The sequence below is a fragment of the Petromyzon marinus genome, chromosome 22 (genome assembly GCF_048934315.1).
Source record: "Petromyzon marinus isolate PM22_M1 ecotype Great Lakes invasive population chromosome 22, UKy_Petmar_22M1.pri1.0, whole genome shotgun sequence".
In the NCBI taxonomy this organism is placed as follows: domain Eukaryota; kingdom Metazoa; phylum Chordata; class Hyperoartia; order Petromyzontiformes; family Petromyzontidae; genus Petromyzon; species Petromyzon marinus.
This window is the reverse complement of record NC_133688.1, coordinates 17,590,711-17,699,776: the sequence shown is the minus strand read 5'-3', so window position 1 is coordinate 17,699,776 and position 109,066 is coordinate 17,590,711. Positions and strand designations below refer to the sequence as shown.

Sequence of the window (109,066 nt, the reverse complement as noted above, 5' to 3'; positions counted from 1 at the left end):
CTGTCCGGTCGGTATAAACGGCGGTTTTAAAACCAAATGGAGGCACCGTCCGGCGCCACGTGAACGGGCGGCATTTGGCGAGCAGAATTGAGGCACTGCATGTAAACTATGAACTATTTTTTTTATTTTATTTTACCAGGTAAGGCCCACTGAGGTACACAGCTCTTTTTCAGAAGCGACCTGCCCACAAATGATCGCTCAACGAAGTGGCTCATCATCACGTAGAAATGTCTAGCAGCCAAATACTCCCAAACCACTTTTCTAAAAGTGGAGGGAAAAACCGGAGGACCTGGAGAAAAATCCACGCGACGACGGGGAGAACATGCAAATATACAGGCATCAGGGTCGGGAACAAATCCACGACCTCCAGGTATTGGGAGCCACCGTGGCTCCCAATACCTGCGATACGGCGGTCATTTGGGCGTGAGATTTGTTGCAATCTGCATCAGGCACATGTATGTCTGTGATTAATGATAACAAACGCCCATCAATGTGAATGGCACTTGATGCTGTAAATCAAACGCAGAATATGTCAGGATTTGCTACCGAAGGTGACAGCAAATTGAGAGAAATCGACTAAAAATCTGCAAATTCGGCCCCTGATTTACGCAGCAACCTTAGGTTTATTGACATTTTCGTGCGGTCTAAATGGCCCTTTTGTGACCAGTTTCCAGAAGTAGTAGAAAACCGTATGGATTTGTGCCTAAACATGATAAACAATATGGCATTAATGTCAATTTTCTCGAGAGTCCTACGCACCACGTATATAGAGCTTCCATTTTCCTTTGGCATAGGCAGCATTTCACACAGATACTTTCATGAATTTTATTTAAAAACAATTATTTCACACTCCCACAACAATTATTGCATTGGCCCGAAGCCTGTTATTCGCCAAATACAATCAGCAATGTTAAACATAATAATATTGTATTGCTTTTTTAATATGCACGCTTAAGGGACCAACACAAAGCTACCCCACGAAACATTTCAAATTATGAGCCAGTGGAATTTCACCAGTGCAAAAAAATATAAATCAATTTTTGATTAAAAAAATAATACACTGTATAGAAGATTATTTGTCTGCCATGGCGTGCTGATGGAAGATAGATTGATGACTTCGGGGCTGATGTAGGAGTGAGATGGATTGCAGACCAAACGACAGGAGTTGATGGAATAATAATCATCATCATAATATGAGAACTAATCAATTAATTTACAATTACGTTAACTCTTTGCTTTCCTGTCAATAAATCCCATGGCTCCCGACGGGATGACTTTCGCTTTTTGTTCAAAACCCCCCTTTTGGTGGTCCCTCACACTGATGCCATTATCGAGTCCACATTCATTCTGCCCTGTGGGAGATACCAAACGACCAAAACAAGACGGTTGTCCAACCGCGGCCATTCGTCACCTCCCACGGGCCCTTCCGTTCCCTACTTAAAAGTGCCGACCGCGTTCGAGAGGGGTGCATAATTGCAAGTTCTTACGGTGAAGTGGGGAAATTTGCCGCAGTCGTGGAATTACTCAGTGGTCATTAAAAAGTGTGTGTGTGTGTGCGCGCGCGCGCGCTGCGTACGTCCGTGATTTTTTTTTTTGTACCGTTGCCGGAGGCTGATTTTATATCAACGATCGTTTTTGACTAGTAACTTAAATACAACAAATATGTGACGAACCACCCAGCAACCTCTTCCATCGTAAAAATGCGTTGTGCATTGTCACGCACGGCTAATTCATGATCATCTCGCGTACGTCCCATTGGTCAGGTTTCATGCCGCAATTCGAATGATTGCGCTGCCATTGAGACGGACAGTCGGATCGCCATCGGCAGCGGGCACCGATGATGCGTAGACATCGGACTCCGGACTGCAAATTGCTTGGCTCGCAGAGCCCTCCCGCCCGCCGACCCCCCCCCCCCCCCAGGGCCCCCACCGCCCCCCCCCCCAATCTCCGCCCCGTACTCCCTCCTCAATTTCCTTCTGAAGGCCTCCAACTTTCAGCCACCTTCTCCCAGCTTCCCCCCACGGTGCGATCGCACGCGTTTTAATCTGGTCGGCGGTGATGGTGAGCACGTTTCATCTGTCTGCTAGTGCTCTGAGAGGGCATTTCATCTGCCCACTGGTGCGGAACAACACGTTTCATCTGTCGCTGGCATGGGCCAGCGTTTTTCATCTGCACATGCATTCGATGAAGGTCCCTAACCCACCCCATCCCTCCCCCCTCCCACTTTAGACTGCCAAAGGAAAGGTTAGAGCTGTAAATGGACGGAACCTGAATTGCTCTGGGACACCACGAGTAGACCATCGTATAACATTTTTTTTTTAACTCGCAATTGTTACTCACAGGTGCGTAACGCGCAAATAGAGGTGCCCACGGATGATTATTCCATTACATTCCAACTCTTTGACTTTAACCTTGGTCATTATTGTGACATCCTCGATGGAGATTGGTGGAACAATGACGGGGTGGGTGTGGGGGGGGCGGGTGCCATCGAAGCTCGGAGAAGATGATGCAGGCTCGGGCGCCGTAGCGACAAGTCGTGTGATGCAGTTTCTCAATTACAGGTCGCCGTCGGCGTTCCTCGCTGGCAGGGAGGAGTGCTGGAGGTCTCTGTGGTCTCTTAATTGTCCTCGCGCAGCGTCTGAATTTCCACGCGGTGTCGGATCTCCCTTATCGGGCGGCACGGTAATTATCCAACTGTGGTCAAGAGCCACGGTATATAAACTGCTGCTGCTCAAACAATAAAGTGCAGACATGTCAAATGTTGGGAAAGTGAAAGGTCAAGACGCGGCGCACGGCGGCGCTTGTCACTGCTGATCAAGGGACATTTGACCTATTCTAGTAGGCGAGACAAGGAGGGGTTAGATGAAGGGGTGAGACGCTTGCTTGGCCCCACCACAAACGATCTGCCAATTCGCCTTCCCACTGCCATGCGCTCGGCCGCACCTTGGAGCACACCGACTGAAAATTGAATCCTCCATGTCCGGACTGATCATTCAACTTGACAAGGCCCCCCGGGAATTGCCGCAGAGTTAAACACAGGTGTCATTTACGCCGCATTCCGCTCGCCATCGCAGAGTGTGTGCCACGGTGGCGAGATATTAACTTCCTGGTATAGAGGAGGTTGCGCGTTCGATTCCAACCTTGACGCCTGTTGTATATTTGGAGTTTGCGTGATTTATCTCCCCGTGATCATCATGGATTTTTGTCCGGGTCCTCCAGATTTTCCTCTCCACATTTAAAAATCAACACCACTCGTTTAGAGTATTTAACCGCTATACATTTCCACGTGACGATAAGCCACTTCGTTAAGCTATCATTTGTGATTGCCAGGTCGCTTCTGAAAAAGAGCCACATAGCTCAGTGGGCCTTACCTGGCAAAATAAAAAGAGTTTTTTTTATGCTTATTCATTAGAGCACCACTGATGTTTTGCTGTACGAGCGCTCCGCGTGTTGGGATATTTTCTTCAGCAGCTGATGGAGAAGTTCTTAAAAGGGGCGTTCGGGCGTGTGGAGTGTAGCATCCGCACATCGTGCCAAATAAGACACAGCTAAAAGCCCGAAAACACATTGGAGGGATTTACATTGCCGTATAGGTAAAATGTATACTCGGCATATGATGGAAGTCACAGGAAATAGGTTATGATTTTTGCACGAGCTTAAATCTGCGATTCACTGGTTAAGCAACATTTAAATTGACGTGGCTTGTTTTCCTCCGACTGTTATATTTATTCGGGTTTCATGAGTATCATAATAATAATGCAATTTATTTACCCAGGAAAGCCACACTGACTCACTCAAGAAGGTCCTGAAAAAGGGGGATGTTTGTCCAAACCCATAAATAAGCGATTGGCATGTGGCAGGAAACCGGAGAACGGGAAGATATTTTGCATACGAAGAGAGATATGACGCTTAAATGTCTGCACAGATTAATTCAACAATCCATTGCTCTGCTACGAATATCTCTGGGCTCCCTCCATTCCCAAGCCTACCACCACCACAATACCCTGTGTTCTCAGGCAGTCTCCCATCCGAGTCATTAAGAGACTCAAACCTGCTGAACTTCCAAGATCTCGCGAGGTCAGGTGTAATATCTGGATGATTTGATCTCTTTGTAAAACTTCATAGCCATTCACTAGCTATCGAGTGAATGCCAGATGCTTGCAAATTAATTTTTGTAGTTGTGATGCCACCCAGACTAAAGAAGCATGCATCATTTATAAACGGGAAATATTTTAAATGGTATAAAATGAAACGGCTATAAGCACACACTGAAATCGTATAGAACATCACTATTACCGCCATGCTACATTTCGTTCTAAAGGACAATATTTTAAAGCTTAATTTCCGAGTCCACGCGGATGAAAATCGATGGATTATGCGCCGCCATTAGTCGCAGATGTGTGCAGCATGTGTTCTGTCGACAACGTCTATTTGGCAGGCGGCAGTTTCTCCGCTGAATGCAATAAACATAATTAGACAACTTAGCGAGTGTGTCGACGAGAGCTTCGTTGCCGCTAATGCCAGACATCGGGGAGCGGTGCGTGTAACGGAGAAAAATCTGCGGCACATTAGATGTTTTTGAACAAATGATCGTCTTTGCGAAGCTCAATATCAGACGGGCGAATTTGTTCGAGATCCAGCGTGAAGCCCATAAAAATCACCTAATGTTTCCATTACCGTCGCTGCTGCTGGCAACACATCACGAAGGAAAATATGCAGACGGAAACTGACACGTCCTGGTTTCCGCAGTTCCCAGTGGCATATCACTTCCCCAATAAAAAAAACACGCTGGAAAGAAGGTTTATAATTTGTCGTTCATTTATCCTGCCCAAAAAAGCTATCACAAAAAAAATTTCGCACGTGCATGCAAGTTCTTTTCATAGCTGGTAAAGAGTTACGGGCTCGTTGCGTTTCGACCCTTGCGCTAAAGCGAAGGTGAGAAGCGCGTGTTTTTTTTTTAAACCCTTCCTCTCTTTCCGAAAGTGCCGAATCAAGCAGTGAGCATGGATGCGATCGCAAACCCATGGGGCCGACAAACACCTCTCGGAAAATAAACGATTAAAATAAACTAAACTATTTTTTTTATTTAACCAGGTAAAGCCCACTGAGCTATGTAGCTCTTTTTCAGAAGCGACCTGGCCATAAATGAGAGCTCAACGAAGTGGCTTATCACGTGAAAATGTCTCGCAGCCAAATACTCCAAACGCACGTTTCTAAATGTGGAGGGAAAAAAAAACACGGAGGATCCGGGAGAAAAATTCAAGCGACCAGGGGGAGAGAGAGAGAGACACCGCAAACCCAAAATATACAGCAGCAGGCGGTCAGGGTCGGGATCGAACCCACGAACCTCCTGCATACCAGGCGAGGTAGCTAACGTCTCGCAACCATGGCGCACAGTTGAGTGCCGCTTGAAGTGTGCAGACGCGGCTATTGCGCGTTACGGGAGAACGCTGGGCCCGCCGGGCATCTGCCTGCGGGCGGGCGGGGGTTCTCGTGCGCACGGGAAGCGACGCTAAGCAGCGTGGAGACGTTGCTGTGGTGGGGGGCAGCGCGTTCACGTATCCCAGGCGCTTTATACGTGGTGGGGGGGGGGCTATTTTTCCTAGGAGGTGCGATGCGTCACGTTCGGTAAGTGGACTTTTCTCAGAGCTAGAGACAAAGGCGTAGGGGAGATGAAACAAAATGGTTTTGGAAGGTTTTGTATTTTCCTATTTTTTGTGGTGGTGGTGGTGGTGGTGACGACGGGTGGAGTGGAGTCATCGTGGGTGTTACATGACACAGTGGTCGACCTACGATCACACCGCGGGCCACAAAGGCTCACACTGAAGATCACAGTCATACTCGCACAATCGTCACATTTGCATTCACGTGTCGCTGCTTATATGCCTGGGCAGCTCAAAGCGCCTTACGTCACATCGCATCTCAAACAATTCGGAGTGCACCCTCAGTGGCAGCTATCACCGCGCAGCACATTGTGAATTAGCACTGGCCTGCAAGTGGGGATTAGTCTCCAGTAGGGGGGAGATGATTGATCACTGTAATCCAACATGAAGCAATTTTGCCGGTTATTTTTAAAATGTGTCAACATTGTTTGCACCACGAAGCCAGCGCACAACAACCTACTCTTTTCAAAGGACATCACAAGATATTTAACGTCCACTGCGAGTGAAGCAGGCAGCTCATGTATTACGGTTAACACACCTGCAGTATTAGCCTGGGCAGCCTACCAGTGTCGTGCAACTAAGGTCACATCTCTCCTTAGTCCACGCAATGTTCAGCGGATTAATGTATGATATGGTGATGATGCCAATTCTTATCGAGAGCAGCAAAGCAAAAAAAAATGAACGCATCAGAGAAGCCAGAGAGGACGTGCGTGGCATCAGTTGGTGTCCAGGCGCTATGTGGGTTATTACATCGCAGGATTGTGAGAGGTGGTGGCGATTTGGGGAGGCCTTCATCCAACAGTGGACTCACCGCGGGGGGGGGGGGGGGGAGGTGCAATTTCTCGGCTGAGAAAACACGAGCAACAACACCTGCTGAAATAGAGAAATGTCCGACATTTTCTACGCACGTCAAATTCCAGGATGTACTATGCTCACAGGCTGTTGTTTTGGTCAGTATTGAATCTTCGCAGTGGGAGCAGCGACACGCTGGTTAGCGCACTTCCCGGCCATTGCTTACATCATTGCCGAGTGATAACAGAAGCGGTGCTGACCCTCCGGCCTTCAACTTGCGCTCACCAAGTGTGCTGCAGTGCGGTGAAAACACCCCCAATGACGGACCAGGCTTGGTTATGGATTCATCCAGCACTCTATTTATGAAAGAAATATGTTATTGTGATTTTTATGATTGCTAAAATCACCCAATGTGTGGCTAGTAGATGCTCAGTGTGCATGGCGAGCTGGTATATGTTGGGTTGAACCACAATAATCCATAACTGCCGTTGTTGAACTGGAGATCAAGTCAGTCGCAGCGATACAATTGGAACCATAAGCCAATGGACATACAATGACGATGGGAGAGCCGCCATACATTGTAACACTTTGTCCGAGCAATTACAGTTGCTATTCAAAGTATGTTTTTTTTTAAACGTAATTGACATGCCATGCGGAATGCCAATTTTACACAAATTAGCTTCGATGAAATACAATGGCTTATAATTATAACTGGCCTAAATTCACACGTATCTCTCATTGGTTAGCAGCTTTGCACCACTGTCAGAAAATTAAATAATTGTTGACGAAAAAAATTGTAAATTATTTTGAGAGTGTTTTTTTCTTCATAAATATGTATATAAACGTGTACTATAAGTGTCATCCAATTGTGAATGAGCTATATGATTGCTGCTGGAGTGGGTATATCCGACTGAATAGACCGTCCTTCAGACACAATGCCCTCTCTATCTGACTTCAGCGAGGCTATCAAAAAAACATAATTTTCACCGAACATGTTATTCTCATAGTCGGTTAGATTATGTCATCCATTACGAGTTCCAAGTTGCCAGGACGTTCCGATTCAAAGCAAATGCACACGCAGCGAAACGCCTCTGTTTACTCAATCGCACGCGACGAATCATCAGCGACGCTCAATCCGACTTCGCCGCTCACCAACAACGTCCCAAATCAATGTTCGGAAGCCGTGCAGGCCTTTTTGGACGCTGCGTGCTTAAACCTCGAACAAATCTAACTTGAACCCCGACTCAAAGCTTTCGTGACTGCAGGAATTCACATTCGTGGGTCTTTTGGTAAAGTCACGTAGATAGAAAAAATAATAACAATAAAATAATACTTTTAAAAAATAAAGTGAATAACAAAAATAATACATTTACCGAAAGACCCAAGAATTTGAACTCTGGAAATGTTCATTGGGAGTCACGGACAAGCACCGTGTGAAAGACGCGACGCGGAAGATCCCTGGCTATGAATCATCCGCGAAGCTCACGGGGCCACAAACCATAACAGCAGCTGGCACGGATACTCGATGGTGCACGAATGGAAAATAAAGAATAAATTCTCACCGTAACAGAGGTTTTTTGGGCTGGATCGCGTGAATACAAATTTGGCGTTAAGCCCGCCACCACCCGACACAGTCAATTAGTAAGGTTTGTCACGGAAACGAAACATGCCAATTCGTTACTAGTTCAGCACATCGGTGTGTTGGAGAGTAAACCCACAGCGTTTACAATTCGAGTACGATGAATTGGTGGCGAAAGCCTACGGGTAAAAAAAATAAAAACTCCTCCTGTTTGTGACTGTGGTCGCCCAGAACAAAGACCACGGAACATATATCGACTCAATTGCGCGATTCGCAAATAAGGAGGCGTCATCACAGCGACACACCACTCCGCTACTCCCGACTGAATCATCTAGCTCAACCATCTCGGTGTAAAACTACAGTTGCTTGCTCCACATTAATTAGACGTACGGAGAAGAAGGCTTGGCTTCTGAATGAAGACATCAGCCAAGCTGTTGCCATCACGCATGCTCGCTGTGATATAACAATCTACGGAGAACCTGCACATGAGCTGGTTTCATTGCTCCATCTCCCCAGGGGGAGTCGTCCTCTCTGATGCGTTCCTTCCCTTGGCTGCCACTCTGTCATTATTTTCGACCTCAGGCCGCCATCCCGTCTAGAGCATTGTCCTGCCCAGGGACACTTTTCTAAACAGTCAGAATGATGTCATTAACCTTCGTACCTTGTCTCATCCTCGTGTCCCTCCCTCTCTCTCTCAATATAATTCCGAGAACTCTTCTCTGAACAATTTTCGGTTTTATTACGTTTCCTTTGTTAGCGATGAAAAAAAACATTTCCAATTGAGCTGCCATACGAAGTATGTTTTATTTATCGTTCTGGTCAAAGAGAGAATTAGTGTAATTTCGCCTTCACAAAGCCAACAGATATGTACTGGAGACACCTACACACTGCTGCAACCCTTGTTGCCACTAAGCAAATAGAAAATAAACAGCAATCTATCTTTAAAGAAACCTAAATCCATGACCATGTCTTGTTCTTGCGGCTCCATTCACGAAAACATCATTCTCAGTATGGTCGCCGTGAATGCATATGGGTTAGCTCAGTCACACCTGCGTCAATCACTGGAGCTCTTTGTTCGCACTTGACATAAAAAAACGGTCATTACGAATCCAGCTAAACATGAAAGGAAGCTACAGTGAGGGAAAAAAGTATTTGATCCCCTGCTGATTTTGTACGTTTGCCCACTGACAATGAAATAATCAGTCTATAATTTTAATGGTAGGTATATTTGAACAGTGAGAGACAGAATAACAACAAAATCCAGAAAAGCGCATGACAAAAATGTTTTAAATTGATTTGCATTTTAATGAGGGAAATAAGTATTTGACCCCTCTGCAAAACATGACTTAGTACTTGGTGGCAAAACCCTTGTTGGCAATCACAGAGGTCAGACGTTTCTTGTAGTTGGCCACCAGGTTTGCACACATCTCAGGAGGGATTTTGTCCCACTCCTCTTTGCAGATCTTCTCCAAGTCATTAAGGTTTCGAGGCTGACGTTTGGCAACTCGAACCTTCAGCTCTCTCCACAGATTTTATATGGGATTAAGGTCTGGAGACTGGCTAGGCCACTCCAGGACCTCAATGTGCTTCTTCTTGAGCCACTCCTTTGTTGCCTTGGCCGTGTGTTTTGGGTCATTGTCATGCTGGAATACCCATCCACGACCCATTTTCAATGCCCTGGCTGAGGGAAGGAGGTTCTCACCCAAGATTTGACCGTACATGGCCCCGTCCATCGTCCCTTTGATGCGGTGAAGTTGTCCCGTCCCTTGAGCAGAAAAACACCCCCAAAGCATAATGTTTCCACCTCCATGTTTGACGGTGGGGATGGTGTTCTTGGGGTCGTAGGCAGCATTCCTCCTCCTCCAAATACGGCGAGTTGAGTTGATGCCAAAGAGCTCCATTTTGGTCTCACCTGACCACAACACTTCCACCCAGTTGTCCTCTGAATCATTCAGATGTTCATTGGCAAACTTCAGACGGGCATGTATATGTGCTTTCTTGAGCAGGAGGACCTTGCGGGCGCTGCAGGATTTCAGTCATTCACGGCGTAGTGTGTTACCAATTGTTTTCTTGGTGACTATGGTCCCAGCTACCTTGAGATCATTGACAAGATCCTCCCGTGTAGTTCTGGGCTGATTCCTCCCCGTTCTCATGATCATTGCAACTCCACGAGATGAGATCTTGCATGGAGCCCCAGGCCGAGGGAGATTGACAGTTCTTTTGCGTTTCTTCTATTTGCGAATAATCACACCAACTGTTGTCACCTTCTCACCAAGCTGCTTGTCAATGGTCTTGTAGCCCATTCCAGCCTTGTGTAGGTCTACAATCGTGTCCCTGACATCCTTGGAGAGCTCTTTGGTCTTGGCCATGGTGGAGAGTTTGGAATCTGATTGATTGCTTCTGTGGACAGGTGTCTTTTATACAGGTAACAAGCTGAGATTAGGAGCACTCCCTTTAAGAGTGTGCTCCTAATCTCAGCTCGTGACCTGTATAAAAGCCACCTGGGAGCCATAAATCTTTCCGATTGAGAAGGGGTCAAATACTTATTTCCCTCATTAAAATGCAAATCAATTTATAACATTTTTGACATGCGTTTTTCTGGATTTTGTTGTTGTTATTCTGTCTGTCACTGTTCAAATAAGCCTACGATTAAAATTATAGACTAATCATTTCTTTGTCAGTGGGCAAACGTACAAATCAGCAGGGGATCAAATACTTTTTTCCCTCACTGTACGTTGCTCTGGATGGCCACGCTGTGTGCATCGCCTGCGTGTGCAATCTAAGAGCCGAGGCCCCTTGTTAGAAACGGTGGAATACTTCCAAGTGAAGTTACTATCATCGCCATCATTATCATCGTCATTATCATTTTCATCGCCATAATCATTATTATTATCATCATCATCATCGATCGTCAGCCATGAATCAATCCACGACTGAATGGCCTCCCCACACTGCCGCCAATCTCTCACAACACCCGCGGTGCAACAAATCAAACGAGAACTACCGAAAAAAACAGTGCCGATTTTAATCGGCTCCATCTCCGCCGTGGTTCAACCTCTCAGATGCTTTTAATGCCTTGGGCTGCCACTCCATCGCTCGTCTTGACCTTCGTCTATCGTCTCTCCTCGCCGTGATGCGGCCGGCCTAAATCTCACTCACTTTCGTTATTAAACTACACGAATGATGACATTAATCTGCGCATGCACTCTAATTGCACGTATGCCTTCCTCTCTCAATGTAATTCCAAGCGTGCGTCTCTCCCTCTCTCTATCCGTCGTTGGCCACTTCTTCTGTTTTTTCTTCTACATTTTATTCACTAATTCATGGGAGGTAGGGAGGGAGGGGGGGGGGGGACAGCACGAGATCGAAGGGGACGCGAAGACTTTCGAATCGTTTAGAAGCACGCGGTTGGACATTTACACGCTGGCCTGTGCGCGCGCGGAGACAGATTACCTTGAGCGACTGAGACGTCCAGAGATGCATGGGTTGGGTTAGAGATACGCGCACGCAGATTGGCTCATCTATCATTAGCTTTGTCCACTTCGTCAAAGCGGCGCCGGGAGAAAAAAAATCGAACTGCTTTTGCCCAACTTGGGCAAAGTGAGATTTTGAGCGAGTCGCTGACACGGCTGCTGGGGAATCGTTACCATCAGATTTGTCAAAGTCCATTTGCCGTGTCAAGCCCCACCTTGAGAAGGAGGCGGCCGCGGCCCATCGCAACGCCTTAATGTCTGCTCGACATTAACTGGGCCAATGCTTGTGAGGGATGGGCGGCGAGCCGCAGTGAAAGCAGGAGAAACTTCAAGTGCGAAAATAAAAAAAACTGCTTAACATGGGGATAATTAATTTCCGATTCCTGCGATGGCAGTGGTGCATAAGCAAAAAATAACAAAAAAAACTCACTCAACGCATCCGTCAATGACACTGCCCGAAAGAGAAAACACATACGATCGGCAATGTTTTGACCAATGGCCCCTCTTCATGGACAAAGCCCTGTGCGTACATCACTGAAAAATGGGTACGAAAAATTGTAACATTGAGAAAGAAGGACCATTGCCTGAAAGGTTGCGTTGAGTTTTCGAGGAACGTATGGGATCTTGGGACTGCTTCTCAATGCTGCAATTTTTCGTTCCCATCGTTTTTAGTGATGTACGTACAGGGCTTTGTCCATTTAATGCTGGATAAAGACCTCCCACACCGTGTGGGCCATGGATGGGTATTTTGACCGTACTTCACCACGATGGTCAGTGCAAGTCAGTGAATGGGTCCGGTGCCACGGGATCAGTTCAGAAATATCGCCACCTATACTCTTGGGGTCTTTCGGTAAAGTCACGTAGGTAAATAAATAAATAGATAAATAATTAGACAAAAATGAAAACTAAATTAAATCACGACATTTCGGAGGCAACACAAGCTTCCTCATCAGTTGCAAAAAGCACGGCAGAATTGGTGTAGAGAGAGAGAGAGAGAGCTATCTGTGATGAGAGATTAATTACATAGGGTAAGAGGAAAGCGTATGGATCCTTGCAGTCACGAAAACTTCAAATCTAGAATCGCCACCGCTGTTAGCCGTGGCTGAGAATCGGCTGCCAGAGTTTGTAGCACAACGCGTAAAGCACTGCACCACCACTCCCACCCTAACATTCGGAAATCAAGTGACTAAACATAACTTTGCACAAAGTTGGTTTGAACGTTTCTGAAACAACTTAAGATGTGCTGTGTCGCTGTCGAGAGTTTGGTGCTGGCCATGGTCCCTACTAGATAGGCTGTTAACATCCATGTTGGGGCAAGGGTTTAGAGCTCAGAAACACTTTCGCAGATAAATATACCACTAATATTTCAATTATGTACTGATGGCACATTAATGGAAAAAATTACGCATTGTAAATGGTTCATAATTGATTTTTTTCTTCACATTCGAATACAATTTTTCGTGCATAAGTTTACATATTTATGAGTTCTTTATGAAGCAGAGTTTTTTTTCACTTAATGCCACTTAAGTATTACATTTCAGGTTTATATTGAACGCAATTCATAATATCCGTTTTGGCACTAGAGTTTATAAAGCCCAAGCATGAGTCTTTAGCAAACACACCCTCATAGACGTGGTTTCAAATGAAAAGCCCTCCCATCACAGCATGCACCTTTGCATCAGCCTCTCTTCGGCAATAATCTATGCTCAATGTGGCCTTCCTTATAATTTCATAATAAACGGCATGAAAGCCATTTCCCACACACAGACAATCAAGTATGCTATAATCCTTCCCATAATCCATAAATGCTGCATAATCCAATGCCTTTCAAACCCGTGAACCACAGACGCTGGCTGAGGTGTTTGTGATCAAATGGGTACGCTCTATACATTCACACATAGGTGCACGAGGGATTTGCATGATGGAATAGATTGTTAATCCACTGCTGGATGAAGGCTTACCCATTCAGTGTCAACTACGGCGGTTGCTTGACCATACTTCACCACGCTGGTCAGTGCGAGTGGGTGAAGAGTGAGGCGTTCAGGACGAATGTTCATAATTTACTCGTCACTGATGTTAGCCACAGCCGGGAAGCAAACTCACGTTGCTACCAAGTTGCATAGTGAAGTGCGCAAGCCACCGAACTGCCTGCTACCTTGCTGGCAGTGATTTGGACATCTAAATAGATTGTAAGTGCATAATAACAAAAGCAAAACCTAGTGTATACATTTTTTTAACAATTACTCTCCTAATTCAGATGTGGGCAATTACTTCGGCTGTGCAGATGAATAAAAAAAAACGACGATGTCATCGCTCATGTCTGACTGGCGAAAAAATTACTCATACGGGCCATTTTTATTCTTTTATAGTTTAAAACTGCAAATGGAAAAATCCCAACGCGAATGTAAAGAACATAAATGAGGCTCTATCTTTTGTCTGTTGATTTCTTCCGGTGCTATCTTTGACAGATGATACTCAGTGTTACGTGATTAAATGTCATTACGCATTATTAGTTCTTTTGAAAAACTTTTTTCTCCGATTCAAGTACCCGACTTGTCTGAGCAGAGATAGTTTTATGCTATTAAACAGACGTCGCATCTTTCTGCTAAATCGAAATCCAATGTAAATAGATACAATGCCTACGGAACAATACGATCAACACCTTCAAAACGCAAAAACCTGTTTTAATTACGAAGTCTAAATTGGGAAAAAAACACTAATATTTCACAGTGCATTTTTAACCTGTGTACCGATGTTGATTTGTTGCCAAATACAAACTGAAATTACTTTTTTTTTACATAAGCATATAAACAGTCTATAGTTATATCGTGTTTGTCAGCGAATATATTTTGTTAATTATCTGAAAATTAACAGTAGGCTCGTATGTAACATTATGAAACAAACCGAGACAATCTTATCATTTTAAATTAAACTTTAAATCAAAGGATGCTTGCTCAGTCATGTGGAGATGTTCATCTCTGACCTATGAGTGTACGCGCTGTGGACTTGGAATCCCAATAAGCAATCAGACCAACACATGGCTTCCTTCCGAGAAATGCAATTCTGGCGCGCAAGCGCCTTATTCGTACAAGACAGTGTGTGGAAAATAAGGCCACTGTAAAGAGGTTTAACACATTTTGATGTAGTGTTTATGACCAACAGACTTACCGTGACATAATCCTCAAGGGGTCTATAGTCAGAGGGAAAAAAATCAATAGGTGGGTCCAAAGTGCATGAGCAAATTATAACCGATATGACTTGAGGCACACTCATTATAGGCTGAATACGAGCCAAGGTCCCCCTGATTAAGCTCTTTCATTGGAACATTATTCATGTCAGTGGGGTGATATTTAAAAGGTATAACATATGCTAGTCTCTCATTCGTTGGGGTTTCATATTTTCGGTGGACGCTGAGATATTCTTGTACACCAAATGTCGGTGGAGAGAAAAAAATAATAAGTTCTGAAAGACATCAACAAAAATTGCGGCTTGGCCCGTTTAAGCTGTTTCGTTTCGGCAATATCAAACCGAGATTTCAACGCAACGCAAAGTAAATGGCATTTTGATTGCCGCTTGCACTTTTTCCATGCCTCAGTCGACCGTTTTTGATCTACGTGCGAGCATCTGCCAGCCGCGTGCGCTGCGTGGCCCGCGTCCGTCTTGGGTTTAAATGCAGTGAGGGGCACTGTGCCAGCGCGTCGCGTACTTCCCGGCAAGCTGGACACGTGACACGGCAACGCTGTCATCCGCTGCTGCTGCTGCTGCCCGTTCTCTCGCCACCACTCCCGTGTTCTTGGCTCCTCACCCACCGCCTTCCGTTCGCATTCTCGAATCCCCTCGATAGAGCCCCCCGCCTCTCCCCCCTTACCCACGCGTTGACAGCCGCGCTGCAAAGTAGCGCAGATGAAAGTGACATGTCGCATTTCGACAGAATAAAAAAAAAAATCTCCCCTTTGCGCTCGCTGCAGCTGTTCATGCGTGTCTCTCTCTCTTATGGTTGAGAAATGTTCTTCTTGTTTACACCCCCCCCCCCCCCATTGCATTGCTTTTCACGGAATAAAAATATGTTGTTTGGGATTTAGATTCTAAAAAGGGGAGGGATGGGCATTTTAACATCAGTGAATAATGTTTGGCCATGCGGGGTGACTAATATGCAGCAGAGAGGTCGTGTGATTTATGCATTTATATAAACATGGTGTTACGAGCGTCCGTAACGTAGTCATTACAATTTCATACAAAACACGTATTATTTTTTCGTAACCTCCCACATCAGTGTACAGGCTCTGCGATTAGTGTCTTGGCTTAAATATGTGGCTTCAAAAAGGCCGAGCGTTAGGCTGGTGTCTCATAATAATAATGTACCAGCCCTTTAAATTTTGATTTAAAGCTTTCGTGACTGCAGGGATTCATATTCTTGGTTCTTTCGGTAAAGTCACAATAAAATATGTATTGTTTTATATTTTTATTATTTTATTGCTTCCCTTCTACGTGACTTTATCGAAAGAACCAAGAATACCAGCCCTTTGTCAAACCACGCATGGACACAACACCTTCTCCTTAACACCACGTTCATCACGAGGGTTGTTCGACATACTTCACCGTGCTGGTTAGTGCCGATTGGTGAACGAGTTCGAGTGGCCCAGTACTGGTTCAGATTTCACTTGCCACTGATGTTAGCTCTGACCAGGAGGAAAATCCATGTCACCAGGTTGAATAGTAAAGTGCAAAAACCACTGCACACCACCACTCAACTGCCTCATACGGTGCTTGCACTTATCTCACACATAACTTTTTATGACATTTTTATGTGTTTACAGTGGGACGCCTATAATGAGCACATCTGTGCATTTGTGATGTCACAGTGGTTATGGAGGAATTTTACTGAGCATTACTGACATATTCGACAAAGATAACGCACGCATAATAATGACTCTCATATCCCAGTGACAATCTTCTAGCTAAGTGGTTTCCTGACCGAAAGACATTTGTGGTGGTGGTGCTCATCACCTGTTTGCAACCCTGAGCCAGTCGTGGAAACTCCACATCCCTGTGGCAGGGACATGCCCATCGACGCGACATAATTAACACACGTATATACAGTATTATATTAACGTGCAATGTATTAATCGACCGGTCGCGTGCGGTGGGGTTAAGGTGTAGGTAGCCTCAACCTCGTCCAAGACGTATGGGAGAGCGTGGAAGAGTAGACCAAATAACCACCCCTCCCCACACCCACCCACCCACTCCTGGAGCGCATTCTAGGGGAGGCCCTTCCTGCCAGCAGTGGCGTGAGCAAGCAATTGCAGGGGCTGCGCCTTCCCCCCGTCCGGCGTTGGCTCCCAGTTGGTCGTCGCGGTGCGTGCAACTTCGCCAGTGGCAAAGAGGCGGTGGGGGGTGGTTTCTCGTTCTTCCGCCCCACTGCGTCCTCAACTGTTGCAGCGCACCCCACACACGCCGCCTACAGGCAGGGAGGTACTTTACCCTCCTCCCGATCAAGCGTCGCACATGCAGGCGATCATCATAAATACGTAATAAAGCGCATTACATTATCGGACACGAATCAGGCGCATAGCAACGGCGACAAAAAATAAGCCCTCCCCACCCCCCCCCCCCCCCCCGACGCTCTGCTTACTTTGGCGATGCACGACTCCTTATTCACGCCACAGTGACAATAACAGGTTTCAAGTAGTACAATATGTACGCTAGCAGTCCCCTTTGTCAATCAATGCGGGGGTCGAGAGAGCCTCTTCCTCGCGCCGTGCGGTGCATGTGGGGAGTATTTTTTTTGTAGATGATTGCAGGGCGTAATTAGGACGGTATTCGCCGACAATGAATCCCTGCAACGCTGATCAGAAGCGGGAGCGTAGCATCGGTGTAGAATGCAGTACAACCAATGATATTGCTGCCACTGCTGCTCACAACACTATATATATCCCCAAGAGCAGACTATATTGTGCTGCGAGTGATGAGCCTCGGTATGTGTAAAAGTGGAAGAGTTATTAAAAGGTAACTTTGTTCAAGCCCTGTGACATCTTGCTCATTCCACTGTTGGCGGAAAAGGCCCCTAGAGGGAGCTCCAGAGATCTTCTGTAATGGATGGTATTAGGTAGTGTATTAATGCGAAAAGTCGCATTTAGATTTGTAAGGCGCATTTCATCCGGGGATGACAAAAGCGCCGTTTATGAAAGGCAGGAAATAAACAACAGCGGAGGTAAACGGACACATCTAGGAGGTTAAAGAGGCGAGTATTCAGTATATGACTTTCCATTTGTGTGGCGTTACACATTTATACTGCTGGGTGGATAGAAGGTGGATATATTTAATAATCTTGGAAAACTAATTTCAGCTGCCCCACCTGTTAGATCGAATTATATGGTGACCTCTATAAATATAAGTCCAGTGTGCTCGCAGTCACACAACGCCGGTATCAAAGTGGATTAGTGAACAACAACAACAATAAAGCACCGCTGTCTACATACGGTGCGAAAGAAGTTCAATATACATACATATACAGGCTGAGTGACGAATTTATGCAGGGTTTCCCAAACGCCAGTCCTGGCGGCCCACCACCACGCTACTTCTTTTAGCGCTTCACCAATGCACTCCTCCCCATTCAAATGAACTCGTCCCATGCTGCGCGCGCCCGATGATTGTTAAACGTCCCACGTGACGCGCCAAACAATCAACGCTATGTGCGTTAATGGAGCCTATTCAGATTGAAATATCAGTGCGCGCGCGCGCGTGTGTGTGTACGTGTTCCACGTAACGCACGCAGTTAATTGCTCAGCGCGTCACGTGGGGCCTGTTTGACAAACATCCGGCGCGTCCAGCGTGTAACGCGTTAATTCATCGTTTGAATGTGGCGAAGTAAAAATGGTAAGGGCGGAAAGACACAGCGTGGTGGGTGGCGAGGACTGGAGTTTGGGAAACCCTGCATTAATGAGGGCTCACGGATCGCACGCCGTGGATGTTCTTGAGATCTTGAAAGTCACCGTCAGTGCGGTGTCCATAATTCTCGTATTCCCGAGGGCCGGCATGAATGTAGCACCTCATTATGCACATCGAGTCAAAATTACGCCCCGCCAAGTCAGTCAGGGAATGTCTTTCGACTTATAAAATAAGTAATCAGGGCTTCATCTCAGCTGGAGCTATCCGAGGCTTAGCCTCCGGAAAATATTCCATATAGTAAGCCGTCTACATTAATATAGTAATAACAACGAATACAAATGTAAAGGCCTTTGTCAATTTACTGCTCGGTGAAGGCTGTATTAGTCATGGGGGGGGGGGGGGGGGCAGGGGATTGAACATACTTCACCAGGCTCGTCAGCGCGAATTGGCGAATAACGGTTGTGGCCCCTATAAATGGGTTTTAGATGATCACTCGACAACTGAACTGGCCTTAGCCGTGGCCGGGAATCGAACAGATTTCTGGGTTCATGAATAGCGCGGTCCTCTGAAAATCACTGCGCCACCGGCTCCACCAAGAAAAACAGAAGAAGAAAAAAAAGAGAGACACGGCACCGTGCAAAGTGTAATGGGGAAAAAGTCTCGCACGGAGCGAGAATGACGAGAACGCGCGTGGGCACGGCGTGGGTATACAGGGACTCTTCTACTTACGAACAAGTTAGGTTCGAAGTCTGTTGGCAAGTCGATTTGTTCGAAAGTCAAACTGTACTCCTGTCGATTTCAAACCTGTTGTACGGCATGTACACTAAACACGGGGAATGGCTTTAAAAGTTGTGTAATCTCATGTAGATGTAGATGCTGCTGGTTCGTCACGTTCTGCAGATGTAGATGCCACCACTGGCATCTATGTGCGCGGCGGTTGAACTTGCGACTCTCGGTCCGTAAAAGGCAACTGGACATACGGACAGGGTTGCTCGTATCTCTGAAAGTTCGTAAGTCGAATGTTCGTAAGTAGAAGAGTCCCTATATCGTGCTCGTGAATGGAACCCCCCCCCCCCGCCACTGGGCCACTACGTAGCTACAAGAAGTGATGAGTTGCCACTGCAGGGTCGCTACATTTCAGAGCCATCATACTCAGATTATAATTACGGTGAGTAGCTTAAACAAAGTCAGTCTCTCAATTGATTTATGCCGGTTTCCCGCAAAAAAAATGAATGTGAATTTTATGAACCCAATCGATGCCCCCCCCCCTCCCCCATCTCCCCTTCCTTTCGAACGTGATTTTAATTCGTAGCAGCTCGCGGCGCTGACTGGGGCTCGATGAGCCAAGTCGAAGCGGCTCCCTGCCATCCCAAATCCGCCCTCACCCCCCACACTGAACACCACCACCACCACCCCCACCCACCATTTATGTCAATGTCTTGAGAAGAGCCCATTCCTCCCACCCAACCACTTCCCCCAACCCCCTTCCACCAGCTTTGTGCTTTCTCGCTCTCTCCCTCTCCAAGCCCACAGAGCCATCCTCACAAGCTCCTCGACGTGCCGCTATTCTTCCTCGCCTCCTCTCACCGCGCAAACTCCGCGCGTGCCAAAATTCCGGACCCGTTGCACATTTGTATGATCATCTAAGCAATGCGCGTGCGGTTCAAAGTGGCACAAATGAACGCGCCGTGTGAGCGGTGTCTGTATGGAGCGAGCAGGGGTTGATGCAGGGGTGGATGTAGGTGGGGGGGGGGGGGGGTGAAGTTAATTTGCCCCCTCCCCCAATCCCTCTTTTCCTTTGTAAATTCGAGAATAGCCTAATTTTTGTTTGGTTTAGCCTTCTATATTACTGCCCTGTCCATTTATTCGCCATGCGATTGTGACTGCTGCACTCTGCAGGCAACGTTGCACGGTCAATGACCTAAGTTGCGTAAAAGTTGCGGGCTTTCTCGCTTCTGTACTCGCCCAAAACCAAAAATGTCAAAATGCACGATCCTCGAAGGGCCGCGTCGCCTCGGATTAAAACACAGGGGACGTTGAAATGCGAATTATCGTCCGGCACCAAAGGGTTACGTGCATGAGATATGGCAACACGCACTGACGCATGCGACTGGTGAACTCAAAATTTCATCCGTCGCAACAATTGGGAATTTGCATTGCCCGATACGGAGAGACGGTGGCGCATCTGGCGTCTCCTCTCGGTTCTCTGTCTCTCTCACTCGCCAACGTGAAATAATGCGGTGGGTTTAAAGTGCCCATCGTTCTGAAATGTTAACCGCATTACGCACGGACGCTTAAATCGCACGAGACATCTTAACCGACGCTCTTTATTTTAGCAAAGTGTGTAGAAGGCTGCTCCATAAAGTAGCAGCCAAATGAAGATGCATTACGTTTAAACGACGCGTGGATACTGTGACTGGCTTGATTTTTAAAGTTGAGTTCTTCTCTGGATTTCGTTTGGAAATCCATTATCTTAAACCTAAAACATGATTATAGTACGAGACAATTTGTATTTCACGCAAAAAAAGTCTCACATTCGTCACGAACATCGTGCTAAGGTGATGAATATAATAGGCGACGTTTCGGGCAATGCTCCTTATTCCCAGCACAAAGAAAATGTCTTTCATGTGTGTATATCTGAAAGAGTCCTGGCCTAATGTGCAAGGTGATGTGGACGCAGGCTATCGCACAGTCGTAATACATATAACGTGTGAACGCAATTGTTTTAAATAACTCGATAGGAGCACCGTGATGGCTTAGGGCGTGTAATTTATTACGCGTTTATCTCGAGAACGCAGCTGTTTGAAAAATGGTCACAGGTGTTGGTTTATGCGACCCGCGTGCTTTGCATGACACTAAGAGCGGTAATAATCAAATAAAGGAAAATATCCCCCCGTATAGCCTTAACAGACTGTTGGGGAAACTGCTGTTAGCGAGCACCTATGGAAAGCCGGCACGGCACAAGAGGGGGTGGCCAACACCACGCCCGGCCGCCTTTGTCTCCCTAGTGGAAATGTTTTTACACACGGCACTAGGTACTCGATTGAAGCCGAGTCGACCTAGGGGAGGCCCAGGACCGGTTCAGATAATCATCACCGATGGTGTATGGCCGTGAGCGGGAATCAAACCCGCGTTGCCGGATTCGTAGCGCGGCGTGATGACAAATACACTACCGCTCCCCACTAATAAAACACGCACACACACACACACAGATACGTCTCCGCCCTTGCGTCGTACGTTAACGATTCATACTAATCACTCGTCTTACTCGGCAGACAAAATGCTGACTACAACAGCTTGCCATGCCCGAGTGGTGTGTGCGCGCGCGCGCGCATTCACCCAGAGAGGTCGTGTAGTGGTTAGCAGCACTGCGCCACGAACCTGGATTCCCCAGTTCGATTCCCACTCACGGTCAACATTAGTGACGAATTAATTATCGGAACCTGTACTGGGCCACCCGAAGGTCGACTCAGCCTTAACATGAGTACTTGGTGCGGTGTAAACATCGGCATGAGAGAGACAAAGGCGGACGGGCGTGGCGCCGGCCACCCCACCCCCTCTTGTGCCGTGGCGATCTTCATAGATGCTCGCTAACAGCACTTGGCCCGCACGTCTATTGAGGCTATACGGGGGATCTTTGTCTTTGCCTTTTTGCCACCCTCTCTGTTGGGCTGATCCGACAAAAAAAAACAAGTTAGAAAAAAAGAATGCACACGCATGATATAGTACAGAACGCTTCTCTGACATATATATGCCCTGGAAGGTATTGCATCGGCCGATAATGGGTAGCTAGCTGCCAGTGCAAAAAAAACCCTTTGCTTATTTACAGACCAGTCCGCTTATGCTCTGGTTGTAGCCTCCGATTTTTGACCAACCCTTGCATCAAGTTGGCCAGTTTTCAATTGGTTAGAATCCCCATGAGCAACACACAACCCGACAACATTCTCGCTCACGTTGAATCATCTTCCGGAGAGTTAGTGCTCCCTTTCCTCCTCCGCTAAATAAATACAGACAGCTAATGCACCACACGATTTCCACCGCGGTTGCAACGCATTTGTAAACATAAAAACACACAACCCTGCCGCTGATCACATTGCGTAGTAGATAAAGTAGCCAAACAGAGCCTGTTGGTTCTCACCAACTCACTGCCAGTTCTGGAGGAGAATAATAATTAGCTGCACAAACGAGAAGCGAAAAGAAAGGGCATGCATACATACATCATACACAGTGCACATCGTTATCACGATGCCTCTCTATCTATATATCTCTCTCTGCATGTGTAGCGAACGTGCGGGCCTTACCTCTGTGGCAGTAGTAACTTAACATTTCGGGTTCGCTGCTGTGAGCCAGAGGTCCCATCCGAGAGCGCATTAAAAGAAAATCCAGGATTCCACGCGGAGAGCTGATAGCTCTCTCTCTCTCTCTCTGTGTCGTCAAGAGGTCGGAAGGGCCGCGTGGGGTGCTGGACAACTGGCGCTGTGCGCACACGGTGAGGGGGTATTAAGTCATTTCCAGTCCATCACGCTCACTAAAACAGCTCACTAAGCCTCGTATGCCCGTCGCGCGCACGCACGCGCGGACACACACACACGTGTGAGGCGTGCGTTATCCAGGGGACAACCGTCCAATCTTCCGATCCACCAAGAACCCCTTTTCCTCCTTCGCGTGGACGCCCGCTTGTCTGTTATTCTGCTTCTGGCTTTTCCTCGGCTTCTTCTCCGGCACGGTAGTGACTTTAACTCTCGCCCTACCCGTCGCTCTGCAGCCGAGATTCCTTACGAGCTGCGAGCACGCGTGTGGCGAGTGCGGGCGATTGCGAATATCGCCGAATGGGTCCTTTGCTGAGGATTGTGGATTTTTCTATTTTTCCCCTCTCTGCGCCTCCCCCCCTCTCCGTCTCCCTGTGAATGAGTCTCTCTCCACCGCTTCTCTCCCTCTCTCTCTCTCGCGGGCGCGCGGTCTCGCTGGCTCCTCGCAGCCTCCTCGCTGTCTCTCCAGCTTGCTAAATGGCCGGGGAGGGATTTGATGTGAGCGCTAGCCAACCGAACAAATAAAATGACGACTGCGATGTCTGCGGGCTAAGGGGTCAAGAATCCCAGCCCCCGCACTCTCGTCCCTAAATTCAACCCCCCCCCCCGCTTGCCCTGCGCGCTCTCCTCTCCACACCACCCCCCGCCCCAGTGCCTTCCCTCCCCTCTATAGCCTCCTATAGTATCGATTCTGGAGAGAAAGAGAGAGTGGAAGACGGCGGGGAGAGAGAGTGACAGCGAATAAGAGCGTTATTAAGTACGGCTCCGAAGCGTGGCTGCACATCTTTCAAGGGGTCCAAAAAGGAAAAGAGAACATCTCTCCTCGTTTGTCCACAGCGCAAGTTTGTTTTGATGGTGAGCGGTGGTGGCGGTGGTTTCTTTGTTGTTTTGCTTTAGGCTCGTCCTTTAGAATAAAAACGCGCTGTAGCCGCCGTGCTGTGAAATGCTCTAGCGGCGATATTTTTAAGCCGTCGGTCAATCGATGGCCACGCGGACAGATTCGAGTACCAACAAGAAGAAGAAGAATCGAAAATAAAGTAGACGACGTAATATAAATATGCGCACAGAATTTCAAAACGGTAACGCGACACGTTCATAGCGACCAGTAATATCGCTCGTCTCGCAACACCCCCCCCCCCCCCCTGCCAAGACAACCTCACATTGTTCGGTACGAGCTCTCGGCGTGAGCCGACGGGAGTGTGGTACACACACGCGTGCGCGCGGCATATCATTACCACACGCGGTACACGTGTGCAAACGCACGTACGCGCACACAGACACACAGGCACACACAGACACGCGCGCGCGCTACGTACCTGCGCTGGAGAACGCGGTCGACACGCCGGACAGCTCATTCAAGGTGGGGTGGGAGTCGAGGGGGGGGGGGTGGAGGAGTGAAATCCGACGGACAAGGGGACTCGCTCACTGAGCGATCTGCGCTCATAAAGTCACAGGTAAGACTCGGCGCGCACGGGCCCTGCACAATCATATACGAGCGAGAGAGAGCGAACGAGAGAGCGCAAGCGAGCGAGCGAGCCGAACGAGAGAGAAGCGAACGGGGCGAGAGACAGCGAGCTAGCGAGCGAGCGAGCGAGCGCCACTCTTTTATCGCTTCGGCGTAAGTGATCGTGATCTCTCTTCTGTTGCCGGCACCGCAGGGGTGCCCGGCGCGTGGGTGTCTGTGCGCCGTTTGCACGCCGGAGAGCGCGAGCCGAGTCTCGCGACGAGCCCTGCACGATCGCGAAATGCGCGCAGCGCAGCGGCTCATCCCACCGCGCGTCCATCCATCGATTCGGGACAGCGCCACCGATGACCGGAGTCAGGAGTCGTACCCAGGCTAGCAGCGCGTACTGGACCGAATTGCAGGATTTGGAGGAGAGGAGCAGCGGAAGGGTCGGGGTCGAGGTTTGGGTTATGTCGTCTTGGTGGGGGGGTGGGGGGGGGGGGGGGTAGTCAATCCTGAAGGGGGGCGGAGGGCGTGCGGGTTAGCGTGTTGCGTTTGGTCACTGCATGCATCGATGTCAGCGCGTGTCTTCCCCTCGGTTAAAACGGGTGGCCAAAACCTCGGGCTAACGCGTGGAATAATCGAATTGATGCAACAAAAAACTTTACAGCAACAGCAGCCGCAGGTGAGTATTCACATTGTGTTCTGGACATAAACACGCCATCGATAGCCAGCATTGTGAAGGCATGGTACTCAGCATGCTGAGTACACCAGCTGACCGCATGCTGATACTGCGACTTTTGTTCCTCTCTGCAGGTCAGAGCGCTCAGTCAAAAGGACACCACCACGAGCAAAACCACCACCACAAGCACCACAACAACAACAACATCACAACAACATCCGGCCTCCACACGTGCACCGTTGTACTTACAGATCACGGCTGCAGCAAGCTCTCCAAAAAGGCGGGGAATGAAACTCGACAAATATAGCGCAATTCACGGCACAATTTGGATCCGTATATTAGTCCAAGTAAATTGACTTGCAATTGAAGTTACGGCGACAGTAACTGCCAATAAATAGCAACACTAAATCTGCGCGCCGCGATCAAAAAGGGGACCGGGTCTGCGCGTGGAGCAAAAGCTGCCGGCTGCTTTCCGCGTGCCGACGGCGCGCTCAGAAGAGAGCCGTCGTGGGCGTCGTTCCGTGGCACGCGCGGCAATGCCCTTCCTCTGGATCCTTTTGTGCGGCGCTTGCCTCGGTGGCCGCACCCCCTTTGTATCCCCCGCGAACCCCGCGGCCGAGTCCCACGGTGGCGGCGAGCAGTGCCGCCTCAAGACGGTGACGGCGTCCAGCGTGCCCGCCGCAGGCGCCACCCGGCGAGATGGGCAGACTCCCGGCGGCGGGGACGCTGGCGAGAAGGTGTCCCTGGCGGTACGAAGCGATTTCCCGGGGGAGCTGGCCGTGGTGGACGACCTGCAGAGCTCCGAGACGCCTTACTTCGTTATTGGTGCGCGGATTTTTGCTGTTGTTAATAGCGCAAAATGTATGCCTCGTTTAACCCGGTCTCCGTTATCCCCGAGAGCGCATTGATGGTCTTCAATGAGCACACACCAAAGACACCTGCGACCAATTATGTGCGCGCTTCCTGTAATCACCATCACGGCCATCGCTATAATCAATCACTTATTTCACCAACATTAATTCCTCCCCCCCCCACCTCCCCCTCCCCCAAATCACCCCCCCGCCTTTCCTCTGGAATTCGGGGGCTGGCGAACGCTTAATTATTACGCAAGTCAGGGCCTAATTCTTTCCCATAAGAGGAGGGAGACCAATCGATCTGGAGAATTGATTGCATGTTTACGCGATGACAAGATATGGCAATGTCACGGGGCTCCCCGCTTGTGCCGCGCGTGCCTGGGCTGCCTTCACGTACCTTGTCGAGTCGAGCACCACGGCCACCAATAAGACAACCAGAAGACCCCCCCCCTCCCAGCCCCCCGTTGTTATTGTGTGTGAAAGCTGGGATTTATAGCGCTGTGCACGAGAGACTACCCCCATCCTCCACCCTCCCCTACCCTGGATGCCCTTCACTCGCAAAACTTTGTGCGCCCGCCTCCAAGCTGCCTTGCAACTCCACGTGCAACATCTCGGGGTGAAATTCCCCATCGCGAAGGAAAGCATTCCAACGTGAATTGTGTGGGCCCGGCTTGCGCGCACAGACATTGGCGGCGATGACTCCCCAATGAAATGAGGCGTCACACGATTGTGCATCTCCTAAATTCGCCCAGTATGAGGCAGCCCTGAGTCACGCAAATAATCAGGCAAAATTAAATCATAGACATGCGCTGCGGTTATTTCCATCCGAACGCATGCATTACAAGCAAATTGAACGTCAATTACACCCCCCTCTCGTCTAAAAGCCGCTGAATTCGAAATTGGAGTGTGATTTGCGGATCATGCATTTGCGATCTTCAGAGATGCCATTGACACACCCAAGTGAGCTGTGGGCCTTGCCAAATCAAAGCCGGATATTTGTTGTTGTTGTTGCCTGCATGTTGTCAGCACGTTCACATGATGCACGCCTTCCGTTGTTGGTTTATAGAGGCGGGGTGAATTCGACAGGGAGCTAAGGGATTGCTGAGCCTTCACCCAGTTTAGTGTCAACCTACGCAATAATTTATATATGGGCCAAGGAAGCTGACTTGATGACCCCGAATGCACTTGGGTGGAAGGTGCAAGTCTCAAATTGATAGCAAAAGTGCAAGGCTGCAAGAATGCCTTGCGGAAAAGAACAGTAAGTATAGAAATCCAATACAGCCATTTTAATGTCTTTTTTTTTTCACAGCGTGAATGCCCCGGCTTGCGTACAGTGTGTACACCTTTTACAAGGGAGCAACTTCGCATGCGAAACAACTTCGCATGCGAAACACCTTCGCACCTTCGCATGCGAGTAAAGGCCGACTTTTAAGCAATTCTGAGAGAATGTTTTGAGCTCGCTTCCGTCGCTTTCTGGATGACCGTGCTCCAGTTTAAATCACAAACAGAAGAAAAGTTGATCACAGCTGCGAGTTTATTTTCAGCATCTCACAGTGGAGATGCATTTGAGTGGCGGAAACATATTTCTCAATCTCCTTCCGCAGGGGGTGAATTCGTTTTTCAACATTTACCAAAAGGTCTTCATATTGAGACGAAAAAGGAGTGTGTCACGAAAAAGTGAAACACACGCAGGTAAATTTATTCATGTTCTGTCATTCCACATCTGTTCTGGAGGCAAAATGAGCCAAAAGTGTGGGAGAATTTGTTGAAGTCTGAATTTTTGTGTTTTTTTCTTGGTGCAAATTTGCTTAAGAAGGTAACGTCTTCGAAGCATAAATTATGCAATTCGTACCAGCCCGAGCCCAGAATATATACTGTATGTACGTCAATCTCAATTATAATTTTCACGTATTATAATTAGCTGCTCGACTCTAATATTGTGTAACCAGACTCTGGGGGGGGGGTGGATTGTTAAGTGCCAGATGAGAATGATAATTCATAATTACCTTAAATGCATTCCAGATACGCCAGTGAAGGTTTCTTGGATGATGTTCAAAAAGGACAGCATTTGGGCTCCTGTTGTAGTGCATCTCCTTTGACCACAAATCTGTTTTCGTTTTGAAAATAAGTCACGCAAAGCATTGCTAAAACTTGGAATTTATATTGAGAGTTGTTACCGCTTCACCTGGAAAGTGTGGCCATTTCCATTTGTGGAACTAATTTAGTTTTTTGTCCGTATCTTCATTTTTTTACAAGGCATGCATGAGTGTATGTTCTCAATTCTTGACAGTACACACACACAGACATACCTATATAATGGTAACTTTTATTTATTTTCATCAGCGGTATGTATTTCAAATATTTACAGCCATACTAGGCCAACATTTATTTAAAAAAACTCACTCAAAAAAACCCCTCACTCGGTCTCAGTGCTTTTATCTGAAGGATCCTGCATTTTTGGACATTTGACGAATTAATTATGAAACATTGTATGTTCTTACAAAGAAAGATAAGATGGAGAACACCAGGTTACAATAGTGGGTGCTTTGGAGACAGGTTTATGAAATGTATCTCTACAGTTTGTATTTTTATTGAAATAATTGGTAATTTTCTGGGTGGAATTCATGAAAGTATTGTGTAAGAGATATGTGGTGCAGTAATTAACTCGGGCAACGATCATGGGGCACTGCAGGTGATTACTCAGAGTCCATCAAAGGTAATGGTGCCTCCTTGGAATGGCTCACTGCTGACAGAAGGGACTTCAGGAGAGGGATCTCTAAAAAAGCCCGCCTAGATAGCATTTGGCCTACTCTTCCACGCTGGCCAGACACATTTGAAGAGGAGGGAGCACACACAGACACACACTCGACCCCACCACTTGCGACCTGCCAATCGACTGTCCGCGATGACCCCTTTGTTACCGCTGGGTGAACCGAAGCAGCGGTGGGATTTACGAAAGTTCCACGATCGTCTCAGCTGCCACGCTCCAGGAAATCGAACCGGTGACCTCTGGCTCGCGAGTCCGACCCGCTAACGGCTACAACCATGGCAGCATCCCCGCCGAGTCCACGTAGGCTCATAAATGCCCAACGCAGCCGATTACTAAAACAAATTAAATGCGTCCTCTCGCAAGCACGCACCATTTCCACGTGCTCAAAAGGTCATCCGTCGATGTTCACTTCCTTCCCTCCACCCCGACCCCGACCCCCGCCACCTTTGTCCGCAGAAATCTCAGGCCCCAGCGAGGAGATCGCGCGCGTCTACTGGAAGCAGGCATGGCTCGCGAACGGCACGTTCTACTTCCACGTCCACGCCCGCGACGCAGCCTCTGCCGCGGCAGCGCCGCCACCCCGGACTCCGTTGGGCCCTCGTGGACCCACGCAGCCTACACTGCTGGAGCACGATCGAGGTCACATGCTGCGCGTCTTCCTCATGGTATGGCTTCGACACTTGCACCCGCACTTCCTCGTCGTTCAGCCCGCAGGCCAGCGCGAGGCGCGCAACCAGCGGCGATCTTCAAAAGCGCATTCTCTTGGATGCAGAGTTCACAAAGGGTGGCCAATTCTCCTCCATTCACCTGTTATTTATAATTGGCATAGAGACGTGTATGTTGCGGTGATGGTGGTGGCGGTGATGATCGTACCGCTGAGTTGTCATCATCTGCATTTTTATTTCCATTATCATCACATTGGTTAATCAACTCCACCTGCTCATCTCACATACGGTAGCCAAGGACATCGGTGTGCGTCGCCGGCACCATCTTTGCGTTGTGTTAGCTGCTGATGGATACGCGCAAAAAGCGAAAGACCAATGATGTACTTACTCTGAGAGTTGACGGCCTGATGCCAAGGCTAAAAAGACTGTATCACCAGGGGTCACTGAGAAGGCAGACCAATCGTGACGGTTGTTCCAGGACCCAGCCTCTTGCCGTGGGCCCGGTGGGTTTTGAAAAGGGAGGGGGCTCAGGTTTTAATCGGGGAGGTGGGGGGAAGAGGGAAAAGGAAGCTCATGCCACGACACCTAAGGGGTCCAGATTCTACATTCTGTATTGGGCTTGCAATTTAATTTAAAAATTAATTGAAATATTTCACAGGAAGGGCAAAAAACCGTGACGCATGAAGGTTCAAAGTGAAATCTTTGCAATCAGTCACTTACACCCAACAAAATAATTGTTTGAGCCTTCCAGGCTATTGCTACAATTTCCCAGTTTAATAAATTGGGTTAAATTGTTCATTGATTCAAAAATTGCCTCAATAATTCAATAATCCCGCAGTTCTGGGCTTATATTTTTGTCTCAGTTTAATGATATAAATTCAAGATTATTGATTTATCGTTACCAGAATAGATTACTTAAATATTTTGTACTTGCACGTGTTTCATGTGCATATAATCAATATCTGTAAACTATGATTACCTTAATGGAATCCAAGAACTTATAACGTGTGATGTGATTGTACATTTTATTTTAGGATAAAAAAAATATATATATTGTCGGGTGATTTAATCTATACACATTGCATTCTCCATATAGAATGGTGCGCAGTTGTAACACTCCTGAATCACAGAAAGAGGGGCCTGGGTTTAATTCCCGACTAGGGCACCTTTGTGGGGGTTGCATGTCCTACCCGCTGTTCTGCATGTATATGGGTTTCCGCTGGGCTTTCTGGTTTCCTTCCGTAGCAAGCAAACAAAAGAAAACCCCTACAAAATAACTGGCATTGTCCAGATATCTCAAGGATGGAAAAATAAACATGCAAATTACTAAATTGGCCACATCTTAGACATGACCCTACCGCAGAAGTTTGGCAGGAATCTCCTGAAAGAGAGGCCCGAGACTCAGTGAGGCCTTCATAGGTATATCAAGCGCAACACTCACACACGGATATAATGACGAATCTTTACAGATTGCATCGTGCAATTAACGTTTAATCGACTCTACAATCTTCGTATACAACGATAACGTCCCCATCACAGACAGACTGCACATTACAATGACAAAATACATATATTTGGATAATTATGCATGACACTGCAATTTCTTATAATCTACAACGTGCGAACAAAACAAAAATGTAAAACCAGAGGAGGGAGTTGGAATTTTGCAAGATACCTGTTTATATTAAAATGCTTATTTCTAAACACTGCCTTGAGGCCTGAAACGTGTTAACAAAATATAGCCTTCAGCGGGAAAACTACAAGTAAAAAGTGTGCTTTAAAATAGTGCTGACACCCTTAGATATTGGGCACCTTCAGGCAATAGGTTTTATTTTAGCATGATATAATAAAAAAGACGAATTTAGATTCATAAGTCCACAGCGGCTTCATTAAAGCTCATGGTCTTGCAGATACCAGGTTATAAACAGCTCTACATACTGTCTGCTGTGTCTCCCCTCCTAATTAGCGTGCAGGCTGTTTCCAGGCAGCCGATGATAAGGTGAAACAAGTGAAGGTCCAGCCCTGCAATTGCCTGCTCAGAGCACTGCCGGTGGCAACGCATTCATTCAACTCAGCTCTAGAGCCTGCCGGCCAGCGGGTCCTAGAAGAGGTGGTAGTAACCACAATATGTTAACTACCTCACCTGGTATACAGGAGGTCGTGGGTTCGATCCCGACCCTGGCGCCTGCTGCTGTATATTTGGAGTTTGCGTGTCTCTCTCTCTCATCATCACCACGGTGGCTATGAGATGTTAACTACCTCACCTGGTATACAGGAGGTCGTGGGTTCGATCTCGACCCTGACACCTGCTGCTGTATATTTGGAGTTTGCGTGTCTTTCATCATCACCACGGTGGCTATGAAATGTTAACTACCTCGCCTGGTACACAGGAGGTCGTGGGTTCGATCCCGACCCTGACACCTGCTCCTGTATCTTTGGAGTTTGCGTGTCTCTCTCTCATCATCATCACGGTGGCTAGAAGATGTTAACTACCTCGCCTGGTATACAGGAGGTCGTGGGTTCGATCCCGACCCTGACACCTGCTGCTGTATATTTGGAGTTTGTATGCTCTCTCTCATCATCACCACGGTGGCTATGAGATGTTAACTACCTCGCCTGGTATACAGGAGTTCGTGGGTTCGATCCCGACCCTGGCGCCTGCTGCTGTATATTTGTAGTTTGCGTGTCTCTCATCATCACCACGGTGGCTAGGAGATGTTAACTACCTCGTCTGGTACACAGGAGGTCGTGGGTTCGATCCCGACCCTGGCGCCTGCTGCTGTATATGTGTAGTTTGCGTGTCTCTCTCCCCGTGGCCTCGTGGCTTTTCCTCTGGGCCCTCTGGTTTTTTTGCTCTTCACATTTAGAAACATGCGTTTAGAGTATTTGGCTGATATGCATTTCCACGCGACAAAGCCACTTGGTTGAGCTATCATTTGTGGTCAGGTCGCTTCTGAAAAAGAGCTACATAGCTCCGTGGGACTTACCTAGTCAAATAGTTTATAGTTCATGCTGTTGGGTCGACAGAGGTTGCGAGAGGGGACGAGGTGTGGAGATCAAATAGACATGCATCATTGTTTCAGCAGCAATTCTTTTTTGTCCTTCCATATTTATTTTCTGTCGCAAAAGAACGCAGCTGTGAATCTTGAACAATTGCCCTCCATACAGTACGAATGCTATAATTGTAAATAGGCATGCCTTTGCAATTACCCTAAGTACTACTTTGCATGCCACAATGGGCCACCTGCTCAGGTAATTCGAGAGCGATGGCAGTGGTGGTGGTGGTGGTTGATGGCGCCAAGGATGAGAGGAACCACTCCTATGGCGCGACACGAACGCGACCACCCCACGTGCTCACGCTGCACGGGGCATAGCTTCCTACTCAGATTTACATTTAAGAGGCCCGCGCAGCAGCAAGGCATTAAACTTTCATTTTTCTTTCATTATTCCCATACAAGAACCACTCGAGGCCCTTGGCAGAGTGTGGTGCGGTTGTTATGCGGCGCGCAGGGTCACTTTCAGTTTCAGCGGTGTCAGCCCCAATGTCAGATTATCCTGGAAGATATTTTTACATATTATTTTTTTTAACCGGCGTCTGCGTATGCACACACATGCACACATATGCTCGAGAGTTCGTGGTTTGTTGGTGGTGGTGGTGGTGGTGGTTTCAAAGGGCCGGAGCGCTACATTTGTATGTGCATGTTTACAATTCACCTCTGTCCTTTTCACAGCAAGAAGCGGCGAACCGTAGCAACAACAACCACAACAGCATAAGCTACAAAATTGCAATTCATATGTTTTTTTGTTTAATGCGAGCACTTGCCGTGCATTTGCGCGGGATACACGGCCGGCGGTTGCGGGTTTGGGTTGGCGAGGAGGCGTAACGTCAGCACGCAAGAATTCTGCTCGAAGCTGATAAAAAAAACCGAACTTGTGTAAACAATGCATTATTATGTATTTATTTATAGCGCCTTGCTTGCGTTCGTCTCTATTTTGAACTCCTATCGGGTTTTTTTGCATTGTTTGTTGTTGGACTGGACGTCTGTCAAAAAAGGGCTTCATAGCTCATCGGATTCCTCCAGTTATAAATAAAGATTATGATTCTGTTGAATGAAGGTGACGTCATTACGCAAATATGCACGGTAACGCTATCACCGCGCAACTTGCCCACCGACGCTCCAGCCAGGCAGCCAGGAATCTAGCTAGCCAGCAAAACTTTTTTTTCTTTTCTCATATAGTACAGCACTGGAAATGATTAAAGGTTAAAGTGCAGCCCTGTCATTTCTTGCTCACTCCACTGCTGTCAGGAAGAGCCTCCAACTAATGGGAACTTAAACGTGCTCCTCCTAATTATTTTTTTTAATATTGACATGGCATGAAATGTTCTGACTTTTCAAATATTTAGTGCTCATCTGACCTAACAATATATGCCAATTATACCCGGACTGCCACGTGTATTTGAATGATGTGTCTCGAATATCAGTGTTCATGTACTATTTTGTTCATTATAATGTTGGTTGTGATCTAACAGTCAATTTGGTAAATTGCTTGGGAGTTTTTTTAAAAGTCGAAATGCATTAGTGTACCTCGGGCTCTGTGCATGCACTGCAATTAGATGGTATGAACCATGTCTTAAACGTGGCCAATTGCATAAAGCTGCGTTATCATTGTCATCGAATCCACTGCACAGTAATTATATTAATAATAATTTAAATTCAGAAAGCGCCCTTAAACAATCGCTCCCAGGGCGCATAGTACCCTGTCACCTCACAATGCGATTGTGTAAATTACTCGGAGCGGTACTTTTAATTTAGCATGGAAGATGATGCGTTATGCCTTGTGAATTCTGAAAACAAGGTCTATTTTTAACTGCATGCTAAGGGCGGGGTGGGGGGGTCAGCATTTGTAGTTTCGAGCTCCTGCGAGTGGGGTCGCTGGGCAGAGTTCAAAAAGGCAAACATGGGACTGACACCACTGTGCTTCGTTTGCAGTATTGTTTACATCTCAGCCAATGCAGAACCACTGTTACAACTCAGCAAAAAAAAACTATTCCCATAAAATAGGAATATTCATAAAATCATCATCATCATCATCAGCCTTGGTCGATCAACTACTGTATGAAGGCCTCCCAAATCATGTTTGCACGATTCTGCAGTGCCATAATGCACCTGTCACCTACAGATAAGTCGATTGTATTGCTCCATCTCCTCTCTGGCCGTACGTTCATAATGCTTTCCGTTCCTCCGGCTGCCACTCCGTCATTATCCCCTCTTGCAACGTATCCTGCGCAAGCCTGACAACATTTCGTTTTTACAATTGGAATGTGATTAACCTGCGCATATTGCCCAATCCACGTGTTCCTCTTTCTGCCTCTCGACGTATTTCAAAGCATGTATCTCTCCATCCTCCATTGTGCACTGCGGAAAACTAAATCCAATTTTTGTTCTGAGTTTATGATCACCTTTCTGAACCATACGTAATAATGACGTTCCCCTTCAGGCATATCAGTTGTGTTGCTTTTAATGATAAAGTTCAGATTTACAAAAGCACTCAAACCTTAGTTTGTGCACCCCTTAATTTCCTGTTTCCAATTCCAGTACCCTTTCAGTCGCTGTCTGGGGCACACATTCAGCTTTCATTTTTCTTGTGTCCCTCCGAACCGATATCTCTAATTGTTTAGTGAACTTGTTGTGCATGGCTGTACGTTTAAAAAAATATATAATTCTAAAATGTTATTAATTGATTCCCCCCCCCCCAAGGTGTTTATCCTTCGGAGGTGCTAATTGTCAGGTCATGTTCACTGAGCAAAAATTGTTGAGTTCACTGCTCGACCACAGCAATGTGACTACCTGTGATGGTTTTGTAGTTGAGGTCATTAGCCCGTGCTGCTGGTATCAACAGGACAGGTCTGTGCGGTACGGGCTGTTGATACCGGCCAAATAAAACATGAGTCCTCTGCCTGCTTACAACGTGCAATGCATTAAACCGAGGATCATGGCAGCAGGAGTGAAGGAGATTGTCCTCACTACCAGTTCCGTACGCCCCGTAGTTTTTGACATATCGGTTTCCATTCTTGTTCATTTAAAGGGAAATTACATAAATTATTTCATACGTATGAAAAAATCTCCACGCAAATTGCAGAAAATTTATTATATATTCCAGTCTTGGACAGAAAATTAAATGAGAAGACAGCCGAAAAGAAATAGGAAAGATAAACGTTGCCATTTATGAAACCCTAATTTCCATTTTAGTCATTAAAATGCTGTAATTTCATCCTTTCCCTTCTCCGTGTGCCCTATAAATATTTTCCAAGCAGTTCATTTCTTCATTTACTGAACCTTGTGTTTTATAATTCATGCTGGTCCTTTGACCCACTCCCATCCATTACACTTGGTCATTATCTAATGCGTTGACCCTTCTCTACAAAGTACTTCATAATAAAGACAATATTTCATATGCAGAGCTACAGTAGATTTAATATGTGGAAACAAAAATACTTTTGTTCTGCCTTCTCTTGTCCGAGTGTTTCATGTGTATTTTGCAGACGTGCAATTAACCTAAAGTGCTTTGCATTCAGATGAGTGCTTTCACCCCTTAAATTCGACGAATAATTATATCAGCAACAAGTATTGAGACAGGGGAAAAGCATGTTATATCAGCATATAATATATTTCCATTTTTTTGTTCCACTGAAATGTGTTCTTAGCCATTGATGCTATCATGAAAATAAGCTAGTCGCATTATGTGAACCAGAAGCAGCTTTCAACACCAATTATAAAGGCAGTGTATGACAACAGGTACAAAAAACCAATGTGTTGCACAGCAACTTAAGCTTTTTTCTTCAATGATGAAAATCATCACAAAATATGTAGATATAAAAATATAAGTCTGCTGCTCTTATATTTTGTCTTTTTAGTTTTACTGCTGCTGGATTATAATACAACATAGTATTCATTTTCTTGGTTCTTTCGGTAAAGTCACGTAGAAGGGAAGCAATAAAATAATAAAATATAAAACAATAAAATCATCACGACGTTTCGACTGCAACACAAGCAATCATCATCAGGAGTGAAAACCACAGCAAGAAAATTTGAAACGTCGTGAGAATTGTATTGTTTTATATTTTATTATTTTATTGTTTCCCTTCTACGTGACTTTACCAAAAGAACCAAGAATATGAATCCCTGCAGTCACGAAAGCTTTAAATCAAAATACTCTTCATTGTACACATTCTGCTTACAGCAAGGCATGGATTTTAACTATGCTCAGCCACAAACCCCTTTGAATCACAGCACATTGTTTGAGATGTTTTCACAGCTGCAGCTAGCTGTCAAAAGCTTTAGCGTTTTTGCAACGAAAAAATATGGTGCCAGTAAATGACCAGGCACGTGCCCTTTCGTGGGAAGGAGATTTTACAGTTCACCAGGGACAACCCGTCCTTTCACCAAGCGCAAAAAAAGTGTATCACTCTACCAAAGAGGCCACAATTTTTAGAACTCTCAGCCATTATCTGTACATCACCCAGCACCATTCACACGAGGTAAGCCTAAACTTTAGTTTTAGTTTATAAGCGTTATTTAAATGTATTTTATAGTTACAAAAGCAGTACGTGCCATATATATTGGATGAATTGGGAAATCTTGTGGATTTATCCCCAACACATCGGTGTGCTGAAGTAGTAACAAATTGGCACGTTGTGTTCACGTGACAAACCTTACTAATTGGCTGTGTCGGGTGGTGGTGGGATAACGACACATTAATATGCACGCGATCTAACCCAAAAACCTTTATTTTGAATGCAAAAAATACATAGTTTCGCCCAAAAATATCTGTCACGCGGTGTTCTCGCTTGCTTATTTATTTGTTCTTCAACACAATAGACAATCCGCGTGCGTTCACAAACAGGTTACTCAGGCAGCAGGTCTTCGTGCCTTTCATTAGTGGAGGCATGTGGCCGTACGCAACATTCAGTACGGTCTCTGTGGCATTAGCGCCTCACGACCGACACGTGTGGATAACAGAGCATTAGAAGGGAAGGGGGGGGTGGGGCGGTCACGACGCTGCAGATTGCCCAGCAGAGAATATTCTGCAGCAAAACACTCACACGTTTTCAATGACCTATTTTTTTCTCTCTGTTATCACAGGTAACAACAAAAGGCAATGTTGCAAAGCCCTAGGCAAAATGAGGCTGGCTCCCCTCCTCACCCCCCTCCCCCCGTGTTACATGGGACATTTTAAATTGAATGGCACGCACCCTCCTCTTTGCAGCTGCACTATGTGTAACTGCGCAGCTCTGAGACAATCTATTTGGAAAATACCATTCCCTACAGGGGTAATACGTGGCATTTCAACCGATGTGTGTGTATATATATGTACAGCATTGGATGCTCCTTTTTGGAGGAGACCATTCCCTACAGGCGACAATGCATGGCATTAGAGTCCCGCTGTGTTGTAAATGCATTTTGGTAGGAAGGGCCCCGTTTGGTGAAGGAGGCATGCAGTGAGTAGAGATGGTGCAGACTCAAATCCTTTATCAAAGCGCCCATCTCACACACTCCTACTCACTCCATTCTCCGAACCACACAGTTTCATTCCACCCCACCCCCCTCCCCCCATTTAGCAATAATGGCAGGGCATAGTTTATGGAACAGCCTGCTTTATTAGCGGTTTAAGAACTGAAAAAATAGAACATGATTATCGACCAATGCACTGAGGATTGAACGGTACCCGGCTGTCATTCTCAACTCTTCCTCGTCGCCACGTGAAAGTCCATTCACGGGGTTGTCCCTGTGCCCTCGAGAGAGAGAGAGAGAAATACAAACTTTGCAAAACTAAAACTTTTAGTTTGGTAATCAACGGAAAATTGAAACAAAGAAACGTCTAATTCCTCATATATATGTATCGCACGTACTACGTTTGTAACTTTTCGAAATGATGGTGACATTTTATCTGGTTGTTCTATGGGGTCCTGGGGCTGTGTGTGTCTACACTGATGACTTCTCTCGCGCGGCTTGAAAAATAAAAGTATGGCGCACCACGCAACTGCGATTCCTGCCAAAAGCATTGATATAGATAAGCCATCGAGGAAAACGCTGAAACAAATTACTTACGGCACGTTATTTTCCCCTTTAACTGCAGTTCCCTGTAACCTTTCTGCCATAAACCACTAACTCAGATGCATTTAAAAATAATCTCCCTTCGAACTCCAATCTATTTGAACGTCTACCTTTTTTTGGGGGGGGGGAGGGCACCAGGAGTCCCCAAAATGAATTCTGGAACATGTCTTCTCTTATTAAATTTCTCTTTAAGCTAAATGACGCTTTGCTCATTGAATCAATGTGGCTCGCGAAGCACTTTCTCTCTTTTCCCCCTTTCACGGAGACCCAGGGTCCGACGGAGCGAGCGAGCGAGCGTGTTTGGCGGCCTCCTGAAGCTCCAGCGGTGCCTAACGGCTAATTGTTGCGCACTTAGAAAGGGCACAGGGCAAATGCTCCCAATGCTACTGTCCAGCTGAAAGGTTCAAAGCTCAAAATGAGTCCTTAATGTCAGCTCTAAGTAACATTACGCTGAATATTCCCACGGATACAGATAGTGTTCTTCGTATACTGAATACAGAATGTGACCTTTATCCCGAATAAGGTAAAACAAAAGAAGAGTTAAAGTGCAGCACTGCAAATGTCTTATTTATGCAACTGTTGACAAAAGGGCCTCCACTGAAGTGAGTTGTGGAGATCCCCACTTGAGGGTAATTTGGCTCACTCCTCGACACTGGCCAGATCATCTTGAAGGATCTGGAAGCACCCACTCTTACCACACCACACTCTCACCACACCCACTCTCACCACACCACACTCTTACCACACCCACTCTTACCACACCCACTCTTACCACACCCACTCTTACCACACCCACTCTTACCACACCCACTCTTACCACACCCACTCTTACCACACCCACTCTTACCACACCCACTCTTACCACACCCACTCTTACCACACCCACTCTTACCACACCACACTCTCACCACACCCACTCTCACCACACCACACTCTTACCACACCCACTCTTACCACACCCACTCTTACCACACCCACTCTTACCACACCCACTCTTACCACACCCACTCTTACCACACCCACTCTTACCACACCCACTCTTACCACACCCACTCTTACCACACCCACTCTTACCACACCCACTCTTACCACACCCACTCTCACCACACCCACTCTTACCACACCACACGCGGCATGCCCAACGGCCAACTGTGACGCACACATCAACACCGCTGCTGAGTCAGGGCTTTCACAAACTTGCACCGTTGCGTCAATTGCCACGCCGGGAGATAGCACCCCGTGACCTCTGGATGGAAAGAGCGGTGTGTGCTGGCCGTTACCACGTGGCAGTGTGCCATACGAGACATCATTGTTTTAAGTGTTCCTTGTCGTAACGGTTTATGTTTTACATTAATGTATCAACATTCTGCCGTTACGTATGCATGCACTGGCTCATTGCTTTAGTGCATTAAGCTGTTCATAAATATATATGCGTGGTATATAAAAAGAATACAATTGAGATGAGACACTAAATGGAGGACAAACAAGCCACTTGTTCCTAGAGGGAGGGGAGAAATGCTTGAGGATAGTCGTTCATTGACGTTGACCACAGCCCTGTTTGGTCGAGTGCACTAGGCTGGCTCAGCCATGCCTGTAATTAGTTTGGGTGTTGAGAATCGCTATGAGCTGATTGATAGCCGGGCTAGCCTAAGGAATCACTTGGCGGCTGTAGAAGAATTTGATTTAACAAAAAAAATTCAATCGAGAACGTGATGAATGTGGTACCAATGATGATTTTTTTTTGTCTCCGTATAAATGCCTGCGTTTAGATATTTACCTTTTTTTCAAAATGCTATCGTTTGCTATTGCGGTAACACAAGAAGTGGCTGCTGGCATCTCTTTAGGGACCGCGTGGCTTTGAAATGCTCAGGATTATAGGGAAATTAATCTTCGAGTAATGAAAATAACTCTTTCAAAATGTGCTGCAATGTGACACTTTCTGATACCATATATGGAGAAAATAATATCTTCAAGAATCAGCCTGCAGCCAAGCACAGCGCAGATAGATGGCAATCATAAATCACATCCTGCTACATGAAGACTGTACAAGGCTAGGCGGCACGCATGCATGTGTGTGTGTGCGCGTCGGGTACATTTTATACGTTGACATGCTAAAGTTTTAAACTCGTGTATTTGGATTCCATGCGTGATGCAGGATATGTCATTATGTTGCAGCGAATTGCAGTTTTAATAATGACACCATCATTATAATCGGTCAAGATCAATTCACTGCTGGATGAAAGCCAGTCTCCCATCCCTCTGCTACCTCTCATGATCCTGTATTGCAGCAATCCGCCGAGCACCCGAGCTGATTTCCACGCTCCATCTCCTCTGTTGACGTCCTCTCGGATGTGCTCCGCATTATAATTTAAGGCTCTCAATTCACTGCTGGATGGAGGCCTCCCCGCTCCCTCCATGCTGATCATCGAGGGTTGTTTGACCATATTTAACCACACGAGCTAGTACGGATTGCTAGAGGTGGGGCACCCAGTACCGTTTCAGCTGTCACTTCGCCACGGCTGATACCAGGGGCCAAGAATCGAACGTTGTCGTCCGGGGTCTTTGCGCAGTCCACTCCCCTAATGCAACACCACCACGTTCCCAATTGTTACATCTTAAGCTACATACATAGTCAGGACGCACACACACACACACACGCGTAACTTTTTTGGTTTGCTGCTCTGCATGTATAAAAAAACACGTATATCACAAGCCATCAATGGTAATATGAAATTGTCTCAAAGCAAAAAGATAGCAGTGTTTATACTTTAGGTGGTTTTTGTTGTTGTTTTACTCCAACTATTTTTTGACAGTAAATGGAATTTGAAATGTTCCCTGATCAAGATAAGGACAGTGCCCAACAAAGGCCCATTTTCCGCAATGTCTCTTATGTACTGCATTTGCTCATCCAGGAGACCGCGTTCATAAACGGTTGAACAACAATTTTCATGAATACATATATTCAACCACAGTCGATCGAAGAGCTACAGCAGTCTGCTAGCATTGGTTTAACATCAGGCGGACTCTGCTGATGGATGAGACACCGCATGTCGATTTCAGTCAAGAGTTTGCTTGTATTGAAGTAATCCTGCTGAAAAAATAATAATTACCCCCAATGGCCATGTGGATGATGGGATATGTAACCAGAATTATGGATATTTTCTACATCGAGAGACAAGGGAAGGACGCGTATCATCTGCTTATTTATTGTGTTGCTTATATTCTCCAAGCCAATACGAATAATTATCATTCTGTGTACATTATGTAACGGAAATTTCCTTCCTAAATGCAGTTTTTCTTTTCTTTCAAACTGTTCCCCTAAACATATTTAACCAGAAGCATTGCGTCAACTGCTGTGGAATAAATAATCCAAAAACTTGCCTCCCTTAACTTAATTTTTACAAATGTACACTCTCGGTATGATGGCGGTCTGCTAAGTTTATAATATTTAAGCCCTTTTCCTAAATAGCCATGAAGGAAAGAGAATAATTTCATGGCTATAAAAGAGTTAATGAATGAACCGAACTCGGGATGTTTGGAGTATTTATTAGGGGGGCGGGCAACATGACAGCCAACTGTCGCTCCTTTTTGTTTGTGTTGCCTTGAGATAGCGGCGCATTTCCTGAAATAATACCATCAAGGCAGCTGAACACAAGTCTCAAACAATGATTTATTTAACTGGATGCAGGGCCCCCATCACTGTCTGACGCATATTAAATTTAAATGTGTTATTAATGCGTTTGGCGAAATCAAAATAGGCGCTGGTTTCGTTATATTCACAGCAGCAGCTCCCACCTCTGGTTGGAAAATAAATTCAGTTTCTTCATCTTCTTAGGGTGGTTAGTTATTGAGATGCAAATGAAAATGGCAATATCTTGTGCTGCACCCCTTCGTGATATCCCTGTCTTGGAGGCAAAATATTTTTTTTATTGCGCATGGTGAGATCTAAAGAGAGAATGAAATAGTGTTGTTACCTTGCGAGTGCAAGTTACATTTTCAATGGCAAACCACGTGCCCTCCTCACATCTAGGAAGACAAAATGAGCGGCGGATTAGGCCTGCGTGCCCTATTTAACCTTTGTTAGAAATACAGTGAGGGAAAAAAGTATTTGATTTCCTGCTGATTTGGTACGTTTGCCCACTGACAAAGAAATGATCAGTCTATAATTTTAATGGTGGGTTTATTTGAACAGCGAGAGACAGAATAACAACAGCAAAAGCCAGAAAAACGCATGTCAAAAATGTTATGAATTGATTTGGATTTTAATGAGGGAAATAAATATTTGACTCGTCTGCAAAACATGACTTAGTACTTGGTGGCAACACCCTTGTTGGCAATCACAGAGGTCAGACGTTTCTTGTAATTCGCCACCAGGTTTGCACACATCTCAGGAGGGATTTTGTCCCACTCCTCTTTGCAGATCTTCTCCAAGTCATTAAGGTTTCGAGGCTGACGTTTGGCAACTTGAACCTTCAGCTCCCTCCACATATTTTCTATGGGATTAAGGTCTGGAGACTGGCTAGGCCACTCGAGGACCTTAATGTGCTTCTTCTTGAGCCACTCCTTTGTTGCCTTGGCCGTGTGTTTTGGGTCATTGTCATGCTGGAATACCCATCCACGACCCATTTTCAATGCCCTGGCTGAGGGAAGGAGGTTCTCACACAAGATTTGACGGTACATGGCCCCGTCCATCGTCCCTTTGATGCGGTGAAGTTGTCCTGTCCCCTTAGCAGAAAAAACACCCCCAAAGCATAATGTTTCCACCTCCATGTTTGACGGTGGGGATGGTGTTCTTGGGGTCATAGGCAGCATTCCTCCTCCTCCAAACACGGCGAGTTGAGTTGATGCCAAAGAGCTCCATTTTGGTTTCATCTGACCACAACACTTTCACCCAGTTGTCCTCTGAATCATTCAGATGTTCATTGGCAAACTTCAGTCGGGCATGTATATGTGCTTTCTTGAGCAGGGGGACCTTGCGGGCGCTGAAGGATTTCAGTCCTTCACGGCGTAGTGTGTTACCAATTGTTTTATTGGTGACTATGGTCCCAGCTGCCTTGGGATCATTGAAAAGATCCTCCCGTGTAGTTCTGGGCTGATTACTCACCGTTCTCATGATCATTGCAACTCCACGAGGTGAGATCTTGCATGGAGCCTTAGGCCGAGAGAGATTGACAGTTCTTTTGTGTTTCTTCCATTTGCGAATAATCGCACCAACTGTTGTCACTTTCTCACCAAGCTGCTTGGCAATGGTCTTGTAGCCCATTCCAGCCTTGTGTGCGTCTACAATCTTGTCCCTGACATCCTTGGAGATCTCTTTGGTCTTGGCCATGGTGGAGAGTTCGGAATCTGATTGATTGATTGCTTCTGTGGACAGGTGTCTCTTATACAGCTAACAATCTGAGATTAGGAGCACTCCCTTTAAGAGTGTGCTCCTAATCTCAGAACGTTACCTATATAAAATACACCTGGGAGCCAGAAATATTTCTGATTGAGAGGGGGTCAGATACTTATTTCCCTCATTGAAATGCAAATCAATTTATAACATTTTGGACATGCGCTTTTCTGGATTTTCTTGTTGTTATTCTGTCTCTCACTGTTCAAATAAACCTACCATTAAAATTACAGACTGATCATTTCTTTGTCAGTGGGCAAACGTACAAAATCAGCAGGGGATCAAATACTTTTTTCCCTCACTGTATGCCAGGGGAACAAAAAAACTCCCCATCATTGTCATGAAAATATAAATAAAATAATTGCAGGATTTGTTTTGTTGCAAAAAAACAATAATTAACGTCAAAAATGTCATCAATTTTTGATTAGGTCATTAATTTTTCAAGTTGCATCTTCCAGATATCCTAATAAGATTTTGAGCATATTCTGTTATCAGACTGCCTGCTCCCAGCCCAAAGCTCTATTATTGATCATCTGAGTGAATGGATTTTGTGAGAATCTGGTTCCCTTGCTGTTTAGTGGTATCTATTTAGACACAAACCATTGTGTAATAAATTATTGATATTGTAGATGGGGAGCATAAGTCTAAACTCATTTGCTCTAAATATTCAGCTGTGGTTGTAGTATATCACTGTCTTCTGCTCATAACGGCTACATATTTCTTGTGTGCAATTATGTTAAACGGAATGAGAGGGAATAAGATTTCTAATAGACATCTTAAGAGAATTAGATGCACCCATTGATTGAGCATTTCCAACTCTGGAAGCTTCATAGTCTCTTGTGAAGAAAAATTGGTCTGCCTTTGTGAGTGCTTCCTTTAAGAACAGTAACCAAATTAGTCAATGTATTTGCACAAACAGAGCCATTAGGTAGAGAATGGGCTGGAATGTGTTTCCTAGCAAAATTCAATATATCCACAGTCTTACAAATTGCATTAGGCATGTACAATTGTGCCAGGTTTTCTGAATGTTTCGTCACAATTATCACCACCATCATCATCATCATTGTTATCAATTTAAAATGGTTTTCACTCTGTAACGGAGAAAAATAAAATAAACTTGTATTTGCATGTACATACAAAAAAAACCTTACTTTCAACAGCAGCAGATGTAACTATGCCATTTCATCATTGAATGTATCATCAACATCAGCCATGGTCAATCCGCCGTTGGATGAAGGCGTCCCCAATTGGCTGCCATCTCTTCACAATTCTGAGATGTATTATAATCCACCTTGAAAAATGAACACCTTCAAAGGAAAACAAACAAACGAAGTCACATCTGTCTAAAATACCGCGCGAGGACGTTGATGTCTCATCTGGAAGAATATGCTTGGAATAAAGGTGCGTCACGTTTGGCAGCGCCACACTTACAGATCTTTCAAGTCTCCATTTTAGAATCCACTTCCACTTGCAAGTGCATTGACTGATTTGTAGTGTGCACACAGGGCTTAAGGTGTTGGTGTACACAATTCTGGCTTAGCACTTTCCCCATTCTCAAGTGGCCAGCACCACTCTTGAAGGACAGCATGATGTGTCCGTAGCAAGCAGCACTGTATCTCCATCAGATCGATGCGCCGGGGCTAATGAAAGTTGCATCAGCTGTCTGCTGGCCTGGCAAGGCTGTCCTACAGCAGTGCATGTGGAAGTGGTGTGCCAAGCAAGTTGAGTGCTTTGGTGTATCTTGCTGGGCTATCTAAAAGGTGCATGTTCTTGTGTCGCTTCTGCTAGCCCCTTCTATCCTGAACATATCCTTACATAAACATTATAGCCAAGACCGTGCGTTGCTGCTGTCTTTACTGAAAGCAGTAATCGAATGATGGTGATTTGCAGGCCATTCGTTAATCCACTACTGGACGAAGGGCTCCCTGTGCAATACCGGCCATATGGGTTGTTTAACCATACTTCACCACGCTGGTCAGTGCCGTTTTGTTGAATGGGGTGGGGTGGGGAAGGGAGCAGCACTGGTTCAGATATGAATGACGTTAGCCATGGCTGAAATTAAAACTCAGGTTGCCTGTGTTAATTGCACATTCCACAATCCACTGTGCCACCACTCCATCCCTTTGGTGCATCGTCCACTTTATATCAACACATGTATGTATGTCGAACTTCTTTCGCACCGTACATAGCCAACCATGCTAATTGTAGGTGCGCTAATGAACACATTACAATCGTGTCACAAAATCTGCTACTTGATGATGGCCTCCCCATGCCGTTCAGTCGCGAGGGACGGGTTGTTTGACTATACTTCACCACGTGGGTCAGTGCAGGTTGGTGAAGCGGCAGGGACGAGAGGGGGCATGACTGCTTCAGATATTATTCGCTCCTGAGGTCGGACATTTCCAGGAATAGAATTTAGGTCACCTGGTTGATAGTGCAATGTGCTAACCACTACGCCACCACTCCACCCCCGCTGATAATAGGGACGTGTTTCAAATCCATGTTTCCCTCTTCGCATAATCCCCAGATATGCCATTGTGGGAGAGATGTGGCGAATGTAACGGTCATAATTAAATTTCTTAATTCGAAAGTGCACAGTTCCGCACGTATATTGTAATATTTCCACAACAATTTCACATGCCCTATATGAGTAACAGCAAGCAAATACATTCGTATGCATGTCCACTGCTGTATTTATTGAGCTCACTGCCACCACTTCCACAGCCATGGGAAAACATTTGAATACATAGCAAGTAGTTCTGCATTTAACTCTATCTTTTTACGTATTCAAATTTTGTATAAAAAAATAAACAAATGTATGCATTTATTATTTACTATGCGTTTTGAGATATTTAATATCTCTGACTGGAAAACTATGAAAGTCTGTTGAAATAATGTTATGCTTATTGATGTGCCACTTTGTAAAGCTATTTCAAACCACGAATAACAATCTTCAGCCATCCCTGTCTCTCTGCTCTGAAAGACGAGGGTCTGAAACGTTTGATGAGTATATGCTGTGTTCACTTATAAGGCAGTGTAGTGTATGTGCATGTTCTAATAGTGTTGCATATAAATAGCGTATTGATCATCAATACACATTTAGAAATATGCGTCTAGATTATTTATATTTTCTGCCGCTATACATTTACATACGATAAGCCACTTTGTTGAGCAATCATTTGTGGCCAGGTCGCTTCTGAAAAAGAAGCTGATAGCTAAGTGGGCCTTACCTGATCAAATAAAACCAAATTATATTCTTGGTTCTTTCGGTAAAGTCACGTAGAAGGGAAACAATAAAATAATAAAAATATAAAACAATAAAATTCTCACGACGTTTCGACTGCAACACACTTTACCGAAAGAACCAAGAATATGAATCCCTGCAGTCACGAAAGCTTTAAATCAAAATTTAAAACCCAATTGTTTAGTTTTATAGTTTAATAGTTGTATAGCTTAAATTGTGGTCCAACGACCCTTATTCGCTGTTGAATAAAGGAAAGCGTCATCCTGCAGTGGAATGACAAAGAGCTATAAATGATTTTCATTACGTATACATAAATATTTATGTATACGTATCTTTTGGTACATGGAACTTGAGAGGACATTGCTATTGACCCGGCATTAGCGCTCAACACACCGTACATGCAGGGCAAGAGTTCCTGTTCCCGTGGCAGCAAATTACAGGCTAATTCAGAAGCTACCAAGAATGAAAAAGTAATTAAATTCTTTGTCATTAACGAAAAAAATAACGTTTCCCCGATGCACGCGAGCAGGATGAGTGTTAAGCCATGTTGATGCCTGCACGGGAATGGAGAACTAAGAGCAACAAATCATTATTGTGGCTCCAATGAGGAACCGACGGCCTTCATTTTAATCACAATGCGAGTGACTTAATGCTGCCAGTCCATCTGAGAGCTTTGGAAGCAAGCCGGTTGTAATATTTTTAAACATGCGTGCATATCCACAGTGTGCGTACTTAAATGTTTTTTTAATTGTATTAACTTGGTACTCTGTTTGTTTAAACTTTGACTTACACGTAGTCGTGATGTTATGCGACAGCATGCATTCATTTTTTATACTAGCAACCTTGTAGTGTCTGCTGTGGAGCAGTTCTGGGGGGTCTGGATAAGGCTGAGCTCCCTCCACCCTCTCTGGAAGCTTAGCCCCCTTTAAAAATTATTGTGGTCAAGTGTAAAATATTGCTAGAGTTGGAGAGGGACTGGACACAATGCAAAAAACTGGCGCAATTGATTGACGGGCATGGCAGCCTCTCCTCTCTCTCTCTCCCTCTCCCTCCCACACACACGTGGGATGAGCGCCAGAGCAGAACGCACAACAGACACAATGTGACCGCTTCGTCACTGGTTCTGTTGAGTGATTAATATTTGTCTAAAGTTTGGTGAGCATTGATTGCCTCGTCCCAGCCCCACCATGCCTCCCCCTGCTCTGAATTTTTTGGACGCCCCTCCCCACCCTCACCCCTTTACAGAAGGTCACGCCACGTGGTTCTGTGGCAAAATAAATTATATATTTGCCATTTTTATGTAAATATTGTTTTGCCTTATTTCATCATTTATTCCACTTGCTTGAGCGACCACCCTCCCATGAGATGAAGGATCTATTCAGAACTCATCGCCGCCATCTGTTGAAGAACAGCCCGTAGATATCGCAGAACTATTTTTGACGCCAATGGATTTCCCCATGTTATAATCCAGATATGACATGCTAATTAAACGGAGATCATTTCAGTCAAAATCAAGCAAGTTGTATTTATTCAATGCGATGTTGATATTCACCGTTAACTCACGACACCTCACAACCTGTTTGAGTCACGCATGACTGATCCCCACGCTTTGAACCCAGGATCTCGGCAGTGCTGGCTCAATAGATCGAACCATGTTTGGAATATGCTGTTTGTTTGGATGACAGTTCAAACACACAAACAACAACAACAACAATAATACATTGTGTGATAATATTCCCTTGCTTCATTTCCTATCTGTCGAGTAACGACAAGCTGTTTGTTGACGGTCACCTTATATTGTTGTGAAGGATCTAATGAATATGTTATCTGTGAACACAGATATCATGCTGATAATGATGACGAATGGAGATGACAATAGCGACGATGATGGAACATCACGATCATGATGATGGATCGTTCAAGATGGCGCCGATGATGGCAGCCTCGGCCGGTTGGTGCACCCTGTTTTGTCCGGTTTTGTCTTGTTTTGCTTGATCACCCGTGCTGGTGAGAGAGGCCTGCTGTTCAGCACACCCGTGCTGGTGAGAGAGGCCTGCTGTTCAGCACACCCGTGCTGGTGAGAGGCCTGCTGTTCAGCGAGGGGACTGCTGTTCAGCACACCGGTGCTAGTGAGAGAGGCCTGCTGTTCAGCACACCCGTGCTGGTGAGAGAGGCCTGCTGTTCAGCACACCCGTGCTGGTGAGAGAGGCCTGCTGTTCAGCACACCCGTGCTGGTGAGAGGCCTGCTGTTCAGCGAGGGGACTGCTGTTCAGCACACCGGTGCTAGTGAGAGAGGCCTGCTGTTCAGCACACCTGTGCTGGTGAGAGGGGCCTGCTGTTCAGCACACCCGTGCTGGTGAGAGGGGCCTGCTGTTCAGCACACGCATGCTGGTGAGGGTCCTGCTGTTCATCACACCCGTGCTGGTGAGAAGATGGCGCTGATGATGGTAGCCTCAGCCAGTCAGTGCGCCCTGTTTTGTCTTGTTTTGTCGGTTAATTCAGTGTTTTGCCAAGATTTTCGGAGTTCCCGAACAAGAGACGAACTTTTAAACATCAGGGAAACAACTCCTGTGGATTTATTTCCCACTTTTCTGCTTCCAGTAGTAGAATTAGTGGGCATTCTGGTCAAAACCGCGCTAGGCTTTGCTCAAGCAGGGAAACACCGCCCAAGGGGTAAACGATCAGGGGCTCTCGTACGGCTACGCAGACGCGGGATCCGAACAGTGCTTCCGAGTTTTTTCCTCTCCAACGTACGTTCACTGTGCAACAAGATGGACGAACTTCAGCTACTGATGGTGAAAAACAGAGACTTTCTTTCATCTTCTGTTTTGTGTTTCACGGAGACATGGCTGTGTGATTTGATTCCGGACACTGTGCTACAACTGGCAGGATTCCATCTTGTAAGATCGGATCGTGACATAGCACTCTCCGGCAAGACGAAAGGCGGTGGTATTTGTTTTTACATTAACAGTGGCTGGTGTGTAGATGTCACAGTGATTCTGCAACATTGTTCTCCGCTCCTTGAATCATTATTTATAAAACTGTAAACCTTTCTACTCGCCTCGCGAGTTCGCGTCGCTCATTTTAGTCGGAGTTTATTTGCCGCCAGGTCTTCAGGTTAAAGAGGCCCAATGCATGCTCGCCGACCAGATTCTGAGTGTGGAGCGAGCAAATTCAGATTCGCTGGTTATCGTACTTGGCAACCTTAACAAAGGTAATCTCAGCCACAAACTCCCCAAATACATACAATTCATTAAATGCCTTACCAGAGAAGGGAACACTCTGGATCACTGCTACACTACAGTCAGTAGAGCCTACCACGCCGTCCCCCGAGCAGCACTGGGACACTCTGACCATGCCATGATCCACCTGATTCCTGCATACAGGCAGAAACTAAAGCTCTGTAAACCTGCTGTGAGGACATCTAAACAGTGGACCAGTGAGGCTGTGGAGGATTTGCGGGTGTGCTTGGACTGTACTGACTGGGATATGTTCACGACTGCTACCAATAGTCTGAATGAACTCACAGAGGCTGTGATGTCGTACATCAGCTTCTGTGAGGACTGCTGTATTCCAACACATACCAGGGTGAACTTCAACAAAACAAGCCCTGGTTCTCAGCAAAGCTCAGAAGGTAATAATAGAGTGTTTCCCCTTTTTCTGGCAAGAAAACTGAAACCTTTTTACAAGGATTCATGTCTGCATTAACCACAATACCTGCAGTCAAAATGCAAACAAAAAACATACTATGATAATATATGCATTGTCCTTTAAACTGATTGGTCCACACCAAGGGACGGCTTTCTTTTGAGCCTCGACCCAATTGGTGCTCGACCAGATGACGCCAAAAGGCGTACAGCTCAAAGACAATGCACTATCAAAGTAATGAGGGCTCGGGGTGAGCATCTACATCATTAGACCAATCAGTTTCAAGGACCTTACATCAATTATCATAGTATGTTTTTGGTTTGTATTTTGACTGCAGGTATTGTGGTTAATGCAGACATGAATCCATGTAAAAAGGTTTCTGTTTTGTTGCCAAAAAAAGGGGAAAAACCCTATTATTACATTTTGGTACTGGCAAAGGAGGTCTAATAATGTAGATGCTCATCCCGAGCCCTCATTACTTTGATAGTGCATTGTCTTTGAGCTGTACACCTTTTGGCGTCATGTGGTCGAGCACCAATGGGGTCGAGGCTCAAAAGAAAGCCGTCCCTTGGTGTGGTCCAATCAGTTTAAAGGACAATGCATATATTATCATAGTATTTTTTTGTTTGCATTTTGACTGCAGGTATTGTGGTTAATGCAGACATGAATCCTTGTAAAAAAGTTTCAGTTTTGTTGCCAGAAAAAAGGGGAAAAACCCTATTATTACATTTTGGTACTGGCAAAGGAGGTCTAATGAAAGCTCAGAAGGTTGAGGTTGGACAAGGAGGAAGCGTTTAGGAGTGGGGATAGAGACAAATTCAAGGAGTCGAAGAACAGGTTTAGCAAGGCGGTGAGAGAGGCTAAACGACTGTACTCAGAGAGACTAAAACACCAGTTCTCTGCTAACGACTCTGCTTCTGTCTGGAGAGGGCTCAGGCAGATCACCAACTACAAGCCCAGAGCCCCCCACACCACTAACGACTCCCGCCTGGCCAACAACCTGAACGAGTTCTACTGCAGATTTGAAAGACAATTTGACTGTCCTGAACTACCCCTTGCCACCCAAGAGGCCTCATCCCCCACCCCTACTACAGAGATGGCTCTCTCCTTTCAGGAGGGAGAAATTAATAGACTTTTCAAGAGGCAGAACCCACGCAAAGCAGCTGGGCCGGACTCTGTCTGTCCAGCCACCCTCAGGCACTGCGCTGACCAGCTGTCTCTGGTGTTCACCAACATCTTTAACACCTCCCTGGAGACATGCCATGTACCAGCCTGTCTCAAGTCCTCCACCATCATCCCTGTGCCCAAAAAGCTAAGGCCAACAGAACTAAATGATTATAGACCGGTCGCCCTTACCTCTGTGGTAATGAAGTCTTTTGAGCGCCTGGTCCTGGCACACCTCAAAGCCATCACAGAACCTCTCCTGGACCCCCTTCAGTTTGCCTACAGAGCCAAAAGGTCTGTGGACGATGCAGTTAACATGGCCCTCCACTTCACCCTACAGCATGTGGACTCAGCATCCTACGCCAGGATCCTGTTTGTGGACTTCAGCTCAGCCTTCAACACCATCATCCCTGCCCTGCTTCAGGACAAGCTCTTCCAGCTGAACGTGCCCAACTCCACCTGCAGGTGGATCACAGACTTCCTGTCTGACAGGAAGCAGTGTATTAAGCTGGGTACACAAGTCTCTGACTCCAGGTCCATCAGCACTGGAACTCCTCAGAGCTGCGTCCTTTCCCCACTGCTCTTCTCCCTATACACCAACAGCTGCACCTCCAATCATCTGTCCATCAAATTCTTGAAGTTTCTATACGACACCACCCTTATTGGGCTGATCTATGGTGGGGATGAGTCTGACTATAGGTGGGAAGCTGGCAACCTGGTGACCTGGTGTAGCCAGAACAACTTAGAGCTAAACGCTCTAAAGACAGTTGAGATGGTTGTGGACTTCAGGAAGAATACAGCCCCACTCACCCCCATCACCCTGTGCGACTCCCCAGTCAAAACTGTGGAGTCCTTCCGCTTCCTGGGCACTATTCTCTCCCGGAACCTCAAGTGGGAACTGAACATCAGCTCCCTCACCAAGAGAGCTCAACAGAGGATGTACTTCCTACGGCAGCTGAAGAAATTCAACCTGCCAAAGACAATGATGGTGCACTTCTATACAGCAATCATTGAATCCATCCTCACCTCCTCCATAACCGTCTGGTACGCTGCTGCCACTGCCAAGGACAAGAGCAGACTGCAGCGTATCATCCACACTGCTGAGAAGGTGATTGCCTGCAATCTACCAACCCTCGAGGACCTGAACACCTCGAGGACCATGAGGCGAGCGAGGAAGATTGTGGCCGATTCCTCCCACCCTGGACACTCTCTGTTCCAGGTACTCCCCTCCGGCAGAAGGCTGCGGTCCATCAGGACCAAAACCTCACGCCACAAAAACAGTTTCTTCCCATCCGCTGCTGGCCTCTTAAACAAGGCCAAGGGCTTACACTGACTTTAACATTTTATCTACAAAATGAGACCTTGCTATATTTACACTATGTTATCCTATTTGCATTTTTTTGTATTTTTAGATTGTATCTTATAGCTACTTTATATTAAGATTCCTATATGTTGAATGTATGTACGTTCCTGCCAAAGTAAATTCCTTGTCTGTGCGAACTTTCAGGGCGAATAAAACCCTTTCTGATTCTGATTCTGAAGATGACATCAGCAGTTCCTGCCTTCATAGCTGCTGTGGCCACTGCGTCTGTGTCTGTCGATGACTGATGATGAATATGACAACCCGCCCCGAGACCAGCATGGTGAAGTATGGTCCAGCAACAATCCCCATGACTAACGCAGTATGGGGAGGGGGTGGGGGGTATATATTCAGCAGTGGATTGAGAATGTTGTGTTTATTATTTGAACTAAATGTGATTTATTTTTTATCTAACCATGTGCAATGTGATGCTTCAATCAAGAACGGATTCTTTTTCTGCAACAAAATGCCTACCTACCCACTCCAGCATTGAAGGCAGAGATACTACATATATACACAACTCATTCTGAAGTAAAAAAAAAGCCTTTTGCCAGTATAAAAAAAAAACCATGCGTATCAATGTTCCAACTTCACCCCGATCCAAAACTGAAACGGCGTGGAGGAGGCCTTAATTCAGGGATGAATTCAGGAAGGGCTACACATAAAATTAAAATGACGAGGAAAGTCGAATGTGGCCGTTACCATGACGATGTCATCAAGAAGCCTTAAAATTGACGACACTAGAGTGAGTGGCGTGCAGAGAGAGAGAGAGACGAGTAGCAGTTTGGGTAACACCACGAAAAAAGCCTTTGGAGGACAAAAAAAAGAGCCTACTTTTATTTTGCCAAGTAAGACCCACTGAGCTAATATAGTTTTTTTTTTCAGAAGCGTCCTTGCAACAAATGATAGTTCAACGTAGTGGCTTATCACGTGCAAATTTATAGCAGCCAAATATTCAAAAGGCACGTTTCTAAATGTGGAGGGAAACCCCGGAGGACCCTGAGAAAAATCCACACGACCACGGGGAGAGCAGCAGGCGTCAGGGTCGTGATCGAACCCACGACCTCTTGTATACCAAGCGAGAGAGTTAACATCTCGCAACCAGGTGGAGTCCACATCAAGTATAGACTCCACCTATTCTATCAGTATGGGATAGGGTGTTGCCCCCTCGCACGCGTCGGTTCTCTCCTGGTGCTCTGGTTTCCTCCCATATGTAAATACTAATTAATTGGCTGATAACACATACATACATAGAGGACCACAGAGCTTGGGCAGTTGTTGGAAGGCAACCACCTGGTTGCCACCTGGTTGCCTTCCAGCTTGTCCGTCGTTCATCGTGCGTCTGAGTTGCTATTTCTCTATGAAAGTGATCAAATACCGAGCGTGTTACACGTTGAAATCATGATATTGTTGGGAGAGTGATGATTAGGACAATGACGATGAAGAGGAGGATGATGCTACATTCATAACGATGTCATTAATGATTGTGATGATGATGATGACGACGATGATGAATCAGACCTGTGCTTGCTGACACTATCACTGCCCTCTTTTGCCCATGTAATTCCAAAACCTATAACATCCTGTTACGCACACTGATCACCCTTTTCAAAAATCCTGATCAGCAATCTGAGATTTGATTAAATCAGTTGCATTTTGGGTGACTCGCGTTGCATCACTGTAATTTCTGTCTAACTCCTGAATTATACATTGGACATTAACCTGCCTTGTTTTTGCCTGCAATTAGCTGTCTGTGTGTGTGCTCTCTTTAATTGGCCTGTGTTTATTTAGTGTGCTTAATATGTTGTTGTTTTTTTCCGAGGACGGAGCTATCTCCGACAATACGGAGGTTTGTCTATGAGAATCAAGTCAGTTTCATTCCTAATTTGCCAATGTTGGACTCTGCCCGTGTCCGTTTTCCCGATTTTTTTTTAAATGGGCATTCATTATCTTCCCGTCTCTGCCGATGGTGGACTGGCAGATGTCATCCCCCCCGCTCCAACCTCTGTTTGATGCCAAATGTAACAATCACCCTCTCCCATTACGATGCTATTGTGTGTGTGTGCTTTGTCCTCATTTAATAGTTGGTTCATTACTTCGAACATTTTGGTTTAAGGTTATCGACATATATTTGAATTGTCTTTGACTTGTCGTGTTTCGAACCCTTAACATTAGGCGGACAAATCCGGAGATTTCTTCAACCCTCAAACTCTACTTTTCATTCCCATTGAGACTACGAATCCTACTCATCCCCCTACTTACTGTCAACTATCCCTCAATGATAGAAAAGATTGCTGCTATTAGGCATCCGGAGTTCTCACATTGTCTCCCTCGTGTCTCATTTATTCCACTTCTGTCTCCGGCATGATGAGGCTTTATTTGCCAGACGGACTGTGTGCACCGCGTGTCGCAATGTTCAAGTCCAGAAGGCGTCCTGTTCGTACCCAGTGATTCTTAGCACTCTCTCGCCCGTCACCCCTCCATCTGAAGCCCTGGCAGCTGCTGGATCCAGAGCTGCTGGGAGACTGGGGGGTTTGGTTTTATCTTTGTCCGTCATGGCCTTCGCACCGGATTGGCTCGCAAGTGACAGCATCACACTTATCCCTCTGTTTAAGAGCGAAACAGGAATATTTATGCACAACTCTGGCTATCGCCTGATGAAGCTAGTTGTAAGCACTGGCGAAACGTCGCACTCGAATTGTAAACGTTGTGGGTTTCCTCTCCAACACACCGATGTGCTGTACTAGTAACGAATTGGCATGTTCTTTTCACGTGACAAACCTTACTAATTGGCTGTGTGGGGTGGTGGCGGGTTTAATGACACATTTATATTTACGCCATTTAACCCAAAACAACCTGGATTATGGTTGATATTCGTCGCGAAAGCCTACGTGTTAAACTGACTTCACTGTGCTGAGCGTCGTGGGTGAGTGAAGATGCGTGCAATATTAAACGTGTCACATAGTATTTAAGGCAGCAGAGTTGCAGCGCAGCGATTCACGCAACTCCGCTGTGAATCTGGCCACCTAAGTTCGATTCCCCACAATGGCTAACATCAGTAGCGAAGCGACATCTGAACCCTAATCGTATTCCACTTGTACTGCGGTGGTTTTGTCAAGAAAGTACCCTTGTAATACAACATAATACATGATATCTAATTACTCACTCCAGCGTTGAAGAAAATTGCACTCTTGTGTATAACAAAGACAAAGATACCCCGTATAGCCTTAACAGGACGTTGGGGCAAGTGCTGTTTACGATTAGCACCTATGAAGGCCAGCACCGTACACGAGGGTGTAGGGTGGCCAGCACCATGCTCGACCGCCTTTGTCTCCCCAGTAGTGATGTTTACACACCATACCATTTACACATTTGAGGCTGAGTCGACCTAAGGTAGTCCTTTGCCTTGGTCTGGTATATAAACACACATACATCATGCTTATGTAAAAATTTCCATTTTGCAATATAAAAAGTATATGCATACGAAGCTCCAAGCTGCACTCCTTGCCAATCCAATCCGATGTCGCTGAACGGGGAGAGTTGGGTGCCAGTATCCTCTTTATATGAATGTGTGTGCCTGACTTTGGAGAAAAAAATTATTAAAATGTAAGCCAAAATCGCATTATACTGTTCAGTAAGACTCTGCTTCAGTGGTCCTTGCAGATGAATTCATTTCGCAATATATATCATTCTATCACAATAACCTTCAGCTCGACTGGGGTCCTACTACCACTGGTCACATGACGTTCCCGGGTGGGTGGGGGGGATTTTTCTTAATCCCCGAGGGCTTAGCATGGTAAACTTTAAGTTTTCAATGTAAAAAATAATCCAATAGGAAGGGAATTCAAACTTTTCAACAGTGTGTAGGAACATCTTTAAAAAAACTGTTACTCATACTATAGTACATGTCCCAATGTATAAGAACCAAGCTATACTATTATTTTTTTAATATCCTTTAAAAAAAATTAAACTTCCTTCCACTTGTGTTCTCGACCAAAAAAAAAACATAAAAAGTAACATTTTACCCAGCAGTTTTACAAGTGGTAACTGTACAGGCCTGTAATGCCTTGCTCACGCCGCTGCTGGTGAGAGAAGCCTCCGTTTAAAGGAGCTCGACAGAGTCCCTCTAGGGGAGAGTTAGCCGACACTTCCACACTGGCCAGATGTCTTGGAAGAGGCACCGAAACTTCACCCGACCACACGCAACCTGTCGATGGACCGACCGTGGATGTGACCCATTTACACTGCTGGGCGGACAGAGGCGGGTTGTGGCGTGGGCACTTAGTAAACTTTCACCGTCGTTTTGACTTCCGCGCCGAGAGATGGAACGGGTGATCACGATTGCAAGTCCAGGGCACTAGCCATTGGACAGCGACAGGGTCACAGATCTCCCGTAGCTTTGCACGTGAGTGTAATGGATGTCTTTGAACACGGGAGACTCAAACGTAAAACCTGAAGGTCATATAAACAATATGCTTCTCGGAGAGGCATAATTGAAGTCGGCAGAAACAACTCCCACAATTTACATTGGGAAGTGATTTCCATACGTAAATTTGCAGTAATTCATAGTGAGGATTTAATTCCCTCCGTAATTATTTCATCGTAGCTACCTGGCACCTCTGCGGAGTGGTCCCACCCTCTGCACGGTGAGTGTTCTCTGCTGCCTGTGATGAATTGCTCCATCGTTTTGAAGCGCTTGATAACTGTCACCCCGATGGGATTTTTGTTTCGATGCAGAAGTACTTTACCCTTTACGTGTGTCACTGTGACGCACATGGGGCTATAAAGTAAGCGCTTGTTTCACTAAATAAATATAGAAAGAAAAATACAAATTGACATTAGATTGTTTGGCCATCATTTTGCCCATAATTATATATTTTAATTAATATATTGCTTCCTAATTATTTTGTAATATTTTAAAAGAAAATTGACTAGGAGTGCCTTTGGCATTGAGAAATATAATTGCATAACAAAAGGTAATTTCTGTCTAAAAATGTACAACGCTATTTTTACAGCCTTCAGTTATACCTCAAAAGTGAAAGAAATTTAAATTTTAATGACCCATAGGAATCTTATCATATTATCTGGTAAAATAGATCAGCAAATTACATTCATACACGCAATTATGTGTTACATTCTCAGCAATTAAAAATAGAAACAAGCATTATTGTGAGTCTTCACAGTGATGCTACACAGAAACGTTGGCCTTGTCCTATTTTCATGAGTGTTCAGTTTTTTTTTATATATATATAAAAACCCAATGCCCTTATTAAATTGTGATATTTTTTTTTTCCGAGACCATCAGTGCTTACCACATCTCGATATTTCATCTCACACCTCCGTACAAACATTCTACAAGGTAAAAAAAAAGAAACATGGTCGTTATCTTGGCGATAATGATGCCCTGGTTACATTCTTTCCGTGAGCCTTTTCATACAATTGTGTCTACAGCAGCATTCCAAAGAAGCACCATTTATTTATTTTCAGGAAAAAAAACAAAGGGAAATAAGAATGAAACAAAATCCCCCATAAAAGTTACGACGCTTCCAAAAACATACAAAAACCCCTACCAGCTTGCCTTCGCAGAATTTCCTGAATTTAATTTAAATTCAACATTTGCATTTGAATTGTTGGTGTCGCATTGCCCGAATGAATCTTGCAGCTCAAATGGTCATATATATAAAAAAAAAAATTAACGTTGTATTCACAAATTCGGAACACAGTACACACGTGAAGTCTATCAAAGTTAAGTATTTCCCTACGCTTCACAGTGGCGTATCACGTGTGAATTTCTCAGCAAAATTTCAGCCACCGTGAAGCCTAGCTTTTTTTTTTTACGTGGCACTGACGCTCCAACAAGAGTTGTCAGGAATTATCCGGCGATGCCTCTCTTTCTTTCTCTTCTCTTGTTCGTCCTACTGAGCCGATGCCGAGCCATTTCGCTCGCAAGATTCATGAGTCTGCCATCGGCACCGCACTACAAATCGACAGTTTCTTGGCCATGTCGCCAAAACGCCGGAGAATCGCTGTTAAAATGTGTGTCTGTATTTTTTTTTGTTTTTCTTCCATGCGCATTGTAGCCAACGTCACTTAAAAACGAACCATGATGCACAGGGGACATCAAAAAGTTGGCACGCGGTATTGTGCCATATGCGTGCACACGTACACGTGCGCGGGCGCCCATTATTTATCGCGTGCGTTCGCTAAGCCAATTAAAACATACCGAATTAGCAAACAAACACAAAAAGGCAATGCCAGTGGTTTTCCGTTACAGCTTGTTTGATTCCTTTACGGAAGCAACGTGATGCCTCGTTATCATATGAAATGGGCCGCGCATCCCACGCTCCATACAGCTGCGGAGTTCACGCTTGCATCAAATTGCCTATAAAATGCGGTAATCTTGCTATTTCGAGTGCCACCAGAGAGCCTCCTACAATGGCCACCGCTGTTATCATGATCTCACATATAAGCTGCACTCTGTTGTTAAATGCTCCATCTCCGCGCTGGTAAACGCCACCTGCAAAGTTGGCGTAAAATGTGACTCCAATGAGCTTCAAGGGATCCTGGCGTGTTTCACGCATCGCGTATTTCTTTCGGGAAAGATAAAGAAACAACAATAAAAACGCGTCGGTAAAAATAGCACGAACTCTGCAAACGTGTGCGTGTACAGCATCGGCTGGATAATCAGTTTCTGTCAAACCTCCCACTCACGGCGCCAGAGGAGGCAAATAAATATATAAAAGAGCGAGGTGTAATACACTTTTTTTTTAATGAGCGATTTGCAAAGCTACATCTGACCGATTTTTATTCATTTATTTGCCACCTTGTTTTTGCGTACGCATATTTGTTTTTTAAATTGTGTCACCGCAAATTATCCGCTTCCGAAGTAGTGCGTTGTATTCTTGGTTCTTTCGGTAAAGTCACGTAGAAGGGAAATAATAAAAATAAAATAAAAATAACAGTGCGTTGTATTGTTTAATGTGAACGGCATGCACACGAAACGTATACTGCACACGTGTGCTGTGCGGTGACACGGTTGGGTATTTCCACTCTTGATATCTTCTTCCTACCCATATTGCTCGCATTAACTCGTATCATTTACCACAGTGGTTCTTAACCTGGGGTGCACGCACCCCCTGGGGGTGCGAGATGCCCTTTCTGGGGGGTGCGAGACACCCCCCAGAAAAGTAGTTGTACTTATGTGCCCATGCTTAACACAAATTCAGCATGGGCACATAAGTGCAACTACATTGTTTCATCAAACCTATGTATTCATTCACATTATATATTTTTTATTACGTTTCAGAACCAAAGGAGTGAAAGGCTGTAGAAAAAGTTAAATAGTGCTGTTTGTGACCGGCCGCTCAGCGCTTTGGGCCTTTGGCACCTGTATTCGGCAACACTGACACACACAAATTACAAAGCGGGTGCAAAAGGTAGCTCAGAGGCCAGAGCTCTTAGCCAGCTGAGGATCCTAAGTTCAAATCCAGGGCAGCTACCGCTGATTGAGGTGGTGATGCGGCCTTACAGAAGCACATTCACAATTTGTTGCAGAGGTTTACACGGTTCAAATCCAGCGGCCGCCCTGAAAAATACTGTGTTGTGTATTTATTCGTAAAAATACACATTCCATCTGCTTCACGATTGACGTCAAACGCCCCGTGACATCATTCGCAAGAGTAGGCCAGTGCATGCTGGCCTTTTTGGGCTAGATAAAAAAAAATACCGGCAAATTACTCAATTGGGATTATGCGTGGCAATTATTGCTCCATTACTGCGGAAACTTGACAGGACCCTCCTGAAAATGAGTCACGTGACTCAGTAAGGCGTTCCTGGGTAAACTGTTATTAAATAAATAAATAATGCTGATAATTGCCTTCTTAAGTGTAGCGAGTTAATGGTCTCAGCCTTGTTGACAATTTCATCATTTTAATTTGGACAGCTCTTAGAATAAATATGTACCATATAAATCTTGGTTTGAATGTCACGTGACAAATAATCACACTGCAATCGATGGAAAATGCGTAAAGCATTCACAGTCCTTGGTCAATCCACTGCTTCATGAAAGGCTTCCCTATTGTCGTTCATGGGGGCTGTTTGGACATACTTCACGCTGCTGGTCAACACGCGTTGGTGAAAGTGGGGAGGATAGATCTGGGAGCACAGAAGTACAATATAATGGATTTAGTTGCATTGCCCTGTGTGGCCCAGAAAGTATAGTCCCCGTGGCCTATAACACCTGTTTATGCATGGTGGTCACACATCCAAACACGATCCAGAGTCTATCCTGCTTAGCTTGCGAGATATGACAGTATCCGGAACATTCTGGAATATTTAGTCATAGTGCCCAATGCTGTGACAAGAGTGAGTTCAGATCCTTGCTCTGTGTGCACATATACAATTACGATCACAATTACATTGTTTTTTACATTTGTCAGACATAGAACTAAAATAATTATAACAATAATTATCTATACTTGCACAGTTGCATGAGTAAGATAATCAGAAATTGAAATATACGATTTTTAATTATAAACTGCAAGTTGATGTTAACTCGTGAAAATTAAAAACAAATTAAAATCGGAATGTTCTGTGATGCTGTCCTTGACAGGCTTGGTGTAATTAAACATACTCGCGCTCTTCTAATGATGATGTTTTTTTTTCATGTACCAAGGAACAGGAACTGCTGCATCCACTGTGGCTTTTTAAACTACATCTTGACAAGTTGTGGCACTGGTGACGGTGTATGTGCACACTACACGCTGTAATGATTTACATATGCGGTGGCGTAACGCGCGCAGGGTTTGCAAACAGTAGTTTCATTCATGCACGGGGTTGCAAACAGTGAGGTCAGCTCAGGGTAAGCAGGTGCAGGCGGGTGGCCTGGCTGCAAATGCAAACGCGTTGTAGGCGCCACGGAGGCGAGAGATGGAGGCGATAAGGGGCAGAACACGTGCAAGGGGCGGCGGGAAGGACGCCGGCTTGATGAGGGCCATCTGAGGGCACCTAATGAGGAGGGGGATATAAGGGGAACTTGTGAGGCAGTTGGGTTGGGTCGGTTGGAGATGAAGCAGTAAAGAGATTCAAGAGAAGTCCGGGACCTCGCCCTCCACACCTCCTCCTCCTCCCCAGCGGTGTTGGCTGAACCCCCGCTGGGGGGAACGGCCGAGGTTGGAGGCGCCGGTGTAGACAGGCTAGCAGTGGAGAGGCAAGCGGAATCTTTAGTCTGAGTGTGATAGGCTAGCGGGGTGAGAAGCTGGCAGAGTTTATACAGAGAGAGAGTCGGTGACAGGCTAGGAGAGCGGGGAGTAACAGCCTCGCGGAGTGAGAGAGAGTAAGCTCGAAGTAGCAGACTCGCAGTGGAAGAGTCCGCGACAGGAGTGCGTGGTGTTGAATAAGAGGAGCATCCGTTTGGGATGCTGTGGATAAAGTGACACAGGAGAAAAGACGAAGTGTCCGCGTGAATAAACACCACACTACACATATAACATATCATGAATGTTGAAACTGTATAATAATGCATAAACAGTGGGGGGATTCAATAACAAAAAAACAGCATTCTATATACAGTATATATGTTTCCATTCCTTGTTGCCTGATTTATTTAACTAATATGATTCAAGTGCACACTTTTGCACATCGCGATGTATAATGCATGGCAGTCTGTTCTGGATTTTATGGCTCCAAAGTCTTGATCAACAGATTGAGTGTAACTTAATAGGAGCCAAAAAAACCTCATCTCAAGGGTAATATGTTCCAACTTAGCGCTGGTAAAATGTCTTGTGATTTTTGTTTTTCTGGCAAACGAAGTGGTGCTGATCTGCCAAAAAATGGTAATGGGAAGTCTTTAATATTCGCCATGCATACAAATAAAGACTACTTCATTAGATCGATGGCACATCTTGTCAGATCTCAGCCTTATTAGTACTCATGGATGACTGACCACCAGGGCTTGCTAGCAGTTGTAGCTTTGCAGGTGCGGCGAGGATATGGCAGTGCTAAGTGTCACCCCCATGTATGCCTGCTAGGTATTCTTTAGGTGCTGCACCTCTTTCCCACTTTCCAAACTACGCAATTATGATATTGGCTAAACAACCCCATGCAGAAGCCTCGTGAAAAAGTATTGAGACTAGTGAGTTTTCTCTGCATGAATAATTGATAGAATGGCAATTATACGGGGAAGCAGTGACGGCTGTGGTTAGCTAGCGCACTGTGCTCTGAATCCCATCGGCTGAGTTCATTGCCCAGCCATGGCTTAAGTCGGTCACAAGGGAGATCGGAACTGGTTATAGGACCCCCTTCACCAACGCAGATTGGACAGCATGGTAATGCGTGGTCAAACGAACCTCATTGACTGTTATAGCATGGGGGGTGGGGGAATGGCAGCGGGGGGCAGTGGGGGGGGCTCCCTCCATGAGTGGATTGGCAAAGGGCTGTAATTTTTTATTTACGTATGAGACATCAGCATCATTAGGCCAAGGCGATGATCATAGAGCTGGTACCTTGATGTGGGAGGTCACAAAATAAGCGAGTGTGTGCTGGATGCATTTGTAATGCATTGCAGATGCACATAACACTGTGTTTATATAAATACATCCCCTGACCTCCCCTTGTTGCATATTAGTCACCCCGCATTGCCAGCAATAATGACTGATACGGAAATGCGCATCCTCTCATTACCTCTTGATGTTTTTTTCGGTAGGAAAAAAAAATGCAGTAAAATAAATACATTTTAAATAGGGAATCTATTTCTGAGCCAGAGACAAGTAGAGAGAGAGAGAAAACAATTGCCGCTGTGATGCCTTTGTTGAAATACAACATGTTAGTTTGATCTGCATTGCTCTTCATTATTGATATTCTTACTCTTATACAACTTGGAGTATTCTACTCAGCACGTTCTGTGGATAGTCTTAGGATGCACCATAGCCGCTTTGTTTGGTTATGCGTTTCATAAATAATAATAATAATGATCATAACATGATAATAGCAATGGCTTGGCATTCCATAAAAAAAAACAATAAGCTATTTTTATTTTAGCAGTTAAGGCCTACTGAGATATTTTTCATAAGCAATCTGGCCACAAAAGATAGCTCAACATGTGGACAGTTATAGCAGCCAATGATTATAAACGTATGTGTCTAAATGTGGAGGTAAAAACCGGCGAACCCAGAGAAAAATCAACGTGACCACGGAGAGAACATCCAAACTCCAAATATACAGACGTCAAGGGTCGGGATCGAACCCACGACCTCCTGTATGCCAGGCGAGGGAGTTAACATCTCGCCACCGTGGCGCTTGCCATGGACTGCGACACCATTTTCACATGTCGGAGGGCCTAACTTCCAGGGGATGGGAAACAGGAATGCGGAAACTGTAGGGAATCGTGGGTGTTCAGTCACCCCCCCATCACGTTTAGATTGGGCTAACGAGACACCCACAACGTTATGGAACAATAACCGTGGTATTTTTGATTGGTCTGCATCGAAAAATCGTACCAGCGACATGAATGCTGGTTGTGCCCATGACGGACACTTTAAATACGAGTTGGTAACCGGTAGTTTTGTACATTTTATACAATCACAGGAGAGTAGAACTCCATCCAGTGCTTAATACTTCATATCAGCGCGAAGAGTCTGGAATGATGTTGTGGGAATTATTTTATCAGGCCAGTTGCTTCATTCATCTCGTATTGTTTTGTCCCCATATATTTGTTCATCTATATAAACTTGTTATTAGGGTTACATAAACATAGATGGTAAAATAATATAGGAGTTTTATGGATAGGCTTACCTTGTGCAGACGCGGTTAGTGACTGCTGGAATCCCACATGTGACCAAATCAACAATCACTGGGCACCATTTGCCAGTATGACACCCAAACCTTCCAGCGTGTAGCTGGTACCTTGGTGGTAACAGAGGGTTGCAGGGAGGTGACATTAAGTCGGAAATAAAATCAGCATCGTCTGTATCCGAGAGGGTTAAGCCACGGGGTAGCTGAGATTAACACACGAAGGATTCGGGTTCAAATCCGCGCCTCAGATGTCAATGCAGTTTGTGTTTGCTCGCCCCCGAATCTACCAAGATTGGGGTGCGACCGTGGTGTTGGGAAATCCATGAATATGCTACGCCACTTACAGTAAGAAGCATAGGCAGAGTGTTGTTACTTCAAAGTATAACTGTGGTTGTTATATTCCCTGCAACTATTTTATGCACTTCAGCAAAAAAATAATTATTGCTGTGGTTTTCCCACCTGATGATGATTGCTTGTGTTGCAATCGAAACGTCGTGATTTTATTTATTTTATTTTCTACCTACGCGACTTTACCGAAAGAACCAAACAGCATGGATCCCTGCAGTCACGAAAACTTCAAATCTCGATTATGTTCATACAATCATCATTTTTAATGTGTACAAAAATATGCTCAATTCACTTGTTTTTGGTGCAAGTAAGAAGAATAGATGTACAGTATAACCAGAGACATTGCTGCCCTGCCTTTGACCGGTAATTCTTTGTAAAATACCCGTTTAGCTCAATGGGCCTTCCCAGCTCATATAAAGTCTGAGTCCACTGCTCACCACGTAGCCTCGCAAGCATCACGACGACCCCGCCGACTCTGTCTGCCCAAGCGTGGTGACATGTGGTCAAATAACCCTTGCAATCCGCACAGCACGAGGAGGCCCGTCATCCAGTAGTGGATTGAGCAAATTTGAGTTGGGGGGGGGGGGGGTGCTGTACATATACTGTTTGTTGTTGTAACTATCTGACCGTGCATCTGTGAAAAACAGCCTCGTAGCTCATAGGATTCCTCCAGTATAAATACAGATTCTGATGCGCTTTTTTTCTCTTTTTTGCCGTAACGTATGTGAAATCATGAGTGGAAAATCTCGGCTTGCGTGTGGCCTGCAACCAACGCTTAGTCTGCACCGCGCCGGCACTTTGGCATCGCTGATAGCAATCTGACAGCAAAAAGTACATTTCACATGCATGTCACTGTCACCGTCTCGGCCGCGCCTCTGTATATCAGTTTTAAATCCACGTGCGTGGCTTCGCCCATCAGTTCCCTGTAAAAGGTCTTCGCATCGGCGCTCTGATGGAATACACGATAGCGAAAGTTCGTTTTAAAAAGCGCGCCTACAGGTACAATGTTTAGCGTTTTTTTTTTAAAACAAATGCCGTTTGCAGTGTAGTGCAGGATGCACGATCAGACATAACCTTTGTTAAACTATGAAAATTGTAGCCACTGTACTTCTGTGTTTTTATCTTAGTTTTTAGGGTGATTTGATTTCACTTTTAACGTAAGAGAATCCAAGTGAATCTTTGCAGGAGCTTTACAGGGGGGAAATGAAACAAAATAATAAAAATACGACGTTCTGCTGTGCAGAAGCAATGCATTTTTAAGGTAAACCGTGATAATGGCAACTCCAATTCGCACAGTAGGCTGCATACGGTACGAAAGAAGTCAACATACATACAGTACGTAATAATTTAATCATTCGATTTTTTCCCAATTTTAGAGCCATTAAAACTGAATGCTGATAAATTATTAAGTATTGTATAAACAATCCTGAGGTTATCTATAATAGAGTGTTTCTTTGGGTTAGATCGCTCTAAATATAAATGTGCCATTAAACCCGCCACCACCGGACACGGCCAATTAGTAAGGTTTGTCGCGTAAACAAAACATCACCAGATCGTTACTAGTTCAACACACCGGTCTGTTAGAGAGTTACGTATAATATTCTGGTCGCGTAAGCAGCCTACGCGGTCATCCTGAGGTTATATCGTGTGGACCTTTTTTTGTCAGTGTAGAAAGTATGAATAGTCAGAATAGGTTGTTTCCTTTCTGGCAATACAACAGGTGTTAAGATTTTTAAACGCCAAATAGATACATTTTTCAATTAATCAAGTCCGCATGAACCACACGTACTTGTGGTGAACATGCAAACAAGACATCCTCTGCGCCTTTTGGGGTCATCTGGTCCAACACCATGTGAGACTGGGCCTCTAAGGAAAGCTGTCTCGAGTGTGGACCAATCAATTTCAAGGACAGTGCCAATACATTATCAGAGTTATGTGCGTGCGTGCGCGTGGGTGCGTGCGGGTGCGTGTGGGTGCGCGTGCGTGCGCGTGGGTGCGTGCACGTGCGTGCGTGAAGCGCGCCACCTCTAACCCCCCCCCCACTTCCCCTCTCTCGCCATTGTCGCCAATTTGCTCCAACGACACTTTCGCGCGCAATATTTTGCGATGGGGGTTTTTTTTTTTAGGTCTTTCTTTTTGCGAGGTGATCTGCGCGCGTCGCGTAAAGCGAAGTGAGGCGGAAACGTTTTCGCGTAAACGACGGCATTCAGCTGCCGCGTCTCTTTGTGTTGCAGGCAGGTGTCACGGTCCAAAATGAGGCGACAATTTTCCCCTGAGGGTTGTTGTATTAGTGTTTTTTTTTTTAAAAATCATTTTTTTATATATATATCTGCGCAGTACACATAGCTTCAGGGTGCGTGCGGAAAATACGTGGACCAAGAAATAACTGGGAGATCGCTTTAAGGGTAGCGTGAATGCGTTACGTGCTTTACGTAACTTGTACAGCCAAAGGAAGGTACAATGAACAAAATCTAAAAATTTTAAATCTAACAAATATGCATTGGTGATTCAATCGTCATCTGATCTTGATGATATTCTGGTTGATGAAAGGCTCAGTTTGTGCAATAACAGTACCAGCAGCATTAAGAAGTATATGAATTGTTTTAAGGGTCGTCCATGAATGACGTCACGCGATTTTGGACGATTTTTGACCCCCCCCCTTCGTCACACAGCGTCAGACCCCTCCCTCAAATATGACGTCACAAAGCTCTGCCCCCCCCCCCCCCCCAACATGCTTCAAATCGCTTTAAACTATTGTCATTGTAGTGCGTATTTAATGTGGCGCTGCACTCTGATGTCTGATGTTGTAGGAGAAAACATTTATTAAAAAGTATATTAAATTAAGTAGAACGTGTTGTCTATATTTATTTAAAGTTGCGCATTTCGATGTGACGTCACATTTCTCATTTATGGACGGCCCCTAAGTGCCTTGTGAATAATCTAATATGGACATCAAATATTGTGCAGTCGAATTGCGAAACAAATATCCCGACACCGTCCATAATAATCTTTAAAAAACACATTTGGATGTGTTATTATTAGCGTCATACGATGTGCTCGTATAAACTGTGCAAATAATCTCAGGTTCAAGAGCTGGGAGCTCCCTTGCCCAATATTCAGGAGGTCGATCCCAACCCTGACACCTGTGTATTTGGAGTTTGCATGTTCTTTCCGTGGTTACGTGAATTTGTCTCCGGATCCTCCAGCTTTTCCATCCACATTTAGAAGCATGCATTGGGAGTATTTGGCTGCTATAAATTTCCACATGATAAGCCACTTCGTTGAGCTATCATTTGTGGCCAAGTTGCTTCTCAAAAAGAGCTATATCGCTCAGTGGACATTGCCTGCTAAAATAAAAGTAGTTAGTAGTAGTATTTTTTTCTTACTACTGCAATTAAGTTAAGATGAATCCTTAATGCAAAATATATTTACTGGGCGTTGAATCTTCTAAAACCGTGTTTATAAGAGTGTTAATATCTACACCAGGTATGTTGTTAAAATAGTTCGATAATATACACGTTATATTGGGTTGGATTTTTATTATTTATAGTGGAGAGTGCTGAAGAGGTGGATTGCATGCTGCACTATGAACCTGTGGATCTGAGTTTGATTCCTGGACATAGGAAGCATTAGTGGCGAGTGATATACAGTAGGACCTCGTCCAGAAAATGCCCCTTTCTTCTTAAATCGCAGCACACTCACCACCGCACCACCGCTTCACCCTAACGCATGCATATATAACTCTTCTATACATTTTTTATCAGCATGTATAATGTCCTCTGGAGAAATAAAAGGCCCTCGGCAGAGGTAAAAGATTGATTGAAGGATTTGGGGAATTTCAGAGTGGTTGCCCTTTAAATGTGTATCTTTTATTGCATTGCAGACTTGTGAATAAACAAAGAACTCCAAAAGCGATTATTAAGAGCAACTTGCACGGCCAGGAGTTGACTGACATTGTTTTGTATGCCGATGACGTTTCCCCACAGTATATTTCATAACTATTGGACAACCCCAAAATGGAGGGCTTCTAAAAAAAAACACAAAGTATCTCCCTCCAATATAGGGAGCTCTGCAGAGGCCCCTCTAGAGGGTGTTTAACCTACTCTTCCACACTGGCCAGATTGTCTTGAAAACGGTCGGCATACCCACACTTTACCCCACCACAGACGATCTACCGATTGACTGTGGTGGTACCCATTTATACTGCTGGGTGGACAGAGGCGGGGCGGAAGGCATTTGAGAGCCTTGCACCACTTTTTCTGCTGCCGCTGCCTGGATATCAAATCGAACCGACGACCTCTGGTTCGCAAGTCCCGAGTAGCTTAACCGTTACAGCCACAGCAGAAGCATCCCCAGAGCTTCGTTACTGCACAGCAAAATAGTACGTTCCGTCAGTCCGCAGAGTTCACCACACGGGTGTGAAATATTCATGATCAGAAACTAGCTGCAAAAAAAGAAAGCGACAAAAAAATTCCTCGGGCCTTAAATTTCTGAAATTCACGTTAAATTAAATACACTAATTTGCCACAACTCCAGGGTAACGTGGCACCCATCTGCCAGGCACACAGGGTGGGTAGAATGGAAAATTAATGGGGCTCTTATATGGCAACGCCAATTGGGATGAAATTTGGAATGTGTGTGGCTTTACTGAGAGACCTGCATTACAGCAATCACGAAACTTGTATGTGTACGCCTGCCCATATGAACCATTTCATTTCTTTAATGTTGCCGTTTATATTTCTATTAGGCTTTCATTTTTTTTTTTTACCAATTTTCTACAAGTATTACATTTTTCATGGTGCTCTTGGCTCCTTACCACTACTCTAAGGTAGAATTGTTTCACTGCACGGCCCTTTTTATTTTTACGTTCCTGCAGATTGGTACCATCTGTTTATCGCTGGCTCTTGGATGCCTTCCAGTGAAAGAAAATGCTAAGTTGTCCCATTGGGCCCACAATGTGTGGGGGGGGGGGGGTGTGGAGGGGGAAGTAGTAGGGGAGGGCGTTTCATCGCAACCACCTAGATGGAGAACGAAAAAAAGCAGAAAATAGGTTGGAAAATGCAAGCAAAGCTTGCTGGCTTAATGGATGAAAATGGAGACAAATTACAAAGCTGTGAAGCACTTTGCACATAAGCAGTCTCGTCTGAGGATGTGAGTAAGTAGGAATGTTAAAGATGTTAAATTCTACATGTGTATATTTTTAAATCATTGTGTAATCTTGGGAATTGCCCAAGGCGCGTATAAACACTGTGTCTTTTGAAAAAAATAAAATACACACGAGCCGGTATTGCAAGAAACCAGTGACAATGAATGATGTGGTGTCCCGTGAAAAAAAACAGAATAGGAAGCTCGTTACAACGCACGATAATTGCCAACATCAAAATTCATGGATAAACATTCCCCGGCTCCCCGTTGCGTTAAAATTAAGACACCAATCCAGTGCCATACATCAATAGACATTAACAGTGGTGTCCTGACATCGGCCTGTGAAATGTGTTACCATTTGAATGGAATAATTGGAAGCTTTGCCGGTTGTTTGTCAGCCCACAGAGAAAGCTACGTGACACCGGGTGTGATGCTGATTAATCCGTGATTTTATAGCGAGGAGCTGACGACAAAAGTTGAGACACCGTATAATGCAGCATTTGTACATTACCATTCAAAATAATAATTTCAACACTGGCAGCTCATTTGAAAATGAGACTGAGAGATATAGTTTGGGAATTGGCTTCAAAAAATTGTACCCTTAATATGAAGTTCTTAAAATAATTTCGTGAAGCACAAGTTATTTATTTAATTGACACGTGGGTACGTTTCATCGGGTGCAAGCTGTTTTTGTTTAATTTTTCATCTTTCTCCAAAAGGTGTGAAAGAATAACGCTCACGAGCCTCCCTTCTTGCAGAGGAATATGGACGTACTGACAAACTGTTCATACGACAGGTTTTCTCTCGCGCGTAGAAGTCACCGGCGCAAGTGTCCTCTGCCGTATCCAATTTCTTGAAGTCATAATCCTTTGAGGTTATATGGTGCCATTGTTTTACAATGTAAAGTGCACTCGTTATTGATTTCATTCAGCACATTAAGTTCTAGATAATGGCTTTAAAAAAAAATGCGAGTAACGCGATAGACTTCCGAGTAGTCAATTGCACTCTTTTAATGAATGTTAACGTCAAAATTGTTGCCGCACCATCTCGCTTCACTGGCACGATCCTTAACAGCTCCGCCGATGTGCGCAGTCAAGAGACGCCCTATTTGTTACATGGTGGAGGAAGCAGCTGCGTGGCTAATGATAATGTACTTGATGTGCGTCCGATTTCACAGGGTGGGCTGATCGCCCTTCTCCTCCTCGTCCTGCTCGTCATGCTGGCTCTCTTCGCCCGTCGCCGCTGGCGCCAGCACCCAAGCAGCGGGGGCAGCATCTGCTGCCCTCGAGGGGCGAGCGGGCAGTCCAAGATGACCTGCCCGGCCGGCGCCGAGCTGGCCAACAACGAGATCCACTACATCCCGTCTGCCCTGCTCGGCGGAACCCAGACGCAGGAGCGCAGGCTCGTCACCGCCGACGGCCGCACTCACATCCAGAAGCAGAGCGCTCAGCAAACGCAGACACAAATGCAGCAGCAGCAGCAGCAGCCGCAGCAGCAGCCGCCGCAACAAAGGCCCATGCTCTTTTCGGCTTCGCTTGGCACCAAGTGCTCGTCTACCTGCCGACGGTGCAGCCCCGAGGAGTTTGCCGGCTTTTGCCCCGCGCCTCTGGTGAACCGCCGCTCCGTGTCGGCGATGCAGCAGCAGCAGCAGCAACAGCAGCAGCAGCAGCAAAACCGGCCGCCCCAGCGCCAGCTGCAGCACGAAGTTCCACTGCTCCTGGGCCGCTTTGCTTGCGGCCCGGGAGGGGTCGCGGGACACCAGACGGAGCTCAGGCTGCGCCGAGAGGCAGCGTGCGAGCTCGGGATGCGCACGCTCGCCGCGCCGCAGATGGGCAGGGCTGTCGTGGCAGCGGGAACAGACGGGGAGAAGGACCGGGAAAATCATTACTACACACATCCAACAGAGACCCGGCCGAGCCTGCACTCCACCGTCTAACTCGCACGTGCTTAACCCACGTCCGGCTTTATTAATAGGTAGATAGATAGATACGTGCGTGGAGAGAGCGAGCACGTGCTGTAGGTGTCGGTGCTGATTACGCTTGGTCAATGTCATTATTACCACGGAATTCAATATCCCATTAAGACGCGCTTGCCAGCAAATGATCAGTGGCATTCTGCCTGTACGTCTTTTGGCAAAAACGCAATGGCTCACGGGTGCATCCAGGTTCCGTCTGCCCGCCTCTCAGGTGCGGTTTGCCGTGCTTCGTGTTAATCGTTGGATGTTGTCAGCATGGGCTTCTTTGAACAATGAATGGGGGTCCTGGCTGGAATTGCTTGAATTGTGTAGACGCAATGTAAGTTTCAGCGGGCTCCTCCTCCGTCATGATGGATACACGCGCGCGCTATCTGTGGGAGTCATGCAATGGCCTCGTTATCGCGAGGCTTAAACAAAAGTATGTGTTTGGCAGCAAACCCATCCATCAGCATTACTTGCGCTTTACACATTTTAATGCGTCCAATCTAATAGCGGAGGACACACGTGGTACGCCGAGGCGCTGAATATTTAATTCTAATGTTCTGGTGCATTAGGAAGGGAATGCCACGTGGATGTTTTAACCGAAACGATAAAATACGGAAAATTGGGAACAAATAAATAAATGGAATCCATCAAACCGCCGCAGAATAAATACATCAATATTCGGCGGACAAGGTTATTCGGCAGACGGGTGACTTGTTTTCGGTACGAGATTTCCCGCCGTTACATCGGCGGCCGTTAGGCAGCGTTCGGGTGGTTAGCAAGATGCGGTGTGACAACAGCATTCATCTTGGAGCCATCAGTGGCTAAACTCGATGCAGCACACATCTCCCCTTTTCCAGTCCCCAGAGCCTTCCCCCCTTTCTGCCCTCTACTCTATAGAGGCTCTCAGAGCCAATGTCAGAGAGCACATTCCATTCCATCAGGTCACGGAATCCGCACCGGGATTAACCCTTTCACCGGTGATACTGCGGCAGGGGACCGTGGCGTGCGTTGATCAGACGACAGCGGGTGAGTCAGCGGAAACCTTTGGCGGGCAGCCTCGACTCCCCCTGCCTGTGCACGGCTGCCGCGGTTTTAATGGTCAGTACGCCGGGCTTGTGATTCGATAGGTCGCTGGTTCGATTCAGCGCACCGCGATGAGACTCCGGATGAGTTTAACTTGACAGGCGGGCTATCGCGACCGATATTATGGTTCACGATTGGGTTACACATCATCGCTTGGGTATAATGTCAATGTTATAACTATAACGCTCCACCACCTGACAGAGCCAATCAACGTGATTTGATGGACTCTGTCAGATGGGTGATGGAAGGTTAAAGTAAAAAAATAGATATATATTTCGTATAAGAAAATTATATTATACCTAGACGATCTAACACAAAAATAAACGATATTAATGAATAAACGGGTACGCTTCTTAAATCCCCCCCACCTCTGTCCACCCAGCAGTATAAATGGCTGCAGCACAGTGAGTTCGATAAGCAGGTCACGTTTGACACGGAATAGCAAAACAAACGTCTGGCCGGCTTGGAAGAGTAGACCAAATTTCCCGGTCTGTAGAGCAGCCCCTCTTGAGCTCTTTTCTAAGTTTTAAGGCCCTCCCGCCAGCAATGTTTACTTGCAGGGCTGCGCCTCTACCTCCATGCTCGCTCCCGTTGCGCGAGGGAGTGCTTATCGCTGGCCGTGTCGCCAAACAAAGCCACTGCTTCGCAATTGACGTGCTTTGTCTTTCTGCTGTCGTTTTCCGTTTCCGTTAGGGTTGCCCCAATTTTCGCAGTCACGCTCTCAAAAGTTTGCGATCCCCCCCCACACACACACCTCTCTGGGGGTGTGTGTGTGGGGGGGGGCGGTGCTTTGAGCGCTCATATTTAGAGCAATCAGCTCCTAACCGGCCTGATGGGTAGTTTATTGCCATTCTTTAATTGCTGACCAAAAAGTGACACTGAGGCACAAGCCGCGCTGATATTGCGTTTTTAAATGTCAACAACTGTTAGTGTTATGGATTTTTAAGCAGCCTCAACAAAATGCTTGTTGTTTTTTTTGTTTGTTGCTGCTCCCGCTGCCGACCACGGTGAGAGCTTTTGGTCAATTTGAAATATCCCAATGAGATATTTTTTACCAAAACATTGTCTTTAGTGTCCATTATCCACCGCAGCAGCCGGTCAGAATTTGTATTCAACTGCGTGAAGAAGTGCTCACGTAAAAAATGCCTTTGCAAGGATTAAAATAAACTAGCACATCACGTGGGATGATTCTGCAGTGTAATGGTTATCGCACGCGACTTGTAATCCAGAGGTCGTTGGCGAAAATCGATCTCCCGGCAAGCTAATTGAAGAAAGTTTCTTAAACGCCACACCCCAAGTTGACTATCTTTTTTTTTTTACCAGGTAAGGGCCACTGAGCTGTACAGCTCTTTTTTTCAGAAGCGAGCTGGTCACAAATGGTAGCTCAACGAAGTGGGTCATGTGGAAATTTATAACAGCCAAATAATCTAAACGCACATTTATAAATGTGCAGGGGAAACCCGGAGGGTCTGGAGAAAGATCCATGCGACCACGGGGAGAGAAACATGCAAACTCCAAATATATAAGCGTCAGTGTTGGGATGGAACCCATGACCTCCTGTAAACCAGGCGAGGTAGTTAACATCTCGCCACCGCATTGCCCTAGTTACATGGGGGTCAAGTTTGGGTATTCACACTTCTTCCAAGATGTATAGCCAGCGTGGAAGGGGATAAGAAAATACTTTACAGAGCGAGGCCCTCTAGTGGATGCCCTTCCACCAGCTGGTGGCGTGACCAAGCACTTGCAGGACTGCAACTTTACCTTGAATTTTTTTTTACGTATAAATAAAAAACAATGATTACGCATAATAATGTTTACGTAACATAGATTATGTTAAAATAATCTTTGATTATAGATAATGTTACGACACCGATTCAGTCTTTGAGATCAGGTCATTGCTAACAAATATCTGCAGTGTAGGTCATAAAAATAATAATAGAACACACTGAGTTCAGGGCTGTGATAAACTAGAAGGACCTGCTAGATAAAGCATACATGATATATAGTTAAACAATGCAGTGTACCGAAGTAGATTCGTGATGGAGGTCATACAAGATCTTAATCTATGGACTGTTTCACTTGGTATAGAGGATTTGCAGACATTCGTATGTTAGGGCAGCTTATCTAACAGTCTTTTAAAAACTCAAATTATTTGAGGTTTCTGCTGTCAAGTGTGAATTGTTTTTTTTATTATCATTCATGTAGTTCTCAAACGTCCTGGTGTTAGTTGCTTGGTGTTTCTTTCTATTTCCATGGTGCAATATAAGCAATAAAAGCAGCGATATGAATTTAAAACGAGGACGAACAATCATGCGCATTCATGGCTTCTGCAACACTTTACAACACGCGTTTGTCCTCATGAAATCATTCAAGCTGCGAAAGCAAGTGAGTGGGCTTGGGACAGGACTAATCACTCGAAGATGAGCAACGGTCAAGGGAAGTGATGGAGTGGCAGCCAAGGAATGGAACGTGCCCCAGAGGATGTCTAGGTGGATCGTTACATCGCTTTTGTGTTTTTTTTTTTAATACAGTGGCTCGGGGCGGCCTTCATCCAGAAGTCTATTGCTCATGGCCAGTAATGATTATGATAAATAAATAAATGTAGTGCTAGAGCTCGATTACGTGACATGACACACAACGTCGCGAGAATATGGCACACGACTCGTGATAGGGCGAGATGACATCGCGTGTAACGATGCCATCGAATGCGTGTGCACACTCTGCGATGTCATTGCCGTGGTTAAAAGGCTAACCTCCGTTTAATTTACTGCGGACAATAAATTGTAAGGCTCTGAGTTCTAGCCCGACCCTTTCGACAGACTGAACAGACATATTGACAGACAGATGGAATAATGCATTAACGCTTTCAACCTTGGTTGCAGAGTGTTAAAGATACAAAAATGTCCTCGGAGTATAAAAAAAACGTATTAAAATAAAAATGTTTAATTAAAAAGCAGTGATAAGTCAAATGGTTCTGCATTGCACTTTGAACCAGGCAACCTGAGTTCGATTCCCCACCACGTATAATGTCAGTGGCGAGTGATACTTGAACCAGTCCTTCCCAGTCCCTTCACCCACACTGACCAGCGTGGTGAATTATAATCAAACAAACCCCATTACCAAGACGGTGTGGGCAGGTCTCCGTCCAGCAGTTGATTGAGGAAGGGCTGTAAAATTCGTGAAATAAAACAAAACGTAGCAATATACTCTTTGGTTCTTTCGGTAAAGTCACGTAGGTAGAAAAAATAATACCTACCACGTGACTTTACCGAAAGAACCAAAGAGTATGGATTCCTGCACTCACGAAAGCTTTCAAATCAAGAATGTAGCAGTATGTAACGCAGCATGCACAGCGACACATAAGGTGTTCACAACCTGCAATGCCTTTGCTTCTTTCCTATAATAACAGCTGCAATCTTCGGCGTGAAGATGCCATTGTTCCTCAGCTACATTGCAGGGGATCATAAACGTGACTCTGTGCTCTTGCTGTGTGAAATCATCGATGGGGGGGGGGGGCTCACAAGATTGCCGATTCCTTATAAGCAGCACCTACCATGACAACACGGTTTTATTTTTTGTTACGTCCCTTGCACTGAGAGCTGCAGGGGACCATGGTTTATTTCCACTAGCGCCCATGCCAACCGCGCTATGCCACTCCTGCCCCCCCGCCCGCCCGCCCCCCGTTTTTCTTGTAACCCCCACTACTGTTTTTTTGTTTCCACGGTTCCCGTAATACGATATTTGTCCTTCTCCCCCACACCTCCGATTAGCACGGTTGGCTACGTGCGGTGCGGAAGGAGTTACACGTACGTACAATGCAATCACAACACGCCGTTGTGTTCATGAAAAAAAATATATATTGCGCGTGTCCTCCGTAATGCTGTTTTGTGTCGCGTTATTTACTGTGTTGTTAATGCCAGTGTTCCTTGACCAAATATCTATTTTGATATGGTATTATACGCTTCAGCAGATATTTTGTATTTATGCATGCTCTAATTAAAAGGGTTTTTTTTTTCAATTCCGTAAGTTGGATGTACCGCATGTAGAATTTTAAGAAAGTGGTGTTTGTTGTGGATAAAAAAAAACATGAAAAAGAAAATAAGTTTTGTTTTTATATATACCAGTATCTCGTATATTCGATATGAAACCGTTAGCCCGTGAAATCAGAAAAATGTTACATTGTAATGGATGAAACCATTGCTTTAGGCTTGCACAATCATTAACATATTCATCCAGTATTCATTCCACACAATATTTATGTAAGCAGTGTAACCGGCATAGTTAAGTAGAATGATTAACAACCAATAGTTCCCAGCTTTCAATTGACGCTTTATGCAAATGTCATGTATCTGCAAGAGACTAGATGGTATGATGTCGTTATTTGGAAAACGCAAAACCTGTTCTATTGTGATGAGTTGATAACTAATGCAGAACATGTAAATGTCTCTATAAACGTTCATAAAATGGAACGTGATTACTGTTCTTTGATTTGTAATTAACTTGAATAAAGTGTGCTTTAAAACTGCCTCTAAATACTCGTGGTGTTTTTTTTTGTTGTTCTTCCCATAAACACACTTGAACACCTTCTAACGATAAGTGCTTGGGGAGTTGGAGGCTGGGGTAAACGGAGTTTAAAAGCTACTCCATTTACGAGTGGTAAAGGCGCACCCCTGAAATGCATTGCTCATGCCACTGCTGGCAGAAAGGCCTCCAATCGACTCGAGAGAGCATCCTCTCCAGAGGGTACGCAGCCTACTCTCCAGACGCCTTGGAAGAGGCGTGAGTACCCACGCTTTACCCCACCACAAAGGGAGCTGCCGACCCAGTAAACTGTGGTGTATTTAGTTTAACACTTCGGCTGTCGCGACCAATATTATCCATACTCGAGGTTTTTAGGTTAGATTGCTTAATTTAATGTTTCGTTAAACCCGCCACCACCCGTTCAGCCCACCGGTGTGTTGGTGAGTAAACCCACAACATTTACAATATGAGTATGACGTTTCGCCGGTAATTACAACCAGCATCATCACGCGACAGCCAGAGTTGTGGGAAAATTCTCCTGTTTCGGTCCTATATAGAGGAATAAATCCAATGTATTCACTTGTGAGCGAATCAGGTGCGAAGTCCAGATTCGGGTGAGGGCGGGGGATAAAGTGTGCATAGAAACTGGAGTGTACTCGCACTGCTGCGCCCAAGAGATCGAACCGGCAGCCTCTGAATTTGCACCTCCGGTGAGATGACCGTCGTCACACCACACGGCAGCGCCCGTACACAAAAGTCCGCCGCTCCATAAATCCGTTCCACGTTGCAGCAATTATGGGGGTTAAGCGTGTGTCTTTAGAGCTTCTGCAGTTTGGCTAATAATAAACCACGGTAGGGGCATGTTCATCGATTTGATTTCAAAACGAAGCCCACAGTGAAAAAGATTAATCCGGTAGTTTTAGCGGTCTAAATGTCATAGGTGCATGCATGCGTTGCGAACAGGTTAGTGTAAACAGAGTCATAGGTTAAAGGCTTCTATTGTATCAGTCACCTAATACTTTTTTTCATTTTATGAGTCCTTCGTGAGGCGGTCGTAGTATTTACATTTTGGCCAGTAAATCCACTTAAAATGTATTATGGCTTACTATTCATTTCGAGGCGATACGTCAATATCCAATATGCTTTGGGGAAACAATTTACATGGGACATATCGCTCAAATTGCCCGGAGGCTTTTCTCAAATCATTAAACAAAAGTGTTTGGCCAAGTGAGGTGGTGAGTAAATAATAAATGAAACTCAATATTAATTTGCATGAATAAATATCTAATATCAACACCCTCTATTTAGTTTTTTTCTCTACATATAACGATATTTCAACAAGTGCTAAAAGTTACATTATTCTCCGACAAACTTTTACTTAATTTGCTTAAGGCAAGTGTTACGATAAATTCCAGTTCACCAGAAATAACTTTAGCATGTAGAACAATATCCTGCTTTCGTAGGATGGGAAAGGCTTATAAAGGGATATCTAGTTTTGCGATCCACTCTCCTGCATGCAATATGTGTATTATGAACTTCTTTCGCACCTTACGTAGCCAATCGTGCTAATCGGAGGTGCGGGGCAAGGACAACAAACTTAACAAAACATTATTTGTTTTTTTCGGTAAAGTCACGTATAAATAATAAAATAACATAATAGTGTACGATGTTTCGATTGCAACACAAGCAATCATCATCAGGTACAGAAGAGCTAAATTTACGAGAGAGAGGAGACACATAACCGCAGATATATATACAGACACAGATACAACAGGGGATACAGAGAGAGAGAGAGAAGCGTGGGAGCACACTAAATCAAACAGGTTTTAGCAAGATTTGGAAATCATATAATGCAACACAGACGGTCGGTCAAAAAACAATTAACGCAAGGTCAGGTTGATTACGTTATTTCAAAGATTGCATGTGTATGCGGTCTGTATATTTTTTAGATTTTAAATTTCACACAACTTACAATTTAGCAATCTTTGAAATAACGTAATCAATCTGACCTTGCGTCAATTGTGTTTTGACCGACCGTCTGTGTTGCGTTATATGATTTCCAAATCTTGCTAAAACCTGTTTGATTTAGTGTGCTCCCACATTTCTCTCTCTCTGTATCCCCTGTTGTATCTGTGTCTGTGTATATATCTGCAGTTATGTGTCTCCTCTCTCTCGTAAATTTAGCACTTCTGTACCTGATGATGATTGCTTGTGTTGCAATCGAAACGTCGTACACTATTATGTTATTTTATTATTTTTACGTGACTTTACTGAAAAAAACAAAGAATAATTCCTGCAGTCACGAAAGCTCCAAATTCAAGTTTTAACAAAACATGTGTTTTCAATTTAGATTTAAAAGTGCATACAGTGAGGGAATAAAGTATTTCATCCCCTGCACATTTTGTACGTTTGCCCACTGACAAAGAAATGATCAGTCTATAATTTTAATGGTAGGTTTATTTGAACAGTGAGAGACAGAATAACAATAAAAAAAATCCAGAAAAACGCATGTCAAAAATGTTATGAATTGATTTGCATTTTAATGAGGGAAATAAGTATTTGACCCCTCTGCAAAACATGACTTAGTACTTGGTGGCAAAACCCTTGTTGAAATCACAGAGGTCAGACGTTTCTTGTAGTTGGCCACCAGGTTTGCACACATCTCAGGAGGGATTTTGTCCCACTCCTCTTTTCAGATCTTCTCCAAGTCATTAAGGTTTCGAGGCTGACGTTTGGCAACTCGAACCTTCAGCTCCCTCCACAGATTTCCTATGGGATTAAGGTCTGGAGACTGGCTAGGCCACTCCAGGACCTTAATGCGCTTCTTCTTGAGCCACTCCTTTGTTGCCTTGGCCGTGTGTTTTGGGTCATTGTCATGCTGGAATACCCATCCACGACCCATTTTCAATGCCCTGGCTGAGGGAAGGAGGTTCTCACCCAAGATTTGACGGTACATGGCCCCGTCCATCGTCCCTTTGATGCGGGGAAGTTGTCCTGTCCCCTTAGCAGAAAAACACCCCCAAAGCATAATGTTTCCACCTCCATGTTTGACGGTGGGGATGGTGTTCTTGGGGTTATAGGCAGCATTCCTCCTTCTGCAAACACGGCGAGTTGAGTTGATGCCAAAGAGCTCTATCATTGTCTCATCTGACCACAACATTTTCACCCAGTTGTCCTCTGAATCATTCAGATGGTCATTGGCAAACATCAGACGGGCATGTATATGTGCTTTCTTGAGCAGGGGGACCTTGCGGGCGCTGCAGGATTTCAGTCCTTCAAGGCATAGTGTGTTACCAATTGTTTTCTTAGTGACTATGGTCCCAGCTGCCTTGAGATCATTGACAAGATCCTCCCGTGTAGTTCTGGGCTGATTCCTCACCGTTCTCATGATCATTGCAACTCCACGAGGTAAGATCGTGCATGGAGCCCCAGGCCGAGAGAGATTGACAGATCTTTTGTGTTTCTTCCATTTGCGAAAAATCGCGCCAACTGTTGTCACCTTCTCACCAAGCTGCTTGTCAATGATCTTGTAGCCCATTCCAGCCTTGTGTAGGTCTACAATCTTGTCCCTGACATCCTTGGAGAGCTCTTTGGTCTTGGCCATGGTTGGAGAGTTTCGAATATGATTGATTCCTTCTGTGGACAGGTGTCTTTTATACAGGTAACAAGCTGAGATTAGGAACTCTCCCTTTAAGAGTGTGCTCCTAATCTCAGCTCGTTACCTGTATAAAAGACAACTGGGAGCCAGAAATCTTTCTGATTGAGAAGGGGTCAAATACTTATTTCCCTCATTAAAATGCAAATCAATTTATAACATTTTTGACATGCGTTTTTCTGGATGTTGTTGTTATTCTGTCTCTCCCTGTTCAAATAAACCTACCATTAAAATTATAGACTGATCATTTATTTGTCAGTGAGCAAACGTACAAAATCAGCAGGGGATCAAATACTTTTTTTTCCCTCACTGTAGCTTCAGTGGCTTCCTAATATCGGAAAGAAGAGTATTTCAATTTCGATTTATAGCTATTGCTTGTGACCAGTTACAAGCTAATCACTCAGCTATTTCAATGCTAAATTCTATGCTAATTCCTTTGTCAAGGAGTGCCACTGGGGATGTGTATACTTTAACTTAGCTATTTCAATGCTAAATTCTATGCTAATTCCTTTGTCAAGGGGTGCCTTTGCGGATGTGTATGCTTTAACTTTAACATAGCCTTTTCTGTGACCAGTCACAAGCTAATCACTCAGTCATTTCAATGCTAAATTATATGCTAATTCTTTTGTCAAGGCGCTTTGTTTCTTCTCACACAGCTTAAAGGTCGTGATCTCAGCGTGGCTTTCTCACTCCAGCGCTGTCCTCCAGACAGTCTCGTCCCCTTCACCTGATGAAGGCCGCTTGTGTTGTGGCCGAAACGTCGTGAGAATATTATTGTGTTATTTTATTTTATCAATTTATTATTTTATTCTCATTCTACGTGACTTTACCGAAAGAACCAAAGAAGAAGAGTATTCCAGACGGCCGCAGAAGCACATCCGAAAGCACGCGAAACAGTGACCGTCTTTGTTCGATGATTAGTCAAAAGCCACTGCGAGGATGACTGAAGTTTGCGTAATGGTTTATGCTCCGATAAGTTATCAGCACTTTGTGCGAAATGAGCTTGACCTAATAACAACTAATGCTATGAAGAAGACGGCCGAACGCTGAAAATGGATTCCCGGGATGAAGAGCATGAAAGCCCGAACCATGTATAACAAAAAGAATATTCTTGGTTCTTTCGGTAAAGTCACGTGGTTTTCACACCTGATGATGATTGCTTGTGTTGCAGTCGAAACGTCGTGAGAATTTTATTGTTTTATAATTTATTTTTATTTTATTTTTAATTTTATTGTTTCCCGTCTAAGTGACTTTACCGAAAGAACCAAGAATATGAATCCCTGCAGTCACGAAAGCTTTAAATCAAAACAAAAACAATGTTCAGCCCTTTGTCAATCTGCCTCCATATGAGGACCTCCCAATGTTGGTCACGAGGTTGTTTTGACCATAATTTACCATGCCGGTTAGTGCTCATATTACTGGACATCTGTGCAAAAAAAGAACTTCGTAACTCATTGGATTTCGCCAGGATAAATACAGATTCTGATTCTGAAAGGTTGAGAAGCGGGAAGGTAAGGACGAATTCAGGTAACACACTTGCCAATTATGTTTGAAACGTGGCTGGTAATCAAAGTATGGTCGCTGTGTTTAAACCAGTGTACCACCATTCCGTGGCTGGCTAATATTGTAAAGTCAACTTTATATTGACACTTTTATAATTTTATCATAAATGACCTTATACGACACTGCCCTAAGTGAGCCTGAAATTCATACATGTGCATGATATATGAAGCTAAAGCCTTTATGTCTTCTTTCTAAAAAATAACTTTGAACCCATAATTGATTCAATAAAAAAAATTGTGTTTGAGCGTTACACGAATAGCAGATAACTTTTCATATCAAGGCACCAGAAATCAATTGGCCCCACAAAGTAATTTAGCACGACTTTTTACCTAACAAATTACTTGAAAGTACCCTATAATACAAGGCTCAAAGCCAAATAAATGTGTGTTCATGCACCATTAATTATTTAGCCATGAAAGTGAATTCAGTTGAAATGAATAAAGGCACTTCTGCTTTCTGTGTTGTGGAAATTACTCAAATGTGTTCCACTATCTTATTGCTTTCGGGACATTTACTCCACGAAAGAAACCTGTTCAGATCAATAGTTTTGACAACTGAAACTTAAATACCTCATGTTGAAAAAAAATAAAACCAAGATGTCCTCTGCGGCGTTAGCGTGCGTGCGCCTGTCTGTCTGTTTATTTTTTTTCTTCATTTTTAATACGTGCATTAACAAACAACGAAAACAAAACCTCCCAAACAGAATTCAGGCCCCACCAGCCTCTCAGCGTAAACGGTGAAATATTATACGCTGCGCCAGCCGCGCGCACTGCGCATTGATTGAGGTGGCTTTGTCCTCGTGGGAGATTGTTTAGAGCGCGGTGCTCTCGCCAAGTTCACAAGGTCACCTGAAGCGCAGCCGTGAGATGCAGCCTCGCTCACGCTGCCTGCTGCCGCCGGGCGCGAGTGAAATTACAGGCGCAGAGCCGCAGCTTATACGGGCTTTCAGCCACAGATGCGACAACACCCCTGTGGTTATTACTTTATCGATTCCCCCCCCTCCCCCCCCCCCCAGTTTTCTTCCACCTTTCGTCATTATATCGCAGCTTTCCTCTGTCTGCCACACACCGGTAATACTTTTTTAGCTCGGCTTTTCCATACAATGCCACTTTCCCATCCTTTTTTAGACCTTTGACCTCATCTGCACGATGCTTTTTTTTAATTCTAGCGCTCTTTACTTTAACTCGTTTGCTTCATTTGGGCTGTTTTGCAAGTCATATTCGTTATTATTCAACAGGTCAGTTTTGTGTTTCCTTTTTCCCGCAGCCGCTTGCAATCCGCGTTTGATTTTCCAGGTTGGGCTACGCATTCGAAATTTCTTCATGATTGAACTCATGACGAAGCCCGCAGTAGTGCGTGGCTAAAGCTTGGGAGGAGAAACGTTGAACGCGCAGTCCAACGTGGAAAACCAAGCTTGCAGATTCATTACGGTTATTATTATTTTATTGGCATTATGTCTATGGGAAATGATAATGTATACATTATAATCGGACCTCTACGTGCTGTATTCCAGACAAAAATAAATAACAATACGGATGCACCATTCTCTACAAAGTGGCGGAGATGCCTCCATGGCATTTGCGCCAGGCTAGGTGTACGTTCACGCCAGACCAAGGTGTGTCGGTTCAACGTACTCGGGTGAAAGGCAGATTCCATTTCAAGTACATAACCCTGGAAAGAAAATTCAACGTTCAAAAACAGATTTCGATAGACGCTTCTGATCGATGTTTATATCTGTCCAAAACACAACAATGTCATGGTTTTGGATGTCCACGTCTAAGAAGTCAATGATATGTTTCTTATGTGTGCTCACCTGCAGGATAAGTTGTATAAAATATCTGCTTGTTGTTTTTTTTCTCTTGCTACAATTCTCATCCTGTTTTATTCGAAAGTGTTGGACAGGCAATCATGAATAACACTTCCCGCTAAGCCATTATTTCCACCCTTGTTTTCGAGTTGCAAGTTAAAAAAAAACGTGTTGAGTGGTGAAGCATAACCTCAGATTAGGAACCTTTCTCAAACATTTCAGCGCGGTCAGTGTGACCGTGAGCCGTATATATTGTATATATAGACACCCATGTATGTGACGAACAGCTCTTTTTCTCTATCCACTGCTGGATGATGGCCATCCCAAGCCATGTGGGTCTTTCAAACGTATGTTTTGAAAGCTGGTAATATTTATTTTCCAAAGATGTGCTTGCAATGCAATGTGCCTGTCACCCGAGTGCGTTGATCTATATAATGCCTAAGGGGTGTGGGCGGGATGGGGGTTGAGTTTTCCATACTTCAACTCGCTGGTCAGCGTGGGTTGGTGAAGTCTGGGAGCGTAGATGTTTGAGCATACATAGTACATTACAATCATGGAATGTGATGCACTGGAGTGGGAGGGGAGTGCAGAAGGGGGGGGGGGGTACTGAGCCCCCCTCTCTTCCCTCGCACCCCCTTGCTGAAGCCTCATCCATCCCCTTCTGACTTTTAAGATAAAAGTAAGAACGATGTTGGTTCAATATTTAACACGAGCCGGCAATGAAGTCATGGGCATCACAGCCTTTTCTCTCACGCCAAGGGGTTAGAGATAAACGAAAGCAGGTCGTATATAGTTACTCGTTCTGTTTCACGATTAGCATGTGCTTAAAGTGTGTTTAACGCTCACTGTGCCGTACCATCCCCGTTGAGTCTTCGTATGCCCCCCACCGGCCCTTTAAACCAGGTCACGTGACTACAGGGGTGCTACAACACCTGCGCCATGCATGGTGGTCACCCATCGAAGCAAACGATGAAAGGTAAACCACACTTTTCTTCTGAGATCTAATGAGAGCGGGTGCACTCTGGGTGATTTGGTTACGGGCAAAAAAAACCTAAACTATCCAGTTTTTAATATTTAATCTCCCAGAGGAGACGAAAGGAATAACACATCAATGAGATGTTTCTCTAATATCTTTGTTTACTTATTAATTTGGGGAAATGGTGGGCTTTAACCTATGCCTTGTAAATCTGTTTTGCTTTGCATTCAATGTTGATACAGCACTGGCCATGAAACACTCAATAAAAACGTCTAAAAAATGTGCTGATGCCTCTTGAAATGTTACTGGGCTTAATTCTGCAACTATTTATTTTTAATGCAAGACAGTATGCTGTAAGAAATATTGATGTAAATAAATTTTAAATAAAAAAAATGCGCTTCACAGACAACCTCGTAAATATTCAAGCCCTCCTTGACATACAGTCCTGGAGGTATGTGGTGCCGCAATGTCATCGCATCCAGTCCGGTGTACATTACAGAGCCAAGGCAATGTGGCTCAAAATGTATTTTATTACCAAGATTGAAATCACACCTCTGTGTAAAGTAACAAAAAATCAATCAGATTATCCTCATCTTGTGAGGCAAATATGAGCAATTAAAAAATGCGGCCTTTGAAAGTATGTCAACAAACTGGATTAAAAGCAATTATCTTTGGCTGTGCCTGTTTTAAAGGGTGACTGTCATCATGGGGGAGAACTTTCGATCCAGCTAAGGTGTGCCTGCGTGCAGCCTCGGAAAACTTGATGAATTTCAGAACAAGGCTCGTAAGCCCTTTAGCTTTCGTATCGTATTCTCGCCTGAGAATTTATACACTCTGACAAGCGACGAATATCGCTGGTCTTTGTCGGGTGTTCCAAGATATTCTCGAGATGAGCTCCTCGCCATCCTTGTAATCTTTTCTCCATTTTCGGTGAAGGGTTGATACGTCAGGGAGCTTTGATCTAAGAGGGGTCCTTCTCCCCCCACGTGCTCATATGACGATACTCAACACGCTATTGTATTACCGTCGAAAATATACAGCAGAGTTAAAATAATCTGAAAATAAATACGGCCGCGGCAGTTCAGTTTCAGTTTATTTATTTTTTGGTATAGCCCGGTGAGCCATTCGGCTCTTGAATCGGGTGCAACCACAACAAACAAAAAAACAAAAACACGAACAAGAAAACATCTTAAAGTGACTATGTGACCGTGCAAACCGAAAATCCATGAAAAAACAGCAAAATATTCCTGAAAAAAGCACCGTACACTAACGCTCTGTGCAAAAAATCCCAGTGGGATGCAAGTCAAACAACAACAACAACATAATCTTGGATCTTTCGGTAAAGTCACGTAGAAGGGAAACAATAAAATAATTAAAATATAAAACAATAAAATTATCACGATGTTTCGACTGCAACACAAGCAATCATCATCAGGTGTGAAAACCACAGCAAGAAAATTTGAAAATAAGAAAAGTAGAATTTACACAAGTATTTTCTGTGAAAGGATGAAGAGCGGCGAACCTTGGATGAATAGCAGTAGCTCGCAGATGGTGTTATTTTTAAGAGCAGAATGAAGTTTGGAAGGAGTGCTGGTGAAGTAATGGGACAAAGATAGGGTTTAAAAGGATACAATGATGGAGTGTAGAAGTGTCTATAAGCTGTTTCATTTGCACGTGTAGTGGCAAATCGAGCAACAAGTATGGACGCAAAGTAACGAGGGTAGCTGTTTGTAGAGTTGAGTGTGGCACGAGATATGGCTGGGAGGGACAGCAGTAGGATACACAGCAGTAGAATTGCCATCTCTAAAATATCCGGGGTAAACACAGATTAACACACAAGTGGAAAAAAAATATATACTTGTAGGCCAAGCGCGAGAAAATGTCTTGCCGCACTCATCACACATGCACGGCTTCTCGCCCATGTGCTATGGTTGAACAGCGCCCCCCCCCCCCCCCCCCAGACAGAGACAGCAGATTCTTGGCTGTTGTGGGCTCGGCTGAACCGCTTGCACCACCTTCTTTCCCCGCCGCAGGATGGTGCTCGAGCTAGCCCTCCTTGAGCTCAGCCCACGACTGGAATGTCGTTTCTTGGCCTCTCGTGTCTATGCTGCCCGACCAGACGGCCCCACTGAAGCCCACACAGGGGACTCTTCATTCACAACTCTTGGCCGTCTTGATGATCTCCGTGAAGTTTTCCAGGAACACAGCTTGGGATCCGTCGCAATGCCGCCTTGGCAGGAACACAGCTTGTGGTCCGTCGCACTATTAACTAGGCCTCACTTAGGCTGCGCCATGGGCGTGATCAACCAGGCCTCACTCAGGCTGCGCCAGGTGCACTGTCAACCAGGCCTCACTCAGGCTGCGCCAGGTGCACTGTCAACCAGGCCTCACTCAGGCTGCGCCTTGTGCATGATTAACTAGGCCTCACTCAGGCTGCGCCAGGTGCACTGTCAACCAGGCCTCACCCAGGCAGTGGCATGTGCACAACCAGGCCTCACTCAGACCGCGCCACGTGTATGACCTACTAAGCCTCACTCGGGCTGTGCCTTGTGCATGATTTACTAGGCCTCACTCAGGCTGCGCCAGGTACATGATTAGCTAGGCCTCACTCAGGCAGTGTCACGTGCACAATTGACTAGGCCTCACTCAGGCTGCGCCAGGTGCACGATCAGCTAGGCCTCACTCAGGCTGCGCCAGGTGCACGATTAACTAGGCCTCACTCAGGCTGCGCCAGGTGCACGATCAGCTAGGTCTCACTCAGGCTGCGCCAGGTGCACGATTTACTCGGCCTCACTCAGGCTGTCATGTACAGTATTACCTAGGCCTCACTCAGGCTGTGCCAGGTGCATGATTAACTAGGCCTCACTCACGCTGCTCCAGGTGCACGATTAGCTAGGCCTCATTCAGGCTGTGCCAGGTGCATGATTAACTAGGCCTTACTCACGCTGCTCCAGGTGCACGATTAACTAGGCCTCATTCAGGCTGCGCCAGGTGCACGATTAACTAGGCCTCACTCGGGCTGCGCCAGGCGCACGACTAACCAGGCCTCACTAAGGCTGCGCCACGTGCGCGACCAACCAGGCCTCACTCAGGCTGCGCCAGGTGCACTATTAGCTAGGCCTCAGGCTGCGCCAGGCGCACGATCTAGCTAGGCCTCACTGAGGCTGCGCCAGGTACACACACGAGTGCATATCACCACACCATCGCACACACACACGAGTGTACACCATCACACACACAGAGTGCACAACACCACACTATCACACATACAGAGTGCACACCACCACACTATCACACACACACAGAGTGTACATCACCACACCATCACACACACACAGAGTGCACATCACCACACCATCACACACGAACGCAGAAGTCCCTTTCGTCACAGCAAATCTCACACGGCTCACAACAACCGCCATTCGCCACTAAGTGGCGGTGACGTCACCACGACGCTTGAGCCAGGCCATGTGCACCTTGAGGTCACGTGGAGTGTCGAACGGCCGCTAGCAGGAGGTCACGGGGCAGACCCAGGTGCCACGGGTCGACTGACTGAGATGACTGGCTGATGCACCACCTGTGCCCCCTACTGTGCCAACCTGCTGTGCTTTAGCCACCCGGCGCTCCGCTAGTTGTGAGCATCGCTCATCCGCCCTCCGTTGTTGGAGGGCGACTACCTCCAACTGCCCAGTAGCGTCCTTCACGAGCCTCCTCCACAGAGGCCGATCTTGACACCGCCGGTACCAGTCATCGGCAAGTCCACTCAGCTCCACGTCCTCCTGTACCACATCACTCCATCTCTTCTCTAGCCCGTGCCGCGCCCGTTTAGCCCCTCTCGATCCGGCCGAACAAAAGCTGTTTCGGCATGCGGTGGCTGGGCATGCGGGCTCACACACACTCAGACACAGCTCACACACAGCTCATTCTCACTCACATTCTCACACATTCTCACGCACAGTTTACACTCACGCAAAACAACTCACAAAAACAACTCACGCTGCTACACACGCCGCAGCCGCCGCCATCTTGCTATGAAGCTGTTGTAGAACTCATAATGGCTAAGTCACTTTATTAAAATTTAATAATTTTAAGTAAGAGATTTCAGATCAAAATTCGCAACGGTGTCCAGGGACAACAATGATCACCTACATAGTCACTGCCCTGACGAGTATTGTCTGCAGGTTACCTTATTTAATAGCAGCAAAAGGTAGTACTGTACTGCTATATTACAGGTGTTGTCGACTGACCAGAATAGGTAATAAAATAAATGTCCTTTCATTTGTCTATGTCTCTCCTCGTGAAAAAGAAAATGTAGCCCATTGTCCAGTTGACCTTCCAGACTGATATCATCCAGGAACAGACATGTAACTGAGCACAGTTTGGACCAGCTGTGACCTCATGGGTCTCATCAGCAGTCAGGTTGTGTCGCTCGATGTTATTGGCAAGAGCAATCTAGCTTCACGATAGGGCCTTGTTCAGTGAAACAAAAAGGTTTTGTGTAGAAACGCATTGAGCACTGTTGTGGAGCATTATGGGTAATACAATGTTTCAAATAGATACAGTGGAATAAAAACTCCTATCACACGTTGACGTGGAGCGACAGACGGACGGACATATATTGATTTTCTTCCCCATACTTGTCCGGATGAGTAAGTAACTAGCAATACTCCCTGTGCACTCCCTGCCTTGACAAGGTAAATGCAGTCGTTAACAAAACAGGTTTAACCATAATGCACAAAGTAGCAATGTGAGATCCATGATTGGAAAACATTGAAAGGCAGCAAGAGAAGAGTATGAATTTGTGACTACATGCAGATTAAAGAAAAACATAAACTGAAAAGTAAGTGGTACTGCACAGCACCGGTCACTTGAAGGGATGATTGCCACCGGTCAACAATAACGATGGAGTGGCCGCCGGAGAAGCGAGGACCTACGTACACTGCGGAGATGGATTGATGAAATCGGCTCGTGTGCAGCGCTATATTCATCATCATTACATCACAGGGAGATAAGATGACAGCTTGGGGAGTGGAGGCCTTCATCTAGCAGTGGATTGACCATGGCCTGATAATGATGATGGTGAACTTGATGGAGTGTGACTGTTGTAAATTTGTGCTGCTGAGTCATATGAAATAACTGTAACAGTGGGTCTGCCGTGGTGGACTCTGGAACATAAAACATAAATTGCACGCAATAAACTGGTGAGGCTGTGTCTTAAAATATGAAACAATTATGCTCTCTAACTTTATAGTCCATCAGCCTAATGGTCAGAAGGCCCAAGATGGCCCATTGGCCTCCTTCTCTTCCCCAGAAGGTGCCGTAGTGGCAACATTGGTTCAAAATACCGTAAACCGGTGGAGTAAAACATTGTTTTATTTTTATATGATGTGTCATACCCCTGTCTATTAAATTCGAACAATTTGGTTTGACCGGGCAGAGACTGCGATATGTCATGGCAAGGGCTTCTTAACATCACAAAATTCTGCTATATTGTCAAATTTTTGAAACACATTTAAACTTTTCTCCGTTGTTGCTGTTGTGGGCATTGCGGGTTTGTGATGTTCGGTGAGACATTACATAAGTACAGAATAAAAAATAATTATTTAATAAAATTAAAATAATAAAAACCTCCCTTTTACTCCCCCCTCACCCTCGTATATGTCTTGTTGTTGATTGTAACAATGCATTGTTGTATAATATGTGGTAGGACTATAGTGTGTATGTTGGTAATTACTAGGCACTGCTGGTGTTGTTAGCCCATCGGGTGACCAAAGCAGAATGTATTTTTTAGGGGTGGGACTCTTATTTAAATTGCAAAATCCTAGTTAGACGACAAAAATGATATAGGCAATAAGATAGAAGTGGAGTCAGATTTTTAAAAAAACCTCAATGAGGTAAAAACAGACCTGTAGAATAATAGAGGCCCAGATATGATAGCGACGAGAGAGAGATGCATTCTTGTTTATGTTAATTAGATAAAAATGTGTTTTGGGATTTGAATTGGAGCTGATATTTGGTTGACCCATAATTTGTTCATAACTCCAGGGCCACTTGGACTGCAAGCCAGCTCCTGTGGTCCCGGAACGTTCCCGCTTTCAGAAAAGCCGTCCCGGTTCCCAGAGTATTTTTTTTTGTAAACATCAGGGGGTTGGGCCTGTTTAAAATGCTCTGGCGTCACGCTAGAGGCTAGATCAGTGTTCATCATTGCAAGGCCCGGCGGCCATTGGCGGCCACTGGTGGCCTTTAGTGCCGCCCCTGACGCGCGGCCCCCAACAATACACAAATACTGAAAACACCCACACCATTATCATCATGCCGCTGTCAAACCCCCGAATGTGTGGCGGCCCTCACACTGCTGATGTCTCATCGGCGAAAGTGCCCCTCTCCCTCTGAAAATTAGCAAAGAACCACTGTGCTAGAGTCATGCTACGGGCAAAAGGGTGCGGGCTAGCTGAGCAGTGGACGTGGCCAACATGAGAAGGAGAGAGCCGGGCTAGCGTCTGAGTTGGGCGTGGCTATGTAAATGTAGGCGGAGTTGATGGGAGGGGAGGGGGGCTTCCAGATCACGGTGTGTTCTGGTTCATCCTGCCAAGAAATGTGGTCGCATTACATACAAACAGGTGGCCGGGATGCAGTTCGGTGGACAAAGCAGAAGGCAATCGTAAAATCACGTGTTAAAATCTTTGCTAGGTTTAATTCACAAGATATATTATGCATCGTCATGGTGCATTGTGGATAATAACATTTAAAAAAAATAAGCAGATAAGGGACCATATTTTGACGGCAGGGAATCAAGCTCGGTGTCGCCGAATTTGCAGTAAAAGTGCTCACAAAAAGGCAAAGACAAAGATCCCCCATATAGCCTACAAAGACTGTTGGGGCAAGTGCGGTGAGCAGCTATGAAGGCCGACAATGTACACGAGGGGGTGGGTGGCCAGCACCACGCCCGATCGCCTTTGTCTACCCAGTGGAAATGTTTAAACACCGCACCAGGTATTCAATTGAGGCTGAGTCGACCTAGGGGAACCCCAGGACCGGTTCAGATAATCGTCACTGGTGTTGGTGGCCGTGAACGGGAATCGAACTCGCGTCGCCAGATTTGCAGCGTAACGCGCTAATCGCGACACGACCGCTCCCCACAGTGCACACACACACGCACGCACACACAGATAGGCCATGTGCATATATGCAGAATTATAATACGGCTGCTACGTAAGAAAATTGTTCAAATGTACGGCGGACGTGTGCAATGCCTCTCGGTGTGTGGCAATTGTAGCATGGGGAGCCTGGGGAACACTCTGACCATAGCCAAGCAGATCCTTCCATCCCACTTTATACTTGTGTAATAGCAGCCCAGGGCACACATCATGCGTCTTTTAGCAAGTGATAAAAACCGTGGCTTTACCTCTAAAGAGTTTCCCCTTCAACAATGTGTTCTCTTTATTTACGGTAGTTTCACAATGCGGTCATACGGCCAGCAGCCCCCGTGTTGCATGCAAAACATTGTAGAGGCCAAGCTGCGGCTGAAAGCGATGCAGTGCCGTGCATTTGCAATTTGGTGAATTGGCTCACTCCGTAAATACAAATTTTATGTTACCGTTCTATTCGGGGTGGCTATTTTATTTCATTTTGCACTCCTGTGAGACATATTAGGTGCGTATATTTTTACATGTATATTTTGTGTTTTGTCGTCATTATTTTAGTGCATTTATATGTATCATATATTTTTTTAATGTACGTTATATTTCTCGCATTTGTTTCTCGCCATAATAACAAATAATTTATACAAAATAAATTAATTTCTGATCCCTCTGCCTCTGACCGCATCACCCATAATATTAAGCGAATCTCGTCAGCCTAGATAGTGACTGAATGTACAACCGCTATGGATCAAACTACTGCTTTCTACGAGGTTATAGTGTCACGAGGGCATTGCAGCAAGCCATTGTTGTACTACACTATGCTCCAATGTATTTGTGCCCAGCCATCAACCCCCATACACTTGAGAGCTGTTTGTAAGATTGCGATCCCACGCACAGAAATCGTTCATGACAGTAACAAAAAAAACAAATTACAAGTGAACATATGCAGCCCTTTTGTAAATCCACTGCTGGATGAAGGCCTCCCCACGATATGTTGATTGTGGGAATTATTCCCAGCACATTTCACCACTGTGGCCGTTGTACGCGTCATCGGAAAGGCGTGGAGCAGCTCCGCTTCAGATACGTGCATATATGTACGCTGAACTTCTTTCGCACCGTGCGTAGCGCGAAATGAACAACAAACAAAACACAAAAAAGCCGAGGCGGAGTTAACTTGGGTCCCTGGGTTCTAAGCACGGTGCGTGCAAAGCAATACGCCACTGCTCCTCTAAACATGCATACATATTATATTCTTAGTTCTTTCGGTAAAGTCACGTTGAAGGGAAACAATAAAATAATAAAAAATATATAAAAATATATATAATATATATTATTGTTTTATATATATTATTATTTTATATATAAAATATATATTATTGTTTTTTATATATTATTATTATTATTTTATTGTTTCCCTTCAACGTGACTTTACCGAAAGAACTAAGAATATGAATTACTGCAGTCACGAAAGCTTTAAATCAAAATAAATACATATTCCCTCTATTAATCCACAAAAGCCCTCGCTGAATCTCCGAAATATTTTTTTCCAGGATTGATGGCCCTGAATTGGTGCACAGTACCTGCAAATGCCATCCGTTAATGCCGTGCTGTTTAACATGTGCGAGAAAACAAGAGTAGCCCAGTTACTGGGCCCCTTGCCTCGCTCTGAGCGTCGAACACGGATCGATGAACGAGTCCAGGGGCAAGGATCCTGAAACCCCCATGGGAATTGTTCAGCCGCCGAAAGACGTTGCCATAGAGACCGAGGCACTTGGGCCCAGTCGAGTACAGAAGAAAAAAATCCGATCCAGGACGGTTTCCGCTGGCTGTGGAAAAGAGGCGTTCTTGTCAACGCTTGCCCAACGTTGCTGGGCGGACGGTATCGTTTGCCAGCGCGGCGGCCCAAGGCGGCATCATGAAACCAAGTTGGGGAGATGTTAACTAGCTCGCCCGGTATACAGGAGGTTCGTGCGTTTGATCACGGCACTGACGCCTGGAAATTTGGATTGTGTTTGTTCTCTCTCCCCGTGCTTGCGTGGATGTTTCTCCGGGTTCTCCGGTTCCCCCCCCCCACCCCCCTCCACATTTAGAATGAACATGCGTTTAGAGTATTTGGCTGCTATAAATTTCCACGTGAGAAGCAATTTAATTGGGCTATCATCTGTGGCCAGTCGCTTTTGAAAAAGAGCTCTAGAGCTGAGTGGGTCTTACCTGATCAAATCAAACAGTAATAGTTTGAGTTGATGGAGGGTTCACATGAAGGCCTGAAGTGTATGACCGTTTGCTCGCCTTCAGAAACGTGAAAGGAGGCCAGCATCAGAACTTCCCCCATCGAACGGTCACAATATCAGGAGGCCAACTCGGAAAAGCAACATGTCCCACACTTTGTTAAGCTTCTGAGACTTTTTTTGTAAAAAAAAAATCGTGACAAATAAAAAAATACAAACATTGGACATTTTTTTTTGTTTGGGATGGCTTAACCTCACGCATGAATAAATAGAGAAAAAACAAGAGGAGTAAGATATGCTGTTGTTGAAAGAAAAATAAATTCAGTGGAAATAAGGCAGAACTTGGTCACGAGAGAACGACTGGCAAGAGATGGACAACATTAACTACAGGGTGGAGACTGACAGAAGCCAAGACAAAAAAAAACAAAGCAGAGGAAGACAGTGGGGAAAGATGGCGTGAGATGAAATCATAAAGGTCCGAGGCCACTTCTTGACAGCAACAGACAACAGCAACAACAAACAACATCCTAACACGTCCATACATTAGACATCGTAAATGATTTAATCGTGGTCGCTTTCCCTCCACCCACGCAAGGAAGTGAGAGGGGGCAGTGGGACCCAGCAGGGAGGGGGCATCAAGCCCAGGCAACCGCGAGCAGAGAGCAGAAACGAGCCCATGCCTGGGGGCTCATTCCAGGAGCAGACCAGCACGGCTTTGGGTCTGATTATATGACAAAAAAATATGTTTTGTTCCCAGGTAATAAGTGTTATTTTCCATTTGCTTATGCCTCAAAAGTACAGAAAATGGCTATAATTCCCCACAAACTTTGCTTTTGTGACCAGGACAGTGTTTTTTTTTAAATGTACCTATTTTCAATGAGAAAACGTGTGCATTTGTGTCATTCTTTCACATAAAGTCCTGTGGGGAATAATAGCCATTTCCCATACTTTTGACGCATAAGTAGTTAAAAAATAACACTTACTACCTAGGAACATCAATCGTGTTACATAGTCCATTATTATTGCTCGTTGAAACGTAGCATGAGGGGCTGGTGAGGTTTCTTTATAAGCCTTAGTTTGTTTCTTTCCACAAACAATAAAAGCAAACCCAGGGATGTCATCCCAGTGGTCTTTAAAAAAAATGTTTTACCAGGTAAAGCGCACTGAGCTACGTACCTAGCTCTTTTCCAGAAGCGGCCTGGCCGCAAATGATAGCTCAACGAAGTGGCTTACGTGGAAATGTATCGCAGTCAAATACTTTAGGCATATATTTCTAAATGTGGAGGGAAAAACCGGAGGCGCTGGAGACAAATCTACACGACCACGGGGAGAACTTGAAAACTCCAAATATAACAGGCGTCAGGGTCAGGATCGAACCCACGACCTCTTGTATACCAGACGAGGTAGTTGACATCTCGCCACCGTGGTATGAAGCTTCAAGTTTATTTTGTTTGACTTAGGTGAGAACTCAAATGGCAATGTAGTCTCAATTGTGACCTGGGACAGAAAAATGACAAAAGCAATAACATAAGCACTACAACAACAAAGCAAATAGGAATCAAAGCTGAAAGCAACAACCATATAACATAGAGCATAAAATGGCACTACATCATTTGTTTTACGTACTGCAGCAGAAAAAAAATCACGTTTTTATATTTAAAGAATTCAAAGGCGTTTTGGTTCCTGCATGTAAAATATAATCAGTAGTACGACACAATGGCACACTCAAGATGATTGGCAAGGTCAGTTCGTTATGAATTGTATGCGTTTAAGCTTAGCCTGCTAACTTTATAAAGAATGTTACCATTCAGCGGCTCGCCAACCGAGTTTCAGTTGGGAATAGTTAGCAACGGAAACTGTTTGTCTTGAAAAATGTAATAACGTAACATTTACCTTCAGTGACTCGACACAGATACCTCTGTTGTCTGCATTCCGGGCCGTGAGTGACTGGTAGTCTCCAGATAATATCCATTAACGTTTGTAATCAGATCATTTTTGTTGTAGTAAAGGTGAAACAAGTTGGCGGTTTGATGCACTGCAGGTTGCAAGGCTCAGCTGCAGATTTAACACGCACAGATAATTCTATGGCTCAAACTTTTGCTAAAATTGACTATGCTATGGATTTCGGGGGAGTTATGGAGGCTGTGTGCAGAACTGGGATGGAAGCGCGAAGGACAAACAGAGAAATGTAGGAATCGTTCCACCTGCCGAGCCACATTTAAGCTCGTTTCATTTCGCAGTGAGCCATTCCTCGCTCCCAGATAGGTTTTAGACAACCGATTATCACGATTATGGCTTTTGATGATCAGGATAATGCAAAGGCAATAATAATACTAATACGGCAATAAGTATAACAGTAATGACAAACCAAACATAAAAAATGCAATAACGTATACCATACAAATGCAACATACAAATGACCTCCATATGGTGCAGTTTATTGGAATGAAAAAAAAAAACGTGCTTACGATGATGGCAGAGTATGTATCAGCAATGCTGATTTGTGTTGCCTATTTTCATAGTCAGAGCGGCACATGCATTATCTACAGTAATGTATATATATAGTCTCACACAGGTTATGCATACGATAAGTTCAGTCACATGTTCTGGTGGAGAGTGACCGCTGAAGAACGCTGAAATATGGATCGGTTCATTCATTTGTTAGCGCACTGTGCTCTTACGAACCTGGTAACTTGAGTTGTATCATCTGTATTGTTTTTATTTATTTACCACAGCTCCTCCCAAGTCGTGACATCTTCAGGTTGTCTCAATTATGGATACAATTAATTGGAAATTATATCTCCCCCCTGCCCCCCGCCACCTATACTATCTCCCCACCTATCACCCCCACCCCTCACCCACCTGCATTGATAATTGTTAGGTTTGATTTGAAATAAATCCCATGGCCAACATGACATTCGGAGGCCTTCGTCCATCAGTGGATTGACAACAGGCTGTAAATTACAATTATTACTGTTACTTTATGAAGTGACTTAACAATGTTTAAATGCAATTAAATACATTTTGGCAAATAAAGATGCAATGGAGCTGCCCACGCCAATAATACATCATCACCACTCCGTTGTAGCAATAGCAACATTCCATCAAAAAAGCCTCCCGCAACTAATATTTTCACTTACCATTGGCTGTTTAAATAATTAATGTTAAGGGGAAATAAATGCATAATTTACGACGTAGTGGCTAATGACCCAGCAGCTAATTTTGGATTAATCGAGAACGCCACACCGACAAGGGAAACATAGAGCATTTGCTGATGCAATGAGTATTTTTTTTTCTTCAGTGGGTAGGTAGGATTAGGTCGTTGTCAGTTTGTGTAGCCAGAGAGCGTGTCTTTTTGATAATGGTGATTAATAATTGAACACACGAAACAAGTCTCAGGGCAGATGGCAGCAGCTTCCATAGATCATCAGACACAGAAAACACCAATTTTATGCCATCTTTATTTCTTTCTCGACTCAACTTCTACCGCAGTTGTAACGACCGAATTGTATACACACACTACAGTTCAGTACTCTCAAACTGCACTATGAATGCAGACACATTCAGTGTAAACTAAGGGCGGAGATGGACAGACGGGGGGAGGAGGGGGTGCGGGATGTAAATATATGCGGGGATAACAAAAAAAAGATAAAATAAGCATTTCAGTTAATGGGACCGTCATCGGGACTTTTAAAACTGTTGACTGAAATATTTTGAAACTCTCACTCGCGTCTGCATTTTGAATGCTGACATATAACAACAATTGCATATGTATTTATGCAATACAGGAAATCGTTTTGGAAATTGGCAAAAAAATAAACCATTTATTAGTGTTTCATAGCACTTCTGACAGTGATACAAGCCTCGGCAATGAATCAAACGACAATTCGCTTCCTGAACGATACGGCAACTCAGCAAAGTTATCGCCACGGTTATTTTTTGTAACAAGACGCGCAACAACTCACTGCATGTATGACTGCGTGCATGTAGTGCATTTTACATGCAATAGCGGTGATGCGCACATTCAACATTCAGAATGTAAGCACACGGAGAGAAATGGATCCGCGTGTTATTTTGCCAAAAATTCCCCTTTACACTTCGTGATCTGCTCCGGCAGGGTCCAGGCATGTCGCTTCGCGCGCCACATCGCGCCCTTTCGGATGCGCTTCTGCAGTCACGTGGTAACGCTCTTCCTTCCGATATGTGTAAGCCACTGGAGTTGTGTACTTTACCATCGTCTAGATTTAAAAAAAAAACATTTCTTTACAACTGCTTTTTTTTACTAATAGGGGTTTTCCCCTTTTTTTCTGGCAACAAAACTGACACCTTTTGCAAGGAATCATGTTTACATTAACCACAGTACTTGCAGTCAAATGCAAACAAGTATTGTGGTTAATGTAAACATGATTCCTTGCAAAAGGTGTCAGTTTTCTTGTCAGAAAAAAAGGGGAAAAACCATATTAGTATATTTTGGTACTGGCAAAAGAGGCCTCATGAAACTGCATTTTTGTGTTTAGTTTTAGTGTCCTTCCCCCGCACCTCCGATTAGCACGGTTGGATCCATACGGTACGAAAGAAGTTCAACATACGTACATGCACACGTACTTGACTTGCAATCCAGAGGTCGGCAGTTCGATTCGATCTCTCGGCGCGACAGTAAACCACAGTGGTGCACGTTTATTAAATCCCACAGCCCAAACTCTGTCTACCCGTCAGCATAAATGGGTAACACCACAGTCAGTCGACCGGAAGGTCACATGTGGTGGGATTGATTGTGGATACTCCCACCTCATCCGTGATGTCTGGCCGGCATGGAAGAGTAGGCCAAAACACCCTCTAGACACGAGTGGCTTTATGCATAACCCATCAGTGGAGGGCCTTCTGCCAGCGGTGGTACGAGCAATCTCTTTCAGCGCTGCAAATGCACCTTAAAATATGCAATAAATGGCAATATGTAGCCTCACCTTGGCCATTTTCAGTTGTTAATCATTGAATTTGTTGCCAAGCTGTGTGCAGGTGGGTGAGCGCCCCCTTTCATGAGCCAAATCATTGTTTATAAATGAGATATTAGCCTCGGTATTAGCCTCCGTGGAAAAGAAAAGAGACTAAATGAACAGTACAGTATCTTTATTTGTTGTTGTTGTTCACCTTATTTGGACCAGCTGCTCACGAGACCTGCAAGTCAAGGAGACAGACTCCGGCGCGTCCATGCAGAACGAACGCAATGCACTCATCCACATTGCGTGGCTGGCATTCACATTAGCCAGAGAGGTGAATGCTTTGTCAGATGCGTACTGACATCTGCAGATAATGTGAATAATGGTCAGATTAGTTCCTCGTGAAATAAATGCATCGAACAGAGATGACCTTTTTTTTTCATTTATTTTGTTTTTGGCGTGACAGTTTAGTTCCCCCAACCCCCCTTCTAATGCTAATGCGGTGCATTTACTAGCTCAGTGGTACAGCCATCGTGAACGCTGACAATCTTTAAATGTCATCTGCTAGTGCTGCATCAAGGCTACAAACGAAAGCGCCACTAATGTACCCAATATCTCGTTGAGTTCCCGGGAAGCCGAGGAGGGTTAAAGCCTGCTCGGTACTTGGATCGGTGATGGACCAGGGCTTGCAAAGTGTTGTGGGCATGGAACCGAGAGGTGTCCCGGAGATAGCAGTGCTGAGTCGCGACCCCCCTCGTGTATGGTGAAGAGGTTTTTTTATTTATTATTACACGCTTTTTATTAACTCACTCCGTTGTTGTATCCTCAAATCTTGTAACTCAATTTTAACCCACTTCCCAATGTGCTATCGACTGCAAACTTGGTATACTTATGTCATACTGATGACAATACTATATTATATCATTAAAAATTAATGTTTAACATTATTTTTTGTATGTTATGCTTCGGCGTGGGTCTAATTGTCCACGCTCAACTGACTTTGGCTGTAATTGGCCATGGTCCCTTACGTTATGGCAAGCATCAGGGCCACTTTCTGGAGTCGTGGAGTTCTGCCATTACTAGTACATTTCATTAAAGCGTGTTTTTAAAAAAAGTTGTTTTTATATTATTTCTTTTTATCCGGGGTTCTCCAGTTCCTTGCCACATGAAGCCAACCACCGATGAAACCGAATTGGCTAAAACACCCCAAAGCAGGTCCCTCGTTAAATAGTGATGAGTCTCAGCGAGGCTTTTCTTACGGTAAATCATTGGCATTGTTGTTATATTCAGACAGCACTGAGCCAGGAATTTAGCTTAAGCTGAAGAGCACCATTCGCAGCATTGACAACACGAGTGTATAAACAGCTATTTATAGACTGTCGATAGGAATACTGCCTTGGTATCATGGTTAGCACCCCGGACTTGTAATCCAGAAGGTCGACGATTCAATACCCGTGCACGGCAGTCTAAACAATGGTGCAAGTTTCTTGAAAACGCTCCACCTCTGTTCATCCAGAAGTATAAATTGATATACTACAGTGACTCGACCGGCATCGTGGGGTAAAGTGTTGCTACTTCTTCCTCTTCCAAGACGTCTGGTGGGCATTGAGTAGTCGACATTGAAGAGTGGACATTGAAGAGGAGGACAAAATACTCTAAAAGAGCTCCTTCTAGTGGTGTCCCTTTCACCAGCGCTGATGTCAGCAAGTAATTGCAGCGTTGCAACTTCACTTTATCGTCTTTGATTCTTTCGGTAATCACAACAAAACTCGAGTGCAAAATGCAAATTGTTTTTTAACCGTGCGAGTAATGTGTTGTTTTGTGGTGTGTGTGTGTCTGTCAATGTACTCTAGTGCCTGTGCTAAATGTAAGATAAACAAATAAGAAGAGTCATTGCACTTTCAACTGAAGGACAACGTTCATTTTTCTTTCCCACTTGCCCATCCTGGCACTTGACCCCACCATCCCAGAGGTACTAGCTCAATATCCTGACACGGTCAATTAGAGCTACGAGTCATCCCCCACCCCTGCTACCCCCACCCCATCCCTTCATTCGTCCACGGTGTTTTTTTTTTATTGACGTGGAGCCACAACTCTAATGCCACGGCCATAACCATCCTCAGAGAACTCACCGGGCAAGGTTACACGCTTTCTAGTGGGAAATAGGATTGAATGGGTTTGTGGTGCTGCTGTTAAAAGGTATAGGTGTTTTCGAGCAGTGGAGCAATCTCAAAACTATATTGAACCAACCTTTAGAAGTTACATTTGCCATATTTTCACTGTCAGTCTTTACTATCTCTTTACGACCCAACCTGACCCCATGGTGATTTTGAAAACCCCTCATCTCAGACACCCGCGGGCCAGTAAAATGTACCGAAATGCCACGTGACCTCTGCTTGCATGCGAGCCTTGATCGTCTCTAAATTTCACCAATTGTCAGCCTTGCACCGTACATTAAAGCAAATATCCGCAGACCTCCATTCTGCCTCTCCAAATATATTTTTAAAAAATACTTTGCTTAGTCCATCAGCGTTTTGGCTTTCCACCCAGACATTTGTAAGCAGTATTTATTTAAGCAAACAACAACCACCCTGGAATAATTTAACCTTCTGGGTTTCATCAGTGGAGTCAGGCCTGCTACATTACAGACCCAAAACAAATATGCCCAGGCACCATCCCTTCTAGCGGGCACGTCCTGCCAAAGCCCACGATAGTTTTCTTAACATGCGTATGTTCTTTGACCCATGTCATCCTCTGTCTGTCTTCGCGGTGTATTTCCGAGCCTTCACCTCCTCATTCTTATTCGTGCACGATTCAACTTCGTGTTCCAGTTTCGTTTGTTCCGTTGGTATGTTGCTATTCGTTGTCAAGTTCGGATTTGTAAAAGTACTGCACTCTCAATGAAATTAGCGCAATCATCTAAGATGTCATAAACCAAGGCATAAATAAATGCATACAACCAACGAAGGTCTGTTCTTGTATAATGCGGCAGTTGCGTTCCCGAAGAACACCGCGTTATGGAAAAATCGTGTTATAATAGAAAACATAATCTCGGGTAAAGCACAGTCCGCGATAACACGTGAGATGCGTATGCAGGCTGAACGACGACTGAGGCACGTGGGTAGCATCTAGAAGCATCCAGCAGCATCCCGCCTTGTGTGATGCTACGCCTACTACTTCTCACGCGACATAGTTCTGTTCACTCATTCACGTTATATGCGAGTGGCATCCACGTTATAAAAACAAAAATTCCCCTAATACATTAATCGCGTTATATCCAATTTGCGTTATGAAAACACCCGTTATCGGACAACAGACAAAAAATATATTGAAAAACGTGTAAAAGCTGGACTGGCTGCACGAAATAAAATAACATCATACATATTAGAAGGGAGGTGAGACAAGGAAATACGTTTGCGCAAAAGTAGTTGACAGCGACACTCAATGGAGAATGGAGAAATAAAGGCATAAAACAATTGGAGTAAATATTAACCATTCCAAATTTGTAGATGGCATAGTCATTACAAAAACCAGCGGGACGAAGCTGCAGGCTATGATTGAAGGTCTGAATAAAGAAGGCTGCAAAACTGTGCTCAGGGTAATTGCGAGTGCAATAAGTTCGCTAAACAAGTGGATATATCGACTGCGGGGGACGCATATAGACTATACGTCAGAGTATGCATACCCAAGGGTGGACTGGGATCAAAGTGATGAATTATGATTAACATTGCTGGGGCAGTTTTAGTCATTACAATCTGGCACATGAGCGCGTTGCCTGCAATGCATTGTGGGGAGGTGCTGCGGGAGTACGTTCGTGAGAAATCGTTATTTTAGATTTTTGTTCCACTCCTCGTTACGTTTGCCATTTGTATACACCACAATAGTCATCGTTGGTGACGGCGCAGTGGTCGTCAAGACTTTGATTGCGAACAAAAACATTACAAAGTCAATTCACGTCAATGCATCGGTACGTTTTAAAACCCTTAATGTCGTCCCGGGCGCAACTCATTGTCGAGTCTATGTTATTTCCCAACCGCTAAAGACGGTTGGGAAATAATCTCAAACTCTCTCAAGCTTGCTTGAAGGGGATTTTTTTTTAGGGGGGAGGGGGGGGGACACATGTTCCAACTAATGATTGCACAGCAACATCTTTGTTGCTGAAACTTTTCATTCCCCCCCTCTCTCGCCCATTCATACATCGTCGCTACCCTGTAACCTAGTCATTTGCACATCAAAACACACCCCACACTCTCATACAAACACCTCGGATAAAGCCCTACTTTCCCGGCAGAGCGCGACTGTCATTAAACCACACCACTTGCCGTATTACGAGGCCGTTGACCGGACGGGCCAAGTTGCAACATCCTGAACCCAGGACGACGGGAGTCCGGCACATGCTCCGTTTATCTCAATTAGGTTTGCTCCGAGGCATCCGCGGAATCGCTCTACCCCAGGTGATCCGGCGGGGCCCCCCGGTGGGAACGTTTGGATGCAAATCCACGGCATGGCAAGAGACAGGCCGCCTCGAAATGGGCCCATTTATGCAGTGCCCTCGCGGCTCGGTGTTGGGGAGAAGGGAGAGACAATCAGAGCTTTATGCAAATGGGATAAACAGCGCTGTAGGAATTCCACAAACTCACAAGTGTTCGGGGCTGAAACACTTTGCATAATGGCCAATTTTGCACGCAATAAAGAATGCAAGGCCCCTTAATATTCCAATTGCATGGTATTCGGTGTGTGGTTCCATATACTGGGTGTTTTTTTTTACATATCCTTGAGTGCTTAGTGCTGTTTGGTATGCAACAGCTACTGGAAATATCCCTACCATTCCAACGCCACATGGGTAGAATTTTTAAATAATACACTAAGTGAAAATCCCATCAATTTGTGCATTAAGTCATTCATCCATGCATTCATGTAACTAGTAATTATTTAATGCTATGATTAATGTATGTATAGTGGTGCACTTGCTTTGAACTGATAACCAGTTCATAAATTAATAAACTCAGGCACGGGTTTGGGAAAATGTACTCGCCATTAGAATCTATATCTATATGATTTTACGAATATTGTTGCAATCGCCCTCTTGTTAAGAGAAAGGTAACCTTCAATAGCTCTGAACACCAATTAGCCAACATCTGCCATTTGTATACTTAAAAGGAGAGCTATTGATATCACACGGTGCACTTAAGCAAATACATTGTAAACATTGAACACAATTACATCCTTCTCTATTAAACACACATTTAATTGCGCTATTACTGCATTAGCATGTAATTAAAAAGCAACTGCATTTAAGGAGGATTTATGTAAAATAATTTATGTATTTTAAGGGGAGTGGAACAGCAGTGGTAAGCTCGCACGTGCTTTGAGACATGGCGACTTGATATATTTTTTTAAAAATTTTTAGCGGTGAGTGATGTCGGAACCTGTCCTGGACCCCCCACCTTTTGAAAACGGCATTTGGTGAAGTATGGCCAAAAACTCCACATGTCCGACACAGTTTGGGGAGGCCTTCATCCAACAGTGGGCTGACAATGGACAGTAAAATATCGTTGATATTATATTTATTTTAAAGTTCGAGGTGCAGCCTTGCAATTACTTATTCACGCCACTGCTGGCACGGTTGGCTACGCACGGTGCGAAAGAAGTTCAACATACAAACAAGGGCGTTTACCGGCAGGAGCTCCAAAGAGCCCGTATCGAGGGTATTTGCCCTGCTCTTCCATACAGGCTAGACATCTTGGAAGAGATTGGAGTTGCCCAGCCTTTACCCCATCATATGCCACCTGCCGATCGACGGAGTCGTACTGATTTGTAATTACTGCTTGGTGGACAGAGGCGGAGGGGATTCAAGGAACGTGACCATTTAATTTTTTTTATCACCGGGAGATTGAAATCAGACTGGCAACTTCGGGATTGCAATCCCTGCGTGCCGCCGTGACAAGAACTTCATCACTCCATTTATGAGGACAACCAACGCAACGTCATTAATATTCTTCCACTGATAAAATAAATAAATGGCAACATCCATCATCACGATTTACAGGATGATGTCCGTATATTCGTGCATTTCATCTTCTTTTGCACCGTACATAGCCAACCGTGCTCATCGCAGTATGAACAATGTAGACGCAGCCAGTTTTATTTTTGTCATCGTCAAATGGGTTTAATCGGGGCAAATAAGGGTAAAAAAAAATCACGAAGAGAGCTGATTCAGTTGTGTCATAAACAGGCGCCTGCTGGCTTATCGGAAGGCGACAGAGCGAGATCCGGTGACGCTGGTGCCTGTGTTTCCGCAGGCGCTGTCTCAGCGTGGGAGGAAATGGCCACGCTGTGACACAAGAAAGTCATCATCCTGAGAAATCAAAACGGAGGAAACTGCAGACCCCAAGCACTCCACACTAGCACTGTGGCACAAACTCCGCTTTTAGATTCTTCAAATGAACGTGGGAATAATGTAAAGAGGATTTTTTTTAGGCGGGGGGGGGGGGTTCTGCGTGTTTCGCTACTCTCCTGTCTCCTGCCGAGCTTTAAAGAACGTACATCCGATTGTGTGCCGCCCACGTCAAATTGCAGTTATGTCACCCTTTCGTAATATTTTTTCAGAACTGATTTAATTTTATTTGGTGGTATTTACCTTTCTCTGATTTGGATGGGTCCTTATTTTACCAAGGGGACTCTAAACTGTATCTGTGAAAGCAGAAGATGAAGGTATATGATACACAGTAAATAAATATATATTGTGGCCCCTTTTTTGTCCCTTTCAAACCTTCGTATTTTAAATGTGGGAGACTGTTTTATATTCTTTAAAATTGAACGCTTTTTTTCCCCTCTGAATTGGAAAGAAATGTGTTTTTCTTTTCTGCCAGAAAACCACCCTCAATCTGTCAGCTAAAATACATATTTTATCTTTGCATGAATTATTTTTATTGTGAAAACAGCAACCCAAGCAGATTTACTTTGGATAACTAATATATATGCAACATGCGTGCAAAATAACGTTTGTTATGGTAGCCACAATAATTAAGATACAACTGTGTATTTAAAATAAATTTTACACAATTATTGGTTGGTGCCCGTGTGACTTTTGTAAGCATTTTCATACCAAACAAATGTTTGACTACCATCTGCGCACAATTTATATATCGTACATGCACAAGGCCCTATACACATATATCAGGTAATGCATGCTCTTCATAAAACTGTGTATATGTATGCTGTACATACATATGCAGAAGTATAAAATATTATCTCATTCTCGGCTTCAAGTGCTGAAACCTAGAATGAGGAACGGGTTTGGCAGATGCAATACTTTTGTTCCTGACACCATCACACTCAACTCTTAAATCTCAAGGGCATCTCCTGCTGCCCCGTGGAGTGAATTTCCAACCTGTAAATGCCCAACATTTTTCAAAACAAAGGCAAAGATTCGCCGTGTAGCCTACACGGGCTGTTGGAGCAAGTGCAGCTCACGAGCACGTCTTTGAGGCTTGGCACGGTGCACAATTGGGGTGGTGCAGCGAGCCTCGTGCCAAGCCGCCTTTGTCTCTCCAGTGCTGATGTTTATATACTGCAGCAGGTACTTACGTATGGCTGAGTCGACCTCGGGTAGGCCCAAAGCCAGTTGAGATATTTGCCACTGATGTTGGCCGTGAGCGGGAATCAATTTCAGATCGCAGTGCCCTTGCCACTATAAAGACAAAAATTCACCCCATGGTTTTCACAGACTGTTGGGGCAAGTGCTGTTAATCTTCTTCTTTCGCATGGCTGTCAGTGAGCTCACCGCTACCAAAATACAAAAGACAAAGATTCTCGATTTGAAGCTTTCGTGACTGCAGGAATCCATACTCTTTGGTTCTTTCGGTAAAGTCACGATATTAGAAATAAAATAAAACAAATCACGACGTTTCGGGCGCAACACAAGCGCCCGTCATCAGATGGGACAACCACAGCAAGAAAACATTGCTGAAGTGGGCGAGAGAGCTGCCGTGGCAAGAGGTTATATCGGTAAGAAAGGAGGGAGAGAGACGGGGGGGGTAGGGGGAGGGGGGCGCTGTGTGAGCGCTAGGGGGAAAGAGGACGTGAAGCCGGGGGCTGGAAGTAGGAGGCTGGGAAAGCTGGGGATGCGGGGGGAATTTAACTTGGAAAAATAGGCTAGTACTCGGCATATGTGATGGAAACAACCATAAACAGTTAAGGTTTTACCTGGTTAATAACATCCTACCAATGATTGCTCAATTTGTATCCATCTTCTCGGTTGAAGTTATGTCTATGTTGATATATCTGGACGGCTTCATGAACACACCTTTGATAGTACACCCGAAGGTTTGCAGAGTACCTTGGGCTCGGAAAAAAACAATGCATGTCAAAAATGTTATAAATTGATTTGCATTTTAATGAGGGAAATAAGTATTTAACCCCCTCTCAATCAGAAAGATTTCTGGCTCCCGGGTGTCTTTTATACAGGTAACGAGCTGAGATTAGGAGCACACTCTTAAATGGAGTGCTCCTAATCTCAGCTTGTTACCTGTATAAAAGACACCTGTCCACAGAAGAAATCAATCAATCAGATTCTAAACTCTCCACCATGGCCAAGACCAAAGAGATCTCCAAGGATGTCAGGGACAAGATTGTAGACCTAAACA

The 109,066-nt window shown here is 45.0% G+C and overlaps 1 protein-coding gene across 5 annotated transcripts; it reads left to right on the top strand.

Moving 5' to 3' along the window:
• Window positions 1-23,503: 23,503 nt before the first annotated feature.
• LOC116944888 (uncharacterized) lies at window positions 23,504-78,122 on the top strand. Of its 5 annotated transcripts, none has more exons than XM_076068802.1 (4): window positions 23,504-23,779; window positions 25,185-25,875; window positions 29,131-29,339; window positions 71,724-78,122. In XM_076068802.1, the coding sequence occupies exons 2-4, from the start codon at window positions 25,587-25,589 to the stop codon at window positions 72,480-72,482; spliced, it is 1,257 nt and encodes a 418-aa protein (XP_075924917.1). In that variant the 5' UTR covers window positions 23,504-23,779; window positions 25,185-25,586; the 3' UTR covers window positions 72,483-78,122. The 5 variants fall into 5 exon arrangements, with proteins under 5 accessions (XP_075924917.1, XP_032814640.2, XP_032814638.2 ...); XM_032958749.2 differs by having other exon boundaries at window positions 23,504-24,092; XM_032958747.2 differs by having other exon boundaries at window positions 23,504-24,378.
• Window positions 78,123-109,066: the final 30,944 nt, after the last annotated feature.

Coding starts and splice junctions, on each gene's coding strand:
- LOC116944888 (XM_076068802.1), top strand. CDS start 25,587: ATGCCCTTCCTCTGGATCCTTTTGTGCGGCGCTTGCCTCGGTGGCCGC. Junction 25,876..29,130: donor GACGCCTTACTTCGTTATTG/GTGCGCGGATTT, acceptor CTTTGTCCGCAG/AAATCTCAGGCCCCAGCGAG. Junction 29,340..71,723: donor TGCTGCGCGTCTTCCTCATG/GTATGGCTTCGA, acceptor CCGATTTCACAG/GGTGGGCTGATCGCCCTTCT.